General features: G+C 34.7%; 6 protein-coding genes and 1 pseudogene across 7 annotated transcripts; 6 read left to right on the top strand and 1 right to left on the bottom strand.

Moving 5' to 3' along the window:
• The first annotated feature begins 64,925 nt into the window (after nucleotides 1-64,925).
• Nucleotides 64,926-82,451, top strand: LOC126695341 (arogenate dehydratase/prephenate dehydratase 1, chloroplastic-like). Of its 2 annotated transcripts, XM_050392046.1 has the most exons (11): nucleotides 64,927-65,660; nucleotides 66,235-66,302; nucleotides 66,423-66,515; nucleotides 66,842-67,042; nucleotides 67,160-67,240; nucleotides 67,330-67,425; nucleotides 70,173-70,250; nucleotides 70,339-70,428; nucleotides 70,542-70,609; nucleotides 79,618-79,699; nucleotides 81,750-82,451. In XM_050392046.1, the coding sequence occupies exons 1-11, from the start codon at nucleotides 65,375-65,377 to the stop codon at nucleotides 81,804-81,806; spliced, it is 1,200 nt and encodes a 399-aa protein (XP_050248003.1). In that variant the 5' UTR covers nucleotides 64,927-65,374; the 3' UTR covers nucleotides 81,807-82,451. The 2 variants fall into 2 exon arrangements, with proteins under 2 accessions (XP_050248004.1, XP_050248003.1); XM_050392047.1 differs by lacking the exon at nucleotides 79,618-79,699 and having other exon boundaries at nucleotides 64,926-65,660.
• An 8,383-nt stretch (nucleotides 82,452-90,834) lies between these two features.
• On the top strand, nucleotides 90,835-100,128 carry LOC126695340 (5'-adenylylsulfate reductase 1, chloroplastic-like). The gene is made up of 4 exons (XM_050392045.1): nucleotides 90,835-91,118; nucleotides 91,735-91,830; nucleotides 91,936-92,059; nucleotides 99,312-100,128. Exons 1-4 carry the CDS (start codon nucleotides 91,043-91,045, stop codon nucleotides 99,673-99,675), a joined length of 660 nt encoding a protein of 219 aa, XP_050248002.1. The 5' UTR covers nucleotides 90,835-91,042; the 3' UTR covers nucleotides 99,676-100,128.
• Nucleotides 100,129-100,956: 828 nt separating this feature from the next.
• On the bottom strand, nucleotides 100,957-102,403 carry LOC126695339 (aquaporin SIP1-1-like). The gene has a single exon (XM_050392044.1). The coding sequence runs from the start codon at nucleotides 102,087-102,089 to the stop codon at nucleotides 101,370-101,372; it is 720 nt and encodes a 239-aa protein (XP_050248001.1). The 5' UTR covers nucleotides 102,090-102,403; the 3' UTR covers nucleotides 100,957-101,369.
• An 8,447-nt stretch (nucleotides 102,404-110,850) lies between these two features.
• Nucleotides 110,851-115,044, top strand: LOC126695338 (L-ascorbate oxidase homolog). Its single transcript, XM_050392043.1, has 8 exons — nucleotides 110,851-111,302; nucleotides 111,385-111,494; nucleotides 112,220-112,490; nucleotides 112,710-112,812; nucleotides 112,901-113,246; nucleotides 113,586-113,951; nucleotides 114,156-114,234; nucleotides 114,447-115,044. Exons 1-8 carry the CDS (start codon nucleotides 111,165-111,167, stop codon nucleotides 114,657-114,659), a joined length of 1,626 nt encoding a protein of 541 aa, XP_050248000.1. The 5' UTR covers nucleotides 110,851-111,164; the 3' UTR covers nucleotides 114,660-115,044.
• A 4,918-nt stretch (nucleotides 115,045-119,962) lies between these two features.
• On the top strand, nucleotides 119,963-121,194 carry LOC126695337 (glycine-rich cell wall structural protein 1-like). The gene has a single exon (XM_050392042.1). It carries the CDS (start codon nucleotides 119,986-119,988, stop codon nucleotides 120,796-120,798), a length of 813 nt encoding a protein of 270 aa, XP_050247999.1. The 5' UTR covers nucleotides 119,963-119,985; the 3' UTR covers nucleotides 120,799-121,194.
• A 409-nt stretch (nucleotides 121,195-121,603) lies between these two features.
• LOC126696210 (protein PHOSPHATE-INDUCED 1-like) lies at nucleotides 121,604-127,382 on the top strand (annotated as a pseudogene).
• Nucleotides 127,383-127,658: 276 nt separating this feature from the next.
• LOC126696209 (glycine-rich cell wall structural protein 1-like) lies at nucleotides 127,659-128,138 on the top strand. The gene has a single exon (XM_050392984.1). It carries the CDS (start codon nucleotides 127,659-127,661, stop codon nucleotides 128,136-128,138), a length of 480 nt encoding a protein of 159 aa, XP_050248941.1.
• Nucleotides 128,139-144,179: the final 16,041 nt, after the last annotated feature.

Raw genomic sequence — 144,179 nt, 5'->3', positions numbered from 1 at the left:
GTGTTTTAGTCACTATGATGGGATCATGGGAGGAAATACTTTCCTATTTCAATTTAATTCAGAGGAAGATAAAAGAAGGTTAATTTTGGGGAGCAACATAGATGGTTAGCATTTGATGTTAAGCTGTTAGTGATATGGACTTCAGTCAAAACATTTTGGTTAGAAACTCAAAATTTATTAATAGGCTAGGCAATATATATCCTTCATGATGAGATTGAATGAACAGATGCTAGGGGCCAAGGTTGGAAGGTTCCTAGAGGAAGAATTAATAAGGATGGTGAACTCTTAACGTGAGAGATATAAATAGATGTACAAAGTTTTTCTTCAAGTTGATTTGGAGGAATCTCTTCCAACTCATTAGGTGATGATTCATAAAATCATTCATATTTATTATTTAAGGGTCTTGTTAAAGGGTGCTGCACAGCACTTGTTAAGAAGGAAATTAATAATAAATAAATCACACGCGAAGCTACTTTTACTGAGGAAAGAAAAACATTTTTGAAAAGTTAAATTTGCTACTTATAAGACAAAAATACCCTTCTTTATCTTTTAACTCTTCTCAATTTTCTCTCTCTTAAATCCAAGAAAATAATGCAAAACACATTTTGCTTCCCCCTTTTTTTTTAATTAAAAAAAATCCTAGAATGAAATGCATGAATGCTATGCAATGCAAATCCTAGAAACAAGGAAAGCAAAAAAAAAAAAAAAAAAAAAAAACCAAAGAGCAATGGTCATAAAGAGTAGAGCAAAGAAGCACAAAGACCATGTCAGAAAGACTCACTTAGATTAAGACTTTTGCATCCGAAACTTTTTAGATGCACCTCGAGCATTGGAGTTCTTATTCACATTAGAATGATTTCCAACTCCAGGATTGGAATAAAGGGTAAGAGTCTTTACCAATTCACCAATAAGTACCATAGGATCTTGTGCTTGAGGCACAAGCACTTTTGGTTTGTTTGCTCTCTTAGCAACTTGCAGCTTGAAACAGTTTGGACGAATGTGCCCGGACTTTCCACAAAAATGACAAACCCATGCAGGCTTATCATGCAACTTGCCTTTAGAAGGGTTAGGAGCCTTAGGTTTAGACTTTTGAAGATCAACCCTAATCTTCCTAGATGGTGTAACTTCTGCAGATTTAGCCTCACTCACAAAGGGTTTGACAACCTCGTTCACAGGGGGTTCGAAAGAAGAAGAGGGAACAAAGTTTGTGGAATGGGGTGCAGACACAGAGATGCACAAAACCTAAGCCAGTTTTGTCAGAGGGAGACTTTTGAACATTTAGCATGTGATCAAGTTTGGAGCTTGCAGACCTATCAGTTTGTTCTCTAGCAACAGATAGTTCATGTTCCAAATTCTTGACTTTTTCAAGCAAAAGCATATTCTCAGTCTTCACATTATTCAAAAGTTCAGTAGAATCAAATAAATTCACAAGCAAGTTTTTCTTATCAAGCTTAAGAGATGCAATTTTCTTTAAGCCTAATTCAACACTCATAGCATCCTTTGTAGCATTTTTGCAAAATTTATTGTAGGCTTCTTGAAGATCTGCGTTCTCAGAGAGTTCCCTATCAAAAGGGTTCTCTTCAGCAGACACACATTCATTGACTACAGCAGTGGCAGTGAAAGCAATGAAGTTTCCATCCTCATCACAACCAGACTCATCATCAGAAACTTCATCATCACTAAGGGTTACAGCCATAACCTTACCCTTAGACCTCAAGTATGTAGGACATTCAGATTTCATATGATCATACCCCTGACATGCAAAACATTGAGGACCCATTGAATTATTAGAAGGTTGACCTACTTTTTCTTTAGGTTTTTCAGTATTATTAACCTTAGTGGGATCATTCCTCCTAAAATTTCTAGGTTCTGCAGTGTTATTACCTCTTGCCCTTCTGTTATTGTTCTTAAGAAAATTTCTAAAGTTCTTGGCAAGGTAAGCAATCTCTGTAGCGGAGATATCATCATCAAATCCACTTGCCTCAACATCATCAACAAACTTGAGAGCCATTGATTTTGATTTGCTAGCCTTAGGTAGGTCCAACTTATAGGATTGAAGAGATCCTACAAGTTCATTAACAGGGATAGAGTCCACATCCTTGCTTTCAGTGATGGTAGTCACTTTGGGTCTAAAATCTTCAGTTAAAGATCTAAGAATCTTCCTAACAATTTTAGGTTGATCATAGATTTCACCCAAATTATATGCAGAATTAACAATATCATTAAGCTTAGCATAGAATTCATCAAAATATTCATCATCAGACATCCTAATGCTTTCAAATTTAGAAGTTAATTACTACAACTTGTTAATTTTAACAGCCTTTGTGCCTTCATGCACAGTCTGGAGGATATTCCAAGCAGTATGAGCAACCTCAACATTAGAGATTCTCTTAAATTCCTCCATAGAAACAGTGTTAAAGATAACATTCATAGCTTTGCTATTGAACGTGGCTGCTTCTTTTTAAGAAGTTTGCCACTCACTAACAGGAGTAGTGGACTTCTCCCATCCGTATTCAACGGAGTTCCACACTCTCTTATCAATTAATTTCAGGAAAGCTTTCATCCTTACTTTCCAATAAGTATAATTATTCTCATCAAAGTGAGGTGGAATAACAAGAGAGTGTTCGTGTTCCATGACAAGAGGGGTCAAGGATTAGCTCAGAGATCAAAAGATCTACAACAAGTGAACAACCCACTCTAATATCACTTGTTTGTTTTTAGACCCCTTAAAAACACAATCAAATTAACCTAGTAAATTAGCCAAGTGATTACTTAGTCCAAATTTCAGATCTAGGTTAACACAATCATATAATCATATCAATGTAAAATGCGGAATATAAAGAACACAAAGATATGATGACCCAAGAAACCACATCGGTAAAAACTTGGAGAGGATTTAACCTAGCTATCCTCAAGGTAAACCTAAATCCACTATGAAAGAATCGAAGTTTTACAATAGCGACTTAGACCACTAACATCCTATTGCTACCCACCAGTAGAAAACTTACTGACACGACCATGTGCAAGCTTCAAGACCACAGACTCCTTCTTTCTTGGATTCTCCAGCAAGTACAAGCACTCCCGCTTGTATATCTTTAAGCTCTTAATGCAGCAACTGAATCGATCACCTAGTTCATGACATAATCTTGAATCTTGGAAACCCTAAGTATGTGTGAAGGCAACCACCTCTTGATCTCACAAAAGATTCACACACACAGCATAAGGAGTAACCACAAAACGTGGCTAGAGTTTTCTCTTTTATACTTAAGACAAAACATAAAACCCTACACATTAAACGGGCTTAGGCTGAGTTGGAAAATTCTGCAGAAAAACATTCTGCCCAAGTTTCAATCGATCAAATCTAATTCTTGATCGATCGAGCCAGACAGAATTGCACAATAAATTCTGTAGTAACTCGATTCCAACTTTACATAAAACACATACACTTTGAGCAAGTCTAACAAGACTAAAACCTGTTTTGATCATGGTTTGCCAACAATACAAATTAGAATTCTAATACATTAGTTCCTAATCCTTAGAACCTAACAATAATGAATTGGACGAATTTTCCTCTCAACCAATTTGGAACTAAATTTTTTCCGAAATAGATTACCCCTATTTAAAGGCTTCTTTATGGAGAGAACATTTGTAGAACCTATAGGGTACAACCGGAGTATTAGCGTTTCTTGGGTATGATTTAAAACTTTAAGCCAAGTAGTTTCAAATTGAAAAAGCCCAAGCCCATGCTCTAGAGTCATATTAGCATGGTTTTAAAAACCAAACCAAAGGAAAATCCAGATTTGCCTCTGGTTCCTGGTTTTTGACCAGTTTTTCCCAATTTTGATGGGGTTTTACTCAATTTTAGGCAATTTTTCTAGACTAGACTAGCCTCTGGTTCCTAGTTTAACCGGTTGGACTAGTCGGTCCAGTCCGGTTTTTAAAACATTGCATATTAGATATTCACATGGGTGATTTGGCAAAAGACAAATCTCATAGAGCGGTGTTTTTCTCACACAGTGTGTTTTTGTTATAAAAACAAAATGTGAAAGAGTTTTTACCTAATCCTATAATCTCTCATCTTCTCTTGGTATGAAATTGCCTCTTTGGCAATTAGTGACATCAGAGGGATTAAAAAGCCCTCAACGTATCTTCCTTTCCTTACAATTCTCAATCACCTCTCAATTCTCTTCCTATTTAATTTTCAATTCTAAGAATATTGAGATATTCGAACGTTTTTGAAAGTTTAATTTTCAATTGGCGATTTTCCATGGAGAGCTCACCGTAAATCAAGTTTGCTAAAATTGTAAGTCTAGCTTTTCCCTGTTCTATATGTTCTTAAAGAGTGACTTGTGAATTATGTCTAATTGAATTTATCTCATAATTAGGAAATTTCCTAAGGGTTTCTAAGCTTAAACTAAGGTTTAAAATTGCGTCTCAAACGGTCAAACCATAAGATAGAGACTCAAAAGCTTGATTACTTAAGGGGAAGGTAACACCCATCTCTTGATGGTACCCTATTTTGATTCATTTCTATGGTCCGGCATGACATATTTTGAAAAGTTTTGATTTTTGGAAGTAAACTATACATACTTTTATATAACTTCTAAGTGGAAAATTAACTTTCATTTGAATTAAAATACATCTAACCTTATTCCTTTAGCATAGCATAGCAAATTCAATTTTGCAATTTATTCTTCTATGTATTTTTCTTGTGCAAAAAGTGAGCAAGAAACACAATAGTTACAGTTAAGGAGGAGGGAGCTTGTTGGCTTGATTTTGGAGTCCATGTACTTAATTGATTTAAGCTATAGACGAAACACAATTTTTGAAAACCATTTTGGAAAGGAATGTTTTTATGGAAAAAATAAAAAATAAAAAGCTTTTGAAAAAGGATTTTCAAGAAAACATATTATTTTTATCTTTTTGTTATTTTGGAAAATGAGGATTTTTATGAAAGGGATTTATTGGGTTTCTTTTCAAGGAAAACCAAAATTTGAAATTATTTTTGGAAATTAAAGGGAAGTTTCATGGTTATTTTGGGGAAAAAATATGAAGTTTATTTTCAAGGGAATGAAAAGTTCCATGGACTTTTGAAAAATGAAAGTCAATTTTAAAAGATAAAAGTTTTGTGAATTTTGGAAAAATGCTTCTCAGAGATAAAAACTTCCAAAGATTTTTTCAAAACAATAGTCAAGAGTGAATAGAGTTTTGCAAAAGTATTATCAAAAGGAAAGTCCCATAGGTTTTGGAAAAAGTGTTTCAAAATGGAAAACTCCATTTTTTTTTTTTTTTTTAAGGGAAAATTCCCACGGATTTTTGGAAAATTACTTTTCAAATATAAACTCCCATGGGTTTTCAGACAGCGATGCAAGAGTGAAAATTTTATAGAGTTTTAAGAAAATCATTTTCAAGAGAGTAATGGGTTTCATGAATTTTGTTTAGGAAAGAAATTCACTCTTTGAAAGTATTTTTAGAAAAGACTAGTTTGGGTGGCACATACTGCCTATTGAGTAAGAAATTTAAGATAGAAATATTATTTGAAGAAATTAAATATGCAACCATGTACTAAAAAATGCATGTAATGCAATGCTAATATCATTCATATAAGAATTTTGATTATATGCAAACTTAGCGTAACTATTTAACATATAAATATCCACTCACTAAAAAATTCGAAGAATGATAACAAATATCATCTTCCAACAATAAGCAACTGTGTTTTGCTAAACCATTATTACAATATTTGAATTTTCATAATGAATGATATCCTATGCAATTGAAACTCTTCATCAAATATTTGTAATTATCCATAACAGAGATCTTTATTCATACTTCCTTCTTTATTATCTTACATTTTATGCATGTAACTACGGCGAATAGCTTTTTTAATTTTTAATAAACACCCTTTTAAGCAAGAAATAAATTTTAAAAAGAAAAAAAGAACAAGATAATTGTTGGGTTAATATGAATTGACCCCTTGCAAATTAATTAATTACCCAAGTTAATTAATTAGGTTCAATTACATGCAATAGCATGGTAGCACAAACAAATCACCAATTATACTAAATGCAGCAAAAAATAAATTTGACATAGGTGATTTATTTACGAATGGGGAAAACCACAAAGGCAGAACCCCACTGGGTGATTTTAAGGTCACCACTCTCAAGAATCCACTATTATCAATCACAAGCGGTTACAATTATAAGGAATCTTACCAAAACCTTTAGCCTATCCCGTAATACCAACCTACAGTTGAACCCTTACCCAATACCCAATTGGACTTGTATTGTAGTGGCAATCTTCCAGTTCATTGCATGAATCCTAGTACGTGACTAACCAATGATGCACGGATCCAAGTACGTGACTAACACCAGCGACTTGAAGAAGATGTTGGCTGCAAAGTTCTTCAGTTCATCAACGATGAAGATCAGGAAGCTCCTTAGTTACAAAACCCTTGACATAAAGACACAGTAGCTTATTGAGAGAGAATAATGAACTTGGTCACTTTCTACATATGTTCTCCATGTATAACGGCCTTTAAAATAAGCATTATATCTGTCTGGGGTTGTGAGAAAAGAAACCCTATTCAAATATACAAGCATGGGCCAAAAATCAAATCTGGAAATTCTGATTTCGTAGATCTTGATAGATTCAGCTTCTGTCGAGCTTTTGTCACGTTTCGTTCTTAAATCTTGATAGATACTATTTCTGTCGAAGTATCTGTCGAGTTTTAATGAACAGCTCTTCTTCACATGTTTCTTGGTCAGATCTTTATGGCTTTAATACTTGACTTGAACAACATGTTTCTTGAAGTCTTAAACCCATCCTAGATCTACTAATTACAAGTGCATTTTGTCAAAGAATTAGCCAATTACATAAAATATATCCCTAACAATAACAAAAGTCATACGTGTCATCAAATTATATAAAATTATAAATTTAGAAAATTAAAACCTACTAAATCAGTGTTCTTTAGGTAACAAATAGAACACTCTATATAGTGGGGGCAATTTAGAGTATCACATAAAACTCAAAAATCGTGAAGAAAAATTTTGGGATATTAAAATTTAGTGGGGGTTATTTAGACATTGCACACAGGGAATCATAACATTCCATTAGGGTTTAATTAAAAGAGTAACCATAAGGGGGGGGGGGGTATATATTTGCTTGTTTCAAAAATATAGAGAAAGAAATTGCTCGATTTTAAAGCTTAGGGGGAAAATTGTGAATTAACCCAAACATAAAGTTTAGGGGAAAAACATAGAACTAACCCAAACATAAAGGAGGAAAGTGGTATTTTGAGTAAAACTATGTTGGTGCTTAATAAAACAAAACAAAAGGCCAGCCTAAGAAAACTATGAGTGAAACATGCTTACCCAAATTGTCTAAACCAAAAAAATTTAGGGACATAACAAAATGTCAATATTTTCAAAATAACTTTAAATTTAGTTGTGGTCAGCCTCGATCTAATAGCTTATTATTTTATTTTTTACTTTATAAAAACTTACACCTTAGTAGTTGTGAAAATATTTGACAACAATAAATTGTCACAATATTTTCATAGTATATTTATTTTCAGTCGTGGTGGGTCCTAGTTTAATAATTTATTATTTTATTTTATTTTGACATATAAAGAATTTGTTGGTGCAAACACAATAATAATGGAAATAACACAAAGAGAAACTAAATAATACTTCTAAATATTATTAATTTGAAGAGAAAAAATTACACAACACTAATTGGACTCACTCTCTTTAAGGAACTAAGGTGTGACACTCACTCTCTTTAAGGAGATTCAAGCCCTTGGTTGGTTAAACTTTGTAACCGGTGCAAACCTTCTTTGACTTGTCTTCCCAATGATACAACAACCCAAAAAATGTCGTATGGCTAAAACAACCTCTGCACAAAGTGTTCAAGCCCAAAGCTCCACCAAAAAGAACACCTTTCTTTGCCAAGAACCTCTATATTTTTTAGTGTTTAAGAATGCTTGCAATTGCTAGATTTTTTTTTTTTTTTTTTTTTTTTGTATTTGTAACGCAGTTACTAGTATGGGTTTGATTGAGTCTATTTATAGGCTCCATGAGCTTCACGAAATCATTACCCAAAATTATCTGATTAATTAAGTTCATAATTCTAATGTAATGGGTGTTACAAGATTAATTGCTGGACATAAATCTTCTAAGCTAAAGTTACACAATTAAACGGATGAGATAAGGAGTTTCTAAAGAATAAATAGGCCCAACAGCTAATCCATTAAGTGGGTGAATGACTTTTCATTTTCCATAATAAAAATGTCATTTACTCACCAATGAATATGGAAATTATTTTGAATGTATTTAGCTTTATATTTGCTCTAATACATATTAGCACATTAATCACCACAATTAAAAAGAATAAAATAGTTTCTCTCATTTTCAATGTGGGATTAAACATTTCACTAACTCCTTATCTTCCATATTAACTCTCACATCTTTAAATTTATATTATAATATAAATTCATTTTAATTAAATAATATTAAAATGCTCCAATAGAACTTACACCTCAGCAGTTGTGAAAATATTGTGACAATAACAAAATGTCACATTTTCACAATACCTTTATTTTAAGTTATGGTGGGTCTTGATATAATATTTTATTAATTTATTTTTATCTATAAGCTATTAATAGTCTGATAACTCAGCAATTGTAAAAATATTGTGACAACAACAAAACCACCAGCTACTCTCTTCTTTCATTGTCAAGAAATGCAAAGAAATAATAAAAACTAAATATACAACAACAATGCTTGTGCATATTTGCACAAGAACCATAGCTCAAATGAATTTTGCAAAATATATACATAAGCTAATGTGAGTGACTTTTGGAGTTGGTTGGGCAAAAATTGGCCCTTATGCCATTTTGCATGAGCTAATGTGAATGCTTTGAAAAACTTACATTGTAGTTGTGAAAATATTATGATAATAACAAAATGCCATATTTTTACAATACTTTTATTTTAAATTGTGGTATGTCTTGATATAGTAATTTATTGTTTTGTTTTGTTTTATTTTATTTTGATTTACCTCCTCAGTTGTGCTACAAATTGAATTTTGATGATGCTGTTTTTTCTGCACCAGATAGTTCAGGATATGGGGCTGTGATCAAGAATCATAATGGGGAGGTTATGACAGCCTTCTCTCTTAAAGGGGTGGCTGCTGCTGAAAGTTTTGAGGCCAAATCAATGGCTTGCCGTCATGTTTAGTTAGGTTTTCTGATTTGGTAATTGAGGGTGATAATGCTTCTGTCATGCATTCTCTCTTACCCCCTAGTCCTATGTGTTCTAATCTCGGCCATGTCCTTGCTAAAATCCATGCACTCATCACCAATCTCCATTGATTCTCCGTCTGTAGTGTTCGACGTAATGCCAACTCTGTAGCTCATGCTCTAGCCTGCTATGTTAAACATATTCCTTTTGATGTATTTTTGATTGAGGACTCTCCTTGCCTTTGCTATGGAGGCTTTGTATTTTGATTTGGTTCATTTACAGATAAATGAAAGTATGCTTCATTTAAATTTAAAAAAAAGAAAAAAGAAAAAAGAAGATTCCAACCTTTTACAACATCAGTGATCCTATCAAATTCAAGAGATCTACTTGTATATTGACTGTGCAATTCAATTTTCATTTCCAAAAGTAACTTTAATTAAGATTCAACGGGACATCAAAATGAACAAGTCCCAAAAATGAAGAACAATGAAATTCAAACGAAAAAAAAAAAAAAAGATGCCAACATTCAAACATAAGACAATTAATGATATTATAGTTAAGAGAAATGCTATGTCCATAACAGTTTCACAATACTTTCGAAACAAAAATCCTAAGAGGTAGGCTGTTATTTGCTGTTATTGATAAGTAAAAACGTAATTTCAGTAGTAGATTTAAATGAGAACTAGCAACAACTTACCACATTTAATTTGTTGTGCACGTAGCACTTCTCCAAAGTTAATAACATAAATAGATCGTAGAATGTAAAAAGATTAACCAAAAAATGAATGGGACATTATGATTTAATTGGACATCGAAGTGAAGTGAGGGATGAAATTGACTGACGCAAAGATACGAACAAAGAACAATTGCCAAAGGACTAAAATGGTACATAATGGTGAAAACAAGAGGAAATACAGAAGAAAATGATAAGACCCTTGCTAGCTAACCCACATGAGGGACAAAACCTCAAACGAGAGGGACACAAACCTTGAACAAGAAGGAAGAAACTTCTCAAAACTTACTGAGAATTTCTGGTTCTATTATTGGAACCTGTTAGGATTTAACATTTGATTTTGGAACTGGGTTAGTTTCCTTTTTACGTGTAAAATAATTTTTATAATGTCAAGTCACTATTCTATTAGCAACGTAAGTGATGATGACTTAAAATGTATACTTGTTATATATTTATATGGGTGTTATCTCCTTATTACTATGCTTAATTTATATAATTAAGCCATGTTTTGCATTAGTCCTTATTATTTATCTTCACATAATTTCTTGAATAAGATGTCATTCATTGCGTGTAATTTTTTACTTTTAGGAAATCATGTGAAAAAAACAAGTTCACAGGAGTCTATGAGAGAACGGATGTCAAACTAGAATTAAAGAGGAGCTAAATGACCATACTTAAATGTCTAAGGAGCTGACGTGCTTGGGCCATCTACCATGTTTGGAAGCTTCAAATAAGGAAAGAAATCAAAGAGGCAAAATCTGAAAAGGAAAAATCAGATTTGAGCACTGATCAGTACTTTGGGCATATCTCTCTCCTCAAAAATCCAATTAACACAAGGCTAGATGGGTTGGAACCGTAACTTAAATATCTACAACTTTCCAGTTTTGAGTCTTTTGAAATTCTCAATTTTTGAAGGCTGAAATTAACTCACAAGTTACTACTGTAAACCTGGACGAAAATTAAAATAGTAAAAGTTCTATTTTCTTTGAACACTGTTACGTTAGGGTTTTGAATGGAGGCTGGGTAGAACGAATTTTGGAGAGAAAAACTTGTATTTTTCTTTCTCTAATGGCGGCCTAAACTCTTTGCTAGGGCTAGGGGTTATGTTTCTTCTATACAGTGTGAATATTCAATGTGATTCTAAGATTTTATCAACAACATATTTGATTGTTCAATTAGATTTCTTTTGATGTATTAGTTCTTCCATGCTTTCAATAAGTTCAATCATGTTTTTTTTATTGTTTAGATGAATTTCAAATAGTTTCAAATAGATATCAGGTTTTAAAGTGAATGGGTTTTTCTGAAAAACTTGTCTAACTGCATTATTAATCTAGGTTATCATGCGTTCTTGAATTGTCTCAATTCAACCAAATCATAAGTATTTAATTGCATAAGAACAATCAATTATGAAATATATAATTTCTTAGATCACAAAGAATTTCATATCGATATAGAGAAACACCCCAATGCCCTAATATTTTCATTATTGATTTAAATCGACTTTTATTATTATTCTTGTTAACAATCACCAAGCAAAATTACTTTTCTTCTTCACTCAAATTGTTATTTAATTATATTGTCTTTGAATTTACCCTGCTCCTAGTGGTTCGACCTTGGTACTCCGAGAATTATATTGCTACGATCTCCTACACTTGAGAGTGAGCAAGCAGTAAGCAACATCGCTGATGTAAGTTAACAAAATGACTAATAAAATTGAATTTTTAAACTTTAAGGACTAATAGTGCTCACTTAAAACTTGAGAGACCAATTGCACTTATATAGTAAACTTTAGGGACCAATAACTTTGTTTCGTCATTTTTTTTAAAAATAATTAAATATTAGCTACATTCACACTGTGCAGAGCTTGTCTCATCCATCTTGTTCATTAATGGCTAAGCCTTGGGCACCCAAGCTTTGCTCAGCTACCCACTTAAGCCAACAAAACCTATCAAACCCAATCCCCAATAGCCAAAGTGCTACCTAAAAACCACTGTAATTAGGATCCAACCACCAACTCATCTATCAAATCCTATTAGCATAGAAAATCTTAGTTAATGAAAAATAATTTTTGAGGTGGACTAAAAATAATCTAAAAAGTGGGGAAAACGAAGTCTAAGAGCCCGTTAGGATAGGTTGTTCACAAAGCCTTAAAACATATTTTATCCAAAACTTTATTTTGTTAACAATTTGGCTCCACAAAATCAAGACACTTGATTTTTTTAAAACTATATTTTTCATGTTTTAGAAAACACTGCTTCTCTCTAGTTTTTCAGAAACGCGCGTTTTGCAATTTTAAGTTACTGCCAATTTTCTTTAGAAAATCTAAAATAGCACCAACGATAATCTTAATTACCAAAATACCAGCCTATCCCTTCTATAAATACCTCATTTTGTACCCGATTAATAAACTTTAGTCCCCTATCCCAATGATGAGCTTGACATGTCTACAAAAGGTAATTGAAGTTATTTTAATAGTTTGGAAGTAATCACAACTCAAAAGTGCTCAAATCACTTTGAAAACGATAGTAAAAAATGACCTTTGCTCACTTTTTTTACCATAACATTTTACACATAATGAATTTTTGGGTGAGGTTTGTTTCCTTGAAAAGTAGACATCTTGGGCTTCCATTTGAATACACAAAAGTTTCCTAATTTGAATTTATATTAAGTGATTTATGGCTATTTGAAGTTAGGCCATCAAAACTATATGTTTAGTGTTTTAGGGACACATGCCCCGACCATGCGTATGCAGGGTCATTTCCAAAAACCTAGAACTTCATTCTTTAGGGCCCAAAGCCTCCCTCTTTGATGGGCCCCAGCCCCTAGACCTTGGGAACGTCTAAAACCTTCCAAATGAGTTTGTAAACCCTAATTTTAAAATATAAATACAACCTTATGCCCCCAAACTTAAACCCTAGCTAGAGAGAGTTGGATTTTGACCTAAACTCATCCAAGAACACTCTCATCTCTGAATTTTCTACACTCACAGCCACCAAGCACGTTTTTGGTTCTTCAAAACATCTCTCTATTACTTATTAGGGCAGAAACTATTGATCTCATTCCAAGAAATGTTTTTCAATCTTTCTTTCTAAAGCTTTTTCAAGAACATCTTTTTATTTTGAGTTCTGATTACCTATAAACTATTGAATCTTTTGATTTTCTTGATATCTCATTGAATCTTGTTGTGTAGGCACTGAGGGGCCAGTTAAATAGCAACCAAGTTGTGTTCCAAGAGCAAGGTGAGTCTCTCTTCATGGCTCTTCCTTAATTTGGATCTTTTAGAACTTGTGTTCTTGTTGTTCTTGATTGATTCATATGTTATACATGCTTAGAAATATGATTTAATTTGTTTGGTTTTGATTTGTTGTGTCTCACCATATTTTGATTGGAGAGTTGAATGATTGGATGTTTTGATGAACATGTTTTGATGTGTCAAGTGTTGCTCTTGTTTGTTGTTAGATCCAATGCATGTTTGGGAATAGATTTTGTTTTGTTTATTTTTAATATCTTTGTCGTTAGTTTAGGTTGTTTAGTCTTGTATAATAAGCATGCTAGGTTTCGTTTGATTGTTGTTTGTTGCTTGCTTTAAAACTGTGTTTCTGGGCATGTATGCATGAGCATGCTTTACGAATGCGTACGCATACTCGAGGCATGCATACACATACTTCATGCATGCGCACATATACTCGTGCCCAGAAACGTAGATTTAGGGTTCTTACTATTTGTTTGTTTTTATTAGTTTTAATCATATGTTTAGGTCTTGTTAAGTTTAGTTTTCACATGTTTAGCACTAGGGTTAGTAGAATAACATATTTAACGCTAAAAATAGTGAACCTTGACACAAGCTCAATACAAGGCTTTTATTGAGAATTAATGAGAAACCTCGATACCTCTCGATCTATTGAGCTTCGCTAATCCAGAATTATCAAATCTATTTATTGACTCATGATGACTTGGTCTTCTAGGGTTTCATTCACTAAACTTCTAGGGGATATAAAAGGTTTATTTTGAAATCATTATAGTACACAAAGACTCAATTAGAGGATCTATAAACTTAATGTGAAGCTACCACATTCTTATATGCTTTAGGGTTTTACGACCAAGTGCTTCCTTCTCTATAAGTGTATTGAAGAACTTTGCATCTAACAACAAGCTTCAAGTTGCTCGGAGTTAGTCACATACTGGGATCCCTGCAAAGGGAAGAAGTCTCTACAAAATCAAGACCAATTAGGGATTGGCATAAGGATTCAACAATAGGTTAGTACTTTGTGATAGGCCGGGTTTGGGGTAAGATTCTTTGTACTTGTAATCTCTTGATTTTGATTAGGGATTCTTGGGAGTAGTGACTTGAAAATCACCTAGTAGGGATTTTTGCCTTGTGAGAGGTTTTCCCCATTAGTCAACAATTCACCATATCAAGTTTACTTTTCGCTTTGTTCATGCTTCCACAATTTCGCATATAATTTGACCTAGTTAATTAACTTGAGTAATTGAATTAATTAACTGAGGTCAATCTATAACCCAACATTTAGTGATAAAAAGCTTCATGGGTATTCTTTACAATGTGTGTTGTTGGATGGTCATATAGGAAAAAGAAAAAGGTGAAATAAGAGGATATTCACCATCGGCCATATGTGAAACTTCCCAATAAAGCATGACTCATCAACAATCTTCACATAGAGACTCTTCAAATTCTTCTACACTCTTCCTCTCCATTGTTATATCCTTGAGAGGCACATTACCAAAACATTTTCTCACCATACCCATATCTGTGAGAAAACTGTTTGGTGCTTTGGGAAGTACTTAAGAAGGGACCAATTTCATATTGGTTGATGCTATGGTCAAGTAGCGGAATCCGGTAAGTTAAAGAAGAAATAGGTTCGACATAACCTCGTTCGAGTAGGAGCTTGGAGGGCTTAGGTACATTGGGTAAATTAGGCTTGGAGGGTCTTCTGCTGTTCATGTATCCCAACTACATTCTTTAGTGGATTGTTTACCGCTTGGAGGGCAGCGAAGAGGTTTTATGTCGAGGGCTTTGGTTTCCTCTTCGATAACACATCGTTGTGTTGTCCTAGTGTTTGCATCTCTCTTCCCTTAATCTTTGCCATTTAATTTCTACTGTGGATGTGATTTTATTTGGTTTAGATTGTTTATCTATTCTGTATTAAGCTTATGTTCATATTCCGCACATTAATTGTTTGATATTAAGCTTGAATTGATAATTTGTTAATTGGGGGTTTAAACATTCATAGTGTTTTATATACTAATTGAACTTTCAAAGACAAACAACAATCTTTTGTGAAACTTGTGTGGATGAGGTATTTAAGGGTAATCGACCTAATACCCACTTTAGTAAAAAGAGTTGGAAGAACATTATAGCAACTTTAGAGAAGAATGCTAGAAAGAAATATCCTAGGGAGAAATATAAGCATAAGTGGGAAGGATTAAAGAAAGAATGGATACTTTAGAACAAGTTAATAGGAAGTGAAACTAGATTGCGATGAGATGCAGCCAAAGCAATAATATCTACAACTGATGAGTGGTGGGAGAGGAACCTTATAGTATGTTTCATATAACCCACTGTATGTATGTTGTATTAGTAGATAAACAATGCTAATTTGAGTTATTAACAAAAATAGTCAAACTTGTAGGAGGTACTTGATGTTGCAAAATTATGAGAGAAGGGTTTGGAGAATCTTGAGTTATTAGACATCATGTTTAAGGACATTGCAACTATTGGAGACTAAGCATGGGCCTCCACTTCAGGTGTGCTACCTGATGATCTTGAGACACATAAGGAGGGGTTAGGTGAAATATAATGATGATAATGATGATCCTAATGAAGTTGAGACTCCTAACCAACAAAAGACAAGGAAAGAAGTGAGCTTTTCCATTATCTACACAAGGCAAAGAGAAGAAAAGAGGGGTAGCATTGAAGATGACACAACAACTTAGTCGTATATGTGATGTTGTGGAGTTAAGGGATGAATGTTCAAATAGTGTATAAAACACCTTGAACATTTAAACCCCCAATTCACAAATTACCAATTCAAGCTTATTATCAAACAATATATGTGCGGAAAATGAACATAAGCTTATAACAAAATGGATAAACAATCTAAACCAAATAAAATTACATCCACAGCAAAAATTTAATGGCAAAGATTAAGGGAAGAGAGATGCAAACACAAGGACAACACAACGATGTGTTATCGAAGAGGAAACCGAAACCCTCAGTGTAAAGCCTCTCCGCCACCCTCTAAGCGGTAAATAATCTACTAAAGAATTAAATTGGGATACATAAACAACAGAAGACCCTCCAAGCCTAATCTACCTAGTGTACCTAAGCCCTCCAAGCTTATTCCTCCAACGAAGTTACGCCGAACCTTTGTCTTCTTTAACTTACCAGATTCCGCTATAACCCATAGCATCAACCAATATCAATTGGTCCCTTCCTAACTACTTCCCAAGCACCAAATAGCCTTTTCACAGATATGGGTATGGTGAGAAAAGGTTTTGGCTAATGTACCTCTCAAGGATGTAACAATGGAGAGGGTGAGAGTTGAGGAATTTGAAGAGTCACTATGTAAAGATTGTGGATGAGTCAATCTTGTTTTTCTCTAGGGTTTCTCTCTCAAAATTCTCTCTAGAAGCTCTCAATATTTCATGGGTATAAGGGGTATTTATACTGGAGTGAGAAAGGAATATGAAGAGTCAGTTTTGCCATAACAGAGTGGACTAGCGACTTGTCCTCACGACTTGACTGAGTCGCAAGTCCAAGCCACGAGCTAACTGAATAGCCAGTTTGGACTTTTTGTCCGGTAGTGCTACAGTTGGCATGACAATTCAACTTCTTTGCATGCTTCACTCATGTGCATCAACTAGCGGCTAGTCGGTCGCGAGCCACCTGTGAGATCCAATCGCGAGGCCCTGCTTCAGTGCACATTCTTAAGCATTTCTTCACACTTTCTCACACACTACCCTTACATGATTCTCACCTAAATATAGGGTTTCTAAGTGCTGAATTACAAGCAAATTGGCACAAAATAAAGCCAACAAGATAGTTGATTAAATTCAACCTTACAAGGGACTTAGCTTGTTCAATTGAGTCGAGTAGTACTATTTGTAATGTCATGGAATGTGTGTGCACCTTGGATGGCATTGAGAAGAGTTCTAAACTCTACTACATGGTAGCCCATAATTTTTTAAAAACGAGAGAATAGAGAGATGTTTGTCGTGATGGAAGAACCACATTTACAGCTTCTATTTCTGGAAAAGGAAGCAAGATTGTTAGGGGGGCACTACTTTAGCACTTAACTAGCAAGTGAAAAGTCTATAAGAAGATAATTGTTTTAAAATGTGTTCTTTGTTAGGTTTTTCATGGTTTATTGCTTTTTCCTTTAAATAATGTGTTTGTTAGAGTGGTTTGAACCTATTTAGATGTTTAAATAATGTTTTTAATGATTATTATTTTTTTAATCATTAATTTAAGCAATTTTTTTACTGTGATTTTTCTAATTGTCATTATTTTTTAGGTGTCATTCATATGGATTGCAATGATTATATTGATAATAGTGATGATGATCATTCTTATGATGTGGAAGATGATGATGAATGATATGATCTTGTTGTTGCTAGATGTCATGTAATAGTGACATATTATATGAAATACATTGATAAACAACCTTGTAGAGATTCTAATCAAACTTTCTATAAGTGGTTATGGATTGTTGATTGGTAATGAAGCAAAATGTCATGAAATGTTTAGAATGAAGCCACAAATAAATTAATTTTTGAAAAATAAGGCCAAAGGAAACCCTCACTGTGCATATGCATGAATCAACCTATGTACGCAGCTTTCTGCATGCATACGTAGGCTTGATCTTGCTCATGCATAGCAATTTCCAAAAAGTTATACAAGGCAAGTTTTCTACATTAATGTTAAGGTTTGAAACGAATCCCACATCATCTAGGGATCATTCCAAACCCCTTTTTTCACACTATAAGTAGCCTTACATGGTATATTTTCAAAACACACAGAAATCCCACAAGAAAACATTAAGATTAACTAGAAATAGTGAATCAAAATGGAGTTTTTTACAAGACACCCTCAAGTCAATTTTCTTTTGATTAGGGCATTTTATGGCCTTGATCTTTGAGTTTAATATTTACTAATCACTTTTTATTGAATTGTGAATAGATTTGGCTGAGGAGAACAATCAAAATCAAGCTTGAAGAGCTTTTTTTTGAGGTATCTAGTCTAAACTTTTTCTTTTTCCTTTCTTTCATTTTCTGCTTTTAATTCCTTCTGTTTGTCTTGCCACCTTGTTATAATATGCTTTAACATTTTTATCTAGCTTAGGTTTATATGTTTGTGTGTTTTAAATGCATATTAGGTTGTTAGAATTCTCATTTTGAGGTTCTGCCCTATTTTTCTGCTTTTAGAGTTTTTGGGCAAGAACCTGTGTACGCATAATCTGCACACGCAGGAACAAGCTTGTGTACGCATAATCTTGCCTGCATATTCAGGCAAGATTATGCGTTATGCAAGCAAGATTATGCGTACACAAGCTTGTTCCTGCATGTGCAAGCCGCTGCCTAGAAGCCCTAATTTTTTTTTTTTTAATTTATTGTTTTGCTTCTGCTTTCACATGTTTGTTTGTTTAGCTTCTCTTCCCATTGCTTTTATGCTCTTAATGTCTATGTTTCACATGTTTAATTGCTTGGTTTGCTATCATATGTTAGATTGGGGTTTATCTTGTGTTTTATTGCTTTGATGCTATGATCATGCATTCACATGCTCATACATAATGCCATAGGTGTTGAGTCGCTGCAAGGTAAGTAAAGGTAAGTCATGCATTGGGAATGTTTATGCATTATGATACAATCTTGCTTAGGTTTCATGTTTATGTTGGTGATCTTGATGCCTCGAATGATGATATGCTTTGTTTAGCTTTATTCCTTCTTTTGATCTTTAATTCTCACATGTTTCTACCTTGATTTGATTATACATGTTGCTGCCTTGAGTATGATATGATACCATGCTAGGTGAATGCTAGGATGATGTGATGAGATGTATGTAAGGGTATGCTATAATGTAATGTGATGAAGCATGCTTAGATATATGGCACTAGGGTTTATGTTAATGCTTTGATGCCATGATTAGATGAATGCTAGGGTCTGTGATGAAGTGATATGCATGATTAGATGTATGGTAGGCTTTGTTTGCAAACATGATAGATGTATGGTTAGGCATGTTTGATGTCATGTTGATTGTTAGATGTATGCTAGCATGTGTGTGAGTTAGATAACAATGTTGAGTATGCCTTTAATAGGGTTAAGACATAAGACACAATTATGGAAAGCCAACCTTAGGGTTGGGCGGTTTTAGGTGCCTAACATCTTCCCAAGACCGTACCTTAACAAATAAAAGTCTCGTTTCATATTGCGCAGAATGGATTAGGTGATATCATTTGGTTTACCCTATTTCTTCCACCAAAATTTCGTGTATAAATTTTCGTTTCAATCATTAATTTTGAAATATAAAGTGAAGGGGTAAAAAATAGCGTGACATTGGGCCTGACAAATTGGAGCCCATGGGCCGACGATAAGGGAGAGCCCAGGGCTTGGCATGACTTGAAATACTTGGGGCACACGTTTGAAATCCGAGAGAATCCTAAAGGAAATCAGAATATTAGTGCAAGGATAATTCTAGAAGATACGCCTTAATGAAAAAACCCACTCTACAAGGAAATGTTTGTCCATCACGTTTGGGATTGCTCGAAGTAGAGTCCCATAAGGAAAATACTTCTACACCAAGAAGGAAAAGCCAACTCTCTACTGCTATAAAAGCCCTAATACCCTCGCAAATCAAGGTACGCATAATTTACCCTCTTGAGCACTCTAGAGTTGTGAGAATAATTCTAACTTAACCTTCGGAGGGTATTTGGCCGGCACCACACCGATGCTCTTTGAGGTCTTCTATTATTTTGTTGTGCAGGTCCACTTTGAGTCGCGAGTGCTGTGTGACCTATTCGTGACATTTTCGGTATCATCAGTTGGCGCCGTCTGTGGGAAACGTAGCACATTATCGCTTCCCGGACAAAAGAGTTACATGGTACTCACTCGCTCAATGGTGACCACTAACGACGTTCAAGAAGAAGAAGCCCCCATGACTGCACTTAAGAAGCAGGTCAAGATGCTCGCCACAGCCGTGGAGCGCCTCACCAAACAAAACCACGACCTGGAGGAGCAGCTGAACCAGAAAAACGCTGCACCCAATAACCAAGGAGCGGATCAAGAAGGAACCAATGCTGAAAGGAGGAATCAAGAGGGACCACAGGCTAGCAACGCCCCAAGCAAACCAGAGCGATGGGACATGAGCCTTCCCTTTCTTGCGGATACAGCTCCGCCACCTATCATCGCGGAGATGCAGGCGATAAAGGAACAGATGGAAGTAATGATGAATGCTCTCAAGGGACGAGTGTCCAGTGACCCTGACAACCTTGTCAACCGGACTGACTCGCCATTTACCACCGCCGTCAACTCCTTCCCCCTGCCGAGTAAGTTCCGCATGCTGCACATGGATAGTTATGACGGGGTCAAGGTCCCTCTAGACCACCTAGAGACCTTTAAGACCTTGATGCACCTTCAAGGAGTGGCAGACGCAATTATGTGCAGGGCATTCCCTACAACACTAAAGGGTGTGGCAAGGATTTGGTTCAGCCGGCTAGCACCCAACTCCATCAGCACCTTCAAGGAGCTAAGCACTCAATTTACTACGCACTTCATCGGAGGACATCGGTACAAGAAGTCCACAGCTTGCTTAATGAATATCAAGCAGCGAGAGGAGGAAACGTTAAGGGCCTACATATCCCGCTTCAATAAGGAGGCGCTCTCAATCGACGAAGCCGACGACAAGATACTTGTAACAGCATTCACGAATGGGCTAAAGGGGGGTAAGTTTTTGTTCTCCCTGTACAAAAATGACCCGAAGACCATGTCAGAGGTGCTTTATAGGGCCACCAAGTATATGAACGCTGAAGACGCGCTGTTGGCCCAAGAAGAGAGGCCCAAGAAAAGAGAAAGGCAAGAAGACACCCGACAGGACCAGGGCCTGAAGAAAGGAAGGGTAGGAGACCTCAGGGAAGAGAGACGCCCTGAGCCCATGGGGGGAAGATTCACAAGTTTCACCCCATTGACCGCCCCAATAGATCAAATCCTAATGCAAATCAAGGACAAAGGGGCTTTAACGTTCCCAGGAAAGCTGAAGAGTGATCCCAACAAACGATCTAGGGATAAATATTGACACTTCCACCGTGACCATGGTCACGACACAGCCGATTGCTACGACTTGAAGCAGCAGATTGAAGCCCTTATCAGACAAAGAAAACTGCAAAAGTTCGTCAGTAAGGAGAGAACAGATCCACCCCCACAAGAACAGCACCCTCAACGAGAGAACGAGTGACCAAGACCCCCCATAGGGGACATAAGGATGATAGTCGGAGGAACAGCTGCAGTCGAGTCTTCAAAAAAGGCTCACAAAACTTACCTCAGGATGGTACAAAGTGTTCAGCTGACGGGTATCGTGCCAAAGATAGCAAGAAGAGAAGGCCCCATTATCAGGTTCTCAGAAGAAGATGCGCGATGCCTACACCATCCACATGACGATGCGCTCATCGTCAGCATGTGGGTAGGAGACTACAACATGCACCGGGTGTTAGTCAACAACGACAGCTTAGCAGACATCCTATATTATCCGGCGTTCCAGCAAATGAGGATTGATAAGGAGCGATTAATTCCGACAAATGCCCCGCTCGTTGGTTTCAGAGGAAGCCGGGTATTCCCTCTGGGCGCGGTCACATTATCCGTGACGGTAGGCGATTACCCCCAGCAAATCACCAAGGACATAACATTCCTAGTGGTCGATTGCTCGTCTGCCTACAACGCTATCCTCGGACGACCCACACTCAACTCGTGGAAGGCGGTAACTTCAACTTACCACCTGATGATCAAGTTCCCTACAGATTATGGAGTAGGAGAGCTGCGCGGAAGTCAAATGGCCGCGCGGGAATGCTATGTAGCCATGATGGAGATGGAAGATCAGGTCCAGGCCTTGAACATAGAAGAGCACCGAACAGTGACAGAACCAATAGAGAAGCTAGAGGAGATAACTCTTGAAAGCTCCAATCCTGACCGAACAACCAAGATCGGAACGCTCGCTAACCCCGCAATCCGTCAAGAGCTCATAACTTTCTTGAGGAGCAATCAAGACGTGTTCGTCTGGAGTCATGACGACATGCCAGGAATAGACCCTTCGGTCATGGTACATAGGTTGAATGTGTCGCCCTCTTTTTCACCCATCCGACAGAAGAAAAGAGTGTTCGCTCCAGAATGAGACCAAGCAATAGCGAAAGAAGTCCGCAAACTACAAGAGGCAAGTTTCATTAGGGAAGTCTACTACCCCGATTGGCTGGCGATCGTAGTAATGGTTAAAAAAGCGAACGGTAAGTGGCAGATATGCATGGACTTCACCGATCTTAACAAAGCATATCCTAAAGATAGCTATCCCCTCCCAAAGGTCGACGTCCTAGTAGACTCGACGACTCAACACCAGCTGCTAAGCTTCATGGCCGCTTTCTTAGGTTATAACCAGATCCGAATGCACGAAGCTGATCAGGAGAAGACTTCGTTCGTGACTAGTCAAGGCCTCTTCTGCTACAAAGTAATGCCATTCGGCCTGAAAAACACGGGCGCAACGTACCAGAGACTGATGAACAAGATGTTCGCGCAGCAAATCGGGAGGAATGTCCAGGTCTATGTCGATGACATGCTAGTGAAGAGCCGAAGGGAGGAAGATCACCTGGAAGACCTTAAACAAGTGCTTGCCCTTCTTTCGCACGTTAAAGAAGTCTTTCGAGTGGATGACCGAGTGTCAGCGAGCATTCGAGGAGTTGAAAGCCTATCTATCTTCACCACCGCTGCTGAGTCCCTCGCAACTAGGTGAAGAACTTTTCCTCTACCTGGTTGTCTCCCCTGCTGCAGTCAGCGCGGCCTTAATCAGAGAAGAGGATAGGGTACAGAAGCCCGTATACTACGCCAACCGGGCGCTCCGCGGTGCCGAAGAGAGATACCCACCTATGGAGAAACTTGCCTTTGCATTAGTCATGGCGGCTTGCAAGCTCAAGCCATACTTTCAAGCCCATACAGTGAACGTCATGACCGACAAGCCCTTGCGACGGGCGATGAGTAATCCTGAAGCTGCAGGTCGACTGACGTTGTAGGCTATAGAATTGAACGAGTTTGATATCAGGTACCGCCCACGGACTGCCATCAAAGGACAGGTCGTGGCCGACTTCATAGCAAAATTCACTCATGACGAAGACAAGGGGGCAAAAGAGCCCCTTCATTGGAGCATAATACTGACGGATCATCCAATAGACGAGCCGGGGGGGCCGGCATCGTACTACTGTCACCCGAAGGAGACAGGGTTGAATGTATGGTCCGTCTTGACTTCCCCACCACCGACAATGAAGCAGAGTATGAAGCATTAGTAGCAGGCCTCGACCTCGCAAAGCTGCAGAAGCCGTGAGCGCAGTCATTTACTACGACTCTCAGGTCGTAGCCAATCAAGTGAACGGAGACTATGAATGCAAGGGTGAAAGGATAAAGAGATACCTTGATCAAGTAAGGGCAAGAATTGACGACCTAGAGGCCAAAATCAACCAAATCCCCAGAGAAGAAAATGAGCACGTTGACCGTCTAGCCAAGACCACTTCAGCAGAGCATATGATAACCCCTGGTAATGTACTCTCTTTTGTTCAGCTTTCTCCACTAATAGATTCCGGCAACATGCAGGAGATAGGCTCCGAAAGCACCTGGACCACACCGTTAGTTTCATACTTAAAAAACGGGGTCTTACCAGATGGGAAGGAGGCAGCAAGAAAGCTGAAGGTCCAGGCGGCAAGGTTCGTATTGATAAAAGACGTCCTGTACAAAAGAGGCTTCTCCTGTCCATATCTGAGATACTTGGGTGCCGAAGAAGCAGACTACGTCATGAGGGAGGTACACGAGGGAATCTGCGAAAACCATTCAGGGTCGAGGTCGTTGGTGCACAAGCTGGTGCGAGCTGGGTATTACTGGCCAACCATGCAGAAGGATGCCGAGGCTTATGTTAAAACCTGTGACAAATGCCAAAGATTCAACAATATTATCAGGCAACCAACCGAAGAACTGACCCCGATGATGGCTCCATGGCCGTTCGCTCAGTGGGGACTAGACATTATGGGACCTTTCCCTACAGCGGTACGACAGCTGAAGTTCCTAGTAGTGGGTATTGACTACTTTACAAAATGGGTAGAAGAGGAAGCTTTGGCCACCATTACGGAGAAGAACATACGAAGTTTTGTCTGGAGGTGCATCATATGCAGGTTTGGTATTCCTATAGTCCTTGTCTCGGATAACGGGAGGCAGTTCGACAACGACAACTTCAGGGATTTTTGCTCACAGCTAGGGATAAAGAACCACTACTCATCCCCCGCCCATCCTCAAGCTAATGGCCAGGTTGAAGTCATGAACCGATCCTTGCTTAAGATTATCAAGACTCGGCTCGAGGGGGCAAAAGGCATATGGCCTGAAGAATTGCCAAGCATACTATGGGCATACAGGACGACGGCAAGGACCCCCACAGGAGAGACACCATTCCGACTTACATATGGGAGCAAAGCGATCATCCCGGCCGAAGTTGGGCTCATGAGCTACAGGGTGCACAACCATGACGAGAACAAGAATGATGAGGCAATGCGGCTACAGCTGGACCTAGTAGACGAGATTAGGACGGCGGGGGAACAAAGGCTCACTAGATACCAGGATTGCATGGCCAAACACTACAACTCTCGGGTCCGACACAGAGACTTCCAAGTTGGAGATCTCATACTCAGAAAGGTCATGGGTGCCGCTAGAGACCCTACACAAGGGAAGCTCGGCCCCAATTGGGAAGGACCTTACCAAGTTACGTCGTGGCAAAGGAAAGGCACCTACCTCCTAGAGACGTTAGACGGACAGAAGCTGCCACATCCATGGAACACCGAGCACTTGAGAAAGTACTACCAGTAGTAGTAATACGACGAACAGCAACGATCCCAATTGCCCAATTTATTTAAAATTTTAACTACAATTATTAGTTTTTCAACTATTTTTGCTACAATCGTTTTGTGCCTTTTTAAGCCCAAGGGGGTAGGTACTTTTCCCTACAAATGCACTTTCTTTTAAGAAGAATATTCAGATATAGCTTTGATTTTCTACATGGATTTTTTATTATATGTTACAGAAAGTCCACAAAGTGGACGGATCATTCCAAGAGGATGAAAATATTAAGTCCAAAATGGACGGATGCAACATAAAGTCCACAAAGTGGACGGATCATCCCAAGAGGATGAAAATATTGAGTCCAAAATGGACGTATGCAACAGAAAGTCCACAAAGTGGACGGATCATCCTAAGAGGATGAAAATATTAAAGTCCAAAACGGACGGATACGAAACAAGTCCACAAAGTGGACGGATCATCCCAAATGGATGGATGCAAAAGAAAGTCCATAAAGTGGACAGATCATCCCAAGAGGATGTAAATATTAAGTCCAAAACGGACGGATACGAAACAAGTCCACAAAGTGGACGGATCATCCCAAGAGGATGAAAAATATTAAGTCCAAAACGGACGGATCCAAAACAAATCCACAAAGTGGACGGATCATCCCAAGAGGATGAAATTTTGAAGTCCAAAACGGACGGATACGAAACAAGCCCACAAAGTGGACGGACTCTGAACCGTTCCACAAAGTGGACGGACTCTGAACCGTTCCACAAAGTGGACGGGTCTCCCAAAAAGGACGGATAATTCTTCTGATAAAGTGGACGGATAAAACATCCACAAGGAGACGGGTACAAACGAGATCCATAATAACAGAATTCAAGTGCAAAATTAAAAATTCAAAAATTAAAACACTCAGCATGTAAAACGGAGTGAACGGATCCATTCGACAAAAACAACAAAACCAATGATGTCAAGCCCTTAAAAGGAAATATTTACATAACATCCACAACGGACGAAAATTTTTCTCCAAATACATTTAAAAAAAAAAAAAAAAAAAAAAAAAAAAAAAAAAAAAAAGAGAAAAGGGGGAAACTATCTAAGGCAACTGCTGAACTTAAGCCTCATTGACGACGAACTGAGGGGCCGTCTCCACCTCGGGCTGTACCCGTGCATTTTTGTCTGGCACTGACTCCCCATTGCTAGTAACATCGTCACCAGCAAAGAGGTCGTCAGTATCATCTGAAGCAGTAGGTATGACGGACGTTTGGGGTGGATCCTCAACCTTGATTTTTGAAACGTCCAAATCGGGGTAAGCCTTCTTGACTTGACAGATGGCATCATCGAAGCCCTGAAGGAAGGAGTCTCCGAGCTCAGAAATCAGGGCGTCAGAATCACGGTACTCGCGTACTGCGACATCCTTAGCCTGACGGACCTCATCCTTCAGGTGTTGTATCTCTTTGTCCTTACCCTCAAGGGCCCTTTTTGCCTCCTCTGTCACCTGCTCAAGGTTTTTTCTAGCCTTCTTTGAAAGTTCAAGCTTCTTCTCCATCTTGGGTTTCCAATTTTGTAATTGGTTAAGCTCGTCTTCCGTCTGCTCTGCTTTCGCCCGTACACGATCCAGGGCTATCTCATGGCTGAGGCACCGTCCCATCAGCCCCTTCTTCATAACCATTGCCTAAAAAATAATAATGATAGTTATGAAATGAAGAGGGTGGACTAAAAAGAAAAATAATTAACGGGAGTAAAATAGACGGGCGGTCTCACCTAGGTGATTGCAAAAAGGCCTGTCTCCCCCATGGCCTCCGTCGAATGGTTGCCTAGATCTTCATAATCCTCCGTCGACATAATGGAGGAAATCTGCTCCAAGGCATGCTTGGAATCCTCATGAAGAAGGACGGGCGGCTTCTGCTGATCCTTTGACGGCCCCTTCATGAGGCCTTTGCCGACCCCATGCTTGATTGGAGTGGTCGCCTTTGCAGCCTTAGCCATAAGCCCTACGACGGGCTCCAAGGATACTTTAGCCTTCTTGGCTGGACGGTCCCCCTTGGGCTGCGGTTTCCTTTTAACGGACGGATTACTTGGGCCCGTCCCAAGGGGAGTTACGTCACTTGTGTCTTTCTTCTTTGCGGTCTTGGACCTGATCAAAGCCCTCCTCTTGGCGCCGTCCATTTCTAAAAAGAAGGACGGACAATGTTCGCAATCAAAATATAAAGCACGAGTAAAAGTAAAAGACGAACGGATGAAATTATTCTAAGTTGAAACTATTTATGCAAAGTAAAGGTTGACGGACTTACGTCTGTGAATTCTCTCGTCGTATATGACGGCTTCAAGAGTGGGCTCAGGTCCGTCACAATACCAGTGTATGGTGTTCGGATTTACCAACCTTGCCCAAGTCCTTTCTTCCGGCTTGGTCTTTTGAAAAATCCTCTCAAGAAAACTAAATTCCTCAACACAAACTTGTGGGCGCCGCCTACCTGCAGAGAAAATGGACGATTAGAGAAGAATTATAACTGACGGTTATGAAAAGAAATTACAAAATTTGGACGGGTGCATGCAGGATGAGTGTTACACTCCCCAAGTTGTATCAACGGGCATATACTCCGTCTCCCCTAGACAGTTCATCCATTTGTCACCCTCTAGGAAGAAATAGCGACTCTTCCAGTCTCTATTTGAGTTAGAAGTTTCAAAGATGACCTTCAACAAAGGGCTCCTACTGGCAAAATTATACATCCCTCTTGATCTGTCTATTTCATCTGGACAGTAGCAATGAAGGAATTCATGCACCATCAATCTCCTAGCGCTGTCCATCATAGCACCATAAAGAATCTCCATTGCTATGAAGACCCTCCAAGCGTTTGGAGATATCTGGGTGACGGACAGGCCCAAACAATTCAAAAGTTCTCTATGTAGGGTACTTAGCGGAAACCGAAGCCCTGCCTTTAACATCTGCTCGTACACTCCGACACCTTCTACCCCGTCGTAGTAGCACTTCTCCGATACATAGGGTAGACGAATTGGAATGTAGTTTGGAATTTGGAAGTTAGCCCTAAATGTGCTGAAGTGTTTCTCCTTAATGACTAAATTTATGCACCGTCCACTCTGGTAGCATGATGAACTCCCTAAGTCCATCAGCACCGATGACGGGTCCCAATTGTTGATCCTCGCCGTCATCAGACGTATCTTCTACTTCAACCATCTCTGTATCCTCATTTGTTGAGGACGAGGAAGAGGCGGACAGACTCCTCTCTTCGCCGGGACTCTCTGGGTCTTTATGACCGGACGGGTATACTTCCTCATATTCCGCCCCGTCACAAACTACTGACTAATTACTTGACGCACTAGACATGGCCTACAATTGACGACAAAACCTAAGACTGACGGATCTAATAGTGACTGACGGGTGTGTAGGTCTAACAAAACTTAAGCACAAAATGCACGACTTGAAAAAATAAATAATGATAAATACTCACCGTTCTGAGTAATGGAAAGTCGACGGTTGTATAGTTGACGGGTACAGATGTTCGACGGGGTGCTCTGACAAGGATGACGACTGCGCTCCGACAATTTGTTTTGGCTAAAAATTGTAGAAATCAGGGGAAAGAGGAGTGTTATATATATGAGAGATGCACGGAAGACGAAGCAACGCTTCGATCTGGTACAAAATCCAATCAAAAAGTGACACGTAGCGTGCCTCATAAATGTTTGACAACCTGTCACATATGTTCGCAGTTCATGTCCCCTTGAGGAACCGTCAACTTCAAGAGTTGTACCATCAACATGAACAATGTTCAACCGTTAAGTATAGACAATCTTGGACCGTCAACCCCAATTAAAATATTAACCGTCACCCTAATGGTCCGACCACCTAAATCATGACGGACCATAGGGTGAAGGGGGCAACTGAAGGGGTAAAAAATAGCGTGACATTAGGCCTGACGGATTGGAGCCCATGGGCCGGCGATAAGGGAGAGCCCAGGGCTTGGCATGACTTGAAATACTTGGGGCACACGTTTGAAATCCGAGAGAATCCTAAAGGGAATCAGAATATTAGTGCAAGGATAATTATAGCAGATACGCCTTAATGAAAAAACCCACTCTACAAGGAAATGTTTGTCCATCACGTTTGGGATTGCTCGAAGTAGAGTCCCATAAGGAAAAGACTTCTACACCAAGAAGGAAAAGCCGACTTTCTACTGCTATAAAAGCCCTAATACCCTCGCAAATCAAGGTACGCATAATTTACCCTCTCTAGCACTCTAGAGTTGTGAGAATAATTCTAACTTGACCTTCGGAGGGTATTTGGCCGGCACCACACCGGTGCTCTTTGAGGTCTTCTATTATTTTGTTGTGCAGGTCCACTTTGAGTCGCAAGTGCTGTGTGACCTATTGGTGACATTTTCGGTATCATCATAAAGTAGCATATCACATCTGTTCATTCCAAAAAACTATATAATCATTCATGAAACTTTGTAAAAACTTTGTGCATAACTCTTGGTCAATGAATTAAACTCATGCCTCTTACATATATACAAACCCCATCAATTGCAGACTGTCTTCTTCTCTCTTTTTCATTTTTTATTTTTGAATTAGAAGTCTGAATTTATAAAATAATAATAATAGGAGGTAGAAGTTTGAATTTGAAACAATTTTATATGAAGATATCTAACCATTATGTCAATACACAATTTATTCGCAAAAGAGTTCAAGCAATTCTGGCAATCTAGGCAAGAGTAGAGCCTCCTTTACAAAAGGGGACCACTGTTGTTGAAAAATCACCGCCCTTTGTTGAGCAATCAATACCTGAGTATGAGACAATTGGCTAAGTTTTCCATTTGACAATAATTATGATCTTACCAGTCATGGGATACTTTTTTCTGGTAGATGTTTTATTGTAATGTATCAATATCTGAACGGTGGCCCTGCAAATGTTAGGTTCCTTATGTCAAGGTCAAAACTCTCACCAACCAATGAGCTGTCGGTGGCTAGCAGAGCAATCCCACATATACAAAAAAATTTACAACATATCTCACAATTAAGCTGATGAGTTTTTACTGGTTTTTATCTGACCACCACTAACATAATTTTATTACCCACTACTAACAATTTGTCACATTAGCAAACGTATAATTTTTCATGTCTATGGATTTTCTCATGGCTACCAAAACCTACAAAACAAAACTCAAAAGCCAAACAGGGAAGAAATAACAGTCAATACGCACAAATTTGTATCCAGCAATTAAACTCTTTAGGTATATATAAGATTAAGGGGAAAATGTAGGTATAGTTTCTTAAGTATTTATACTTTAGGTTCTTCAATTGAAATCAATTATATGATTGAATTAATCAGTGAAACACATGGTTGAATTTAATTATCCTTTAGAAATTTTTTTTTTTTTTTTTGTTAAGTAAGAAACTATTCCTAAATTTTGATATTAGAGTAGACGAAAGTGTTAAAAAGAGAGACTATAATTGAGCGATACTTGAGTACTGAATAACCTAATACACTCTCTTAATCATAAGACTGTATTTAGTAAGGTCCTTAAAATTCCAGACACATTCTTCTTGTCTTATAATTATGGCATTTGTGAGGCAAGGTGGGGAAGAACAAGGTGTAAGTTAAGATAACTTAGCACAAAAAAGAAAAAAAGAAGGTAAGTTAAGCCTAGTTTTTCAGTTTTATATATATGTTGTGATGATGATTTCTAGTGATAATTGATACATGAAAGTATGAAACCATTAGAGCTACCTTTAGAATTTCCCTCCTTCCTTTTGTAATGACTCGCCACCCTTAGGAGGCTTTTTCTGTTTACCTAGCTAGTTCTTTGAGATGGTTGCTTCCTTTGTGGAATCTTTCCTCTCTAAATCATGAAATTCCAGTAGGCCAGTTCTACTAAAAAATTATATTTTGTCTTCTTATACTTAACTTTTCAGTTACACCCTTTCTCCTTATCTCTTTTCTCGTATTCATCTCTTCTTAGGGCTAAGATATATGACCCTTCTGATGAGGGGAACCTTCTGGCAAGATAACTGAAGCCTGAAGGTCTATCATGCCAGAAACAAACCCGTGCTAGATTCAAGCACAGAAGTAAATGAGAAGATCCAAATTCCAAAGAGGTAAATTTATTGTAGAGAAAGTCTTTTTTTTTTTTTTTTTTTTTTTTTTTTACCAAAAAAAAAAAAAAAGAAAGTCTTTTAATCCAACTAAAGTTGTCGCAATTAATTAATAACATAAAAAGCTCGGAACCCAAGTATGGGTGTTTCAGTCACTATAATGGGATCATGGGAGGAAATACTTTCCTATTTCAATTTAATTCAGAGAAAGATAAAAGAAGGTTAATTTTGGGGAGCAACGTAGATGGTCAGCATTTGATGTTAAGCTGTTAGTGATATGGACTTCTCAGTCAAAATATTTTGGTTAGAACCTCAAAATTTATTAATGGGCAATATCCTTCATGATGAGATTGAATGAACAAATGCTAGGTGCCAGGGTTGGAAGGTGTTAGAACATATGTGAATTATGTTAGGAACATATGTCATCTAGAATTGGTTAATCCTTTGACAAAAACACTTTACTTTTAATTAGGTAGATCTAGGATGTGTTTAATACTTCAAGGAACAAGAGTTCAAGTCCAAGTGTTAAAATCATGCAAATCTATCAAAGAATCAAGTGAAGAAATGTTGTATTTTAAAGCTCGACAGATAACATCTATGAAGGTTTAAAAAGTAGTTCTAACCCGATGCTCAACAGCTTCTCGACAAATAACCTATCTATCGAGATTTACGAAAATCAATTTTCCAGATCTAATTTTACACATATCCGCGTATACTTTATTTTCTCACAACACTAGACATATATATAAGGATTATTTTAAAGGCTGTCACACTCGATGAAACTTGATGCAAAGGTTTTGTTCAAGCAAATTGTGACCGGAGACAAATTTCCCCTAATTTATCCTTCTCTTGAAGTAGCTGTTGCGTTTGTATGCCGTAAGGTTTTGTAACCAAGAAGCTTCGTGATCTTCATCGTGTTGATAAATTGAAGAACTTTGTAGCCAACATCCTTCTCAAGTTGGTGTTTAGTCACGTACTTGGATCCGTGCATCGATTGGTTAGTCACGTATTGGGAGTCGTGCATTGAAAATGAGAGATTGTCACTACAGTACAAGTCCAATTGTATATTGGGGTGAGGGTTCAACTGTACGTTAGTATAAAGTACTGGAATTCCTTAACTTATAATCGCTTATTGTGATAATAGTGGATTCTCGGGAGTCATAACTTTAAAATCACCCGGTGGGATTTTTTTTTACCTTAGAGGTTTTCCCCATTCGAAAACAAATCACCGTGACAACTTTATTTTCCACTGCATTTAACTTAGTTGGTAATATGTTTGTGTTACCACACATATTGCATGTTAATTAACTTAATTAATTCATTTGGCTAATTAATTGGTTAATTTATCATAAGGGGTCAATACATTCTTGGCCTATCAGAAGGTTCCTAGAGGAAGAATTAATAGGGATGGTGAACTCTAACATGAGAGATATAAATAGATGGGGATGGTGAACTCTAACGTGAGAGATATAAATAGATGGGGAAGGTGAACTCTAACGTGAAAGATATAAATAGATGTACAAAGTTTTTCTCCAAGTTAGTTTGGAGGAATCTCTTCCAATGCTTTTTTTTTTTTTTTTTTTTTTGGGTGATGATTGATAAAATCATTCATGTTTATTATTTAAATAAGTCACATGACTTATTAAATATGACATGTGACTAAAAGTACAAGGGGATGGATTTATCAATTGCAACATAATGAATTGGACAAATTTTCCTCTCAACCAATTTGGAACTAAACTTTTTCCTAAATAGATTACCCCTATTTAATGGCTTCAGAGAACATTTGTAGGACCTATAGGGTCAACTAAAGTATTAGCGTTTGTTGGGTATGATTTAAAACTTTAAGCCAATTAGTTTTAAATTGAAAAAGCCCAAGCCATGATCTAGAGTCATATTAGCATGGTTTTAAAATCCTGACCAAAGGCAAAACTGGATTTGCCTCCAGTTCTCAATTTTTACCGATTTTTCTCAATTTTAGGCAATTTTTCCGGACTGGATTGGCCTCTAATTTCCAATTCAACCAATCAAACTGGCTGGTCCGATCCAATTTTTAAAACATTGTATATTAGATATTTACATGGGTGATTTGGCGAAAGACAAATCTCATAGAGTGGTGTTTTTCTCACACAGCGTGTTTTTATTACTAAAAACACAATGTGAAAGAGTTTTTACCTAATCCCATAATCTCTCATCTTCTCTTGGTAAGAAATTGCCTCTTTGGCAATTAGTGACATCAGAGGGATTAAAAAGCCCTCAGCGTATCTTCCTTTCCTTACAATTCTCAATCACCTCTCAATTCTCTTCCTATTTAATTTTCAATTCTAAGAATATTGAGATGTTCAAATGATTTTGGAAGTTTAATTTCCAATTGGGGATTTTCCATGGAGAGCACACTGTAAATCAAGTTTGATAAAATTGTAAGTCTAGCTTTTCCCTATTCTATATGTTCTTAAAGAGTGACTTGTGAATTATGTCTAATTGATTTTATCTCATAACTTGGAAATTTCCTAAGGGTTTCTAAGCTTAAACTAAGGTCTAAAATTGCGTCTCGAATGGTCGAACCATAAGATAGAGACTCAAAAGCTTGATTACTCAAGGGGAAGGTAACACCCATCTCTTGATGGTACCTTATTTTGATTCATTTCTATGGTCCACTATTTGAAAAGTAATTTATACATTCAGGATGACATTTTTTTGAGAAATTTTGATTCTTGGAAGTAAACTATACATACTTTTACATAACTTCTAAGTGAAAAATTAACTTTCATTTGAATTAAAATACATCTAACCTTATTCCTTTAGCATAGCATAGCAAATTCAATTTTGCAATTTATTCTTCTATGTATTTTTCTTATGCAAAAAGTGATCAAGAAACAAAATAGTTACAATTAGGGAGGAGGGAGCTTGTTGGCTTGATTTTGGAGTCCATGTACTTAATTGATTTAAGCAATAGACAAAACACAATTTTTGAAAACCATTTTGGAAAGGCAGGTTTTTATGGGGAAAAAAAAACTTTTGAAAAAGGATTTTCAAGAAAGCATATTAGTTTTATCATTTTGTTCTTTTGGAAAATGAGGATTTTTATGAAAGGGATTTATTGGGTTTCTTTTCAAGGAAAACCAAAATTTGAAATTCTTTTTGGAAAAGGGAAGTTTCATGGTTATTTTGGGGAAAAAAATGATTATTTTCAAGGAGATGAAAAGTTCCATGGACTTTTGGAAAATGAATGTCAATTTTAAAAGATAAAATTTTTGCGAATTTCGGAAAAATACTTCTTAGAGATAAAAACTTCCAGAGATTTTTTTCAAAACAATATTCAAGAGTGGATAGAGTTTCAAAATGGAAAACTCCATAGTTTTTTTTTTTGGGGAAAGTATTTTTTTGAAGCGAAAATTCCCATGGATTTTTGGAAAAGTACTTTTCAAAGATAAACTCCCATGGGTTTTCAAACACCAATGCAAGAGTGAAAATTTCATAGAGTTTTAAGAAAATCATTTTCAAGAGAGTAATGGGTTTCATGAATTTTGTTTAGGAAAGAAACGCACTCTTTGAAAGCATTTTTAGAAAAGACTAGTTTGGGTGGCACGTACTGCCTATTGAGTAAGAAATTTAAGATAGGGCTTTTTGAAGAAATAAAATATGAAACCATGTACTAAAAAATGCATGTCATGCAATGCTAACATCATTCATATAAGAATTTTAATTATATACAAACTTAGCATAACTATTTAACATATGAATATCCACTCAATAAAAAATTCTAAGAATGATAACAAATATCATCTTCCAATAACAAGCAACTAAGTTTTGCTAAAACATTGTTACAATATTTGAATTTTCGTAATGAATGATATCATATGCAATTGAAACTCCTAATCAAATATCTGCAATTATCCACAGCAGAGATCTTTATTCATTCTTCCTTCTTTATTATCTTACATTTAATGCATGTAACTACAGTGATTAGCTTATTTAATTTTTAGTAAACACCCTTGTAAGCAAAAAATAAATTTTTAAAAGAAAAAAAAGAACAAGATAACGAAAGCCATACATGTCATCAAATTATAGTGATGGTTTTTAGACCCCTTAAAACCACAATCAGATTAACCTAGGTAATTAGCCAAGTGATTACTTAGTCCAAGTTTCAGATCTAGGTTAACACAATCATATAATCATATCATGCAAAGCAGTGGAAAGATAAATAACACAAAGATATGATCACCTAGGAAACCAAACCGGTAAAAACCTGGGGATGATTTGACCTAGCTATCCTCAAGGTAAACTTGAATCCACTATCTTAAAAGAATCGAAGTTCATACAATAAGACTTACAAGCCCCCACGCTCGACTTCTTATTGCTACCAACCAGTAGAACTTACTGACACAACCACGTGCAAGCTCCGAATCCACGGACTCCTTATTTCTTGGATTTACCACCAGATACAAGCACACCCGCTTGTGTTTTCTTTAAGCTTCAATGGTAGCAACCGAGTTGATCATCAAGGTGTAGATAATATCTTCTCCTTGAAAACCCTAAGTGTGTGTAAAGGAAAGCTCCTCTAGATCTCACAAGAGATTTACACAAATAGCAGTCTGAGCAACAATACAACTCTCAAGCAACCAAGACTTTAGAGAGGTTTGGGTACAAAACCCTAAAACCTAAAGAGGCACAAGAGGCACTCTAATCTCTCTCTCTCTTTTTTCTCAAAAACGTGGCTTAGGGTTTCCTTTATATAGTGGGAGAAGTAAATCTGAAACCCTAATCCTTAATGGGTTTAAGCTGCTGTTTGGGCCGACTTAAAATTCTGCAAATACGATTTTCGATTGATCGAGTCTGTTCTTCGATTGATCGAACCAAGCAGAATATGAAGTCTTCTTCCTGCAGCTTGTATGTTCTTGAATCTTGACTTGAATCACCTTGAGCATTGTCTAATAAAACCTATAGACTCTAGGATCTATATCTAGACAAGTTTGTGTTCACGATTTGCCAATTGTTCTAAACATTTAGAACCTAACATATAGAAAATTAAAACCTACTAAATCAGTGGTTTTTAGGTAACAAATAGAACACTCTATATAGTGGGGGTAGTTTAGACTATCACATAAAACTCAAAAATCATGAAAAAAAAATTTGGGATATCTAAATTTAGTAGAGGTAGTTTAGACATTGTACACAAGGAATCATAACATTCTGTTAGGGTTTAATTGAAAGAGTAACCATAGGGGTATATATTTGCTTGTTTTCTAAATATAAAGAGAGAAATTGCTCAATTTCAAAGCTTAGGGGGAAAATTGTGAACTAACCCAAAAATTTTAGGGGGAAAATTGTGAACCAACCCAAACATAAAGGGGGAAAGTGGTATTTTTGAGTAAAACTATGTCGGTGCTTAGTAAAACAAAACAAAAGGCCAGCCTAAGAAAACTATGAGTGAAACATGCTTACCAAAATTGTCTAAACCAAAAAAATTTAGGGACATAACAAAATGTCAATATTTTTAAAATAACTTTAATTTTAGTTGTGATTAGTCTTGATCTAATAGTTTATTGTTTTATTTTTGACTTTATAAAAACTTACACCTCAGTAGATGTGAAAATATGTGACATCAACAAAATGTCACAAAATTTTCACAATACATTTATTTTCAGTTGTGGTGGGTCCCAATTTAATAATTAATTATTTTATTTTATTTTGACATATAAAGAACTTGTTGGTGCAAACACAATAATAATAGAAATAATACAAAGAGAAACTAAATAATACTTCTGAATATTATTAATTTGAAGTGAAAAATTACACAACACTATTTGGATTGAGGCGCAGCACTTGCTCTCTTTAAGAAGATTCAAGCTCTTGGTTGGCTAAAATTTGTAACTGATGCAAACCTTCTCTGCCTTATCTCCACCAAGATACAACAGCCCAACAAATGTCGTTTGGCTAGAACAACCTCTACACAAAGTGTTCAAGCCCAAAGCTCCCCCAGAAAAAAACACCCTTCTTTGCCAAGAATCTTTCTATTTTTTAGTGTTTAAGAATGCTTGCAATTGCTGGATTTTTTTGGTGTTTGTAACGTAGTTACTAGTATGGGTTTGAGTGAGTCTATTTATAGGCTCCATGGGACTCACGAAATTATTACCCAAAATAATCTGATTAATTAGGTCCATAATTCTAATGTAATGGGAGTACAAGATTAATTGCTGGACACAAATCTGATGGGCTGGAGTTACACAATTAAATGGATGAGATAATGATTTTCTAAAGAATAAATAGGCTCAACAACTAATCCATTACTTGAGTGAATGACACTTCATTTTCCATAATAAAAATGTCATTTACTCACCAATGAATATGGAAATTATTCTGAATGTATCTAGCTTAATATTTGCTCCAATACATATCAGCACATTAATCACTACAATTAAAAAGAATAAAATAGTTTCTCTAATTTTCAATGTGGGATTAAACATTCTACTAACTCCTTATCTTCCATATTAACTCTCACATATTTAAATCTATATTGTAATATAAATTCATTTTAATTAAATAATATTAAAATGCTCCAACAGAACTTCCAACTCAGTAATTGTGAAAATATTGTGACAATAACAAAATGTCACATTTTTACAATACCTTTATACTAGGTAAGACCAAACACTTTCTCTGAAAAGCTTACATAAATTCTTTGCCAACAAAAGAAAATCTGACAAAGCGAAAAATCCTCCAAGAGCCTATGTGTCATCTCTATTCTACAAAAACTGAGGATGTCTTTCATGCATTGTGGGGATGTGAAAAATTGCAATCTATTTGGGCAACCGATTTTGGTTGGGTGGACAGGTCAAGAGTGTAGTCGAGCTCCTACCTGGAGGTGGTCAATTTGATCCGTGAAAAACCACAGCTAGTCCCTTTATTTGCTGTTACAGCTTGGTTAGTCTGGTATCACCAAAATAAAACCTGCCTCCAAGAACACTCCTTGCCACCGAACAGAATTTCGGCTTTTACAAAAGAGTATATTCGGGATTTTAAAAATATGGGCAATCCCCTTCAAAGAAGCCAACGTGTTGCTGATAAGAAGTGAAGACCTCCTGTTACAGGGAAAATAAAGACTAACTATAACGGTACAATGTTTGGTGAGTCAGATAAAGTAAGTATTGGAGTGGTTATTCGAAACTCCGATGGTGAAGTCATGGAAGCTCTCTTGGAGAAGATTAAGAAGCCATCTTCTATGGAAGCTCTAAAGCCGTTGGTTGTGTGGCGAGCAGTGAGTTTCACTTTAGAATCAGGTTTTGCAAATTGTACCTTTGAAGGGGACTTTGAGTTAGTTGTTAAGTCTTTACATGGTAAAGGTATGGAAAATTCCCAAAGGGGACATATTATCAAAGATATTTGTCTTATGTAAACTCTTTGCAGAGTTTTTCTTTCCCTCATGCTGTTAGGCAAGGTAATGCAGTTGCTCATGCCTTAACACAGAGAGCAAGACTTTCTTTCCCTTTACTAGTCTAGATAGAGTCTGTTCTTATGGAAAAACACATGTTTGTATCGCATACAAAACATACACAGCGGAAAATTCACGGATCTACTTCATTCGCAATTGATAATATGTACTATGTAAATTTCAAAATATAAGAACAAGAGAGTATACCTTGGTGCGGTGAAATTCAAAACCAAAGATTAGAAGTACTTGGGAACACTCTTAATCTTCACTCCAATTTCACTCATACCCAAGAAATGTGGTCTCTCAATCAGTTTATATGAATGTGTTCAAGGGAGAATAAGAGAGTGTCCAACACTCACATACATACCATTTTATTCTCTTACAAAATTATGTATGTTTCTCTCCTTATAACTGATTATCTAATTGAGCTAGCCTTTTGGGCCATTCCAATTGGGTTTTAGTATGTGGCTTGGAGTAGGACCAAAAGGGAACAAATAAGACACCAGCTCCAATAGGCCTTGGACTTTTCTGTCAACTCTTGACAAGTCCAAAATTACCATTAATTATATTTAATATCACTATATAAACATAATTGCGCTCTAGGCCTTATTAATAAATTATATCCCAGGACTTTATTGTACATGCAACCCCTTCATAAAATATTTGTAGTAATACAAAGTCATGAATGTAAACTGCCACTTTGAAGATTATTACATCTTAAACCTTGAGTACCTGATTTAATCTTTTAAGTTATTCATCATATATTTATGAAATCCAATTTTATAAATATATACTTTAGTAAATCCTTACTAAAGTGGTTAGGCCTAACACTCTGAATAACCGAACTCATTAAACTTATCTCAAGGGAATATTTTATATCTCCGTTAAGAGATTATGAATTCCATCTTCAAAATATATGTTACATCAACCCTAAATGTGGCTGCCCAACATACTGAGGTTTTAATCGTAATTTTAGATCTCACTACCAATATATCAAAGTAACCTACACTTCATGATCAGGTCCATTATTCTCTCAGGATTAAGAGTTCATGTAAATAGAAGTCGTGAGATTTATTATTCATTTGACAGTCATTAGGAGAATAATAAATCTCACAGTAGTCCAGTTCAATATGTCTTAACTCTTAAAACATATGAACATTTCAACTAGAAGTCTCCACTTCCATGATCAAGAAAAATCATCTTAGTTAATATGTTATAGTCTTCGCAGATGAAATGCGCAATTTATCACTGACTACGAACTAGAATTCTGAGTTTACAAAGAACTTGTGATTTATATCTTCTGTGACTAAATCACATAAATAACATACTATGCATCTCATGAACTATATAATAATGTCCAAATATTCATGTTACCATTATTTTAGATAATAATAAAACAATTTTATTAATTATAACATTAAGTCATACATAATGTCATACATAACATCATACAATAAGATTTAAGGGCACTAATCCTAACAATCTTCCACTTGCCCTAAAGACTATTGTGCACTAATCTAACTCCCATACCCTCCAAATGTGACTTGAAAGTGCTTTGGGGAAAGGCTTTGATAAAGGGATCTGTTAGATTATTTACACTATCTATCTTTGCTACTACTACATCTCCTCGAGCAACAATGTCTTGAATGACGTGGTACTTTCTTTCAATGTGCTTTCCTTTCTTGTGATTCCTTTGATCTTTGGATTGTGCAACCGCTCCACTATTGTCGTAAAACAATGTGATAGGTACTTGCTTCATTCTCACAACACCAAGATTAGAAAATAATTTCTTGAGCCAAACAGCTTCCTTTGCCACTTCACAAGCAACAACATATTCAGCTTCCATGGTGGAGTTGGCAATGCAAGATTGCTTGACACTCCTCCAACTTATGGCTCCACCTCCCAAGATGAATACACAACCTGAAGTGGACTTTCTGAAATCAAGATCTGATTGAAAATCTGAATCTGTATAACCAATGGGAATCAAATCCTCACACCGGTAAACAAGCATATAATCTCTCGTTCTCTGTAGATACTTGAGAATATGCTTTACAGCTTGCCAATGCTTTGATCCTAGATTTGATTGGTATCAGCTAACCATGCCAATTGAATAACAGATATTTGGTCTAGTACAAAGCATGGCATACATGAGACTTCCCACTGTAGAAGCATAAGAAACTTGTCTCATCATATTTTCTACCTCAATAGTATTAGGCATTTGGTCATCAGACAGAGGAACTCCATGTTTGAAAGGAAGCAATCATTTCTTGGAGTTTTGCATGCTAAACTGTTCTAGAACCTTATCTATATACCCAGCTTGTGACAAACTTAACATTCTTTTCTTGCGATCTCTCCAAAGCTTGATCCCTAGAATAAAGTTAGCCTCACCCAAGTCCTTCATATCAAATTGGCTTGACAACCAGACCTTTACTGGTGACATTACCCCTACATCATTTCCAATGAGTAGAATATCATCAACATAAAGTACTAGGAACATTACTACTTTATCTCGATGTCTTTTGTATACACATGGTTCATCAAGATTTTGTTCAAAACCAAATGACTTGATTGCTTGATTAAATCTAATTTTCCATGATCTAGATGCTTGCTTAAGTCCATAAATGGATCTTTTCAACTTGCATACCATATGCTCTTAGTTCTTTGCTATGAAACCTTCTAGTTGCATCATATAGATTTCTTCTTCAAGATTGCTATTTAGAAATGCAGTCTTGACATCCATTTGCCAAATCTCATAATCATAATGAGCAGCAATAGATAAGAGATTTCTAATAGATTTAAGCATTACTACTGGTGAAAAAGTTTCTTCATAATCAATGTCTTCTTTTTGTGTATACCCTTTCACCATTAGCCTTACTTTAAAGGTTCTATCTCTCTCTTCCTCTTGTAAACCCATTTGCAACCAATAGGTTTAATGCCATTAGGCACCTTTACAAGATCCCAAACTTGATTGGAATACATTGAATCCAATTCAGATTTCATAGCTTTAACCCAATGATGTGCATCTATATCATTCATTGCCTCTTCATAAGTGTAAGGATCAGTTTCGGCCTCTTCTAAGATAGCTTCATAAGTTTCTCCCAAACCTATAAATCTTATAGGTGGCCTAACAATCCTCCCACGATGACGAGGCTCTTGTGTACTAGTCATCTAATGAGTAATATCTTGTGGTGTATCCGATACAACCACATCATCCCTAGTTTCATCTATTGATTGTTCAATTACAGGTTCATTCATTTCAACCAAAACAACTCTACTTCTAGGAGTAAAATTATTCATATAATCATATTCCAAAAATTTAGCATTTGTAGTAACAAAAACTTTGTTATCATTTCGACTATAGAATAAATAACCCCTGGTTTCTTTTGGATAACCCGCAAGTAAACATACGTCTGATTTTGGTTCCAATTTATTAGGCTTCCCTTTTAGCACATGTGCTGGACAACCCAAAATGTGGAGATATTTCATACTAGGCTTACGTGCACTCCACAATTCCATGGGTGTTTTGTGAACAGATTTTGATGGAACTAAATTTAAAAAATGTATTGTTGTATTAAGGCATACCCCCAAAAAGAAATTGGTAAAGTTGAATAACTCATCATGAACCTAACCATTTCCAAAAGAGTCCTATTCCTTCTTTTTGCTACACCATTTTGTTGGGGAGTTGTAGGTGCAGTCAATTGGGATACAATCCTATTTTGAGTTAAGTAATCCTTGAAATCCCTAAGAAGGTATTCACCACCTTGATCAGATCGAATGGCCTTTATGCATTTATCCAATTGATTCTCAACTTCAGCCCCAAACTCTTTAAATTTTTCAAAAGTTTCAGACTTCCGTTTCATTAGGTACACATAACCATGTCTTGAGAAATCATCGATAAAAGTGATGAAGTACTCGTAACCTCCTTTTGCATGGGTTGACATAGGACCACATACATCTGTATGAACTAATTCAAGTAACTCTTGGTTTCTTCTACCTTTTGCATTAAAAGGTCGTTTGGTAATTTTTCCTTCCAAACAAGATTCATAAACTAGAAATCCATTAAAGTCCAATGGCTCTAAGAGACCATCTTTGATCAGTCTTTGAATTCTGTTTGGATTAATATAACCCAAATGCAAGTGCCAAAGTTATGCATCATTAGTAGAAGGAAACTTTCTCTTTAATGATTTTACATGAGAGTCATTATCTAATTCAGAATTGTAGAATTCATGCTTATCAGGAGTTAAAATATAAAGACCATCTATAATATTGCCAAAACAAATAAATACTTTATCTTTCTTTATTACAACATTGTCTTTTAGGATAACACAATATCTATGTTTACCTAAATAAGTTGCAAAAACTAAATTCCTACAAACATTAGGTACATATAAATAGAAACTCTAGAATCAAAGCATAAATTAAACACTCCAACAACTACAACTGAAATCCTGCTCTCATTAGCCAAAGTAAGAAACAATTCCCCTTCATTCAGCTTTTTGGTCTCCTAGAACCCCTGCAAAGAATTGCAGGTATAATTAGTACAACCTGAATCTACACACCAGGAATCCGTAGGATTTTTTACTAAACTTATTTGAAGAAGGAATGAACTTTTCATACCCTTATTTTTGGCAGCTCTAAATATTGGACAATTCCTCTTTCAATGTCCTTTCTCGCCACAATGGAAACACTTTCCTTTGGCATAGTCCTTTTTCTTTCCCTTGTTAGCAACTCCTAAGGAAATTTGTTTACCATCTTGCTTGATGAAGTCCTTCTTCTTCTTCTTTTTATCCTTGCCTTTCGACTTAGGTTGAGAAGTAGAAGTTTCAGCCATATTAGCATCAACACTGGAGGTACCAAGAATGCCTTCCCCCGCTACCAATTCATTCATTAATTCAAGCAATGAATAAATCTTTTTGTTTATATTATAATTAAGTCTAAATTTCTTGAATGATTCTAGTAGTGACTAGAGTATCATATCCACTTGGGATTCTCCATCAATATCAGCACCTAAAACTTCCAGTGTATTCAGATTAGAGATCATCTTAAGACCAAGGTTTGAAACCCGGACTGTTCATTGAACCGTAAAAGGGAGAGGTTCAAGGTTTTTGAGGTCGAACCGAGGTTGAACCGGGGTCGAACCATGATGACATTATAATTAATTTAATAATTATTTAAAATATAAATAATTATATTAAATTAGTACAAATATTTAAAAAATTAACTAAAATAGTGCAATTAAATATAGAGATCTATTATTCCTTTATAGAAACAAAGAGATCTATCTTTCAAATGTATTTTCTATATCATAACTTTAAGAAATATTAAATCCTAGTATTTTTTATGTTGATTAGTTAAATTTGTGATAATATCTAATAATATAATAATTAGAGTAATATATATATATATATATATATAATGGTATTTGTGTAATTGTGTTGCATGTCCACAACATGGCACTTATAAAATTACGAATGCATTAAATTTTTTTTTAAGTGATGAACGGATGATATTTGTATTGCATTGCATGTCTACAACGTGGTCCACTAGGAATATAAGAATCAATTATTTTCTTTAAAATAAAAAGTAAAACATAAAAAGTTAAAAACTTCAACCACTAGCAAAGCAAAACGTGGCAACTCCAATAAATTCTCCCACCTACTCCACCTGCTACCCCACTTGATCACTACTCTTTCTTTACTTTTGTAAGGTAATCAATCTAGTAGTGGAGGTTGTACTGGTTTAACCAGTAGAACAATATATTTTGGTATCAATCAATACCGGAGTACCATTTCGAATTTACCGCTAATTTTATATATCCTAAAATAAATTGAAATTCCTTTAAGTATATATATATATATATATATATATAGATAAATATATAAAAATATTTACATTTAAATTTTTTTTTATACGTTGGTTGGTCAAAATCCATATAATTTGAGGTTTATACTTATTCTTTTTACTCTTTTTTTATTTTTTAAGCAGATATGCTTGTACCTATCTAAAATCTAACAAAAATGGTAGTAGAATTTATCTAATAAGAAAATAGAAAAAAAGAAAAGAAAAGAGTGGTTGTAAAAAATTTTAAATTACCATTTGTACTTATCCATAGCTTCATTTATTTGTTTACAGCTGGATGGTAGTAAAATATTTGAGTCTAACGTGTAGCAGTAGTATTAGTGTGTTGTCATTCAAGGGCACACTTAACAAAATTCAAAGGAGCTTTTGGCTACGAAATGAAAAAGTAAAATAAAGAGTAAAGACTAGAGAGAGTCAGAGGCAGAGAGCATCTGGTCCAAGCTTTGAGTGAAGAAGAAGTCTTTGAGCGAAGAAGAACAAGATGATGAAGAAAAAGAAGAGATCTGAGGTGATGGATTATCGGTGAAATGAAATTTATTATTAGTTCTCCTTCCGATCTTTGTTCTTCTTCGTGTTCTCTCGTTTCTTCTAGATCTGATCATGACTTCGTACCGGTGTATTGGCCAAAATTCATCGGAAAAGCTGAAACAAAAAGAAACCATCCGAACCTCAAAAACCGGTCATGGTTCTCAGAACTATACGGTCCGACCACAGTTTGCACGGGTTCCTGTTTTTTTCCCATAGAGCGGTTCTTGAAGCTAAAAAAACAGCAAAATTGAGAGGTTCGCGGTTTTTTCAGTCGGACCGTATGGTCCGGTCCAGATTTCTAAACCTTGCTTAAGACAATGCTCCCTCACTGAAGTGCCTTTAGCCATTTTAGTATCATAAATTTGCCTCATGGTTTCTTGCCTTGCAGAATGGCCTTGCTTACCAAACATCTCCTTTAGACTTAGCATTATGTTCGAAGCTAGTTCTACATCCTGCATTTGATGTTGTAGAACATTTGAGATAGATGCTAGGATATAGCACCTGGCCATCTCATTAGATTTTTGCCAACGATCATATCGCTGTTTTTCCTCAAGAGGAGCATCTAATGATGGAAAGTTAGGACATGGTTGTGTAAGCACATATTTGTGCTCTTCAGTAGTAAGAACAATGTCCAAATTTCTTTTCTAGTCAACATAGTTGGATCTAGTCAGTTTGTTTTGATTAAGAATAGCAACAAGTAGGCTAAAAGATGCCATAATTAAATCCAAAAACAATAAACATGAATATAATAAGTAAACTGGACATTATCAATTTAGCATATAAACATATATTATGGAACCTTAATAAAACCGTAATATAAAATATGCAACGACAACCCAATCCCATGTTTAAAATTCTTTGGTAGCAAGTAAATTATAAATCCTATGACTGATTGAGAACAATTCTCATTATTAGTGCTATCATGATAACTCTTATCAAACACTAATAATATGTCGTATTTCCTTTAGCCTCTAAGTAATAACGACATAGCTCCGTAGGGAGGTTAACATTAAACTTAGTCTAGTGTACACTATTGCCTGAAATCTATGTGAGTCATTAAGTAACTCCACGGTAGCATGATCGTTCTTAATGTAAAAACACATATCATCCATCATTAAGAAGTTTAATCTGTAGTACCATGAATTAAACACCCTCCATTGGGAGCAAGGCATATATGCCAAGGCGAGGTACTTAATCACACTAATATAAACAGACAATGGAGGCCGTGAGATCCAACCCTTGTATCTCTCTCCCACTAGATGTTTTAAAATAAAGACTTTTAGTTAGAAAACATGCATAATCTCATTACACATATCCTTACACTTTATGTATGTGAAAACACTTAGAAAAATTCAGAATTCACAGTTTTCGATCGATCAAATGTGTATCTCAATCGGTTGAAAAAATTAAAAAATTTGTACTTAACAATCTGCCTAGCTTGATTGGTACTCGATCGCTGCTCGGTTGATCGAAAAAGAACATTCGATCGATCAACTAGCAATCGAATATCAATCGAATCAAACAGATTGGTTACTATTTCACTTAATCGATCAAAAGCAATTTTCGATCAATCGAAACTCGTGAAACTTGAATTCTCCAAAATTTTTCTGAAGCAGTTTTCCACAGTTTTTCATGAACAAACAACCATCATGTGAACATAATAAACAAAGATTGATATCAAAACTGAATTCCATTGATGCTATAGCCTTAAAGTTCAATTTAACATACTTAATATCAAACTTAAACAACATCATAACATCAATATCAATTTTCGTCAAACAATAATTTCAACAACTATGTAGAAAATTAATTGCATAATCTTCTAACATCATGAAACTATTTTCTCTAATTCCAAAACTCACAAAACATGTTATACAAATTCAATATTGAAGACCGCTTTGATACCAATTGTTGGAAAAACACATGTTTATATCGCATACAAAACATATGCAGTGGAAAATTAACGGATCTACTTCATTCACAATTGATAACATGTACTATGTAAATTTCAGAATATAAGAACAAGAGAGTGTACTTTGGTGAGGTGAAATTCAAAACCAAAGATTAGAAGTACTTGGGAACACTCTTAATCTTCACTCCAATTCCACTTGTACCCAAGAAGTATGGTCTCTCAATCAGTTTATATGAATGTGTTCAAGAGAGAATAAGAAAGTGTCCAACACTCACATACATACCATTTTATTCTCTTACAAAATTTTATATGTTTCTCACCTTATAACTGATTATCTAATTAGGCTAGCCTTTTAAGCCATTCCAATTGGATTTTAGTATATGGCTTGGAATGGGACCAAAAGGGAACAAATAAAACACTAGCTACAATGGACCTTGTGCTTTTTTGTCAACTCTTGACAAGTCCAAAGTTACTATTAATTATATTTAATACCACTATATAAATATAATTGCACTTTAGGCCTTATTAATAAATTATATTCCAAGACTTTATTGTACATGCAACCTCTTCATAAAATATTTGTAGTAATACAAAATCATGAATGTAAACTGCCACTTTGAAAATTACTACATCTTAATCCTTAAGTACCCGGTTTAATCCTTAAAGTTATTCATCATATATATATGAAATCCAATTTCATAAATATATACTTTAGTAAATCCTTACTAGAATGGTTAGGCCTAACACTCTAAATAACCGAACCCATTAAACTTATCTTAAGGGAATATTTTATATCTCCGTTAAGAGATTATGAATTCCATCTTGAAAATATATGTTTCGTCAATAATAAATGTGGCTGCCCAACATACTGAGATTTTGATCATAACTTTAGATCTCACTCCTGATATATCAAAACAACCTACACTTTATAATCAAGTACATTATTCTCTCAAGATTAAGAGTTCATTTAAATAGAAGTCGTGAGATTTATTATTCATTTGACAGTCGTTAGGAGAATAATAAATTTCACAGCGGTCTAGTTCAATATGTCTTAACTCTTAAAACATATGAACCTATCAACTAGAAGTCTCTACTTCCATGATCAAGACAAATCATCTTAGTTAATATGTTATAGTCTTCGCAAATGAAATGCCCAATTTCATCACCAACTACGAACTAGAATTTTGAGTTTACAAAGAACTTGTGATTTATATCTTCTATGACTAAATCACATAAATCACATACTATGCATCTCATGGATTATATGATAATGTCCAAATATTCATATTACCATTATTTTAGATAATAATAATAAAACAACTTTATTAATTACAACATTAAGTCATACATAATGTCATACATAGTATCATACAATAGAATTTAAGGGCACTAATCCTAACATGTCCCACCACATATTCTGTCTTCTTTTGTGTCTAATTTTCCTAATTCTTAATTAATAAAGCTAAAAGTACTTCCTTCTCAAAAAAAAAAAAAAAAAAGTAGAAGAAGTTGTGGTGAGTCTTGATATAATATTTTATTAATTTATTTTAATCTATAAGCAATTGATTCTCTGATAAATCAACAATTGTAAAATTATTGTGACAACAACAAAACCACCGGCTATTCTCTTCTTTCATTGTCAAGAAATGCAAAGAAATAATAAAAACTAAATGCACAACAACAATGCTTGTGCATATTTGCACAAGAACCATAGTTAAAATGAATTTTCCACAAAATATACATAAGCTGATGTGGGTGACTTTTGGAGTTGGTTGAGCAAAATTTGGCCCTTATGTCATTTTACATGAGCTAATGTGAATGCTTTGAAAAACTTCCACTTCAGTTATGAAAATATTATGACAATAACAAAATGTCACATTTTTACAATACTTTTATTTTAAATTGTGGTATGTCTTGATATGGTAATTTATTGTTTTATTTTATTTTTGATTTACCTGCTTAGTTGTGCTACAAATTGAATTTTGATGATGCTATTTTTCTGCACCAAATAGTTCAGGATATGGGGCCGTGATCAAGAATCATAATGGGGAGGTTATGACAGCCCTCTCTCTTAAAGGGGTGGCTACTACTGAAAGTTTTGAGGCCAAATTAATGGCTTGCCATCATGCTCTTGAATTTTTTGTTTAGTTAGGTTTTCTAATTTGGTAATTGAGGGTGATAATGCTTCTGTCATGCATTCTCTCTTGCCCCCTAATCCTATATGTTCTCGTCTTCGCCATGTCCTTGCTGATATCTATGCACTCATTGCCAATCTCCATTAATTCTCCGTCTCTAGTGTTCGATGCAATACCAATACTGTAGCTCATGCTCTAGCCTGCTATGTTAAACATATTCCTTTTAATGTATTTTTGATTGAGGGCTTTCCTTGCCTTGCTATGGAGGCTTTTTATTTTGATTTGGTTCATTCATAGTTATAAATGAAAGTACGCTTCATTTAATAAAGAAAAGATTCCAACCTTTTATAACATCAGTGATCCTATGAAATTCAAGAGATCTACTTGTATATTGACTATGCAATTCAATTTTCATTTCCAAAAATAACTTTAATTAAGATTCAACCAGACATCAAAATGAACAAATCCCAAAAATGAAGAACAACGAAATTCAAGCAAAAAATAAATAAATAAATGTCAACATTGAAACATAAGACAATCAATGATATTACAGTTAAGAAAAATGTTATGTCCATAACAATTTCACAATACTTTCAGAAAAAAATTATAAGGGGTAGGTTGTTACTGTCTGTTATTGATAATTAAAAAAGTAATTTCAGTAGTGGATTTATATGAAAACCAATAACAACTTACCACATTTAATTTGTTGTGCACATAGCATTTCTCTGTAGTTAATAACATAAATAGATAGAAGAATGTGAAACGAATAACCAGAAAATGAATGGGACATTATGATTTAATTGGACATCGAAGTGAAGTGAGGGATGAAATTGATTGACGCAAAGATACGAACAAAGAACAATTGCCAAAGGACTAAAAAGGTACATAAATGGTGAAAACAAGAGGAAATATAGAAGAAAATAATAAGACCCTTGCTGGCTTAACCCACATTAGGGATGAAACCTTGAACGAGAGGGACACAAACTCTGAACAAGAGGGAAGAAACCTCTCAAAAATTCCCAAGAATTGCTGGTTCTATTATTGGAACCCATTAGGACTTAACATTTGATTTTGTAACTGGGTTAGTTTCCTTTTTACGTGTAAAATAATTTTTATAATGCCAGGTTACTATTTTGTTAGCCACGTAAGCAATATAACTGATGTAAGTTAACAAAATGACTAATACAACTGAATTTTTAAACTTTAAGGACTAATAGTGCTCACTTAAAACTTGAGGGACCAATTACACTCACATGGTAAACTTTAGGGACCAATAATTTTGTTTTGCCATTTTTTAAAAACTATTTAAATATTTGCTGCATTCACATTGTGCAGAGCTTGTCTCGTTCATCTTGTTCATTAATGGCTAAGCGATAGGCTCCCAAGCTTTCCTCAGCCACCTACTTAAGCCAACAAAACCTATCAAACCACACCCCAAGCAAAACCCAATCCCCAATAGCCAGAGTGCTACTTAAAAGCCACCATAATTAGGATCCAACCACCAACTCATTTGTCAAAGCCAATCAGCATAGAAAATCTTAGTTAATGAAAAATAATTTTTGAGGTGGACTATAAATAATCTAAAAAGTGGGGAAAATGAAGTCTAAGAGCCCGTTTGGATAGGTTGTTCACAAAGCCTTAACACACATTATAGCCAAAACGTTATTTTGTTAACTGTTGGCTCCACAAAATCAAGATGCTTCCTTTTTTTTAAACTAGATTTTTCACATTTTAGAAAACACTGCTTCTCTATAGTTTTTCATAAACGTGTGTTTTGCAATTTTAAGTTACTACCAATTTTCTTTAGAAAATCTAAAATAGTGCCAACGATAATCTTAATTACAAAAATACCAGCCTATCCCTTCTGTAAACACCTCATTTATACCCAGTTAATAAACCTTATTCCCCAGTCCCAATGATAAGCTTAACATGTCTACAAAAGGTAATTGAAGTTATTTTGATAGTTTGGAAGTAGTCACAACTCAAAAGTACTCAAATCACTTTGAAAGCAATGCTGAAAAATAACCTATGCTCACTACTTTGACCATAACATTTTACACACAACGAATTTTGGGGTGAGGTTTATTTCCTTGGAAAGTAGATATCTTGGGCTTCCATTTGAAGACAAATTTTTCCTAATTTGAATTCATATTGAGTGAGTTACGGCCATTTGAAGTTGGGCCATCAGAGTTGTCAGTTTTAGGGTTTTTACGGACGCATGCGTACGCATGCCCAACCATGCGTACACAAGGAAATTTCCAGAAACCTAGAACTTCATTTTTTTTAGGGCCCAAAGCCTCCCTCTTTGATAGTCCCCGGCCCCTAGACCTTGGGATCGTCCAAAACTCTCTAAATGAGTCTGAAAACCCTAGTTTTAACATATAGATACAACCTTATGCCTCCAAACTTAAACCCTAGCTAGAGAGAGTTGATTTTTGACCTAAACTCATCCAAGAACACTCTCATCTCTGAATTTTCTGCCCTCACAGCCACTAAGCACGTTTTTTATTCATCAAAACCTCTCTCTATTACTCATTAGGAGTAGAAACTATTAATCTCATTCCAAGAAATGCTTTTCAATCTTTCTTTCTAAAGCTTTTTCAAGAACATCTTTTTATTTTGAGTTATGATTACCTATAAACTATTGAATCTTTTGATTTCCTTGATATCTCATTGAATCTTGTTGTGTAGGTACTGAGGGGAGCCAGTTGAATATCAACCAAGTTGTGTTCCAAAAGCAAGGTGAGTCTCTTCATGGCTCTTCCTTAATTTGGATCTTTTATAACTTGTGTTCTTGTTGTTTTTGATTGATTCATATGTTATACATGCTTATAAATATTATTTGATTTGTTGTGTCTCACCATATTTTGATTGGAGAGTTGAATGATTGGATGTTTTGATGAACATGTTTTGATGTGTTAAGTGTTGCTCATGTTTGTTGTTAGATCCAATGCATGTTTGGGATTAGATTTTGTTTTGCTTATCTTTGATATCTTTGTTATTAGTTTAGGATGTTTAGTTTTGTATTAGAAGCATGCTAGGTTTTGTTTGATTGTTCTTTGTTGCCTGCTTTAAAATTGTGTTTTTGGGCATGTATGCGTGCGCATGCTTTATGTATGCGTGCGCATGCTTTATGTATGGGTACACATACTCGAGGCATGCAGACAGATACTTCATGTATGCGTAAGCATATTCGTGCCCAGAAACACAAATTTAGGGTTTTTGCTATTTTGTTTGTTTTGATTAGTTTTAATCATATGTTTAGGTCTTGTTAAGTCTGTTTTCACATGTTTAGTATTAGGGTTAGTAGAATAACATGTTTAGCACTGAAAATAGTGAACCTTGACACAAGCTCAATACAAGGCTTTTATTGAGAATTAATGAGGAACCTTGATACCTCTCGATCTATCGAGCTTCGCAGATCCAGAATTTTCAGATATGTTTTTTAAGTCATGATGACTTGGACTTCTAGGGTTTCATTCACTAAACTTCTAGGGAATATAAAAGGTTTATTTTGAAGTCATCATAGTACACAAAGACTCAATTAGAGAATCTATAAACTTCTTGTGAAGCTACTGTGTTCTTATGTGCTTTAAGGTTTTATGACCAAGTGCTTCCTTCTCTATAAGTGTATTGAAGAACTTTGCATCCAGCAACAAGCTTCAAGTTGCTGGGAGTTAGTCACATACTGGGATCCATGCAAAGGGAAGAAGTCTCTACAAAATCAAGAACAATTGGGGATTGGCGTAAGGATTCAACTATAGGTTAGTACTTTGTGATAGGCCAGGTTTGGGGTAAGATTTCTTGTACTTATAATCTCTTGATTTTGATTAGTGATTCTTGGGGTGGTGACTTGAAAATAACCCGGTAGAGTTTTTTGCTTTGTGAGAGATTTTTCCCATTAGTCAAAAAATCACCATGTCATGTTTACTTTTCGCTGCACTCTAAATTATATGATGATTTGTATGTGCCTCCACAATTTTGCATATAATTTGACCTAATTAATCAACTTGGATAATTGAATTAATTAACTGGGGTCAATCCATAACCCAACATTTAGTGATAAAAAGCTTAGTGGGTATTCCTTACGATGTGTGTTGTTGGATGGTCATATAGGAATAAGAAAAATGTGAAATAAGAGGATATTCACCAAAACTTCCCAGTAAAGCATGGCTTATTAATTGGTTTTGCAACTGTTGAGAGCAAAAATTTTAATAAACTAACTAAACATGACCTTCCTTTCAATAAGAGGCTTAAGAGCAATAGAGTCCAAGGATTTTTATAGGTACAAATGCCTAAAGATAACCTCTCTGTTCTTTTATAATTAAGGGATTTCAAAGTTTTAAGAAGTGATAAAGCCTTTCCTTGTGTTGAAATTTTGATTGAATAGCAATAATAAAAGTCTACAATATGCACTTAAACTATTCCCATTTCCATGTCCCATATTTAAGTCATCTTTAACTAGCAGATTAATATCAGAGTCCTCACCTCTCCTAAGAAAATTTCATCCTATCATTTGTCTGCTAAAGGAAAATTGACTTGTTTTTTTGCTATAAGAAAGAGGCAATTTGACTTGTAAAGGGGGGGGGGGGGGGTGGGTTTGGGGGAGAGGGAAATTATAAATGCACTTCCAATATAGTGAGAGTATCAACACAAGGTCATTATCATGGTCTAAAGCTTTGGTAATTTCATGTATTTCTGCTTCAACTTGTGGTTATGATAAACACATGCAGTTGAAACTTGAAAGCATGTAGTGGATTCTTTTATACAAATATTATGTTTTGTGTCTTTGAAAAAATACATATATCTCTACTGATATACACTAGTTAATGTATAAGCTATAACAATAGCAAAAGGCAAGGTTTAGGTGGGTCTTGTTCAGCTTGAGATTGAAAAGTTAGCCTAATTGGAAGTCTGTCTAACAATTATTTTGTGGGCATTTGAATGAGCTTATTTTCATTGATTTATTTTGTTTATTGTATAAAAGTATAGTAATACTTTTTAAAAAGTGATACTTTAAAAAGCTACGCATTCTCTTTTTAGGTGAAAATAAGATTATTCAAATAAAATCAATATTCTATATCCAACCTAAAAATAGGGCAAAAAGAATAGCTGTCTCTTTTACCCATTTTTTTTTTTATATATATATAAGTAATTAGAATAGCTGTTGAGACTATATATTATATAAATTCTTATGATTGTTGCAGAATCAAAACGTTGTAGCAAAAGTACTAACTAATTTGAACTTGTTATTGTATTCATAGACTACCAAAAGTTCATTTACTTATCTCTTCTTACAGTAGCTGGAAAAGGTGGTTACCAGGTAAGACCAATATTAATAGAAAATCATTATCCACAACTCTTACATTATATTAATACTACTTGATGTACAGCCCCTTATATTTATATAATTGCTTGTGTTTCGTTTATTTTTTAGCTTATTTTTCTTCTGTTTCTTGTACAGCTATATTTTGCTTATTTGTAGATGATCATATATATGAGCAGAATAAGTTTGTTTGTTTCACATTATTCCATAATGTAATTAATGTAGTTTCTCTCTAAATGCATTGCATGAATACTATCAAGTTTTTATTTTTTCGGTCTTGATGAAGAACTATAGGTTTTGATATTTTGGAGGTTGTGATTCACTAAATAATTATATCGAATTGAAAAACATTTTTTTTTTTTTTTACTAGCTTTATTAGTAGAGAGGCAACAAGTTTTAGTATATCTATACACAATTTTTTTTTTCTAGCTTATTTTTCCTAATTGTTCATGAATTAGCATGCTACATTATTAACAAACCTATGTTTTGTTTGGATGGGTAAGATAAAGGAGACTTCAAATCCTAACCCTAAACCATCCAAAAATAGCTCAAATGTTAGAGTTATTTGGACATCAAGACAAACAATAATCTTTTGTGAAACTTGTGTGGATGAGGTATTTAAGGATAATCAATCTAATACCCACTTTAGTAAAAAGGGTTGGAAGAAAATTACGGCAGCTTTTGAGAAGAATGCTGGAAAGAAATATCCTAGGGAGAAGTATAAGCATAAGTGGGATGGATTAAAGAAAGAATGGATACTTTAGAACAAGTTAATAGGAAGTGAAACTGGATTGGGATGAGATGCAGCCAAAGGAATAATATCTACAACTAATGAGTGGTGGAAGAGGAACCTCATAGTATGTATGTTGTATTAGTAGATAAACAATGCTTGAGTTATTACGAAAATACTCAAACTTGTAGGAGGTACTTGATGCTGCAAAATTTCGAAAGAAGGGTTTGGAGAATGTTGAGTTATTAGACATCATGTTTAAGGACATTACAGCTATTGGAGAATCAGCATGGGCCTCCACCTTAGGTGTGCTACCTGATGATCTTGAGATACATAAGGAGGATTTAGGTGAAATATAATGATGATGATGATGATGATCTTAAAGAAGTTGAGACTCCTAACCAACACAAGACAAAGGAAAGAAGTGAGCTTTTCCATTATCTACACAAGGCCAAGAGAAGAAAGGAGGGGCAACATTGAAGATGACACAACTACTTAGTCTTATATGTGATGTTGTGTGATTAAAGGACTCAGCTTGTTCAATTGAGCTAAGTAGTACTATTTGTAATGTCATGGAACGTGTGTGCACCTTGGATGGCATTGAGAAGAGTTCTGAACTCTACTTTATGGTAGCCTGTATTTTTTAAAAACGAGAGAAAAGAAAGATGTTTGTCGTGATAAAAGAACCACATTTACAACTTCAATTTCTAGAAGAGGAAGCAAGATTGTTAGGGGAGCACTACTTTAGCACTTAACAAGAAAATTCCATATTATAATAGAAAGGGTGTGACAAGTTTTAATGTGATGGCAACATGTGATTTTGATTTACTTTTCTCATTTGTTATGGCTAGATAGGAAGATGCAGGATATGATACACACATTTTCTTAGATTATTTTCATCAACAATCTATCAATTTTCCAAAAAAAAAATGTTTAATAACTCTAGTTTTTAACCCAAAAAAAAAAAAATTTAATAACCCGTAAGTGTTGATTAGGAAAGCCAACTCAAAATAAAGAAAAATTAGCTCAATAATTTAAAACTTGGCCTAAAATAAAAGGAAAAATTAGTTTTGGGCTGGGTAAGAAAAACCCAAAATTTGAAAAATATATCGGCTTCAAACTGCATCTTATACATCGCACCGCACATGTGACCACAAAAATGAGATGCGGTGCAATTATAGTTTTGGCTAAACTCTAAACCACACCGCACTGCACTACCCCACACATGTGACCGCAAAAATGAGGTGCGGTGCGGTTATGGTTTTGGCTAAACCACACTATAAAGTGCGGTGCTAAAAATGGCCCAAAACTGCATCACGAACCCCTACTAATTGGTGCCTTCGTCGAATCTATATATAATATAAAATTAAAACATTTGACTTTTAGTTAACCGCTCCTTATTACGTCATATGCCTACATAAATTAATGTCATGTATACAATTAAAAATATCAAACGGTTGTGACTTTTCATTTTCAACATACACATTTTCGGCCAATAGACACATTTTTATTTAATAAGCAGCTTTTCATTCAATAGACACATTTTCGGCCAATAGACATCTTTTTAGTCAATAAGCACTTTTTGGTATATCTAATATAGGGTTATGATATTTAAATAGACATCTTTTTGTAAACACATTTTCATTCAATAAACACATTTTCGATCAATAATCATCTTTTGGTATCCAATATAAAGAGTTAGGACATTTCAATAGATATCTTCTGGTAAGTACCTTTTTATTCAATAGACACATTTTCGGCCAATATGCAGTCAATAGACACATTTTCACTCAATAAACATATTTTCAGCCAATAGACACTTTTTGGCATATATATTACAACCTATTTTATATATACCTACTAGTATTATGCCCGTGCGATGCACGGCTTAGTAAAAAAACTTATATATAAATTATTATTATTTTTGATAATATAATCAAATTTAATAACAAATAAAATGGTAAAAATATTTTTAAAATTAAGTACATGGAATATGTATATTATATAAGTATTTTTTTTTTTGCAAAAAAAGATATTATAAAATATTTTTAAAAAATTATGGCAAGTTTTAAATTTTTAAAAGATCTTAGTATTAAAATTGTAATTTGATTGTGTGTGTGTGTGTGGCACTTAAAAATCTTTCCATTCTAATTATAGATAAATTTCTTGCATATATGGCCAAAAAAAAATCCATAAACTACCAAAAAAAAAACCATAAATTACAAAAAATGTAAGTATTTAGACTACAATATAAATGTAAAATTTTATCTATAAATTACCAATCATAACCACTTTAATGTTTCCATAAGGGAGGAGATAATCTGTATAATCAATTAAGAACACCAAATAAAAAAATAGTATCAATAATTAAGATAAATTGCATTATCTATTTTTTTTTTAAAACATATAATTTAAGCAATAATTGAACTACTTTAATAGAAAAATAGAAACTAAAAAAAAAATGAAGATAGCTCTTCTCACATAAATCTCATAATTTCATATTGTAGATGAGCTCCATCCCAAATAGATTCAGTGATAATATTTTGACCAAAACAAATATTCCATAAATTACAGAAAAAAAATATAAGTATCTAGACCTTCTAGAGTATCACAATCAAAATAATTTAAAAAATAGATAAATGAAAGTACATAAAGAAAAAGAAAAATTGTATTGCAATGTAAATGTGTAAAAGTTTACATATAAATTACCTGTGTCTAACTATTTTGATGTTGTCATTTGTATCTAGCCATCTTGATATTGCTATAAGTGAGGAAATAATCTGCACAATCAATTAAGAACACTAAATCAAAAAAAATACATCAATAATTAAGATGAATTGCATTATGTAAAATATTTTTAAAAAAGCATAGAATTTAAGCAATAATTGAACTACATTAATAGAAAAATGTAAAAAGTAAAAAGAAGATAGCTATTCTCATTGAAGAAGCCAAATCCTTCATTTAGTAGTTCTTCACTTAATTAGTTTTGGTTTTTTATGTATTGATTTTAGCATTCTTAAATAGTAGAGTGGAGTAGGTTTAGTAGAGTTTTAGTTCAACTCAATTTCTCTTGGATTCAAACTTAATTGGTAGAGCTATTTTCTTTTTACGTGTATTATTATATGTTTTTTTTATTGGCTGTTTTCTTTTTAAGTGTAGCTATATAGATTTTTTTTTTTTTAAAAAAAAATCATAAAAACGTGCTCTATGTTGCTGTTTTTTTTTTTTTTTTTAATTAAGATTTGTTTTTCAACTTTTTTTTTTTTTATAAGATTTTTTTTTTTCAACTCAAACGTGTGCTATGTTGTAGGGTTTTTTTAAGTAAATTTTTATTTTTATTTTTATAAAGGATTAGATAAAGAATTTAGATTGAAATCAAATAAAGATAAAATTTTGATTGTAATTAAATTATGATTTTTATCGACTTAGATTTTACCTTTTTTTTTAATTAAGAATTTTTTTATAAAGGATTAGAAGAAGAATTTGGATTGTAATCAAATCAAGATAGAATTTGAATTGTAATCAAATTATGATAGAATTTGGATTGTAATCAAATTATGATTTTTATCAACTTAGAAATTATAGGAGAAGTTAAAATCATATAAATGTGTACTATATTGTTGGTTTTTGTTTTTATAAAAAATAAGGTTCTTTTTACGTGTAGTATTATTATTATATGTTTTTTTTTTTTTTTTTTTGCTATTTTCTTTTTAAGTGTAGTTATATCTGTTTTTTTTTTTTTTTTTTTAATATCATAGAAACATGTACTATGTTGTTGGTTTTTTTTTTTTTTTAATTAAGATTATTTTTTCAACTTTAACGTGTACCATGTACGTATTTTGTTTTTTTGTTACACATGATAATATAATTTAAATTAAAAAAAAAAAGGATTAGATGAAGAGTCTATTGATTTTAGACTTTGTTGATAACATTTTAGATAAACACAACTGCTATAGTTGTAAATCAAATATTACTTTATTTCATTACTTAATTCGTCATATTTATCCAAAAAATATGTATATATCTATTCTTAAAATCTAAAAATTTATTAAAATTTCTGCAATTTGGTGAAGCCACTTGGCGCAACCACGGCGTCTAAGCCTAACTTTTATTATATATTAGTATTATGCCCGTACGATGCACGGCTTAGTAAAAAAACTTATATATAAATTATTATTATTTTTGATAATATAATCAAATTTAATAACAAATAAAATGGTAAAAAATTTTTCAAAATTAAGTACATGGAATATGTATATTATGTAAGTATTTTTTTTTTTGCAAAAAAAGATATTATAAAATATTTTTAAAAAATTATGGCAAGTTTTAAATTTTTAAAAGATCTTAGTATTAAAATTGTAATTTGATTGTGTGTGTGTGGCACTTAAAAATCTTTCCATTCTAATTATAGATAAATTTCTTGCATATATGGCCAAAAAAAAAATCCATAAACTACCAAAAAAAAAACCATAAATTACAAAAAATGTAAGTATTTAGACTACAATATAAATGTAAAATTTTATCTATAAATTACCAATCATAACCACTTTAATGTTTCCATAAGGGAGGAGATAATCTGTATAATCAATTAAGAACACCAAATAAAAAAATAGTATCAATAATTAAGATAAATTGCATTATCTAATTTTTTTTAAATCATATAATTTAAGTAATAATTGAACTACTTTAATAGAAAAATAGAAACTAAAAAAAAAATGAAGATAGCTCTTCTCACATAAATCTCATAATTTCATATTGTAGATGAGCTCCATCCCAAATAGATTCAGTGATAATATTTTGACCAAAACAAATATTCCATAAATTACAGAAAAAAATATAAGTATCTAGACCTTCTAGAGTATCACAATCAAAATAATTTAAAAAATAGATAAATGAAAGTACATAAAGAAAAAGAAAAATTGTATTGCAATGTAAATGTGTAAAAGTTTACATATAAATTACCTGTGTCTAACTATTTTGATGTTGTCATTTGTATCTAGCCATCTTGATATTGCTATAAGTGAGGAAATAATCTGCACAATCAATTAAGAACACTAAATCAAAAAAATACATCAATAATTAAGATGAATTGCATTATGTAAAATATTTTTAAAAAAGCATAGAATTTAAGCAATAATTGAACTACATTAATAGAAAAATGTAAAAAGTAAAAAGAAGATAGCTATTCTCATTGAAGAAGCCAAATCCTTCATTTAGTAGTTCTTCACTTAATTAGTTTTGGTTTTTTATGTATTGATTTTAGCATTCTTAAATAGTAGAGTGGAGTAGGTTTAGTAGAGTTTTAGTTCAACTCAATTTCTCTTGGATTCAAGAGTTTTAGTTCAACTCAATTTCTCTTGGATTCAAACTTAATTGGTAGAGCTATTTTCTTTTTACGTGTATTATTATATGTTTTTTTTATTGGCTGTTTTCTTTTTAAGTGTAGCTATATAGATTTTTTTTTAAAAAAAAAAAATCATAAAAACGTGCTCTATGTTGCTGTTTTTTTTTTTTTTTTTAATTAAGATTTGTTTTTCAACTTTTTTTTTTTTTATAAGATTTTTTTTTTTCAACTCAAACGTGTGCTATGTTGTAGGGTTTTTTTAAGTAAATTTTTATTTTTATTTTTATAAAGGATTAGATAAAGAATTTAGATTGAAATCAAATAAAGATAAAATTTTGATTGTAATTAAATTATGATTTTTATCGACTTAGATTTTACCTTTTTTTTTAATTAAGAATTTTTTTATAAAGGATTAGAAGAAGAATTTGGATTGTAATCAAATCAAGATAGAATTTGAATTGTAATCAAATTATGATAGAATTTGGATTGTAATCAAATTATGATTTTTATCAACTTAGAAATTATAGGAGAAGTTAAAATCATATAAATGTGTACTATGTTGTTGGTTTTTGTTTTTATAAAAAATAAGGTTCTTTTTACGTGTAGTATTATTATTATATGTTTTTTTTTTTTTTTGTTGCTATTTTCTTTTTAAGTGTAGTTATATCTGTATTTTTTTTTTTTTAATATCATAGAAACATGTACTATGTTGTTGGTTTTTTTTTTTTTTAATTAAGATTATTTTTTCAACTTTAACGTGTACCATGTACGTATTTTGTTTTTTTGTTACACATGATAATATAATTTAAATTAAAAAAAAAAAAGGATTAGATGAAGAGTCTATTGATTTTAGACTTTGTTGATAACATTTTAGATAAACACAACTGCTATAGTTGTAAATCAAATATTACTTTATTTCATTACTTAATTCGTCATATTTATCCAAAAAATATGTATATATCTATTCTTAAAATCTAAAAATTTATTAAAATTTCTGCAATTTGGTGAAGCCACTTGGCGCAACCACGGCGTCTAAGCCCAACTTTTATTATATACTAGTATTATGCCCGTGCGATGCACGGCTTAGTAAAAAAACTTATATATAAATTATTATTATTATTGATAATATAATCAAATTTAATAACAAATAAAATGGTAAAAATATTTTCAAAATTAAGTACATGGAATATGTATATTATGTAAGTATTTTTTTTTTTTTGCAAAAAAAGATATTATAAAATATTTTTTAAAAATTATGGCAAGTTTTAAATTTTTAAAAGATCTTAGTATTAAAATTGTAATTTGATTGTCTGTGTGTGTGTGGCACTTAAAAATCTTTCCATTCTAATTATAGATAAATTTCTTGCATATATGGCCAAAAAAAAATCCATAAACTACCAAAAAAAAAAACCATAAATTACAAAAAATGTAAGTATTTAGACTACAATATAAATGTAAAATTTTATCTATAAATTACCAATCATAACCACTTTAATGTTTCCATAAGGGAGGAGATAATCTGTATAATCAATTAAGAACACCAAATAAAAAAATAGTATCAATAATTAAGATAAATTGCATTATCTAATTTTTTTTAAATCATATAATTTAAGCAATAATTGAACTACTTTAATAGAAAAATAGAAACTAAAAAAAAAAATGAAGATAGCTCTTCTCACATAAATCTCATAATTTCATATTGTAGATGAGCTCCATCCCAAATAGATTCAGTGATAATATTTTGACCAAAACAAATATTCCATAAATTACAGAAAAAAAAAATATAAGTATCTAGACCTTCTAGAGTATCACAATCAAAATAATTTAAAAAATAGATAAATGAAAGTACATAAAGAAAAAGAAAAATTGTATTGCAATGTAAATGTGTAAAAGTTTACATATAAATTACCTGTGTCTAACTATTTTGATGTTGTCATTTGTATCTAGCCATCTTGATATTGCTATAAGTGAGGAAATAATCTGCACAATCAATTAAGAACACTAAATCAAAAAAAATACATCAATAATTAAAATGAATTGCATTATGTAAAATATTTTTAAAAAAGCATAGAATTTAAGCAATAATTGAACTACATTAATAGAAAAATGTAAAAAGTAAAAAGAAGATAGCTATTCTCATTGAAGAAGCCAAATCCTTCATTTAGTAGTTCTTCACTTAATTAGTTTTGGTTTTTTATGTATTGATTTTAGCATTCTTAAATAGTAGAGTGGAGTAGGTTTAGTAGAGTTTTAGTTCAACTCAATTTCTCTTGGATTCAAGAGTTTTAGTTCAACTCAATTTCTCTTGGATTCAAACTTAATTGGTAGAGCTATTTTCTTTTTACGTGTATTATTATATGTTTTTTTTATTGGCTGTTTTCTTTTTAAGTGTAGCTATATAGATTTTTTTTTTTTTAAAAAAAATCATAAAAACGTGCTCTATGTTGCTGTTTTTTTTTTTTTTTTTAATTAAGATTTGTTTTTCAACTTTTTTTTTTTTTATAAGATTTTTTTTTTCAACTCAAACGTGTGCTATGTTGTAGGGTTTTTTTAAGTAAATTTTTATTTTTATTTTTATAAAGGATTAGATAAAGAATTTAGATTGAAATCAAATAAAGATAAAATTTTGATTGTAATTAAATTATGATTTTTATCAACTTAGATTTTACCTTTTTTTTTAATTAAGAATTTTTTTATAAAGGATTAGAAGAAGAATTTGGATTGTAATCAAATCAAGATAGAATTTGAATTGTAATCAAATTATGATAGAATTTGGATTGTAATCAAATTATGATTTTTATCAACTTAGAAATTATAGGAGAAGTTAAAATCATATAAATGTGTACTATGTTGTTGGTTTTTGTTTTTATAAAAAATAAGGTTCTTTTTACGTGTAGTATTATTATTATATGTTTTTTTTTTTTTTTTTTTGCTATTTTCTTTTTAAGTGTAGTTATATCTGTTTTTTTTTTTTTTTTTTAATATCATAGAAACATGTACTATGTTGTTGGTTTTTTTTTTTTTAATTAAGATTATTTTTTCAACTTTAACGTGTACCATGTACGTATTTTGTTTTTTTGTTACACATGATAATATAATTTAAATTAAAAAAAAAAGGATTAGATAAAGAGTCTATTGATTTTAGACTTTGTTGATAACATTTTAGATAAACACAACTGCTATAGTTGTAAATCAAATATTACTTTATTTCATTACTTAATTCGTCATATTTATCCAAAAAATATGTATATATCTATTCTTAAAATCTAAAAATTTATTAAAATTTCTGCAATTTGGTGAAGCCACTTGGCGCAACCACGGCGTCTAAGCCCAACTTTTATTATATATAATATGATATGATATGATTTAAATTAAAAAAAAAAGGATTAGATGAAGAGTCTATTGAGTTTAGACTTTGTTGATAACATTTTAGATAAACACAACTGCTATAGTTGTAAATCAAATATTACTTTATTTCATTACTTAATTTGTCATATTTATCCAAAAAATATGTATATATCTATTCTTAAAATCTAAAAATTTATTAAAATTTCTACAATTTGGTGAAGCCACTTGGCGCAACCACGGCGTCTAAGCCCAACTTTTATTATATATAATATGATAATATGATTTAAATTAAAAAAAAAAAAAGGATTAGATGAAGAGTCTATTGATTTTAGACTTTGTTGATAACATTTTAGATAAACACAATTGCTATAGTTGTAAATCAAATATTACTTTATTTCATTACTGAATTTGTCATATCCAAAAAATATGTATATATCTATTCTTAAAATCTAAAAATTTATTAAAATTTCTGCAATTTGGTGAAGCCACTTGGCGCAACCATGGCGTCTAAGCCCAACTTTTATTATATATAATATGATTTGTCATATTTATCCAAAAAAATATTTATATATCTATTCTTAAAATCTAAAAATTTATTAAAATTTCTGCAATTTGGTGAAGCCACTTGGCGCAACCACAGCGTCTAAGCCCAACTTTTATTATATATAATATGATATATACAATACAAACTAAATTAGAGACGCAACATTCTGTCTCTTTTTCCTTCCTACAAAAAACTACTAAATAAAATAACATTGCTTTCTTCAATCTAACTAATAAAACTTTAACTAATAAAACTTTGTGCTATTTCTTTCAATATCGTTTTTTTTTTTTTTTTTTAATTTCATGCATTTTTGCTTACTACTTCAACTCAAAAATAATGCATTTTTTTTTCTTGAAACTCATTCAGTAACTATTCTTGTGCATTACACTGATTAACGATTAGTAATAAAAAATAATTATAAATTATTTATAATAAAATTTTTAAAAAAAAAATCAATATCATTCTCCGTCCAATAATAACATATTTTTTAAAGAATTAAATATACGCCACGTGTAATGTGTGATGGTCCTACCACAATTCCTTGACATGGTCACCCCAAAACGCGAGTTCAATGTTCGAGGTCGCAGTCTGCCGTTTATTCTCAAAAAAAAAAAATGTTCGAGGTCGCAGGTTCAGAAGGATCTATAAATATAAAAATTTTGATTTATTTATGGTCGTTTGAATCGTTTTTTCACTCTCAATTTGTGGTCAACGTGCGTCTGGCTTCACAGAGCTCTCACATCAGCACACGAACAACTTGTTCGGAACAAGTCTCATTCACGGAAGCGTGTAGCTGTTGCACGTTTTTTCACCTAATTTTTCAGGGCGGATTGCCCTCCACCTGCTCGACGAAAGTCTTCAACCAACACTTCCCACGCTTACTTAAAACACAAGGCTTAGTTTTGTAGTTTTCTTGGTTTCAACTTTCAACGACAAACGCAACGTATTCCTTTGTGTTTTTTCAAATCCATTTTCTGATGGTTCTTATATATAGCAAACATTGTGAGGAAACATATTGGCTTTGAAGCTTTTTGATGGCTTTGAAGACTGTAGTTGTGCTGGGGGTTACAAATTCTCAGTATGGTTGGAAAGACTTGGGGTCCAAGCCCTCTGTGTTTCCATTGAATCGGATAAATGAGTCGGAGAAAGTATGCAAATGGATGCGTTTTGGTGGGTTTCCGGGTCTGTCAGCTTGCCGGGCAATACGGTCTGTGGAAAACGAGAACACGTCCAACCGGGGCACCAAGTTGCAACAAATAGTTGATCAGACAGAGAACGATGTTTCAAGGAGATTGCAAAAGGATTTGAACTCTCTTCCAAGTGGGGTTTTGTTTCTTTAATGGCAATTTATCAAATTTATGGAGTTTTTAAAGTTTTGAATTGACATTTGTATTAGGATTGGATACAGATTAGAGCTTGTTTCAAGATGATTATTTCATTGTAGTTTTATTTTATTTTTAAAGAGAGCAATTAAGAATCTTTGAATATACTTATAGTGATGAAGTGAGTATTAATTTTATTGGCAACTTGTGGGACAAATGGGATTGACTATCCTTTCAATGTACTTCTTATGTAGTTATGTAAAACTGGAATTTTAACTTGCATTTCATGTGGGCAAAATAGTTGCTAGACTTGATAGTTGATGCAATTGAGCATTCAGGGAATTCATGCTGGTTAATTGTCAAAATTATATTTAACGTGAGCAAATTTAAGATGGTGATTAGCTTTTAGAAATATATACCATAGGAGGATTAGTTCAATTTTTATTTATTTATTTTGGTGGATGTAAATGGTAGGACTAGAATTTATTGAATTCATGTTCAATCTCAGACATTTGCCTCCCATCTTTGACAAGTTTAGTTTGACTCAACTTCATGTTTGGTCACAATTGCAGGACCATTATCCATATCTGATCTTTCTGCTATTCCTGATGGTGGTTCAAAGGTGCGAATATCATTCAAGGTAAGGGATATATTTAGCAGAAGCTAGTCTGTAAATCCCAAAGATAAGATCAAAATGAATTGCTAGGTGCTAAAGACTTAGTGTCCTCTTGTTCCTTATCTGGTTGAATTTATGGTGCAGGGTTTACCAGGGTCATACAGCGAGGATGCTGCACTGAAAGCCTACCCTAAATGCGAAACAGTTCCTTGTAATGATTTTGAAGATGCATTTAAGGTTTAGTGTGATATATTGTAATAATTTGTAGGCTGAAATTAGGACATCAAGCAGAAACTTAATTCTCTATATTTTCTTATACAACTTTTGAACATTTGGATTCAACACCTTTGTTATGACTCAATCCCAAGAGATGGAATCATTAGCGAAATTTTGGTGAACAATATGGATAGCCAAACACCTTCTAAAATGAGCTGATACTAATCCTTGCTTCATTAAGTCATACTGAAGCCGCAACATGTCGCTTTTGGTGAAAGGCACTTGCCATCATACCATGGCCCGGCCTCTTAATCATTGCTTCATTCATTTTTATATTTTATTTGCAGGCTGTTGAACTATGGCTAGCTGATAAAGCAGTTCTTCCAATTGAGAATTCTTCAGGTGGAAGTATCCATCGTAATTACGATTTACTCCTTCGTCATAGGCTTCAGATAGTAGGTGAGGTGCAGTTGAATTGTAATCTCTGCCTTCTAGCTCTGCCAGGTGTCAGAGCAGAGCACTTGAAACGTGTTCTAAGCCATTCACAGGTCAAGATTTTATTTCCTCTCTCCATATTGAAACTGGTTATATTGATGTTAACCAATCTGCATGGTCCAAATGTTTGTCCTTTCCTCGTTTAAAATTTGAGTGGTTCTTGTTTACAGGCACTTTCCTTGAGTGATATTCTCCTGAGTAAGTTAGGTGTTTCCAGGGAAAATGTTGATGATACAGCTGGGGCTGCTCAGGTGATTGATAGACATCTCTTTTGTACCTATAATGATCTCTTTTGAATCATTCCATAGAATCATTTTAATTTAACTCAATTTTGGTTTAGTATGTATCCTCAAATGGCTTGAGGGATGCTGGTGTTGTTGCAAGTGCTCGAGCTGCAGAAATTTATGGGCTTAACATACTGGCAGAAAGAATCCAGGTACAGTTTTCCTCCTTTGTTATTTGTTTTGTGTCTCAAATTTATGTTTTCTCTTACCCTACACTTGTTTTGTCAAGAAAAGGATAAATTGGAGGTCCTACCCATTTTTTATTATTGATTGGTAACATAGGAAGCTCGGATATTCCACTTTTTCCTCATGTATCTGTATCCGTATCCGATTCATATTTGTATCAGATACCTTTGGGATACTCCTACAGCATGTCTCTGCTTTTTTTTCTTTTTTTAAGTTCCGATTTGTCTGGGATACACCCGCGATGTGGCCCTGATATGGTCATAACTAGCCCCCCCGACAATGAGAGATAGCTCAAACTTGTGAATATTTTTATTAATATTTTTTATATATTGGTTTCTATGTTGAAAACTTATCTGGTTCTTTTTTATTCACTCTTTCGGATCTTGGTCTGTATTCTAATCATTTAAAGGCCATGGATTCGCTATATTATCCATTATTGCTCATAAATTGATATATGCTTAACAATATATAAAAATACAAATAAAAATATATCCCCACCATATCGTATCCTAGTTTTTCAGGAAATGCCGTATCATTGTATCCCCATATCGTACCATATCCATACCGGTGCTTCTTGGTTGGTAACTTATAGAACAAAACCAATTAAGTTAAGCCTCAATTGAACCTACCCCCACACCACTCTACGGCTCTCAACTGAAGCCTTGAGATCACAACTTTTCTCTATCCTTTATGTATTGCCCTTAAGAAACCAATAAATGGTTTACAGTTATTGGGGATGATTTGAGATGGCAAGCTAATGGGCTTTTGCACTTATCATACTGGGTTCAAAAGAGGGGAGTTGAACCCGCTACTCACTCCAATATTTAAACAATAGAGGCTAGCAATGCATCATGAGTCCACTATCAAGGCTTTATAATATATCAGGGGCATGTCTAATATCCATCTTTGGATGGTGATCAAAGCTTTTGGTTGCTGGGTTTTCGGAAGAATGTTAACCTTGAGCTGTGGGCTTTTTGGATATTATCACAATCTGGTTTGCTACCCAGTGTGGATAATCCGGTTAACTAAACCAACTTTTTTGTCCCTTTTTGGTGGAAACAACCCCTTAAGAACATGCTAAATTTGAGAAACCTAGTCAGTTAACATTAAATGAGGTCAACATGCTTTTCATGGCTTGGGGTAATTATTCTGAAATTTTGTGCACATACAGCAGATTATTCAAGTTTTCCTTTCTACGTTTGTGGCCTGCACATGGGCTTGCTTATGGGCTCATGGATTTTGCAAATGTTTCAAGCCCACTTGACAAAATCCATCTCTTGGTCCCAAGGGTAAGCTCAAATAGGCCCTATTTTTTGCCCTTCATGCCACACTTCTTCAAAACTCCCCATTAAAGATTACATGGGCTTGGGCATGCGAAAATTAAGAAAATAAAAGGAAAAAAAGGGTCCATAAATATTGGGCTTTGCTTTGTGTGGGCCTCCGGAAAAATGGGCATTAATAATAGTGAAAGAAAGTGGGTGACAGTTTTATAAGTGAGTGTTGTAGCGCAGGAAGCCACGAATCAATTTATATAGTTGTGCACAAGTGATGCTGGTGATGCTGCTGCTTGTGTTGGCGGTGGTGCAAGAAATGTTACTGCAGGGGTAGCAGTATGACCACCTATGCTAGTCCTCATACCTCCTTTATTGAATGACTGAACACTCAAATTGCATATACCATATTCTCTTTCTTGTTGCAGTCCTTTTGGTGATGCCTGCATTGTACAGGGGAGAATGGCATAACAGAAGAATTTCTTCTTTTTTTTTTTTTTTTTTTTTGGTTATAAGTGACATATAACTGGGGCAGAAATTGTAAAAGTTTAAAATGTTATCTTTTTTTAGTTCAGTTTTCTTAGGAACCAAACATAGCAAGCATATCTTGTGAGAATACTGTGTTTATCATCAGTTTAGTTGATGAACTACCTGTTGCCAAAAGATTCCCAGTGTCGTAATGATTGTGACCTCTCCTTTAATTGATATTCTTTTTCTTGAGGAGGGCAGAAGCTTAGATGGGGGACTCAAACCACAGCAGTCTATATATGTTATTTAAGATCCTGCCAATGGCCTTTAGGTCAATTGGCACTTCCTACTAATATATAAATAAATAAATAAAAAAGGTCAACTGGCGCTTCCTGATATTTCCAATGGAGATGTCCGCGATTTAAATCCCCCTCCCCCACTTAATATATATATTCAAGGTCCTATAATGTTATTCCAAAATCCCCAAGCTAAGTTTAGACCATTTTCTTTTGAAGTATTCTTTTTTGTATTTTTAGAATTGTCTCATTGAAGCATTAACCCCATCACTTTAGTCAATGAACTACCCCTTATCAAAATATTCCCTGGTCATTATGATTGAGGCATTTCCTTTAATTGATGTTCTTTTTCTTTAGAGGGACAAAAGCTTAGATGTGGGATTCACCACTGTAGTCTATGTATGTGATTTAAGGTTCATGTAATGCAAATCTAGATTGCCTAGGCTACCTTAAATATATTAATTTAGCTCAGACCATTTTCTCTTGAAGTATTCATTTTTCATTTTTAGAATCTTCTCATTGAAGAATTAGCCCCATAAAGTTCTTGATTGATAACCCAACCAATCAATACATTACTATCTGACCAAGTCAGTTAGATGCCAAATGCTACCTAGTTGTGATGTTATTCTGGTCATAAGAAATGCTACTGATTTTGCTTCAATTCCATGGTTTATTCAGGATGACTTTGATAATGTTACTCGTTATCTGGTACTTGCAAGGGATCCAATAATTCCAAGAACTAATAAACCCTTTAAGGTAAAAGGTTCATTTACCCATAGAGATTTTATTTTACATGTTTTCTAAAGAGTTTCTTATAGTTGAATATCATCATCCTTAATTTCAGACAAGCATCGTATTTACTTTAGATGAAGGCCCTGGAGTATTGTTTAAAGCCCTGGCAGTGTTTGCACTGAGGGACATAAATTTGAAAAAGGTATTTTAGACACAGTTCATTTTTATTAGTTCATATCAAAGATTTGATAATACTTATTAAAAATAATAATATCAAAGATTTGACCATGAATTATAATCTCTATGCTGTTTCAGATTGAAAGTCGACCGCAGAGGAAACGGCCATTAAGAGTAGTCGATGACTCCAACACAGGAAGAGCCAAGTGAGTCTTCTTTTGATGACTTATTACAAAAAAATGGATATCAAGTTCTCTATTAGGCAATACATGTCATCTAGTTGGTTTGAACCATAAGTAGTACTTTGGAGTGATTTTGGTCAAAATATGTTGCTTGGAACACATAATTAATATACTTTAGACATATTGATGCAGTTAGCTTAGAAAAACTAAGAAAGTGCAGTGCCAGCATCTCTAAACTCTAAGCCAATAGTATAATTATGCTGTTGGATTTGAATTTGAATTTTCTTTCATCACTGCAATTGTTCTTATTTGGAGCTTATCTCCAAAGTAGGATATTTGAAGCCTTTAGAACCAAACTTTCTGAATTCTTTTTTCCTATCGTGGTCCATTATCTTAAAAGTAAATAATCATTAACAATTTAAAAAATCTCATGCTCAATGCCAATGCTTTAATTGAGTTGTAAAATATGAAAGATTAGGGTTAGGAGAGAAGAAAGGAGAAAAGAAGAATGGAGAGAGAGAAAAGGTTTAAGAGCTTAATTGTTTAGTCTCTTCATCGTAACATATATTTATATTAAAATGATATGACTTGATTACAAGAATAACCTTAATCTAATATAAGAATAATAAGCCAATATAAAAAAACTCTCAAGCTAGAGCATACAGATCAAACATGCCCAGCTTGAAAGGCATGAGCTAACAGCTCTATTGGAATACCAACCAACTAATCATTTGAGCGAACATGGTAACAATTGGTTTCCTTATCAATAAATCTTGAATAAAATTAGTCAACCTAGATATTTATGGTATGCATATGGAAAACGAGATTGTTAGCAATAAAGATGGCAGCCTGATTATTACAAGACATCCACGTAATAGTAGGAACATCAATACCAATGTCATAAAGGAGAAAACGAAAAGGAACTGATAACATTTCTAAAGCAATAGAAGCCGTAGATATATACTTAGCTGCAACATTAGAATGAGCAACGAAATTCTACTTTTTTGTAGTGCAAAGTAACATGAATATCTCCAACCAATGTCTAATAGCCAGAAGTCGACCACCCACAAAGTGTCTACCAGCCCATGTTATACTAAAACTAGTCACACAAGGAAGAAAAATGTACAACATTCTACACTAGGACCACCCTTTTGGTAATGTAAGATACGACAAATTGCTTCAAAATAAGGTTGATGAGAAGCATCAGTGACTAACCACACCAATGACATAAGTAATATTAGGAAGGAAGACTAATGGTAAGATAAATCAACTTCATAACTAATCCCTAGTATTAACTAAACATCAGTAGGAACAAAGTGTCCACCAGCCCATGTTATCGTAAAACTAGTCACACGCAAGGAAGCAAAACACATGTACAACATTCCACGCTTGGAGCATCCTTTTGTTAATGTAAGATACAACAGACCGCTTCAAAATAAGGTTGATGAGAAGCATCAGTGACTAAACACCAACAACATAAGTAATATTAGGATGGATGGCTAGTGGTAGGATAAATCAACTTTCAAACCAATCCCTAGACTAACATTAGTAGTGAAAATGCAAAACCTAACAACCTAGGCAAATAATTAGACCCCAATAGTAAATTTTGCGATTTAATCACAATTAATCCTATCTAACAATTAAAGCCCAATATACATGATTGACCGATTTCATAATCCATGGTTTGCAATAAACAATATAAAGCAATAAAGCAATATAAAGTGCAAAAAATAAATATGCAAACCATACGAAGATACCAAGACGTGTTTTCAAAGAAGAAACCGAATCCCCCAGTGAAAAACCTTTCCACCAACCCTGTATGTTGGAATTGCACTATAGAATAGATGTAGTACAAGATTGACTATAGACCCTTCAAGCCTAGATCTCCCTAAGTACTCGAGCCCTCCAAGCTACTGCTAGCATTTGAATTCACTGAGTCCTTTCTTCTACAAAGTCTTACCGATTGAGCAATCAACCGCTAGTCACCCAATGAAACTTGGATTTGAACTGTAGCTCCAGATGGTTTACAACACCAATCAACTCTCTAACACTCAGATAAGGTGTAGGTAGTGATGGTTAAAATCTCCTCTCTTGGATATAGAAATGATGAGAGGGAAGGAGAAGAGAGATAAGATGTGTTTGGCTCAAACAACAAAAATGGCTTCCTCTCTCTCTAAGAGGAAATCTGAAAGTTGCTCTCTATCTCTCTGGTGTATTTGTGTAGAAAAAAGATATATATATATATATATATTGGGAGTGAATTGGCGAAGGGATATAACTGAAATAATTGTTCTGTCCTCAACTAACTCACAAGTGCGACTTGGTCCCAAGTTGTTCGCGAGTTGCAAATAACAAAGGTAGCTCCTTGTTTTGCTATGTGTCCTTTCAGCTAGAGTGACCTGGTTCAAGTACTTCTACCCAATTAAAAAAATAACCTCACAAATTACATGAAAATTGAGCAAAAGTTCCACGCAAATTTGGCACAGAATTAAGCCAACAAACAAAGACTTAACAAGTAGGAATTCTCCTTTCTCTCTATCAAGTTTAGCAATAGAATTTTATAGAAGTATCAACATAATGAGATCCTAAGAGCCAATTTCATGTAGAAGATCAATTACATATTTCCTTTAAGAAAGAGAAATTCCTTGAGAAGAACAAGCAACTTCAATTCTAGGGAAATAGCAAAGAGCACATAAGCACAATGATACTAAATCTATCCTAGGCATAGGGGGGTTGCTTTTAACCATATAGAGCCTTTCGTAGCCAACATAAAGGTGTTCACTACATGTAACAACACATTCAAGTGGTTGATCCATGTATATTTTCTCCTGAAGATCTCAATGAAAAGAAAGATTCTTGATATCAAGATGGTATAAAGACCTAGAATGATTGAGAGCAATAAAAATCCAAATCCAAATCCAAATCCAAATAGAATTGAGAGCTATAAGAGAGGTCTCAGGATAATAAACACAATATGTTTGTGTATCCTTTGTCAACCAACTATACCTTAAGGCGCTTTACAAAACCATCAAGGACAACATATACTCCTCATAACCTCTGAAAATACCCATAAATATCTCTTCGAGAAAATCCGTACACCACATACATCACCATGGAGACCATAAAACAAGGACTGTATCACCATGAAGGAAGTCATGCGAGTGGATATTGGATAAGGAAGATCCAACCAAGTTTCTTCTAAATATTGTTGGACATACTCTATTTCCCTTCATCTACAATCCAAGTTCACACTTCTAACTCTATGATTAGTATGGAAGAGCTTTATTTGTTTTATAGTTTCGCTATTAATGATACAGTCTTTCTCACTATTGTGTTTGTATCTTTTATTAACCTACGCCTGATCCGACGATATTGGCTGTCGATGGTGGGTGTCCAAACTCAACAACGGCAGGTCAAGTGGTGGGTCTCCTCCAAAATCAAACTTGACTCAATACAACTGTGAAAACCCATCTCCATCCAAATCACTGCCTAGATTGGTGGAGATCTCTTGATCTCCGACCAGGTGGAGATCTCTTGATCTCCGACCAGGTGGAGATCTCGTGATCTCCAACAAGTTTTCTTGCATCTCTCTTCATCACTGTTGCTCCCAGTTTCAACCGAAACCGATCTGCCACTGTGGACAACTGACTCAACTCGATTCATTTCTTCTCTTCAGTCGACTGCAGGTCACGTTTTCTACCACCTAACATGATTGGGTCAAGTCCGAGTTGAGCCCAAACCTAACTTAACCCAACCAGTGAACACCCCTATTTCAGACTTAACTTATTGTTGAATTTATTGTATGTTGACCTGCAGGTATGAAACTGTAGACTAAGCTATTTTAAAATCAGAATGGAATCCCTTGCTGTGTGTCAATTTGTTCTCTTTTGGGCTTTGGGCTAGTTCTGTTTTGTTGGCCTTGAGATGCATCGATAACCACTAGTCACATTTTGGGTAGTTGTTGAGTTCTGGGCTAGACTCCCAAACACAAAGCATGGGCCCCTTCTTCTCTATTCTAACACGTCATCATTCCAAGAAAAACCCCCTAACACCCATTTACAACCAACTGTATGTTTCCAAAGTAGAAAGGGAACAAGATCCCGAGTGCCAGGGTGTCTCTTTTTGATATCAGTAAATCTTATTATCAAAAAAAAAAAAAAAAAAAAAAAAAAAAGGACCCCAAGTGCCATTTTGATGGAAAACAGTCATTCCAACTGCAAGGCTTGCCTCTAACCCAGGTCAGAGAGTGCATCTTGAAGATTTTTATGGATGGAAACATTGGAAATGGGGATATATAACAAGAAAAAGGAGACAACGATGGACAAAAAAAAAAGTTACTGATAGGATGCATAGTGACTTAGGGTTGTGTGCCTTTCCTTAGAGCAATGGGAGTGAATTGAAGATAGTAGATGTAGGATTGGCAGGCTGTGAGGACAATGGAAAGGGGCATTAGAGTTGGTCAGGCATGGAAATCTGTTGTACAATTTGTAACCAAGTTGGGGCCTTCGAAGGCTACAGTTTAGGTATAGAAATAGGTGATGAGGTTAGAGACTCAGAATCAGAAAACAGGTAGAAAATGCAACAGGCTCAAATCAAATTTTTTTGGGAGAACTAGTGCTAGAGAAATATGACTGAGACTTAACAAGGGTAACATTAGCATTTGTAAAGTAGCATTGATATCCCTTCTAAGTCCTAGAATAATCAAGAAAGACACACTTAGTGGAGTGAGAATCAAATTTGTCAAAACTTGGTCCAAGATTAAGAACATAGCAAACACGTGCAAAATCTTTGGGAGGTAAATGGAAGGCTAGAGAAGAAGGGAATAAGATCAAGTGAGGAGATGCCCCATCAAGAATAGTGGAAGGAATTTCATTGATGATGTAGCCGGCAGTCAATAGTGTATCACTCCAAAAACATTTAGGTGTGTGCATATCATACAAGAGGGCTCATTCAACATCAAGGAGGTGCCTATTTTTATGCTTAGCAACACCATCTGTTATGGCATGTGAGGACAAGTGGTCTGATGTATAATGCCTTTGCTAGTAAAATAAGAAGTAAAGGATGCCTTGGAGATGGAAAATTATTAGGTAATCCTGGAGCACGATGATGTGGTGCTCCCTCTTACAGTTATGGTGGATCCCACCTTGAATTTAATTAGTGAGATCCCCCATGAATGTGAGAGGAGGGAACACCATAACATCGTGCTCCGGGAGTACCTAATAATCACTCCTTGGATACATACTCTTTGGCATTGTCAGAGACTCATATCGCAGCACTTGGATTTTATGGCCAAATTGAGTTTTAATATCTTTGCGAAAAAGCTGAAAAGTGGACATTAACTAAAACAATTTTTCATTATGAATAACTCAATCATTCAGGAGTAGTCATCACTCATCATCAAAGGTATCAAAGTATTGAAATTTATTGGACGCAACATGAAAGCTAGAAAGCATGGACACGGAAATTTGTTTGTCGTGCCCTTGTCGAACATGTACGCGACACAGTGTACAACTGGGAGACGGCTGCACGCGTGTCCCAGACTTTTTTATATTTAATGGCAAGGACATGGCTTGAACACGTTCGGGACACACCTCATGAAAATTTATAAAAATAAAAATAAAAGACTAAAAATCAAAAGCCCGAAACAGTGCGTTTTTGCCTCATTCTCCCTTTCGAACTATGTAGTCAGACTCTCTCACATTGCATCCAAACTTGCAGAATCCAAAAATCCCAAAACAACAGAACTCATAAAAATGCACACGAAATGGTGTATACTAAACTGACATGATTCCTTGACAAGGAAGATATATAACCAAGACTCCAACTTGACGCTTCAAAGTGGACAGAGATGGGCGACCAAGTTGACAATGCCACTTGAAAGGAGATAAGGAACACTGATTTGCCTATGGAGCGGTGGAGGAAATATAGGAGCAAAATTTGAGTAGCAGAGACCTCCAATTTCATGCCCCACACCAATCATACACTTATTTAGAGATCCTAAAAAATACAAATAGTAGGATAAAAACTAAAACAATAGACACCCTTATCCTGATCAAGCATATCCTTATCCAGAACGAGGAATACGCAGTATGAGTAACCAAATAAGCACATTGAGATAACCAAACAGCCCGAAACAAAAGTATCCTATTCTTGATTAACCTATCCTAATTTGAGATAGTGAATAACCAACACCATGAACCAAATTGGGGTCTTCCCTGTCAACTCCCACAATTGTCAATGCTGATTATACTCAATGACTCTTGGTGACCAAGTCAGCTCAAAAAGGGGTCATTGATGGTCAAACTACCCCCTCCCCCGAGTACATCGGAAACCTCCGTGCTTTCATTAAGGCAACCAAAGTTTCCATGAACCTCCTCAAAACCACCAGAAATTCTTGCACATACTACCGACCAATTGTGAACACTACCATGTTCTTAAGAAACATTGCTGTCTCTGCTACCAATCATCGATGACAACAATGGCGATGAATAGGCGTTTCTGACGTCTTCATTCACCTTAGAAGAGTTAGACCATTACTCAGAAAAACTAATGCATATCCAAACTCAATCAAATAGAGTGTACTGAAAGTGATGCAGGAGCAAAACCAAAATTATTTTAAAATTTATATTTTCAGATTTTTGTATTTATCTCATAGGAAATTGGATGTTTATTCAAATGGGAATTAGATTTGAGATTAGATAGGGATTAGTATTTGAGTTCAGTTAGGATTAGTTTTTACTAGTTATTATCTTTTATCTCTTGATTTCCTGGAAGCTCTTGCTCTGTATAAGCTCCTGGTTTATTTTTATTTTGAGGAAAGACGATTGATTAATAAATTTCAGAATGAAGATTTTCCAATACATTGGGTGCTGATTCCTAACACTTAAGGTGCTGATGCCTAAGTTTTTTGCTTGGTGTTGATTTTAGGCAAGCCCTAAGTGCTGATTTTTAGGGTTTATCTTTTAATTTACTTGTTCTTTTATTTTTCTCTTGATTGTCCTACATCAATTTGGTATCAATGCAAAACAGATACAATTTAAAAAAAAAAAAAACAAAATCCCTCTCTTTTCCTTTTCCACTCATCACGAAACCATCTTTCAAAACCCAAATTACTGTGTTCAGCCACAACCGCCTCCGGAAAAACCCCAAACAACCCAATAAAAAAATGTTTCAAAAACTCCTGCATCAGGAAAAATTATAGAATCCTCTGGTGAACCACATCACTTGTCCACCATTCCGCTAAAAAACTTCCACTTGTTTAAAATTGCTGAGTCAGTAATTAATTTCTGTTTAAAAAAAAATTCTAACTAACAATTTTAAACAAGTAGAAGTTTTTTTAGTGGAATGGTGAACCACATCACTTGTCCACCATGTGGATCTTATAATTTCTCCTGCATCAGAAAGAAATGGTAAAAAAAAAAAAAAAAAAGAATGCAGAATCGGTCAAGACCAGGGTCAATTCAAATCCCCTACTATGATACCATGTTTGTGAAAAGGAAGACGCGTGTAAGAAGAAAAATATGAAAGAAAATGGCTATTTCTATATTTGATCTTTTCCCAATCCAAATAATATATATAGGAGAACATTTAAAAAATATTACAAATAACATTCTGATAGTTACAGCTAGTAGGGACACCTCACCAATAGTTTCTTCTAGAAGAGTCTAGAATTTGGACACCTCACTAGGGACACCTCACCAATGACATCTTTCTAGAACAACACAATTCTCTGTCTTTCTAATACATTAAATTTTGATTGCAGTTATCCCGTAACTGATCATCATCAATTTTCCCCTTGTAAAGAATTTTACACCTTGTTTGGTTGGGTTGGGGGTGGATGGAAAACATAGGAAGGAAAAGTGGAGATGACATATTGGCTTTCCATTGTTTGGTTAACAAGAGAAGGGGAGAGGAAAAGGAAGGGGGAGAGGGAGAGGGTGATTTTCATCCAGTCTCACCAAAAACTAATCCTCGAATTGGGGAGAAAATAAGGAGGAAAGGGGGCCATTGAAGTCAAATGACTTAAAGGCCCTTCCACTAACATTTGTCTACCACCCAATGACCTTTTCTACCTTTACATCTGCCGCTCTGACTATAGTCAGCAAATTTTATTCTTTGAAAGCATGAAGCATGACCCAATGAGCAGAAGAAAAATGAAAAACATAGAAATAAGACAAGGACAAGGACGGGCTATTCATTGGAGGGAAAATTATTCTTTTGGAGGCTATTAATTTTTATTCTTTTGGAGTCCTTTCCCAAATCAATTTAAGTAATCACATTATTATTATTTTTGTTATATATATAAAATGGATGAATAAAAAAAAATCAAATAATATAGTAAGTGTGGTGTGTTAACTTTTATGATATGTCATCTTTACCTCTTATAAATATGTAATAGGGACATGATAGTAAATTCATACAAACTATATCTTCCATCCTCTAATTTTGCTTCTCAACCAAACAATGGAAATTTATATTTATTTTCTGTCCTTTTACTTTTCCATTCTCTATACCAAACACACATGGTGGAAAGGGAAAGTGAAGTAAAAGGGATTATGGTATAATATAAGGTCACTCTAACTAAAATCTTTTCTATTACTTTTCTATCCTCCCAACCAAACAGAGCCTTAAGCAGTTGGAAAGAAGATTGTTCTTCTTATTTAAATTTAATCATGAAGTTACTAGACCTCTTGACTGCATTAGGAAACCGTCACTTCTGAAGATGCTGTTATCACAACTGTAGCATAGTGGGGAGACCTGAAGGGAAGTCATTGGTACAGGAATTTAAGGGTGATGCATTGCCTTTCTTCCGTTTAATCTGTCACCTGAGGAGTTGTATTGCACCTATCAAATTAGTATTCTTCATTCTTATTTCTAGTCCAATTTGTTCACTTAGTTCAAGTGTATCATTGACCTTGTTGAATATCTTTTGTGGTGTGCTCTTGTCGACTTAAGAAATTGTGAGGTTTTTACATTAGTTGAGAATGAGATAGCGTTGGTTTTTTATTAACTCATTTGTCATGTGGTTGCAGATATTTTGACTACCTTTTTTATATTGATTTTGAGGCTTCAATGGCAGAGCCTCGCGCACAAAATGCTTTAGGACATTTGCAGGTTTGTTCCTTATCATTCTCCACAATGCAAAATTATGCCTCCTGATAGTACATTTGTCTTGTCATCAATCAAATTCCCCTTTAGGACATTTTCAGGTTTGTTCCTTATCATTCTCCACAATGCAAATTATGCCTCCTGATGGTACATTTGTCTTGTCATCAATCAAATTCCTTGTTACAATTACTCAAAATTTTAGAATGGCTTAATTGAAATTTTGGAATATTCTCCGATCTCATAATACCTAATACACAAGGCTCTTGCTTCTATGGCGTCTGGTTGTAGGCAACCTTACCCTCTCTCTCTCTCTCTATCTCTCTCCACAAATATATATATGTATATGTTCACACCCACTCACCCGCATAAGCTTAAGCTTGTACATTACTTTGAATTTTAACCTTTTTCCTTTTGTTAGCTTTTGATCAACAACAACCAAGTCTTTGTTCATATATTTTAGGGTCAACTATGAATCCTAAACAAATTAGTCAGTGTTGGCCACATATATTCGTTTTTGCCATTCTATTTTATCCGAAGTCCTACTTTTTGTTACCTCTTTAATTGACAGTTCCTTTTTTACTATTTATATTGATGTTATTTTAGGTCTTCCTTTAACTTCTTCTTCTTTTCTTTTTTTTTTTTCTTTTTTTTTCTTTTTCCTCAATTTGAATCAACTAACTCTTCTCACTAGTGCATTAATTATTCTCCTCTACACATGACCAAACCATATTATTCGACCCTTCCTCATTTTTTCATCAATAGGGACCCTATCTTTAAGCCAATTCCCTCATTTCAAATCTTATCTTTCCTTGTATCCACTTATCCATCTAACATTCTCTGCAACATTCAATATATAAGCATCTTGCTTATTAACCATATATCATTGCTAGTCTTACGGTAGTCTTGTTCAATTTTACCTTTTCCTAAATAGGTATTCTACGATCACAAAATAATCCTGATGTGCTTCTCCATTTCATCTGTTGTGCTATTATCCTATTATTCACATTTTCTTCAATATTTCCATCTTTAAGAATTATTGAAATTCCGAAAGCTCACATTCTTTGGTATCTCTTGATCAAGTCTTCTATTCCATGTACTTTGTTTTAGTCCTACTTAGCTGGAAGCCCTTAGATTCTAAAGCATCTCTCTAAATTGCTAACTTGACAGTAATTCCACATCTAATTTCATCCACTAAAACTATATTATTTGCAAAAAGCATTCATCGAAAGAATTATTTTGAATCAATTTAGTGAGCTCATCCATCACTAATGCAAAGAGACATGGACTTAATGTTGATCCTTAATATGAACCTAAAGTTATAGGAAACTCATTTGTAATGCCTCCATTTTTTCACACACTAGTTATAGCTCCGCAACTCATATCCTTAATCAACTTGATATACTTTAGAGGAACTCCTTTGTTTTCAAAAATCCACCTTATTAGGGACCCTATCGTATGTTTCTATATGTCAATAAATCAGTTTGTTAACTTCTGTAATGCACAATATTTCTTGGACGTGGCCAAAATGTCATACTTTTGACTTTAACTAGGAAAAAATGCCCATCCTAAGTTCTCTATGTTGTTTTTAGAGGTCAAGGGTACTGCAATAGAGGCTGCATTGCATAACATAGGAAATTTTATAATTAGATTTTCTTGGGATTTAACAGAATGGACACATGATATTATGGCCTTGTCCGAGGAGTTTTTTTCTAATCAATTCATTATGTTTCTAGCCTCCCTGAATATGTAGTCTTTTTTCAAACATTTGATTTAAAGATCCTTTTCACTCTGCTGTAATTTGTGGCATGGCTTAAGAAGTTAAGTATCCCAAGGTCAAAGCTAGAATTCTAGTGTCTCACATAACATCAACTCCTCTATGCTGCTTACTTCCCAGGAGTTGTCATAAACATAACACCATTCCTTAATGCTAGTAGAAATAATCATTTTATGTTGATATTTCACACTGATGGTATGCCATTAAAACTCTCTATTTTTTAAACATACTGCTGTATAGCCTTATTTTTTATATTTTCATTACAATTTTACATCTTTGCAGGAATTTGCAACGTTCCTTCGCATACTTGGTTGCTATCCCATGGATACAACTCTATAGCTTCCTTTCTTCTCAAACCTTTCAAGCTGGTGGCAGAGGAGAATTTGTCTACTTTTTAATGGTCTGTGCAATTTCTGAGTAGACAAGAAGGTCGTATCATTGCCAGATTATGTTTGATGACATGGGTTGAACAGTTGTTCACAAATCCCACCTTGTCCCTTCTTCTAGCCATTTAGACTTGCTTGGCAAAAAATGAGCCATTCTAATAGCATGATGGTGGGGCTGGGGGTTGATTTATTTAGTTGTTAAAAGACAATATCAAGAAATGATTTCTGGATATCTTGGATTCTACTGAGAGAATATAATTTAGATCCTTGCTTGCAAGTTATTGGGTACTTCTCCCGTGAGTTATTGACTGTAATCAAGAGAGACACCTGCATGTAAGATTTGTTGTATATGTCATTTTTTGTCATTTTTCTGGGGGTTTTGTTGTATACACGCCAAATCCGTCATGCTGTACATTTTTTCATCTTGATGTATGCTAGAAAGTCAACTCTTCAATGGAACAATGGTCAAAGATGTTCTTCAGCATGGTCTGTCCTATCTTTACTGCTGTAATGATGATAGGAACTCAGGAATTGTTTTGTAAAAATTGGTTAAAATCAGGACATTTTGTGAGGAATCATAAAGTAGTTTTTAGACACAGCTATTGAGTAAGTTACATGGCATATTTTGTGTGTTGCTAATGCAAAGCAAGTGGGCAACTTGGTCTGGAATCTGACAGGTAGCACCAACAGTAGTGGTGGTTATGGTGGAGTCCCAATGATTATGGTGGAGCAGTGGTGGTGATGTTGTTGTTGGTGGCCAAGTTGATAGTACTGCCGGTGGTGAAAGTATTGTCTATTTAAGGTGTTACAGCATGGTATGGAACCTACCTTCTCTTTGGCATTTGAGAGCATTGCCTATTGGGAAAGGTTAGGATTATAGTTGCACCTAACAAAATATAGTGTAGGTGGCCGGAGAGAAACTGGAGGCAGTGGCCGTGGCCATGGCAGCGGTGACGAAGACCATTGTGTAAGTAAGACTAGTTGCTGTCTCTCTGTTAGTGCTGTTAAATGTATACTTTCCTTATGAGCTGTATTGAACTTAGTTAAGGCCGTACAAATTATAACTTTACATCGTCAATAGTAATAGGGGACCCAATTGAAATGTAAAGATCTCTAAACAACAAGTGAAATTGTCTTTTGATTCCCTTCATATGTGAACATCAAAATCATTGACAACTGATATAATGTGGCATATTAAAAAAACGGCAAAAAAGAGCTGTTGACGTCAACCAATAATGCTATCCCAAAAATAGAAGAAAGACAAACCAATAATATTTTGTGTAGCAATTACAAATGAGAAGTTTGATTGGATTAGGTAAACTTATTTATTCGTTTGTGTTTTACAGTCGGTAATAGAATGTATTAATGTAAGACAAGTCTCACGTAATCAAATAGTATCAAATATCAGTTTCCTCAACAAAAAAAAAAAAAAAAAATTATCAAATATTAAAAAGAAGGAAAAATAAAATGATTACCCTAATGGCGTCCATCTTACCCTAAAGCAAAAAAGAAAAATGTTCGGTGTTGTATTTTCCCATAACCATTAAACAAAATATAACATTAAAAATATACTAAAAAAAAAATTGTTTTGGCTATATAGATCTTCAATAATTAGCCTCTTATTTTAATTACACTTCTGCTGCTCAATGAATTTGATACCACTGAGATGTTGTTCAAATTAGGTCACCTAAACCATCAAACACAATAATAATTACAGCATAAAGCCCATGAATTAGGGTGTAAATTTATGTCTCGTAGCGTTCTCACAGTCACCTAATTAAATGAGCAAATAAATAAATAAAGTATTATAAAATTTTAAAAAATCATTTTATTTTATAATGGTGTCCAATAAAGAAAAGTTCTTTAGTGTTAGCTTTTGGTCCCATCACTAGAAAAGGTGACGCTGATGCAGCCTTGAGAAAAAGAAAGTTGGCCGTGCCCAACTGAGTTGGGTCACACATGTGTCATAGATAAATTAAAAAGTGCATAACTCGTGTGTTCTGTATTATTTTTATTGGTGTCTTTTATTGGGTGCTTGGATTAACGTACCACAGTTTTGTGATTGTGATTCCGTATCTCATGAATGAATTTTGAGGTGTTCCATTTTGGTCCCGATTCCATTCTGTGTCTTTTCATTTCTTTAACATTATATTCCCTATCCCCATTATGTGTTCCATTGCTCTCATGAACATGGTCATGATTCAGGTTCTATTCGTTTTCTCCTTGGGAGGGGGGAATTTCTTTTCTTTTCTTTTTTTATTTTAAAAAAAAATTGAAAACAGTTTATGACTTTTGACTCAAAAGAAACGTTTTGCAGTGGATCGAATAGAGGCATTTTCGTTTCAAGAAACCAATTCATCAATCTATAGGAAAATTTAACTTTTAAATTTGAGAAATAATTATTGGATTGAAATCCACAGTTTCATTTAATCATAGCACTGACCTCCCATCACTATTTAGGGTGTCTTAGTTGTTAATATTGTTTTAATACCATCGCTAATATCAGTCTATTTATCCATCATCCCTATTATCATTACTTTTATCAATACTTCTAAAAATTACGCCTTCTCTATTTTGTTAATTTGTCTTCATACCATTATCGATAAGAATATTGTGCATTGTCACCATGTCACTAATTATAAATCACCATTATCGTCGTCTTCATTAAATCATCACAATAATAATGGTCTTTTATATGTCATTACTAGTTTCAACATCATTTATCTCATATTTATTTTGAACCACAAAACAAAAGCAAGCAAATATAGTCACATTTTTTTTAATAAATAAATTTACCCGAACAAAACGAAATGCAAAATTGCTCATAATTAACATTTTTGATGAATTTTATACATGTATGTATGTATATTAAAATACTCAATAATAGCTAAAGTGAAATTATATATAAAGTACACAATAACTAGATCAATTTCGACTTTAGATAATATTTCAAATATTTTGTGAAATATTGCGTCTTTAAACTTGTTGTTTAAACAACTTTTAAGTGTATAGGTTCATTTTTCTTTCTTTCTTTGTTTTATTGTTTTACTTGGGTGTTAAGCTTTTTAGGCAACAAGCAGAAATAATTTTAGAAGTATCATTAAAAAAATTGCACCATACAAACAATTAAAATTGACTCTTTTTATTATTATTATTATTTAGAATTCTCAAAATTAAGTAGTTGACAACCACTGAGGTTTTAGATCGAATAATGATGCCTTGCTTTGATCTTAGGCATAATTTTTTAGGGACCTTCATTAATTTTGTAGGAGATGCAAGTCAGTCTTACAGATCATCTTCATGCCTTATGGTTGTATAGTTTTTGGGATTGAATTTGGTCAAAGTTTTTGAGATGGAAAATACTAAAAATATTAGTACTAATTTTACTTCAAAAATCTTACAAACTAAAAAGCCCACTAATTTAATGGAATTGGATATTAAAACAATCAAAGGAAGGGTTATCATGTCATTGTTAACAATACTAAGAATGCTATATATCTACAAGCTAATTAAAAGCTCATTTTGCGAAGGAAAACTTGAAATCAATCATGTCCATATTTTATGATGATTGTTTAAAAATCAAGTCAAGACTTCAATTGGAATGGTTTTTTTATTATTATTTTATTTTAAATTTAAAGACATTTCTCTCAATAAGATTTTTTTAAAAAAATATTTAATTCTATGTTTTTTTAATAATGCTATGTTTAGTTTGTTTTTACTTAAGCAAAGGGTATTGTAACTAAGTGGCATTACTTGCTCCCATTTATAAAAAAAATTATGGTTCAAATTCCTTTCTCCACCACTGTTGTAACTATCAAATTCCCAAAAAGAAAAAAAAAATGTTTATTTCTATTTAGGTGCTCTATATATAAATAGAGGATTTTGATTAATTTGCAGCTCTTGAGCTGCTTGTACTTTATAGTTTTAGTTTTTTTTTTTTTTTTTTTTTTAGCATAAGAGATTATGATTTTTTTTTTTTTTGGTGAAAAAAAGAGGTTATTATAGTTTTAGTTGGTTTAAAATAAGATTTTTTTTTTTTTTAATGGAAGGTTTAAAATAAGAAGTTATTCATCTGAAAAAATTAAAATAAAATAAAATAAAAGAAGAAGAAAATATTAGACCCTCAATTTCAAAATGCGATTATAATATTAATTGTGTCCTTTTTTATCACTCTGTGGCCTACGTCGAACATGATGAGCAGCATTTGAGAGTCACTCATAGCCATCCACATTTCTTTTATCAAACTCAATGTACTTGTCTTTTCATTGTCCCAATTTTTCAACTCTGTGCTGATTTGTTCGACCCTTTTGCAGAGTCACTTCTTTGATTTTCCACAATAAGATTCAAATCCGGCTTCTGTTTTAGATATATATTGGTAATTCCATATCTGCGGTCTGCCCCCATTGATGAAGCCATGAAGGTGGTTTAAGAATTACCCCTCACACATGAGTGTAGCTCATCTCTGCTCATGTAATCATTGCTTAATGCAAAAATGACACAATATGAATCTCTATGCACCTGGACTTCAATTATAGATATAATATACTGAATTAAGTCCCCGAATTTATCACGCTACCAAATTACCAATAGTCTTTAGAAAATAAATAAATAAATAACAACAATAAAACAAAAATGTGATTGGCTATTTGAACTTACAACGTGGTTTTAAATCTATTTATTACTACACATTTTGAATTGCTAGGCAAGTAGATTTGTGACAATGTTTCATTTTATTTATTCTTGTGGGTTGTAGGGCCAATAGATTTAAGGCAGCGAGACGTATTTTAGTGCTTTTGAATAACTTTTGTAAAGGTTAGCACTATGGCAAAAAGGTTGTGCTCGCTGGTCATTGATGCAGCGGTGCCGTGCTCACTGCTCATGGCACCATGGCCACAAAATCAATTACTCCTTTTGTCCTACAATAAATAATCATTTTTTCTATTTTGGGTTGCTGCTTAAAAAGAATAAATAAATAAAAGGTAAAAGCTCAATTTCTTATATTTTATTTCTGAAATCTTCCTTACTTCAAAATAACTGACATTATAAAAAGGAGTAATGTTACGATCATAGATTTTTTTACAATATTTTAACAAACCGTTAATGTGATAAATTTTTGCTGGGTCTTATTCGGGCCCACAACTAATATCACTTTTTTACTTACTAATAATCATTTACTTCATTAGCAATTTGTAAAAGAAGTTGTAAAATAGTTTGTACCTTTAGTACAACTCTATTAAAAGATGTTTATATTTTTACCTTTTCATTAGTAATGTTACCTTTAGTACTACTCTTTTATAATACACGAGAAAGTTGGAAAAAAAATGTTTATATGTGTGTGTGTTTAATCAATTAATTAGTAAATAAAATTTAAATTAGACAATTTGTAAGTAAAAAACACTTACCTAATTCAATTAGAATTTGTTCAAAAAATATATATCAAATCTAATTTCATTAGAATTTATCTAGTATTAGGTTGCTTAATTAAAATATATAGTGAGTTTTATTAGTTTAAACTAACATAGTTTCTAATTATTTGTAATTCTAAAAATCAAACTAAAAATATTTATTATGATGATGATGTAGAAAAATATGAAATTAAAAACTTATATGGCAACATTAAAAGAAAAGTTAACAAAAATTCAAATGTTTCCATATATATATATGGAAACCCCTCTGCTCGTCATTGATCGAATGAACTAAAGGCCAGTCATTGTCCCACCCGATCTTGTTTGTTTATAAGTATAAAATATGAATTCTTTCATTCCCAGTCCTCTTGTCCTGGAAGGAACAAGCAAGAGACAATGCTAACTGGACGAGGAAGGGGAAGGAAAGCAGCACTTAGAAAAGAAGCAGTAAGCAGCTGTCAGAACCGGTTAGCAGTATTAGATCAAAATGATTCGTTAAGTTGTGTGAAGGACAATTGCATTGCCTCGAATATTACTTTATGAACAGGGATGCTGCACACATAGCACAGGCTTTGGACTGTAGATCGTTCTGTCTTATATGGTCCTCTCTCAGCTGGATGTTGGTCCAGCCTACTACGAGGATCCCATATCCAATAACCCAACCTAAAAAAATGGCATAAAAACACCTTGTCTAGGTTAGAGCTATGAACCTTATTATTTTAAAAAAGGGAAGGGGCTTTTTCAGCTGGTGCGCTTGAAGAAGCGAGCCCATATCAGAGAAAGCCATTGCACGCTAGCCCCTTTCTATTAGTAAGATTGTCAAAAGGCTAAACTTGAGTTCCTTTATGAAAAAACTAAGAAAATAGGGGTAAGTAGGCTCTAACAAGCAAGAAAAGGCCCCTCTGCTCATCATTGATCAAATATAGGGCTATTTCCTCCGGGGTGCTTTTCCCCCTCATGATTGGGTTTCCGTCTTTGCGTCCTTGTATTCTGATTGTTCTTACCGAGCTAGCAAATCTAAAGTCTTTCCTTTTGTTTGCCTGGTATTAATTAAGTACTATCTCTATCTTGTGGATGGTTCATTTTGATCGTTACGAACCAAAGAACTTATGATTCATGCGTAGAAACTCCAAACATGGCATGAACGAGTAGTTAAGGCTTTTTATACCTGTGTTAGCAATAGATTGGTAACAATGTTGAAAAAGCAATATTTGTAAAAAAGATAGGTGGAATCACGCTTTTGGCCATATTCCTAGGGTCTTTCTTTTGGATAGACACCCATTGCTTTGAAGAAGTTCGAAAGCAGGGTTTCCAAATACCTTATCCATCGTACCGTCGAAGTCAACTCTTTGGTGAAAATCCTAACATTGAGGTAACCCCACCAGTTTCTATTTTGAGTCTCTACTCTTTCCCTATCACTGGCTTTAAGCAGATTACCCTCATGAGGGAAGATGAACATTGAAAGGGCAGAAGGGTATCGACAGGATGTAGATGTTGATTTTGGAGGTCACGTACTTTAATTAGAATGCCATCGACACGGTTGAAACTTCTACTTATCTTTGTTCCTAACATGACTGACAGCAAATAGGTACAAGTTATGACAACCCTCACACGAGAGCCAAAAAGAAGGCTTCAGATTGACTCTACTTCTTGCAGCTACTTCCTAACAATAAGATTGAGTTTTTAACCTAAAAACCGCTTTAGCTCACACTCCCCCTCTTGATTAAAGATAATCAAGTAATTATAACAAATTAAAGTTGAAAAACTTTGTTGAGGTCAAAAAAAAAAAAAAATCATGACACCAAGGCCCAAAGAAATAACACAATGGGCCAACCCCATGACAAGTGATCATAAAAGGGATGAATTCACCACAAAGAAAAAGGATGGTAAGCCCAAAAGATTTGAAGCCCAAATTCATAAAAGGAAAAGCTTAGCCTACTTGGATCAGGGGATCAAGGAGAGTCCAGCAGAAAGAGCTGGGCCGAGATCCCCAAAAGCTACCAAAGGCTCAGGATCTTTGGGGACGCGCAGTACAGCTGAGGTAGGATTGAGACAGCTCAAAGGAAGTACCAAAAAAAAGAGCACAAGGAGCAAAGGATGGACATGTCCTTCTCAAGCACCCAGTGATACAGCAAGGAGTCAGAAGGCATGAAGTAACCATTCGTGAACAATGAGGGTGGTACTTCAGGTAACCTAGAATGAAGAACTATAAGGGAAAGTGACTGGAAAAATCTTCAATCCAACAGGAAAGGATTTCGACCACTTGGGAAAAATAATAGGAAAAGGGACAGCCAAAAGTTGAAAAAGTAAGGAGTCAAAAGCTGAGGTCAGCTACCTAAGAGCACCTCGGAATGAAAAGTCAGCAAGGGACTTTCAGGGAGACAACAAAAAAATGAGAAAATTATGAGGAATAAGAAAAGAACCAACCTTCTAAGTGACTGGCACAGCATGAGCTCTAGTATCTAGGCGAGCAAAAGAGAGAAATTAGTGGTACCTCAGAACCTTACCATAACACTATAAAAGGGGAAGGCAACGAGCATTGAAGGGGCAATTGAGCAGGAGGGAACCATAATAGAATCATTGAGAAAACTCTGTCAAAACTTAGAGAAAGTAGTAAAATAAAAAGAAATACTCCCTGGTATCCCAACACAGCCACTGTAAAACATATTCGGATTCAAAGAGATTTAAAAAGATTCAAACTTTGCAAGTCTTGGAGGCTTGAATAACCATCTAAGTCTATGATTTTTGAGCTTATTTAAATATTGTAACACGTCTTAGTGAGCACATTATAATCCATAATTAAGAGAATAATCAAATATTTAATATTGACTTGAGTATCCCTAACCGTCATTGTGTACTTTTCCTTATTACATTGTTTTCCTTTTACTATTTTTCTTGCTGTTCAATACATATATTCTTGCTTGCTAGTGTATACGTGTTGTAAGATCTTTGCCCTGTGCATCACTTGGTTTGTAAATAGTCCATTTAGTTGCAGTGAACCAAGCTCAGTCCACCAAACCATAAATATTTGGCCCAGGATCCTTGAGTTTGTGTGCTAAGAAAAAAGGCACTCACACAAACTTAAACACTCTACCATCCTTTGCAAATTCAATTAATTCAATTTAGGGCTTAGATTAAATTTTTTCGATTTAAAGGTATAATGATGAATGAGTGTGCACACTATTAAATGCAAAAACAAAAATCTTAACAATGAAATTAGTGAGATAGAGAGAATATTTTTCAAATAATTGTTAAGAAATTAGAGTGCCAACCTGGAGATACATTATTTAATAGGAATCCCAATTAAACAATAAAAATTTACACACATGCTTCCTGTTCCTGTCAAGAAACAAGAAAATTGTTACACCAGACATTTTGCAAATTTTAATCTGATTGGAATTAGGGTACAAATTGCCTTGAAAAAAAATGAAAAAATAAAATAAAATACTTGTTGAGATGTTGAGTGATCTTGACCATCCAACATTGAAGACTTTATTTATTCTTCTTTATAAAAAGAGGTTGGGGAACAATGAAGCTGGCTTACGAGGAGAGAGTAGTGCATCTGTGCATGCTTGGACATATCCCCGTGTCCTATGACTCTCAAGTCTCAAAGTACTGTTAATAGGATTCGTACCATCCCAGGGAAGTGTCTAGGTTCAACGAACCTAACAATACCACTACTCTCCCTCCCACCTGAATAGTTATTTAACCCACGAGACACACAAAGAAAGAATGACAGTGACAGAGAGAGAAGCGTGCTTTGCTAGCTAGAATTCCTTCTTTTATGTCATTGTCTGTTGCTGCCTCTTCTTTCACACTTGGTTCATCTTCTTCATCTTCTGCAATCTCTCAGCTAAATGGTATTTTTCTTTTTTCTTCTTTTTCATTCTTTTTCCTTTTACTTGTTTATGTTCTTACTGATCATACACTTGGTTATTGTCCTGATGCATAATATATATATATATATATATATATATACAGTGTAATATTTAGTTGCCTAAGTTTTTGGTTTTTGGCTTTTTTTTTTCCTTAAAATTTTTTACGAGGGGTAGCCTTATTTTTTTATTTATTAAAGTGGAACAAAGCTTCATTGCAGAAGGGTTTTTGTTTTTTTGTTTGTTTCCAAATCCAGCAAAGAGATATTATTCTTTCTTTAAAAACTCATGATAAAAGGGTTTCAAGTAATAAAAATTTTATAAAAAAAAAAAAAAAAAAAGATTCAGTTTCTTACAGAAACTATTTTCTCAATCTAAACAAAACCAATTAATTAGTTTTTCTTTGTGTTTGTTGTTGTTGTTGGTGATGATCATTATAATGATTTTTCGAATTTCATGGTGGTCTTAATTATATGCATAAATATTATGATTGGCCTACATGTTATTAGTATAATACCCCATTTCGTCCCCTCTAATTCAGCTCTACAAATTGGCTTTCGCATACATTTAGTTTCATTACTTTTTGGAGTAACTTTGACAGGTACTAGCGAAGGAAGATATTGGATGAACCCCATTCATGTAGAGCCTAAGAGGAGCGAGCTAACAGCTCCTCTAGCAACCACATTGGCTACTCCTGGTATGTTTGATTCTTCATGGAATTTAAAGAGCGCGATACGAACATTATTTATGTGGGGTCTGATTAAATTGCACTATGGTTTTCTTTTTATATGATATTTTGTAGTGATGGTTGAGAAGGTTGATGAATGTCCCAAAAATGATCATACTGATAAGCTGGCTAAAGATCTTCAAGGAGCTTCTCCCCTAGAGATTGAAAAAGCCGGAGATGATGCTACTGTAACTTTAAGGTATGTTTATTATGTCCTTTTCTTTGTGAATATGCTTATTAGTATGCCTCCAAGTAGTCAATCTTGAGGCTTTCTTCAGTTGATATCGAAGAATTTATTTCTTCTTCCTAATTGTGAAGCCATGTTAGTTTATTCAAGAAAAAAGAGATATAGTATATATCCATATAAACATGTTTGGCATCTGTCCCGTGCATTTAAGTACCGGACATGACACTTTTTCAAAATTAGTCACGTGTCAATCTCCTCTCCCATCAATTGCTGCAGTGCATTGGATGACCTTGCCCTGGAGGTCTACCCTATTGCCATGATGCTTTAATTCGTCTATAAACTTCCATTCTTATTAGTTACTACATGTTATTTTATTCATAAAAAAAAAAAAAAAAAAAGATGAGATACATGGTTTTAAAAAATCGAACTAGGGACAAAACCGGATTTGCCTCCGGTTCTTGGTTTTAATCAATTTTTGACTGATTTTCCAGTTATTCACCAAGTTTAAGCATTTTTTCAGACAGGATTGGTCTTCGATTCTCGGTTCAACTGGTCGGTCTGGTTCGATTTTTAAAAATTGAGATATAATACATCCTTTTGAATGTAGTAGTGTGTGTGTCTATATATATATATATATATATATATATATAAACGTGTTTGCCTTCCATCCATACATTTAAGTACTAAACATAATACGTCCAAAATTAGCAACGTGTCAATCTCTTGTCTCATCAACTGCTCTAGTGCATTAGATGAAAGGTCTATACTGTCAGCGTGATACATTAATTCATCTATAAACTTCCATTCTTATTAGTTACTACTTGTTCATAGTTAACATGTTTGGCGTCTCACCCAAATGTGAATTTGTCAAATATATATATATATATATATATATATAACACTCAAATATACGGACAGAAGCCGTCCATATATTTGAGTGTTGAACATAACATGTCCAAAATTAACAACGTGTCAGTTTTCTATCACATTTTTTTTTTTTTTTTTTTTTTTTTTTTTTTTTTTGATCAAAAGGAATTTCATTAAAGACTAACGAGAAAACAAAGGATCAGGACAACGCCTGTTTACAACCATATCTTGGCAATCAGCCGCAACAAGAGGCAGCAAGTCCACAGGCGGACAAGAATAAGAAATAAAATCATCTGCTTGACAGCTACCTAAATAAGCTAAGCGATCAGCACATCTATTAGCTTCACGATAGATATGCTTAATACAAATATGAGGAATTTGAGCAACAAGATGTCTACAATCATCAAAAAGCGAGGAGACTATAGTATTAGCATAAGAAGGATTCTGAAGAGCATCAACCAAAGCTTTAGCATCAAGTTCAACCATGACAGCATTAAGATTAAGTTGATTACACAGGAGGAGACCATCACGCAAAGCCCAAGTTTCAGCAAGGAAGCTATCCGTTTTACCAATTCTTCTAGTGAAACCCATGATCCAGCTGCCTTGATCATCTCTAATTAACCCTCCTCCTCCAGCAGTCCCTGCTGTAATATCTGCTGACCCATCGGTATTGAGCTTGACCCATCCTGTGTTTGGCTTTTCCCATTTGATTTGTCTAATAATCATTCGGCTACTGCACCTTGGCTGGATAACACAATGAACAAACTCCATTGCTTGTCTAAGAATCAGAGTGGAGATATTTGGGTTAACTTTTTTGTTATTGAAGACAACTAGATTCCTCTGCTTCCATAGAGACCATATGGCAAACGAGAAAAGGGAGTGCCAGGGAATACCTTTGACAAGGTGAGAAGACTTACAGTTAGAAGACAGCCAATTATTTAAATCTTGAGAGAAGAAATTAGGATTATAGCTATAAGACCCCAGCTGTTGCCACACCGGCTTCACAAGGCGACAGTCACGAAGGGCATGGGAGATAGATTCAGGTTGCTCTAAGCATAAGGGACAAGAAATGTCTAGAGGGATACCTCTTTTAGCTAAGCACTCCTTAACACCAATGCTATTGTGCATACACCTCCAAATGAACATTTGGATTCTGGGCAAGGCTTTGAGATTCCAAATCCAAGAGCCCGAGAAGGATTCAGCTTCCATTTGATCTGTGGCAAGCAGATAAGCACTCTTCATATCAAAACTTCCTTTAGCAGAGAACTTCCAAGCCAGTTTATCACTATTTCTAGCAACTATCGGCATAGGAACCGCTTGAATGTCAGCTTTAATTCCTGGGGGAATGTCAAAAGGGATGGCAGCCCAATTCCACCCATAAGGAGCACGAAGATCCTTCAAAGTAAGGCTGGCCGAACCTTGAGGGAGGGGGCCTTGAATGTTAGATCTGATGGTACCTCTATTAAGCCAACAATCCTCCCAAAAATTGATATTACTCTCATAGCCTGGCACCCATTTAACCCCTCTTTTGAAGATAGCTTCCCCTTTTTTTAACCCCTTCCAAGTAGAGGAGCTAGGAAGCCTTGACTCATTTCTAGAATTTATCCGCTGCCTAGAGCCATATTTGAATCTGAGGACTTTGGCCCAATGCGCTTCCTTCTCAACATGAAATCTCCAATTGAGTTTAGCTAGGAGAGCCGTGTTTCTCCCTCTTGCAGATTGCAGCCCCAAACCACCTAAATCTTTGGCCTTGGTTACTGTGTTCCAGTTAACCCAATGCATTTTCTTTATGTGATCTGAAGACCCCCACAGGAAATTTCTATTAACTCTGTCTATTCCGCTAAGAATTTTGTTGGGTAACAAATTACTTTGCATAACATAGCTCGGGATAGCTGAAGTCGAAGCTTGAATAAGAACCATTCTACCTGCCATAGAGAGCATGTTGGCCTTCCAACCAGCAAGCTTCTTTTTAACCCTATCCAAAATGGCTCCAAAATCATGCCTTTGTCTCCCTGGATGCTTTAAAGGAAACCCCAAATATTTGCCAAGATTGGTGGTTGCACTGAAGCCCAACAAGCTAGATAAAGCATCTCTTTGATCCACGTCAACATTGGGAGAAAAGAAAACACAGGACTTTGCTTCACTAACTTTATGCCCAGATTTAATACAAAAATCTTGGAGTACAGAACTGATGATAGTACAATTTTCTGGAGTTGCACTGGCAAAAAGAACCAAATCGTCTGCAAAAAAGAGATGGGAGAAAGCTGGACCACTTCGGGAAGCTTTAACAGGGGTCCATAACTTAGCAGCACATTTTTCCTCAATTAGATGGCCAAGAAACTCCATGCATAATATGAAGAGGTAAGGAGAGAGGGGGTCGCCTTGCCTAATACCTCTCGAGGGAAGGAAAGGGTCGAGACTTCCACCATTCAAGAGAAGGGAAGTGGACACAGAGGACACGCAACTCATGATAAGCTTAATGAGGTTCTCCGGGAAATTAAATAAAGTGAGCATCTCTCTGATAAAGCTCCATTCAATTCTGTCATAGGCTTTTTCTAGATCAATCTTGATGGCCATGGTCCCTCTACTACCTTTAGTTCTACCAATGGTGTGGATTAATTCTTAGACAATGATAGCATTATCAACACCTCTCCTGCCTGGAACGAAAGCAGTTTGGTAAGGGGAGACAAGCTTGTCCAAGTGAGGTCTGATCCTGGAAACTAAAATCTTGGAGATGATTTTGTAAACTGAATTACATAAGCTGATTGGTCGGTAATTCCCAATAGTTTCCGGGCCTTGAATCTTGGGAATGAGAACAATATGAGTGTTATTGAGATACTCGGGAACTTCCCTATCTAAGAAAGCTTTTTCGACCTCTTTCCTCACTGAATCCCCAACTAAGAGCCAGAACCTTTGAAAGAACCCAACATGTAGCCCATCTGGACCCGGGGCCTTGTAAGGTTTCATGGACCAGAGAGCCTCCTTGATTTCTTCAGTAGAAACCATGGTATCAATAAGCTGCTTATCCTCCTCTGACAGCTGAACATGCCATTGACTTAGACCAGGGGTATTCCAAGAGACGGACTCTTGGGAAGTAGTGTATAAATTCCGGAAACCAGCCCTAAAATACTCCATAACCTCCCTTTCCTCAGTAATCCACAACTCCCTCTCATCTTTGACTGCCGCAATGTGATTTCTTTTCCTCCGAGCAAGAGTAGAAACGTGATAGAAAGAGGTGTTTCTGTCCCCATGGATCATCCAATTCAGCCTAGACTTCAATAACCAGAGGTCACGCTCTTGATCTAGAATATTATCTAACTCACCAAGAAGCTGGTTCTCAAGACAAACAAGAGAAGGGCTAGGATTGGTGGACAGAGCCTTCTGGGCCCCATGAATTCTAGCCAAAATCCTTCTCTTTTTCTGATGAATGTTCCCAAAGTGGTTTCTATTCCACGCTGCTGCATCCTTAGAGAAATGGTCAATGGACTCCTCTAAGTCCCTATTACCATTCCAAGCATTGGACACAATAGTGGGAAAGGATATGTCGGAGAGCCAAAATTCTTGAAATCTAAACGGCCTATTGAGCTTGACTGTACTGGCTGGCAGAGCTTCCATGAGAACAGGGCAGTGGTCAGAGTGACACCTAGGGAGATGTGTTACTCTGGCATTAGGATACATGACGCACCACTCTGGGTTCATGAAGTATCTGTCAATTCTTTCAAGAATCAAGTTACTAAAGTCTCTCTTGTTGGTCCAAGTATATCTAGGACCCGAAAAACCCATATCCACCATACTACATCTATCAAGACAATCTTTAAAGGCCAGAGAACGATTGATGCTAACACCTCTACCCCCATATTTGTCCTCATCAACTAACGGCTCATTAAAATCACCAGCCATAACCCACGGCAACTTATGTAATTCTGCAACTTTAGCTAAATTTTCCCACAAAATATTTCTTTCCTCACTCCTAGGACTAGCATAGATGGCAGAAAATAACCAAGTGAATTTAGTGCTTCGTACCTGAACTTCAACGTGAATTTCCTGCTCTGTCATCGCAAGTAACTCCACCTCCACAAAATCAGAATTCCACATAAGCCACAGCCCTCCAGAGTACCCGATGGTGTTTGTGTGGATGGCACCATCAAAAGGCAACCTATCAGTAATTGCCTTAGCTCTATCACCTCCCAATTTTGTCTCCATAACCACAAAGATAGCTGGATTATACTCATGAACTAGACTACGGATATGACCCTGAAAATTAGGCTTCAAGGCACCTCTACTGTTCCAGATAACAAAATTCATGGTGGACAATAGGAGAAACAAACTGGAACCTTTAGAGGAAAGGGGCGGCACCACCTCCCTCATCGGACACCATATGGTCACCGGCCAGACTACCATCATCGGACACCAACTGCTCACCGGCAAGGCTTCCATCTTCGCAATCCACAGACTGAGCTTGGAATTGAACTCTCTCATCTGGCACCATATGCTCATCGGTATGACAACTCTCTCCGACAACCTGGGCACAAGATCTTCCATCATTCTCGCTAGAAGCTGGCTGGTCGGACTCCTCAGTGGCTGCCGCCGAGAACTCAAAGGCGGCGACTTGGTTGAGCTGTAAGGGGTCAGACCGAGTACCAGGCGAGAGGATGAGAGGCTGGAAACTGCTTTCCTTGTCTGAATCGGTTTTTCCTTGTCTCAATACATTGGACCACTTTTGATTCATCGCTTCATATCACATCAACTACTCTAGTGCACTGGATTGATGGAAGGTCTACTCTATTAGCATGATACATTAATTCATCTGTAAACTTCCATTCTTATTAGTTAGTACTCGTTCATAGTCCGGGGCGACGCTACTCTATATATTCAAGGGGTTCAAATGAACCCGCACTAAAAAAAAAAAAAAAAAAAAAAAAAATTATATATATAAATTTTTTTTTTTTTAGTTTAATACTTTAATTTATTTTTAAAAATATTTTTACACACCCTGACTTAAATTTTGCACATCCTTATTATAAGTATTTCCAACTCTAAGAATATAGAGTAGGTGTTTGTGAATTGTAAGTGTCACTTTTTTTTATAAATTTATATTATGTGTGAGTGTGTCTAATATTGATTATGTACATTACTTTTTGTTATAATGCTATTTGTGTGAATTATGATGTGTGTGGACGTTTGTGTGTATAATATAAATATAATATAAGTTTATATAATTTAATAATTAGGAAATAGAGATGGTTTCTTACATATGTGTATATTATTATCATGTTATAATAACTTTTTGTTATAAAGTTAGTAAAATTTAAGAAAAAAATTGTAAAGTTAATTAGTGTTTGTCCAAGCATTTGATTGGTTAAGTAGACACATAATGTATAATTTTATATATGAATAAATGTGGTTGTATGCGTCAATAATTAATACAAAGCTAATGAGTTTAGTTTAGTCATTTAGTTTAAAATATTTTTATAAAAACAATAACAAATAGATAATAACAACTACATAAAAATAAAAATGTTAGATAAACTTAACAAAATAAAATACTCATAGACTCATAGCTACCCACATTGGTAATAGATACTCATAATGAATTATCATATAACAATTCAAAATTTGAAAATTTGTAGAAGAAAATCATAAAACTTCATTTTTTTTTTTTTTTTTTTTTTTTTTTGTCGATAACTCAATATATTCAAGTTCTTTTTTGATTAAAATTTTTTAATTACCCCCAAACAAAATTCCTGAAACTGCAACTGTTCATAGTTAATATGTTTGACATCTCACCCAAATGTGAATTTTTCAATTTCAAATTTAATCAATAAAATATAATGGATAAGGTAATAGGTACAAGATATTATTGGTGGAGAGAAAATTTTCAGTACGGCATTGAATAGTAAGGAATAAAGGGTTCATATCAGCACGAATTTATAAATTATTAAACATTGTTAATAAGCCAGAACTTTGGACACAAGTATCTGGTGCATATAAACAAAAGCAAAAGAATAGGAAATCGAAGGAGCTCGGATTTGCTAAAAAGAGAGAGTCATTACACATTAACTGATAGCTAATATATAAATTTTGTTTTTCATAATGCGTAAGCTACATATTGTTGACCAGCCTGCATGCATCACTTAACTTCTGCTATTGTTGTCCTAACAAGTAACAACAATGCTGCAGAGTACAAAAGTACCAATAGTTTTCAAGAAAATAATGATATTGATGGGATAAAAAGTAAAAGGAAAAATAACACACAATTTTCTTGATATAACGTAATGTTTGTGAATTTTGTCACTATGCCTTTGTCTATTATTCAGTATTTCTAGAATAATTTATGAACTTTTGTCACAATGCCTTTGTCACTAATTTAACATGGAACCTACATCTGGTTGTGCAGTGGAGCTGAGGATGTCACTTTGATGGAAGCATGGTTATTTGATGCTGGGATCACTGGCCTAAAAGAATATCAGTCCTCGGAAACTACAGAAGGCACTCCGGTTATTCAAGTAGACCCTTCATTTGAAGGAAGAGATGGTGAGATTGGCATATTGTTGAAGTCGAATGCAGTGGCAGATGTGGAAAACCAAGAATACTGGAGCTTCCTTCTAGCCATAAATGTGCTATTTAACAGTATTCCTTTTCATGGATATAATTCATTTGGGTATGAGAAGGAAGGGATGTGGTGGTGGGAGGAAACGGATCAGGCTAAGGAGTGTGGCCTATATAAGGCTATGGAATTGGATCATTTGACGGTCTTTTGAGAATGGCTTCCATTGATCTTCTTGTACAGAACTAGAATCACTGAGCAGCAGTGAGATGCATCCATTTAAGTGCTGCTTTTGCTGCAATGTGCTTGGTAATGATCCTATGTTCTTGTACTTACAATAAGAAGAGTTCCCCTTTACAACTTCAAGTTTGTAACCTTTTGTGATCGTGAATTGCAGACTGTAAACATGGTCCAAAAGTCTATCTGCCCCTTTGTCCTTGTGTTTTCACAAAACTAAATAGTGGAAGGCAAACATAGGGAGCATTAATTAATTGTAGTGGTAGTGATGAATTTACTCATCCTATCGTATCTTAAACAAGAATATGCTTGTTAAAATTAGAAGTTTCATGTACTAGAATATTGTGAGTTTTCTTTTCTTCAATGGTGAGAAAGACTTCCAAGTTTTAATTTTAATGTTTATGATATATATTATTGTATATTGTATGCCTTTTCTTGGCTACGTTTCGTGTGCTTTTTCCAAACTCGAATATAATTTTGCTTTTCCCCTTTTTGATTGAATAGAATTTCCCCTTTTCCCTTTTCAATTGTCAACTATATTAATCCTCAATCTCAATCTTTTGCGAGAGTTAGAAAAATTATATCGAAAATTTTCTGTGCAAATTTTATCCTACACCCCAGCCTCTCATCCATTATTTGATTTGATTGTGAATTAATCTCCAAATTAACGGTGATGAGCCTGGATTTGAAGACACTTAAAAATATGGTTTACAAAATAAAAGCGGCATATTACGGGTTTGAGAATATAAATTAGCCTTTTCAAAAAAATAAAATAAAATAAAATAAATTGGGAGACCCAGTGCACATGATTCTCACAATACCAGGTTTGTTTAGTAGAGTATCTTAAACATATGTTTTCAGTTTTTAAACAATATTACACATTTTTATACATTTTTTCATCCACACATATTTCAAAAAAATACAAATAACATTATCGAAACACCCCAACCAAACGGACCTAATTTACTACATGGTCGTGGAGATGTGATGGATAAGCAGTCTTACTTATTTTCAATATATATATATATATATATATTTTTTTTTTTTTTTTATAAGGCTAATTTCAAGACTCAATCCAAGGTGTCACTTGCCATTACACTAAAACCCGACCTGTTTTTGTGAACGGGTACGACCTTAAAATAGAAGAATACTGATTATCCCCAAGTCTAAATCAGCACAAATTAAAGGAATGCAGTTGGAAAAGAATTCCACAAAATGGACTAAAAAATGCAGGTAAGCAATAGTTCTGAATGCTAGATGCACTATGTAAAGCCCATGGAACAGTTTTATATTAAGGAGAAGATTCATATTACAGAATTGCTTGTTTGGATGCCTCGAATTCCCATATGGCAACTTACATGACTGGGACGATTTACTCCTAGTTCCCTGTAGTCCTGATTACCTATGAGCAGCCAAACCAACCCACGCATGCTGTCCACTGAATCAAGCTAGCTCAAACATTCAAATTGCCCTGTACGCTTTCACATCTTCTTCAGTTCCAGCATAATCCCATTTCTTTGGAAGCATAACATATATACTCCTTAGTTGACATATCATATCACTGTTTCTTAAGCTATAAAGCTACTAAAGCTGAAAAGAAGAAAAGAAAAGATAAGATAAGGAATTAAGCTCTTAAGACATTTGACAAGAGCTCATACAAATTTTGTATCTTCAGGCTTTCTTCTGCTTGACTGGTGACAGAAAGAGAAATCGAAAGATCCCAGCAGCCAAAGCTGATCCAGCGAAGGGACAAATCCAATAAACATAAAAATGTTCCCAAGTGTTATGTCGATCGTTCACAAATGCCCAGCCAAAGGCGTTGGCTGGATTCATGGAAGGCCCTGTATAACCAGACCCTGCAACAACCAAACCCATTGTAGCCACAGCAATCAACCACACCTTCAAAAGTGGGTTTTTAGGACCCCGGATCACAATAAAAAGGATAGTAAAGTTAATCAGAAAAGTCAACACCCCCTCTGCTATGGCTCCAGTATGCAAGTCCACTCGCAAAAAAGGTCCCTTTAGCCTGGGCTTGTATTGGCTTGGCATCAATTGTAGTATAGCCTTGGCACCACCCACTCCACCAGCCGCCTGAGCCGGAAAGCGAGCGGCCAGGGAGATAAGAGAGGATTTAGGTTTAAGACCTGCTGTGTAGAACGAGAGAGTAGTGGATGGATTGAAGCTAGCACCACCCAAGGCTGCGCCAATTATGCTGAAAGACAACACAAGAATGGTGGCGATGTTGGTGGTGATGAATAAGCCTGCCAATGGATTGGCTTGAACACCAAGGTATGTAGCTATGATAGTAGTAAGAACTCCCATCAATGGTGTGCTGAACACCCACAAGGATGTCAATAAGGCATCTCCTATTGCCTCCTTCACCACGCCCATCTTTCTTTCTCTTTGCTCTCTCTCTCTCTCTCTCTCTAGCTTTAACTGCCTTCTATTATCAGCACTTTCTATGCCTATGTATTGTCTGTTTCCTTCTACAAAATAAGAGTTGAAACAAAATAGCTAACTGGGAATTTCAGCATGGCTCAAAAAGAAACTAAAAATAAAAATGGAGATGCTTACAAGCTTGAAACTTTGTTCTATTGGTGGCTAGTAGAGTACCGTAAGCTTATCTTTAAGCCGTTCACTTTGAGGCCTCAAAAGAACTTTCACACATCTCACCTACCCTCCTTCCCATTCTTACTCACTATCTACCCAAAAACTGAAAAAATAAAAATAAAAAACAAAACATGAGTGACAGGCGTGAACATTTTTTTTATTTTTATTGGAAGGTACAACAACGTGGTGTAAAGGGTGATTTATATTAAATTATTAATCCATGAGAAAAGTGACGCATTTTGTCGCAAGTCCAAGATAATAAGTATTAAGTACAATTCTATTCAACATTTTTTTTTTTTTGGGTCAAAAGGAAATTCTATTCAACATCTATTGCTTGGATCTGTGATGCTTGAGCTAAAGTGACAGGAATTGTCATAAATTCTTGTAATCAGTCATTTGGGTGGGTGTATCACATGCCAAAGTCATGATTCCCCTTCAATGCAACTAGACTCGATGCTAATTTCGCTGCTCCAAGCCCACGCCTTTTGTGGTCCTAACCTAAGCCGTTAACATATTTAAAACATTTAATATGTGCATCTGATTCAAGTAGTTGTAACTAACTAGTCGAGGAGGTGATTTAGTTGGAATCCCACATTCAATATGAAGTCGTAGAATATTTTACAATGAGTAATTTGCTATTGCATACTTTTACTCACTTTTTTTCATTAAATAGTGTGTGCAAAATAAGCATTACTCTTCTTCAATTTGAAAAAAAAAAAAAAAAATATTATCAGGTTTAATATCAAAAATGGATATTTAGGAGAGAGAGAGAGATGTGGGTTCTTGTGTGGAACTTATGGTATGATCCACACTCCCATTGAGAGGAGGGAAGACTCCTCTAGTATAAGTGAATAATATCTCCTTTCATTAGAGACTTAAAATAGATGAAAAAAAGTGTCAGTGGCCCCTAAAGCACTTGGGTAATTTCCCAACTAGTTGAAGTTACAAGTAGGAATGTACATGGGTCGAGTTGAGGGGGTTTTTCAACCCAACTCATTATAGTGAGTTAAAAAAATTAAACCTAACTCAACCCATCACAGGGGTCCAACCCAACCCATGTAAATCAAGTTGGACATTTTTTTTAATTACTATTATTATTAAATTGAGTATTAGAAGTTTATAACACTACCACAAATAAGAGCAAATTTAGATTCAAATAATCCTGAATATAATACCAAACCAACACAAACTATATGAGGAGAACTTAGGGTTTGGATTTTATTTAGGAAAAGAAGCAAAAAAGTAAATAAAAAAATCGTATAATATATTTTTAAAATTTTAAATATATATTAAATATAGTTGGGTTGGGTCAGGTCAAGTTAGATGAATTTGTGAATCTTATGACTCAAACCCAACCTGACACACAGTAAAAAAAAAAAAAAAAAAAAAAAAAAAAAAAAAAAAAAAAAAAAAAAAAAAATTCACAACTCAACCCAACCTACCAACTCTTAAAAACCAACCCAACTTACTGAGTTGGGTTAGATCGAGTTGATTTTGGTGGTTTGGCATGTTCGCTGTACACCTCTAATTACAAGTGATTTTCATTGAAATTCAAAGTGCGATAAAATATTTTTGTTTATTAGGTTTTTTTTTTTTTTTTTTTTTGATAATGACAATGAGATCTTTTTGAGGTTGTAATTAAACTCTTGTATTTCATTTTGGTGGTGTTAATATATATAAAACGTCCACTCTTGATGATAATTATTTATCATCATACCAAGACAACAATCAATTTTTAGTATAAACAGAAATTTAACCCTATTTCTTATTCAATGAGACTGTATATATATATATATATATATATATTTGATGGAATGAGACTGTATATATTGATAAAAGAAAAGATGGTGCAATTAGATTGGGCTTCCTTCCTTGCAACCGAAACTTTATCCAGTAGTTTAGTAATTCACTAATCCCTTGATATAAGCAAAAAACACAGTGGTCCAATATTTGGTTGGGCTCCCAAGAACAGATGCGACCCTGTGCGGGCTTAATTACATGTAGGCCAGAAGGTACTAATAGCTAATAAATACTGTAACGTTACTAAAGTAGAGCTGAGCGGGGCAGGGGCTCTGCTCCGTCCATATTGGGCCACATTATTTAATCCCCACTACAATTAATTTGAAAACTTTTTTAAATAAAACCGTTTTTTTTAAGGAGAATAAAAATGTTAACAATAGAAAATAAAAATAAAAATCACCAAAAACTACATTAAAATTTTAGATTTTATATTCACATTGAAAATAACATATATGAGTTGAGAAATGCTATGTTCAACGTCCATAACATTTTTATAATATTTTAACAACAAATGTTAAATGAAAAGTTGTTACTGACAATTACTTATTAGCAAAAAAATCATTTTAATGATGGATTTTAATTAAAATAAGTAAAAACTTACCATATAAAATTTGTTATGAAAATGTTGTAGACGTATCCCTTCTTGAGTTTAAGTTAAGTTTACACAAATGAAAAACAAAATATCTAATATGATCTCTTTTTTGTTTCCTTTTAGCAAGATATATTTAATTAAAATTTTAAATAAAAATAAAAAATACTAAAATAGTATAAGTGGAATTTCAAAAAAGATTTAAAATTCCTAAATTTTTTGTTGAGTTCCATAAATTTTAAGGCAATTATATTTTAAACCTATAACATTCAAAACGTTTTATCAATCAATTTAGTCTTTCTTTTTTCTTTTTTTTTCTTTTTTGTAGATATTTATGACATTTATTAGATCCAGAACTGTGTTACAACTGGAAGATTAGGTCTAACTCGTTTATTTTCAAGTTTCAGCATTGATTGGACCTGCTATGAAGGGCACCGGCCACCGGTCCACTTTTAATGTGTATTTGGCCATGCTTTAAAAAGTTAGCTTTTTTTTACTACATAGTTTATTTTTAGTATTATTCATAAATCTCATTATATTTTTTGGTACTATTCATGAGCCCTACTGTACTATTTCAGTTATTTTTTAGATTTATCTACAGTACTTTCAGCAAAAGTTTTCAATTTCAGTTAAATAAGTTATTCCTAAACGAACTCTTAATGAGCTATAACTTTTCCCTCCATTGATAGACTTTGCAATCTGCATATTGGTACAGGTAATAATTAATTTTTTTTAATTTAAATTTAAAAAAAAAAACGTAAATTTTAGTTACAAACTTGATTGTATAGCTAATACTTGAATTTATTTACATTTCAATCCATAAATTTATTTTTTATACATAATTTTAGAGTACAAAAACTTAAAATTTTAAACATGTGATTGATTATATAACTATTAATCTTTGATTTTCTGAAAAGATTGCAAGAATGGAGAATATAAGAAAAAAAAATGTAATTTAATGGTAGATTTGTTATAATTTATATTCAATAAAAAAGATATTGAATAGAGTTGTAGTAATTGACTACAAACTAATCCATAGCCAAACTTTGTTTGTATATATATAATGAATGTAATAACAAAAAATAAATGTTCAATTATGAGTTATAATACACATTTTCGAAAAGAAAAATAAGCTTGTCTTCAATCATGTGTCTCATTAATGATATGACCTATCTTTGACATGATTCATAATCAATTCCAAATTTTTTACACCAAGATTGTTGTTCAGTTGTTGAATCTTTTGTTGTCTAACATTGTTAAGAAGATAATTAGATGAACTTTATATTAAGTGGCAAATTACTTTGAGATTATAGTACTCCTTTTGCAATGCATTTACTTAATCTTATCTACCCCTCCTTTTCAATTTAGTACTTAGCAAAAGATATAAGATGCTTGGGTGCTATTAATTAAACCAAACTCATTACACATTTACACCGACATCTGTGTCTCATTGTTTAGACTTTAGATTATCTGTGTTGCTGCTGCGTAATATTTTCTAATCAAAGAAAAAAAAAGGGGAAAGAGAAGAAAAAGTGTATGTCAGGAATAACCTAATAAATATGCTTTGAACACTGGCTTGCGTGGTGATGGTGGATTTAACTTGCTTTTTCATAAGGTTTGGAGCCAAAGTCTTCCTTGGCCATTAAGATTTGTTACTCATTATTGATGCACATGACGCCGTTTTCTTTGTCCGGCTTTGAATCCAACATTTATTCAAAAGTTGAAAAGAGCATAGGACAACAAGTCAATAAAAAAATGTCTGCCGATCTCAGACAAGGTTCATGATAATTTAGGATATTACATTACTCTTTAATATTGGGGCAAAGCTTATACTCTGCTAAAAATCCATGATGCTTCTCATGGGCAACTATGTAGGCCAATAAACTCCATATTTCTTCACTTTTGCCCAAAATTTTCAATCCTTAAATAAAAGTTGAGATTAGTATGGTGTCCATGGATTGGTTAGGTATAGGTTGAGGATCAATCTATCACTCGACCTGAGTACGTTAGATGAATGTTGTCGAAATTCATTGCCGATTGATAGAGTAAGTGAAATTCTTTGTAAACTTTAGGGGTGTGCAAAAAACCGACGAACCGAAAAAAACCGCTTCAAACCGACCGAACCGGTGCAAAAATTTCGGTTCGGTTTCGGTTCGGTTCGGTTTCGGTTTTATTATATAAAAACCGAAAATTTCGGTTCGGTTTTCGGTTGCAAATTTGAACCGACCGAACCGAACCGAAATATATTATTATATATTATTTTATATTAAATATATAATATAAAGTTTGTAAACATGGGCTTGGCTTTGCCAATATTACTCAAGCCCACTACCCATTAGCCCACTGCCCATTAGATAAGTTAGATTAACTAACTAAAATTAAACAATTTAAACTAATTAAGTTTAACAAAAACTGATTGAAAATAAAGAAAATAAAAACCCTACCTTTACCCTACCTACCCCACTTTCATTTACACGGCATCTCCCTCATCTCCCTCACGCCTCCATCTCCCTCTCTCACAGACTCACACAAAGCTTCCATCACTCCCTCTCACACACACCAGCCTCCATCAGTCGACATTTGCCACCGGCCTCCACACTCCGGCCTCCACACGCCAGCCTCCACAGCTACTCCACATCTCCCTCATCTCCCTCACGCCTTCATCTCCCTCATCTCCCTCACGCCTCACGCCTCCATCACTCTCTCTCACAGACTCACACAAAGCTTCCATCACTCCCTCTCACACACACCAGCCTCCATCAGTCGACATCTGCCACCGGCCTCCACACTCCGGCCTCCACACGCCGGCATCCATAGCTACTCCACATACCCCACAGCCCACACGTATTCACTGTCACGCCTCACAGCCTCCACTCCACACAAATCTGCCTCTGCTGCCGCCTCCATATGCCGGCCTTCACACGCCGGCCTCCCCACGTGGCTTGATCTTTTCATTCTCACGGTGACCACCTCTCTTTTTAATTTCTTGATAACCCTCTCTCTTTTTTGTATTTTGGGTTTTGTTTAAAGTTTAATATTAAATCAATGCTATTTTCTGTGAATCTGTGATTGTGATTTTGAGTTGTTATTTTCTTATTGAAAAATCGATAACCCCATGTGATGTTGAGTTGTTTTTTTTCTTTTTGTGACTGTGAGTCTGTGATGTGGACTGAAACCGAAAACCGACTGAAATCAACCGAAACCGACGGTTTTTCAACTATTTCGGTCGGTTTCGGTTGGGAATTTCACAAACCGAAAATTTCGGTTTCGGTTGGCCTGATTAAAAAAAACCGACCGAACCGAACCGATTACAGCCCTAGTAAACTTCATTCAAGTGAATGGTCAAGTTAAACAAAATATTTATACAAATTCAATTTCAGCTCTAAATAATAACAAAGGCCCAAGAAGAAGAAAATGGGAATCTTCACATAATTACAATAATAAAGAAGAAGACAAATTTCTCCCCATAGAAACCAACCCATTAACCAAAATCAAGCAAACTCATCGAATCTCACAAACCCAAAAACTGAAAGAAATTCGTTTCGCTATAATAGCTCAACAAATTTTCATAAAAAAGTGATTGCATCTTTTCTTTTAAAAAAATAATAAATAGTTAAATTTTAAAAATTATAATAATAATCCAACGCTTTAGATTTTGGCCATTTTGTATCAACAAGATATTATCTAGCATGTAAATTGTTACGATCCTAACGTCTCACACGGATTAAATGTAAACTTGACCATGTATTTATAAGCTCTTGTACATCCTCCCCTTGCAAGTTGGTTTTTGAAAATGAGTTCTACCCATGAGTTCCTAACATTTGGTATCAAAGCTAAATGACCATAGGGGACAACCTAGAGGCAACTCATTTGGATAAAAATATAGTTTTTCTATTTTAGTTAATCATTTTTCATTTTCACCAACATCATATTTTTTACTCTAAACCTCATTTCTTTTAAATATTATTTTTTATTTATTTATATTATTTCTCTCACTTTTCAAACAAACACTTCTTCTTTTTTATCACAGTTACCAAACCACAAAAAACAATTACAAAAAATGAAATAGGGAATGAACCATTCTCCCAAAAGATAGGGAGTAAATGTAGTTTCAAAATAGGAAAGAATATAGTTGTTAAAACATGAATTGTATTGTGAATCGATTTTTTATTTTTATATATCATGTATCATAAGATGTATAGACACTATTAAATTTTTTTTTTTTAAAAATTATACATGTAAAATATATGTTCATTATAAATTCAAAATATATTCAACTAATGACTAATTTAATCATTACTTATGTAATAATATTCAACAAAGATAACTTAATAAATCAAATTAATGTATATTTAGGGGTGACAATTCGTGTTCGCGGATCGGGTTCTTGTCGTGTTGAGCCATGTGTATTCGGCTATATTGGTTGATCTGAACTTGACCTGTTTAGTAAACATGTCAAGAATCTTCAACCCGAACACAACCTGTTTATTAAACAGGTTGACCTGACCCGTCATATTTAACTCATTTAATTAACAAGTCATGTAAAGGTTAATACAAATGACTCATTTAATAATCTATTTGATTGATAGGTTATACCTAACCTATATAAATTTTATCAATTCTCATATATCTAAAACAAAATATAATTACAACCATAAATTAAGCAATAATATCAAAATAACTAATAAATTTATAAGTTAAACGAGTCAGATGGGTTCGCATGTTGAACATGAACCCGACCTGTTTATTAAACAGATTAGCTGTGTCAACATGAATATGACCTGAGCTCGTTTAGCCTTAACTCATGACCTGTTTAAAAACGGATTAATCGTGTCGGGTTCGTGGGTAGTGTCAGATTTTGCCACCCCTATTTATAACATACACATTCAAATTGATTGAACTCGAAAGTAATAAAACATGACATATTAGCCAAAATAATAGTTTTTGTTTTTATCATATTCATTAGCTTGTGTAATCAACTCCATCTAAGTCAATGTTATCATGTTCATCTTGCGAAATTATTTATTCATTGACATTTTTGACATCATGCATCTACTATCTCTTATTTTTCTTTTATTTTTGTAGGAGAAAAGAAAAAGCACATGGACATATTATTTTATTAGGCTCAAATAAGTAACCCAATAATTTTTGTGTTAAAAACGAACCTAATAACTAGTTGGACTCAAATAATAACACAAATTTTAATAATAAAACTCATTTTGACTCACGTTTATGTATCATACATCATGTATAATTTTACAATACAATACAATACAATTTATACAATATACACTTGTGTATTGTATCATTCATAAGCATTTAATACACTTTTACGATACTTGATACTTATCGCGTATCATATAACATTGACAATTATGAGAAATTGATTTTTAATTCTTATTTTAGAATCATTATGATTTTTTTTTAAATATTGAGTATTTTTAACTCATATACAAGGAGAGTGGATAAAATTTTTAAAGAAACTTACAGCATATCTAAAAAGGTTTTTAGAATTGTTATGAGAAAGAGATAAATAAGCTAATATGAGATTTTTTGAGATTTTCTTTCTTATCATGTTCCCTTTGATTTCTTTCCATTTTTGTTCCCTTCCCTATCCTAGAAAGTTTGCCCCAATGCTCACAGGTTTGCACCAAAATAACTTTAGCTCGTGCGACTTACAAATATATTTTTTTAATTGGTTATGAATTATGATGGTGCTAAAATCTTTTCCCCGTCAAATTCATTTTTTTGGATAAATAAATTTATTAATATTCTGACAAACTAAATAAATTAGTTTTATAAGAGTAAGTAACTAGTATTTTTGGCATTTTTCTATACATTTAAAATTAAAAAATGGATAAAAATTAAATTATTACATGTTCAGAAAAAAAAAAAATATATATATATATATATACATATTATATACAGTTTAATCCAGCGACGTCAGAAAAAGTCAGCATCAATCATTCAAATACATTTTTTCAAACTGTCTCTCACTTCCATTCCCACATCATTAATACCAAGGAACGCGGTTTCGACATAGGGGTTGGAACTTGGAAACAGAGGACACTCGGTTTCTTGCTTTGTTTAATAGATACTGTACAACCTGCAACGAGTACAGCTCATACTATGCCCACACACCATTTATTAGTTTTCGCTGCAATATATACAAAAGAAAGTGGACATTAAATGATAAAACCCCATCAAGAAGAAGATCTAAACACTTCTGAGAATCCTTTTGCTCTTTCTTACCACCGACATTGTAAGAGATAAAAAGCTCTCAAAAGAAAAAGGAAAAAGAAGACAGAGACTGGAGAGAGAGAGAAAGTAGGAGCTTTACGTAAAGAAAGAAATAGAGAAAGAAAGATTTGGTTATCTCTTTGTTGAAGTTTTCTCATCCTAGTGCATTTCAGTCCCATTTCTTCATTCTTATCAAGAACCCCATTTGGTTTTAGAGAGAGTGAGAGATGGGAGAGTGTAAGAGTTTTTGTTCATTGATATTGGTGTTCTTGCTAGTGGCCTGTGCAAGTGGTGAAGACCCTTACAGGTTCTTTAACTGGAATGTCACCTATGGTGATATCTACCCTCTTGGAGTGAAACAACAGGTACCTTCCTTTACTCATTTCTATTCTCTCAAAGAGTTTGAAATGGTTACTGATGAAGTATGTGTTTTTGATAACGTGACAGGGCATATTGATTAATGGGCAATTTCCAGGGCCTCAAATTGACTCTGTCACCAATGATAACTTGATTATTAGTGTCTTCAATAGCTTGGACGAGCCATTTCTTCTCTCTTGGTTAGTGCCTTTTCTTTTCTTTTTTCCCTCCACTTTCTTGTGTGTGTCTGTATTATTGTGGATTTGTTCTTTGTGCTAAATTTAAATTTCTTGTCTTTTTCTTTTTTATAGCATAAGTATTTTCCTGTCCATTTTCTGCGAACCCATTTTACGGATACATTCAGCAATCTCCTAGCTTTTTTATCTGAAGTGCAAAACCAATGTCGTTTAAGTACATGAGGCTTACCCTGATAGATCTACTGTTATAATATTTTCTAAATTTCATGAGGCTTATTATATATCTCCTAAGTGAGATCCATGTAAATCTATTGTGGGATCCACGTGTATTTGTGCAATTTTAACAATATATTCTAGAACATATAGTCATTGTTGATGGAATTAATTTTTAAAACACTTGATTACTGTCTATTGGAGGTAAATGGTAGGTCTTGTCCATTTCTGTTGAATTGCAGGCATAAAATAAGCCTGAAGATTTTTCTTACTACAGGGCATATAGAAATAGTTTTAGGCCTGGTCTATGATGTTTATTGCAAAAATTAACATCAGAAGCCCACTTTGTCTATCTGCTTCAGATTTAATTTAATAGCCTTTGTTAAAACAAGGCCTACAAGATTATCCATATATTGTTGTTTATGCATTGTAAAAGAATTAAACATCTGATTAATCATCTTAAAAGAATCATGATTGGGTAAATAGGCCACTTAAGGGACTTGATTCTTGTTTAGGAATGGTATACAGCAGAGAAGGAACTCTTGGCAGGATGGAGTCTATGGTACAAACTGCCCCATCCCACCTGGGAAGAACTTCACTTATGTTCTCCAAGTCAAGGATCAGATTGGTAGCTACTTCTACTTCCCTTCCCTTGGCTTACACAAGGCTGCAGGAGGGTATGGTGGATTTCAAATTGCTAGCCGCTCAGTCATTCCTGTACCTTTCCCACCTCCTGCAGGAGATTATACCATCTTGGCCGGTGATTGGTACAAGCAAAATCACACTGTAAGTTAGTTTGCTTAGAATAAATCGTAAGTACCTTATTATGCAATGCGTATTAATCTTGCAAAAATTTAAAGATAGGATGGCTAATAGTGATTGATAAATACCTGGGCGAATATGAAGCATGTTATATGTGTTTATTCATAAGTCTATATTGACTTCTAACTAATCCCTTCATTTTACTTACCAAAAATATTTATAAGCTTATATTGAATGTTGCAGGATTTGAAAGCAATCTTAGACGGTGGGAGTGATCTTCCCTTCCCTGATGGGCTTCTTATCAATGGTCGTGGTTCAAATGGGTTCACATTCAATGTTGATCAAGGTAATTTATTGTGATAAGCAGGAATGCTGGAAATTATTATGCACATGGCTATGGTATTTATAGAATTTTTATCCAACTTGTTGGCCAGGTAAAACTTACAGGTTCTGGATATCAAATGTGGGGCTTACAACCTCGATTAATTTCAGAATTCAGGGGCACAAAATGTTATTGGTAGAGGTGGAAGGAACCCACTCACTCCAGAACACTTACGATTCCCTTGACATCCATTTGGGTCAATCCTACTCTGTATTAGTTACAGCTGATCAACCAGCACAAGATTACTACATTGTTGTGTCAACGCGTTTTACTTCCCAAGTGCTCACAACAACCTCCATTCTTCATTACAGTAACTCCGCAGGGAGTGTTTCTGGCCCTCCCCCTGGTGGGCCAACAACTCAGATCGATTGGTCTCTTGAACAAGCCCGATCTGTCAGGTACCTACCTTCACTATTGTATTCTATCTGGGAGCTGATTGTATATGTGCTAGTGCTGTATAGGATGAAAAATTGAGCCATCACTTTTTATGTTATAAATCACTGAACTGGTGTTAATTCATTGAAATATTGGAACTGATCTTATGCATGTTCCAAATAGACGATCTATGTAAATCAACAAACTGATCTGTTTCAACTTATAGCTCAAAGGGTACACCCCTAGTCAAATGGCATGGTATTGATGTGGTTTTGTTGCTCAATTACATGCTATATTATTTCCTGAACTTTCGGTAATAGCTAGATGGTAGCTTACTTATTTTATGTCATGTATTATACCAGACGGAATCTCACAGCAAGTGGGCCACGACCTAATCCTCAAGGTTCTTACCATTATGGAATGATCAACACCACACGCACAATAAGACTCGCAAACTCTGCTCCAATTATCAATGGCAAGCAGAGATATGCTGTCAATGGTGTCTCTTTCATCCCAGCTGATACGCCACTTAAGCTTGCTGACTACTTCAAGATCTCAGGGATATTTTCCCTTGGAAGCGTTTCAGACGGTCCCACTGGTGGAAGTGGTTATCTCCAGACTTCTGTCATGGCTGCTGATTTCAGAGGTTATGTTGAAATTGTATTTGAGAATGCTGAAGACACTGTGCAATCATGGCACATAGATGGCCATAGCTTTTTTGTTGTAGGGTAAGTTTATCTTGCTCAGTTTTTGCACTAAATTCCCTCTCTCTCTCACACAAACACACACACGCATCCATTATATGAGATATTAAAAGTATGCAAGTTGCAAAGTGCAAACTTAGATGTGGATTTTTCTATTTCCTATTATTTCTGCTAGTACAACAGCAATATTGTAGATTTCTGAAGATATGATCAATTTGAGATGTGCAGGATGGATGGAGGGCAGTGGTCATCTGCAAACCGACTGAGTTACAATTTAAGAGACACAATTTCTCGTAGCACTGTTCAGGTAGGTTTGCCATTTTCAGGAAAATTGCTACTGAGTTCATTTGGTTTATGGCTTCCTCTCAAAATAAAATTTCTCTTCTGTTACTTTTACTTGCATTTTAGTAATTGATTTGCTCTGGGAATTTAACATATGAGACTCAAATATATATCATCTCATAGCGATAGAAAGTATGTAATTAAGAAATTCCATTTCTATGTTTGTTCATATCACAGGTGTATCCCAACTCATGGACTGCAATTTACATGCCTTTGGACAATGTGGGAATGTGGAATGTAAGGTCTGAGAACTGGGCTCGCCAGTATTTAGGCCAGCAATTCTATCTCCGTGTCTATTCCCCAGCAAATTCATGGAGAGATGAATATCCGATTCCAACGAATGCTCTTCTATGTGGACGGGCACTAGGCCATAGTACACGCCCTCAGTAAACTGGCGTAATTGTATTTTTGAAGAACTGTCATGAGTGTTTGCCAATGTATTGGATGTGAACTAGGAGAGGATATCCCAGCCGAAGATGTAGTTAGGGCTTGACTCGAGCCCTTTTCACCCGTGTTATTCTTTTGCATTAGTTTATTGAAAAACCATTATTAGATTACTCCCATTGCAGGATTTGTTTCTTAGATGTGTTATCCAAATTAAAGTCATCAGAGTTAATATGTAATTTTTTTCTTTTTCTTTTTTTGTTTGGCGGCGGGGCGGGGGGGTTGTTGGTGAGTTAGCACAAGTTTACTCCTTTGACTCGCTCTTTTTTCCAATTATCATTTTGTATGTATGATGCTGGCGAATATAGCTTAAAGTGATTTTTTCAGTCTACTGCTGGAGTGCTCCATTCTTTTAAATTGGCAAGTCAAACCCTGTTGTATTGTGCTGGATCATGGTTACGTGGGTTGTACGTGAATGAGCATGATTACAGCAGGGAGAATATTTTTTTTTAAAACTGCAATTTGGGTATTCAGTGCATTCATAATTGGATTATTTTTTTTCCTGTCATTCATATATATATATATATATATATATATAAAAGATGAGTTCAAGTTATTGATGTAACTTTTAACTCTGTAAAAGTTACATTAGGTGTAATTTTTGTATATATATGGTCCATAAATATAGTAAGTTCTTTGTGGGTTACTGTTTAGTGTAAATGAATTTGTGTTAAAAGCAAGTTGTCATGTTTTAACATGATTAATAAATGGATCGAGTCTATGTTGATTTGCTTAATCCGCGATTAACTCAAAATGACTCAATTTATATAAATAATGATATTTTAATCTAACATAAAATCAACTCATCAATGTAATTGACTAATTAAAGAATTTCAATGGTTAGTTCATTGAAACTCTAAAGTCCTTAACCTTTTTACCCTAAATAAAGAAAGAAAAAAAAATCATTTTGCTTTATTTTTCTTAAATTGTCCTCTAAAACAGTTTAAATGGGTTGTGTTGTGTCAATCCACTTAATAAATAGGTTGGTTAGGATTGTGTGATTTTGACACGATTATTAAATGAATCTAGTTAGGGTTGAGCTATGTATTCTAATACCCTTGCATCAATATTACATGAATATCACTTATCAATATGAATTGCCACCATTTGTCCGTAAAGAATAAAAATCCCATGTCTTACTTTTTATGTTCTATTTTATACTCTATTGATTGTGATATTATTATTATTATTATTATCTGTTTGTTTGTTTATTATTATTATTATTATTATTATTATTATTATTATTGCTTTGGTTATAATATAAAGAAAGTAAAAAATAATGCATCGTAAGGTGTGATTGGTAGAGGAGAAAGTAGAACACAAAGTGGGATAGAGTCATAAAAAATTTGTACTCCTATTATAATAGTTGATGATCAAAATGGGTAAAGCTGATTTCTCAGCAAATTCACTGATTCCAAGTGAAATTTTGTTCGTATGAATAATTCAATTGTTAAAAGAGGAGGGATTTGAATCTTAAATGTTTCTATTAGAAATATCAAAAAATATCAATCAATTACACTGCAAAGCTAAATTATTTGACGTTGACTAGAGATAGTTTTGGGTGCAATATAAAGTCATACATTGTGACCAAGAGTGAAGAGGTAAAATAAAGAAGAAGAGGGTTTTTCCTTTGTCATTTGTGGCAAGAAATGCGAGTATTAGTGTAAGTGGTGTGATTGATAGGATTGAGAGGCCCAATGTTCCTATAAACACACCCATGAGCATCAGTCATAGCGCATTAACAACATTTCATACACACATAATACTTAAACACTTAAGACTTAAGACTTAATGAGCTAACCTTATTTCTTATTTCTTTTTCTTTTTTCCTTTTTTTTTTTTTTTTTTGGTGAGGAGATATGAGCTATCCTTGCAGGAGCTTTCAGCTAAACTACTAATGCTAAGTTGTTTCGAGTCATAAGACGAATTAATGTGTTTTGAGGCCTATAAATACACCTATCAACACCAATCATAGCATATGAGCAACATTCGGACAAAATTTGCTTGCAAACCAGCTTGGAGGAATCCTCCAAATTGGGTTGGGTGGCACCTTATGAAGCTGACATATGTCCTACGTTGCATCTTTATCCACAACATTTTATACACACTATATTCAAACACTTGGGAGATTTTGGGCTAAATATATATATATATATATATATATATATATTCCTTCCCTAGTTTTGGGTTGAACTACTATTGTTGAGTGTGCTATAGCCATATAATCAAATTGTTAGTTTATTGTATCTTGAAGGAGATGGGTCAAAGAAAATATCAGTTGCATTGGTTAATGGGCTTGTCAATAATAAAAGGCTTGAATCTCTTTAAACCAATGGCCGCGCCAGCCATAGCCCGAGGGTTCAAATGAACCCCCTAACTTGGTAAATATATATATATATATATATATATATAATATTTTTATTTTTATTTTTATTTTTCTTTGACCCCCAAAATAAAAATTTGAACACTAACCTTAATTTTTTTTAATCACAACTAAAATAACCTTCAATATAATCCTCTTACCAATATCTTGGCATTTTTTGAGAACAACCTTAGTGTTCATTTGAGAACAACTTATCTAATTTTTTGCTAAAAGTATAAACTAAGTAAAGACTCACATGAGATCCACAAGTTGGTTCCGTTCAGCTCAACTAGTAAAGTCTCTGACGGTTGAATAAGAGATATAAGGTTTAATTCTCCAGTCTACACTAAAAAACTGATTTGGTGTTTTAGTCTGATGATAAAGAGTTATCATCGGAAGCGGACGCTATAGTTGAAACTCTCTCAAAAAAAAAAAAAAAAAAAGAGATCCACAAAATAGTAAGAAAAAAGAAAAAGTAATAAGTTGATTTATAATCAAGATCCAAACGCACACTTAATACAATTACAAAGAACAATAGTTGTCAAAGTTGAGTTGATCAATTGTAAAATAAAAGAATTGAAAAATGTAAAGACAAACTAACAGATAAAAGAATTCTAAGTAATAATAATTAAAGTTCACTTAATAACAATAATTAATATGTTTCTTGTATTTATAAATAATAGATGATTTTCAAGATTTCATCTTAACAACAATAATTAGTATATTCATTGTATTATGAATCAATAATATGTCAAATGAACTAATAGTTTATCTTTTATTTTTTTCTAGTACTATGAACATATTTGTAATAAAGAAATCTCATAAAACACAATATTTATCTCTTAACCAAGATTCATCTTTTTATTAATCCTCCTAAAAAAAAAAATCCTGAACCTGCCACCGCTTTAAACAAAGTATAATTTTAGTATCTCAATCTAATCTTGTGTCGATCTAATTGAAAATTTTATTTTCATTATAATTACCAACATAAGTTTTAATATTTTACGTCATGTTTATATTTGAATATTGAAGTTCATAACTTTCTCATCTCGCTCAACATCCTAACTTCAAATATTTTTCGCTAAAATATTTTTTTTTGTTACTAAATTTAATATGAATTTTATTTCTCATTCCTAATTTTTTTTTTCTTTTTTAAATTGTCACTAAACTTTTAAAAAGATTTTTTCTCAATAGTTAGGAACGAGAGAAAGAAACTTTTTATAATAATTGAAAATTTATAATTGCAATATTTTCAATAGATAAGACTCAGCAAGATTTGAAGTGTCGGTAGACTACTTGAGTAGCTTCTATAATGTAAAGGCATAGCCATAGAGAACGTAGAGATATTTGATACCGTAAAATGAGTAATTTTGGTATCATAATTAATTCCATAACTTTAATACAACTTTTTTATATGACGACTCGTGAGTGGTGAAATCATGAATCCACATGGACCCACTATTTTATTTCCATTACTTACAACTCGTCATATAGACAAATTATAGCAAAAATAGTGAAAATTGTTGTGGGACTAGACTTTACTCACAGTACAATACCTATAGCAAAAAGCCAGCTTTGGGCACCTCATCCAGGGAATCCTTCAGGCTAGTGAGTCCTTTGAAACTTGCCTTTTTAAGTATTTAAGCAGAAACTTCAACTCAGTGGCTCACGAGCTAGCTCAACATGCTAGGAGGTCCGGATCCCAGCACCTTTGGAAAGGAGTTACGCCTCCTGTTGTAGCTTCTTTTCTTCAATCTGATATGATGTAATGTTCAGTTCCTGCCTTGCTGTGCAAGCTGCTTTGTATGACTTTTTATTTGGTTTAATTCCAAATCATTACCCTTTCAAAAAAAAAAAAAAAAAAAAGTACAATACCTATTACATGTGATATCCCCAGTTAAAGACTACAATACTTTTTCAATGTCAATGAAACACTGGAGTCCAATCACTTGATCAGTTCGGCATTTATTTTAAATTCACAATCGAATTCTATTTTTTTGATGAACACAATCGAATTCTAAAATACACGTATGGGTTTTGTTTAAATTGCTAAAATAGAATTTTCATCTTTGAAATTAGATTGAAGTTCGATTTTCATCCTCTATATTTAAAAACTAACAATTTAGTCATTGAAAATTATCTCAGTTTTATGCTTTTATTTTGCCATTAAAATTATTCTAGACCATCCATATTCCATACCATACTTGATTTATCACATGAGTAATTTTTTAATAATATGGATATAGCATTTAAAATTTATAAGGACCAGAGTGTAACTTTATGTTGAGCGGAAAAAATTTAATTTGGAGTTTGGACCAAAGGCATAAAAATATATTTAATAATCTAACAATTTTTTTTTCCCTTTACACTCTTACTTTCCAAGCTCTCTCCCTCACCATTTTCAACTTTTAATTGAAACAACCTTTTTAAATTGGTGCATTCATTGATCAATGATGCTTATGATGGAGCTGGTTGCTTGAAATTTTCATCACTGATCAAATCATTAAAAACTAATGAATTAAAGCCGGAAGTATATATTGCCATTGGCACTCCATTTGAGTACTACGTACATGCTTTCCTCGTGCTAAGAAGAATTAATGACACAAGAACCTAACGAATTGCAGGGTTAGAATTGACATTATATCCAAGTCCAACATACAACTTGTTTGTTCGACTTCAAGTTTTCTTCTTTGACTTGATCCATTTTCATAATCAATGTTTGCGCCAATCACCCAACGGTTCCAACGCGTCACAGACTCACAGTATCATGCATCCATTAATGACTGTTTAGTTGGTGGGGTAGCTTATAGTTATAGGCTATGGCAAGTGGGTGAATCCTACTATATAAGGAGAGCCTTCATTCATGCAAAAGATCTACAGCAAAGTTAACTATATTAAAAAGAGCTAGCAATGGGTGTCCCTTCGGAATGGCCCTCTTTTAGTCTTCTTGTCCTATGCATTGTCCTCCATTTGAGTGCACTTACTACTCTTGGAGATGACAAGCTTGACAAAACTAGATTCCATGGTGATGACGATTGTCGATTTGGAGGCCGACGGAGATGTGGTGGAGGAATTGGTGGGGGAGGTGGTTTTGGTGGAGGTAGAGGTGGTGGCATTGGAGGTGGAGGAGGTCGTGGTGGAGGCTTTGGAGTTGGGGGTGGTGTTGGTGGTGGTGCTGGAAGGGGTGTAGGAGGTGGTGGTGGCTTTGGTGGTGGAGGAGGAAGTGGTGTTGGAGGTGGGTCAGGTCAAGGAGGAGGTTTTGGAGCTGGGGGAGGTGTAGGTGGTGGAGCTAGAGGAGGCATTGGAGGTGGTGGTGGGGGAGGAGCAGGAGGAGGTGGAGGTGGTGGACTTGGTGGTGGTTCAGGGCATGGTGGAGGCTTTGGAGTTGGAGGTGGCGTAGGTGGTGGTATTGGTGGGGGTGTAGGAGGAGGAGGTGGTGGTGGTGGAGGTGGAGGTGGAGGTGGAGGTGGAGGTATTGGTGGAGGATCAGGCCATGGGGGTGGGTTTGGTGCAGGTGTTGGTGTAGGAGGTGGAGCTGGTGGGGGTGTTGGAGGTGGAGGAGGAGCTGGAGGGGGTGGTGGTGGAGGCATAGGTGGAGGGTCAGGTCATGGTGGTGGGTTTGGTGTAGGTGGGGGTGTTGGAGGTGGTGCTGGTGGAGGCATAGGTGGTGGTGGTGGTGCAAGTGGCGGTGTTGGTGTTGGTGGTGGCGGTGGTAGGCGTTAGAACTTAAAAGAGAACTCAACTTATTTGTGAAGCTTCCATCCTTGCATTAAAATCATTTTATTATTAATAGTAGCTTAAACTATGAAATGTCTTTCTATGGGAAAGCCTACATATCTTTGTGCTCCAGATTATGCATGTTAGGGCTCGTTTGGTAAGAGATTTCTAATAATGTTGTTTAACTGTTGTGAAAATACATGTAGGTGAAAAAGTGTTATGAAAATATATGTTGTGGTGTTTAAACAACGAAAAATATTGTTTAAACACATGAACTAAACGGGCCGTTAATTTCTCATTTTCTTTAATGATATACTCTAGTTAATTGGTTGGTTATAAGTTGTAACTACACAGTGAAACCTTCATCTGTGAAATGAGAAATGTCGTAATATTATAAATTTCCCCCTTTTTCTTCTTTACAAATACCAATATTCAGTGTCTAATTGGTCTTGTTAGTCTTCAATTACAAGTCTTACAAATACAACGCAGTAAGGAAACTTATGCAGCATGTAAATATTCATGTAAGATATATCCCACAATAAAAGAAAAAACAATCTTAGTCCCTAAATTCTTCTGGTGCTCTTATCTTCTGTCCAAAAATGAAATTGGATCTTTGTACTTCACATTAAGTCCATCATCATCTTTCTCATAAATTTGAAAGAAGCCCATTGTAACTTTACGTTAATGATTACCATCAGGATTTCCAAGACTGATATTGTTATACGTCAAAATTTATTTCTAGTGACACCTTTATTTTATAATTGCAAAATTTATTCAAAAGATGATTTTTCCTTCAAATGATGTAAAAACTATGATAGTTGGAAAGCATATGGTATGGCAAATTCAACTATTAATCTCCATTAATCTCATCCGGTATGGCAAATTCAAGCCCTCTCAAAGAGCTATTAACTCAGATTTCATTGCCTCCCTTTCTACTTCCACACCCACAAAAGCCCAACCCTCTGTTGCAACCTGGTGGAAAACCACCGATAAATACTACCAACTCAGCAACTCATAGAAGCCCTCCACTCTCAAATCAGCAAATAGAACAGTTAGCATCAAAAGATGCCCAAGCAAATGCCATCAACGTAGTTCTGACATCAGATGACGTGGTAGTTGAAGGTTTTTGTATGAGCAAGTGTGGAACCCATGGATCTCTAACAGGTGCATCTGTTCAAGGCAAAAGCAACAAATTTGCTTACATTTGGGTTGGCAATTCGGAGACTCAATGCCTAGTGGCCATTCCACCAGCCCATCTATGGACCCCAGAGCCCACCCTTGGTTGCCCCCAACAATAATGTGGGTCTGGATGGTATGGTCATCAACCTGGCTAGCCTCTTAGCTGGTACAACTACAAACCCATTTGGAAATGGCTACTTCCAAGGACCAAAGGATGCACTATTAGAGGCTGCATCTGCTTGTCCTGGTGTGTATGGCAAGGACAAAATAATGTCATTTCCAATCTCATTTGAAAAGATTCACAACAACGATCAACTAATATCTGGGGCCACCATTAAAATAATCATATATTTTCAACAAAGTAATACTAGTACCACAACTTTTGTCATAACTTTTTTCACAATTTGCTTATGCAGTAAGTTATGAATGGTGGAGTTTTATACTCACATGAACTCACTACTTTTACTCCATCACTTACAATTTGCCACATGAGTAAGTTGTGACAAAAGTTATGATCCATGTTGAATATATATAGCCATTGAGAGTGTTAGATTGACTAGAGTTCTTGTACGAGCAAGTTGTGACAAAAGTTATGATCCATGTTGAATATAATCATTGAGTGTCAGATTGACCAGTGTTCTTGTGTTTCTCAAATTTGAATCTTATTTTCCATAATAGGATAGATATTTCAGGCAGGAATTGAAAGCTTCATACACCATTGAGAAGTACTTGTACATAATTCATTCTTTCAGCATGCACGTCTGGTATTTATCAATTGTTAATAACGTTAGGAGTAGTCGGTGAAATATTGCATCCTCCGCAAGAAGGGAAATAACTAAAATAGAGTGTCAGATTGACCAGTGTTCTTGTGTTTCTCAAAATTGAATCTTATTTTCCATAATAGGATAGATATTTCAGGCAGGAATTGAAAGCTTCATGCACCATTGAGAAGTACTTGTACATAATTCATTCTTTCAGCATGCACGTCTGGTATTTATCAATTGTTAATAACGTTAGGAGTAGTCGGTGAAATATTGCATCCTCCGCAAGAAGGGAAATAACTAAAATAGACTTTAAGGGCATGTTTTGGATTACATTTTTCATTTGGATAAATTATATTAACTTTCCTATAAAGTACTTATAATTTTTTTTTTAGAGAAGAAAAGTACTTATAAACTAACACGTACGAAAACCTTCTATTAAAAAAAAAAAAAAAAAAAAAAAAAAACCCAAACTTGAAAAGAATATGAATAATGTCACATTTATAACATAATATATATAAATGTGTTAAAGTATTTTTTTATTTATTTCTCAATTTTTTTTTTTTTTTTTTTTTTTTTTTTTCATTTTAAAATTTATACATCGGTTTTGAAAGGTGCATGCAGTAATTAAAATTATTTTTAGTTTCACTTTTACGGCTTTACATAACATTCCAGGTTGTCATAAAGATCAGCCATGCAACGATAAATAATGATGGGTATTTGTTTTGAATGCCCAACTATAAAACCCCATTTTATATTGATCGTTATCTATAAGATCGTGACCTAATTGGCGAGGAAAGGTCTCAGTGATAATCAAACATGAGAATTAATCTCTCCAGTCACCACAACCTAGATTTGTAATCAAGTCAAGCCTATTTTTCATGTTTTCTTGATTTCTATTCTAGATTGTTGTATGCCCCTCTAATGCAATCTTACACCTACATGAGGAGGTGTACATCTACCTTCCCTCATTTATTTTCATAGGAGAGTGTCTATTACACACACAAATTAACTTGCACATATAATACACACACTCCTAAAAAAACAAGAAAAATTGTGACTTTGAGTAACAATTTCGACTTGGGGAGGGTGTGTACTGTGTGCACTAAATAGTATGCAACAAACATTTCCTATTTCTATAAATGATTTGATTGCATTCAATCTAGAACCCTAGTCACTTTAGTCGGATTAGGATAGGGATGATTTTGCCCGCCTAAGAGCATCTCCAATAAGCTCTCTAAAGCCTAATTTGGAGAGCAAACACACCAAAAAAGCCCTCCAACAGCCTCTCTATCTCTAATTTTTTTTTTTTTTTTTAGATTTGCTACAGTAGCTCTCCAGGCCTGGAGAGCTACTATAGCTTATGCAAAGAATATTTCCCCTTAAAATAATACCGGTTGAATTAAAAAAAAAAAAAAAAAAAACTTTTTTCTCTTTCCTTCCTTTCTCTTTCTTCTTCACTCCGTCTCTCTCTTGCTTCTCTTTAGAAAAAAACTCTCTCTTTGCTTCTCATCAGAAAACAACGATGAAGCACAAAATTGACAATCTCCACTTTTCTGCCGGTGATCTATGTGTGCATGAGAGAGAATTTGTTTGTGTGAGAGAGAGAAAGAAAGAGAGAGCTTCTTGAATGCTCTAGAGTAGACGAAGAGACGAAAAGAAAAGAAAAAGTAAAGTGAAGAGAGCTTAGACGAAGTGCTAGAGAACAAAAGAAAAAAGAAAAGTGAAGATAGAGATAAGGGAAAGGTGTGGAGGAGAAAAAAAGAGGAAAAATGAAAAGAAAAGAAACGTGTGGATGAAAAAAAAAAAGATAAGGGAAAAATAAAATAAAGAATAAGGAATTAAAATTAAGAAATGCCACAACAATATTTTCACAATAAATTTTAAGTAGTGGGTTGTTACTATCTAATACTGATTGGAAAAAAAATATATATTTAAGTGATGTGTTCAAATTAAAATAAGTAATAACTTACCACATATAATTTATTGTGAAAATATTATAAAATATTAAGGACGTAGCACTTCTCATTAAAATTAGATGAATGAAAGAAGATTGAAAAAGAAATATTAAAGAAAGAATGAAGAAATAATATTTAAATGGGATAGAGAAAAGGATAGAGAATCTGTTGGAAAGTGTATATGAAAAAGTAGGTAGGCAAAAAGTAAAATTAACTGTTCACACTCCAAATAGTACCAAAATTTGAAGAGCCTGTTGGAAATGCTCTAAGAGCATCACCAGCAGATTCGGCATCTCCAAATTTTGGAGAGAAAAGCCACTGTTCACCCCAAAAAATCCCTCCAATAGACTTGGCATCTCCAATTTTTTTTTTTTTAGATTTGCTACAGTAGCTCTCCAAGTATGGAGAACACTATAGCAATCACTATAACATATCTAAAGAATATTTTATCTTAAAAATATACCCGGCTAAATAAAAAAAATTCTTTCTCTTTCCTCCTCTCTTCTTTGTTCATCTGTCTCTCTCTCAAACGGTAACACAATCAAAACACAAACACAATCTAAAATCAGAATAGAAACAACAGATCAAGAACAGGGAAAAATACAAATTTAATTAGAACAACAAATCAAAAATCAAAACAAAAACAACAGATCAAGAGCATGAAAGCCTATCAAGCTCCATTGTAACAACAAAGTGAATCAGAACAAGAAAAGAAGGAAGAAAAAAAAAAAAAGATAGACGAAGGCCATGTCGGCTGTTTGTGTGTGAAGTGAGCTGAAGAGGGAAGAAAATAGAAGTCAAAAGATCATGCTAGAGAGTGTTCTAGAATCAAGTAAAAAAAAAAAAGAGAGAGAGAGAGAGAGAGCTAGAGAATGAAAGAGAGAGTCCGGAGTGTTCTTGAATGTGAGGGAAAAAAAGAAAATAAAAGAAGGGGTGGGGGGATAGAGATAGGCTGGACACGTGTGTGGAGGATAAAAACAAGAAAAAAGAAAAAGAAAAAAAGAAATGAAAACTAATGGATGAGAATGAATTGAAAGAAAGGAAAAATAATATAAAAAATAAAAAATTTTAATTGAGAAATGCTACCACAATATTTTCACAATAAATTTTAAGTAATAGATTATTATTAGTTAATATTGGTGAGTAAAAAAATAATTTCAGCAGTGGGTTCAAATTAAAACTAGTACCAACTTTCCACATAAGATTTTGATGTGATTCTTGTGAAAATATTGCGAAAAATATTGTGAATATAACACTTTTTATTGAAAAATATAATTGTTGGGAATGAATATAGGAAGAATAAATGATGATAAAAAAATAATAATGAATGAATGAAGAAATAATATTTAAATGAGATAGAGAATGGAATAGAGAATCTGTTGGAAAGTGTATTTGAAAAAATAAGTAGGCAAAAGGTAAAATGCACGGTTTACTCTCCAAACAGACAAAAATTTGGAGAGGTTGCTGGTGATGCTTTAAGATCTTTCCCCAAAATCCTATTTCTCTCTATAAAATCCTCTCTAGGTCCTAGCCACCATTAAAAAAAAATCATTACTTTTTTTAATTGTTCTGGCAATAAGAAAACTCTCTAAGATATTTATGTTGGATTTCTTAAAGTATTAGAAACCTTTATTATTTTCTAGAGTTACGTTATGGTTCTTGAGGTCAAGTGTTCCCTTAGTTCGAGTCGATTATAAGAGCTTGGTTAAAAGTTATGAAGTACTCTGCCCTAAGAGTGGTTGAAATGTAGTCATGTTTGGCGGGCCTAACGTGAAAGCTGTTTTTGGCTATTTTTCATGGCTCTAGAACTTTCTAGACTTGGATGCAAACGCATCCTGTGCTGTATGCCTGGTCATCCAAAGAGTTTGGAAATTACCTTGCGAATTTCAATTAGAAGCAAAATTTTAGGTCACGTTTAACACTCGCGTATGTAACATATATAGCAACCAGATACCATAATAATGGCCAAAGTGGCCAAGTTTCAAAGAACACCCTCACAAGTCACATATCACCCAGGTACCAAAATCTCGGCCAAATTGCTAAGTTTTGAAGAATGCTCTCACACAAGTCGCATAGGATTGTGAGAACCACGTACCAAAAACGGCCGGACAATCGAGTCTTTTGACTTTTAAGGGTGTTTTTTTTTTTTTTTTTTTTTTGAGGGGTGTCTTTTAAGGTTGTTATCAATGTCATATTTAGCTCCTAGATTGAATATTTTACAAACAGAGATGTTACTTAATGTTAAATTAATGATTGTTTCAAAAATTTAAGTTATTGAAATATGATAAATTCAATCATTTAATTACTTATTTCTTACACATAATTTAATTAAAAGAAAAAAATTTTAAAAATATCATGAGCTTCTTTATTGAATGACAATGAAAATTGCGTCATTGTTCAAGATCAAATTAACCAAAATAAAAATAGCATGGATTTTAATTTGTCACCATCTAAAAATGAAAAATTACTTTGTTTTCTCAATTACAATATAGAAAAAATAAAAACTACATAACAATGACCCTTAATGTAGAGGTTGCTGTAAATTTTCACCTATAATCTAATAATTAAAAACTCATGAATGGTAACAGGTAAAATTGGTATACTAATCACGTACAAGGCTACTTGCTTCCTCTTGCTAACAAGAATTAATGATGAACTTAATAACGAATTGCAGGGTCAGAATCGACTTTAGTCAAGTCCTACATTACATACAAGTATACAACTTGTTGAGTCTTCTTCTTTGACTTCCATTTTCATATTCATTGTTCCGGCCGCCAATCTCCCAACGGTTCCAACGCGTCACATTACATGCATCCATTAATGACTGTATAGTGGGTTAGCGTAGAATTATTGGGTATGACTAGTCACTAGTGGGTGCATGAAACCTAGCTATACAAGGAGAGCTTTCATGCAAAAGATGTATACAGAGAAAAGTTAACTATATAAGCGCAATATCAAAGATCTAGCAATGGTTGTTTCTTCGAAATGGCTTTCTTTTAGTCTTCTTGTCCTATGCATTGTCCTCCATTTGAGTGCAATGAGTACTCTTGGAGATGACAAACTTGACAAAACTAGATTCCATGATGATGACGATTGTCGATTTGGAGGCTGCCGAAGATGTGGTGGTAGGTGGGGTGGTCGTGGAGGTGAAGGTGGTTTAGATGAAGGTAGAGATGGTGGCATTGGAGGTGGGGGTGGTGGTGGTGGTGTTGGAGGTGGTGGAGGTGGCTTTGGTGGTGGTGTAGGAGGTGGATCAAGTCAAGTAGGAGGATTTGGAGCTAGGGCAGGTGTAGGTGGTGGAGCTGAAGGAGCCATTGGTGGTGGAGTTGGAGCAGGAGAAGGAGGAGGTGGAGATGGTGGACTTGGTGGTGGTTCAGGGCATGGTAAAGGCTTTGGAACTGGAGGTGGTCTTGGTGGGTGTGAGAGATTGGGAAAATTGGGCCTCTAAAAAAAAAGAGATTTTTGGAGTGCTTTTTAGGGCACCTCTCTTTTTGGGTAAGTGGTGTGGAATCGCCACTTATTTTTTATACAAAAAATAAGAAAAACTAAATAAACTTTACATAGCTGAATCATTTCATCTTATTGATTGAATACAAAATTACATAATTGAAAAATTGAAAATTACATGGCTTTGGGTCCTAGTTACAAACTACCAAATAATTAAATGCCTTTTTGTCCTAGTTACATTTTACCCAAAATAAAAGAAAAGACAAGACTTAGATCTACTTATCCAAAGACCTAAATTCGGAAGCTAGGTTATGGAATGGGAAAATGTTAAACATCCATTTCGCCCAGACAGAGTCTGGTTTTCTAGACTCTTGTGACCTATGTACCATTTTTATACATGCTATGAATGATAAGTTGAACATGTGAAGTAAATTAAATTACACAAATTTATTTATGAATGTATTCTCTTTTTTATTAAAAAATTCAGATCTATTGTTGTAAGTAAAAAAAAAAAAAAAAATTGATTTCAGTTTGTAAAAAATAATCAGATCTGTTTTTATTGTGTAAAAAAAAGTGGTTTTTGGGGAGAAAATTCAAATATTTTTTTTTATATATTTAATTAAAACAAAGTCTTTTGGTTTGTTAAAAAATTCAAATTTGTTTTTTTAAGAGCTTTTAGGAAAAAAATAGTTTTTGATTTATAAAAGGTCAAATTTGTTTTGTGATGATAAAAAAAAAATGATTTTTTGATGACAGGAAAATCATATCTGTTTTTATATGTTCAAAAATATGGAATTTTTTTTTTAAATTTTTTATGGAGAGGATTTCATTCATAACATAAACTTATGCTACATGAATTAAAATAAAACAAACAACCATAAACACTATCATGCATAATCTTTTTCTTTGTTTCAAAATTTGCATATGTTTTAAAAAATCATAGTTGTATCTAAGAAAAATACAAATCAGTTTTTGATTAAGAAAGATTCAGATCTGTTTCTAAGGAAAATGTAGATCCATTTATTTTGAAGAAAAATTCAAATCTACATCTAAGAAAGATGTAGATCCGTTTTTTGATTAAGAAAAATTTTGATCTACATCTAAGAAAGATGCAGATTTATTTTTGATTTTAAGAAAAAGAATTGGTTATATACAGATAATTAAAATTAAGAAAGAGATCATAACAACTATATAAAAAATCAAGATCATGTTTTAAACCAAACAACAATTAACAATTCATGTTATGGATAACAAAAAGAATGCATCATCATAAACAAGAAGCATAAAGAAAAAGAATAAGGTGATTGAAAACAACCTCTTGCATGTAACACTTTCTTGTTCTTGAGAGGATGTTTTAGGGTTCAAAGAAATTTATTCAATTATCTTTGAAACCTAAAAACCCTAATTTTAGTAGCAAATATCAGAGAAAGGATCAGCAAATATGAGCAATTTGAGAGCCTAAAAATGTATGCCGCTCAAAGTGTAAAAAAGGTCCCTTGAATTATGAGATCCAGTCTCTATTTATAGAGGTGGGAAACTCTAAAAAATAGGCACAGACAATTAGAATGCGAATCTAGACACATCCTTCCGTGAAAAGGTCGAAAATGGTGTACCTTATCGTCACCCGAAAGGAGTTGGGCCAAAGCCCAAAAGGGGACAATTCGGCCCTTTTAAAGTGCTGTTCAGCACTCCAAAAGTGCCAAATGGTGCTCTTGGATGCCGAATGTTCTTCCGTGTTTAGGTGTGTTTTGGACTCTCTTTTTAGGTTTTTTTTTTATCTGGTCCTTGTACCTAAACGTGTTTTCATCCTTAGCCTATGATTTTTTATCTCTTTTCTGGATAATTCAAGCTTTTTCAAGAATAATTATCTTGTAGATAAATACCCTAAAATAAATCTTGATAAAATTTAGATTATCCACAATTTTATTATTATCCAATAATCCATTTTATTCCTATGCATGCAATCCTATTTTAAACACTAATTATCAACCAATCACAAAATTATTTTAATTAATTTTAATTGTTTAACCAATCAGAATTAATTTAAATTAATCTTGCATGGTCAACTCTACCTTAACACAATGCATGCTGACCGTGCAAACTTGATTATGCAATATTTTTCGATCCAATTGTCCGATTTGGAAACCGAACATACCATTGCGATCATTAGAATCTAAAGATCATTTTTATGATATGCAATGAACAAATTAATGCATGTAATGCCAGAACAAATTGATGCATGTAATGCAAGAATAAATTGATGCATGTAATGCAATCATGATTTTCGGGGTACATGAATGATCATTCAAGTCATCTTCCTTGATTAAATCATGGGTGCAAAATCGGGTGTCTCTAGAATGCCCCTTATTGACAGAACTTGGAAAGCGAATGTCAATGTAAAACAAAGACATTGATCTTAGCAACCATGATTTAATTGAGGGTGAATTTTCAAAGATTACCTAGCCCTTGAACCTGAAATCTTGGAACATAGAACTAGTGCCTTATCTTTTGACAAAAAATAAAAATACTTGACTTAGTTGGTAGTTGAAAACTCTAGAAATGATTCTTGACAAGTGGGGTGACCAAGAGGCTTTTTGATCTTGATCTTGAATACGGAATTGTCTGTGACCAAAAGGCTTCTCAACCTCGATCTTGTCGAAAGGTAACCAAAGGGCTTCTAAACCTTGAAATTGGAGCTGAAACATTGATCAAAGGGCTTCTCAACCTCGATTTGATGAAAGGCAACCAAATGGCTTCTCCCTCTTGGATCTTGAAGAAAGGCGATCAAAGGGCTTCTTCAACCTTGAAACTAGAACTGTCTGTGACCAAAGGGCTTCTCTACCTCAATCTTGACAAAAGGTAACCAAAGGGCTTCTCAACGTTGGAACTTGAAGAAAGTTGATCAAAGGGCTTCTTAACCTTGAAACTGGAACTGTCTACGACCAAAGGGTTCTTTACCTCAATTTGGAGTTGTTGAAATGTTCATCAAAGGACTTCTCTATTTCAATATGGAGTTGTTGAAATGTTGATCAAAGGACTTCTCTACTTCGATCTGGACTTGTTGAAATGTCGATCAAAGGTCTTCTCTTCTTTGATCTGGAGTTGTTGAAATGTTGATCAAAGGTCTTCTCTACTTAGATTTGAAGTTGTTGAAATGTCAATCAAAGGTCTTCTCTTGATCAAAGGACTTCTCTACTTCGATCTGGAGTTGTTGAAATGTTAATCAAAGGTCTTCTCTTCTTCGATTTGGAGTTGTTGAAATGTTGATCAAAGGACTTCTCTACTTCAATTTGGAGTTGTTGAAATGTTGATCAAAGGTCTTCTCTTCTTTGATCTGGAGTTGTTGAAATGTCGATCAAAAGACTTCTCTACTTCGATCTGGAGTTATTGCCTACAAAAAGTCAAAATTTGGGATTAGACTTTAATGATGAATGCCTTGTTGTCCCATTGCTTTTGGGATGTGTGATTTTTATTTGTTCCTTCTTGATTTGAACTTTATCAAGAAAAGTTTAATTGACAAAAAATTCTATTTTTGAGAAACATTTGATTTTTGAAACTTGGAAGTTTTGAAATTGACATTTAAAATTTTGGAACTTTGAAACTTTGAGATTTTGACTTGAAATTTGGAACTTGAAATCTGAAATTTTGAGATTTAGGATTTTGAAAATTAAGACTTGAAATTTTGATCATGAAATCTGAGGTTTGAATTTTTCTAAAATCTTGAAAACTGAAGGTTTGGATTTAAAAATTGGGCATTGAGAATGTGGAATTGAAAATTTGGGAATGAAAAATTTTGAATAGAAAATTTGGAGTTTGAAAGAAACTTGAAAACTTTGAATTTGAATTTTTATTTTTAATCCATTCCAAATGAAATTTCATCTCTTTTCTTATTTCTTTTTCTTTTTTTGGGTTGACTCAGCTCTTGTGCAGAATTTAAGTGTGGGGGCCAAAATTTTAGCCCCCCACTTATTTGTTTCTCCATTTTTTCCTTTTTTGCTTCATCTTCATCAACTTCTCTTCCTCCATTAACACTATTCATCTTCTTCTTCCTCTTGATTTTCTTTTTTATCTCACCATTTCTTCTCACAAAAAACACTTTTCTAAACTTCTTAACCTTTCCTCCTCCATCTCCATCAATATTTCTTTAAATCCTTGTGTTTTTTTAGCATTTTCACCACACACCCATTTTTGGTGAAACCTATTTTTCTTTGCATCAAGATGGCTTCTCCCTCCAAGGGATCCTCTTTTCTTACTTTTCATGGTAAGAAATATGATCCCACATTTGATTGGCATGATGAGGATGGGCTTTGTCAAGACCCCATGACCCATGCTTCATATTGTCATGTAGACATCAATGTGAGTTTTTCTTTGGTTTCTTTGCTTAAATAAATGTTGTTTCATGTTTCATTGAAAGTTTCATGGTGAGATATTGTCATTTGGTTGTTGCAATTTGGGGGCATTGTGTGATTAGTTGGTTTTGGAGCATTCTTGGAGTGTTTATTTATTTATTTTTTTATCATGGTGCAATTTGGACAATGTTTGTAGCTCATGGAATTTTGACAATGTGGGTAAATTGTGATGTTGTTGGATGAATTTTGGTTTAAATTTTGGCATTATGAAAAATTTGTGTTGTGGGCTTGCATGAATGTGTTCACGATGCATATGGGAAAAGTTTGTTGGCATGTGTAAACTTTGTTTTATGGACATGGCAAAAATTTGTGGGTATGGAAAATTTTTGGACATGGGAAAAATTTTATGGGCATGAAATTTTGACTATGGAAAAATTTTGTTGGGTATGTGATGTTGGTACATGGAAAATTTGTGTAATTATGATTTTGGCTATGTGAGAATTTATTTGTGCATGAGCATGAACTTGTGGGAAATTTTTATGGCTATCTTAGACATGTAGGATTTTTATTTTATTTTTTGTGCATGGTTATGGAAAGATTTGGCAGTTGTGTGTGAATATGTGAAAAATTTTGATTATGGTGAAATTTTAGTGGGGCATTGATTTTTTTGTTGGGGTGGGGCATTGATTTTTGAGAATTTTTTAGTCATGTGGGTTTTGATTGTGGAATTTTTTTTGACATGTGAGTTCGGTCATTGGAAATTTTTTGGACATGTGATTTGGTCATGGAATTTTTATTTTATGTCATGTGAGTTTTGGTTGTGGGAACCTTTTTGGACATTTAGTTTTGGTCATGGGAAATGATGAGCTAAACTTTTGTGTTGCAGAGCCTCAAGAGTCGAGGTAGTCTCCAAATGTGGAAAATGCGTGGGCAGCACTGTCTCTTAGCATCAAAAACATCATCAATGAAGCAAGCTTTGGCACTTTCTTCGAAACTTTGTTAAATCAGGAGACACATGAATACAAAGATCTTCAATCACTTCTTGCCTTGGCAGAGTGCTTCTAGGACACTTCCTGCACCTTCCATTTTCCAAGCATTGGGGAGGTAATATTGACACCTTATGACTTCTTTGTTATCATCGGTCTGAGGTTGGGTGGTGAAAGAATTCTTGTCAATGATTCCTTTACTTCAGCTAAACTCAAGAAACTTCTAGGTGTAGTGCCTTCTAAAATAAAGAGTAACAAAATCCCTTTGTCTTGGCTATGTGAGAATATTCCTCATTGTGAGACTATGGCAAAGGGTGCTCGTATGTTCATGCTTCTTTTCATTGAGACTTTTTTGTATCTGGATTTAGGCAGTACTGTGAATCTGCGCTACTTGAGGAGGTTGAGAAAAATTGAACAAATCCAAAATTATGACTGGGGGGGCATGGCCTATGCTACTCTGATGCATTTCATGACCCAACTCTCCAAGCGGAGCCTTTCAAGCTTGGGTGGGGCTCCATTTGTATAGCAGTTGAGGTTTGATATTTATTTTGGCTATGTGTAGGTTTTGGAAAATTATTTTGGTTATGTATGAGTTTTGGAAAATTATTTTGGCTATGTGGTAATGGTGTTGTAAATTTTTTTTAGGTCTGGATGTATGAGTACTTTGCAGTTGGTCCTGAAATTTGGGAAGAAGTTGCTGGTTTTTTTCCTAGATTTCTCCATTAGTTGCCTAAACATCGTTTGTCTAAACCTTCCAGGTGTTCTTTGGAAATTTGGCACTTGATGATTGATAATTTGAATGCTGATGATGTGAGTTCTTCCTCCTCTTTCTTTTGGAATCTTTGGCACTTGGCTATAGTTCAGTCTCTTCTCATTCTGAGTTCTTTTGTGACTTTTCAGATAGATTTAAATCCTTGAGCTAGATGTGAACGGTAAGGAGAGTGTGAGGGGGCTCTAGAATTGAATGGTCGCCAAGTGTTGTTTGTGTGTGGGCATGGAAGGTATTGGTATCTTGGTGATCAGGTGTTGCCTCAAGTTGAACATGAGTATCCTCCTACCATAATTCCAACTCCTCCTTGTCACACTGTTCGGTTGGCTGACTTTCTGGCAGATGAAGTGATTGCTCAGGTCCATAACGGCTATATTGTTGTAGGAGTAGAAAGGAATTATTCTAAATTCATCCGACTTCGTCTGCAAGGTTGCTTGGTTGGCAAAACAGTACTTTTCTTCCCTTCTAAAGTCAAATTTTTGATCTTGCAAATTCTTTTTCATATTTCTGCTTGGTAACAATACTTGGATGTTGTATTTTCAACCTCCATCTTCTGAAGGAGAGGAAGGGGAAGAGGGAGAGGAAGAGATTCTCTTTCCTCACCATGTTGGTGGCTTTTCTAGTTCCTTCACGGAGACTTATCCCCATTTTCCGGCATGGTAGTATGATGCGATGAATCTTGATGGAATGTATAGTTCCATGCCTTTGACTAGGCCAGAGCACACCCCGGATGTTCCTTGGCCCGATTCGGTATGTTCTTGAATTTTTTAGTTCTTTGTCCTTATTTCTTCTTGGCTTGATGAATGGCTCTTAACCTGGTAGAGTTGTGTTTCAGATTGATGTTGTTCTTGTGGAAAAAAGCATGCGGATGATTGGAGGCTTGCAATCATTGGCTCGCACTCAGTCTTCCCAATATGTGCTCAATGATGCGAGTTGGATATGCCATGTTGCTTTCTGAGTGTCTTTGGATTGAACTATGCTTGATAGCGGAATTAAGATCGAATTTTGCTGACTCTTCAGGCACATCGAATGGAAACTGCTAACACTAGCAGAAGAACTTTAGAGGAAAGGATCAGGAGCCTCGAACTTGAAAATCGTCAGTACGATCCTCGCTTTTTTGCAAGTCAAGAAGGAAATACTAAAGGTGGCTCCTCTAGAGGTGGATCAAGGAGATCCTCACGCAGGCGGACTCAGAGTCCTAATGATGTATGGCTTGTATATTTCATTTTTCCTGAAAAAGAAAAGGAAGTGTTTCTTAGACAATCTTGTATTATTTCCCATGTTTAGCTCTTTGTCCTTGGAGTCACCTTGGATCATGTAGAAACTTTAACTAAGACAAGTTTAGAATTCACCTGATGATATCTTGTAATGCTAATTTAGACTTATCTAGCTTGGCTTTGCTGGAATCTGCATTTACTTGAATGAGGTGGAGCTGAATACCCCTAGTTTAAAATGAATGCATGATTTTTGGAAATCTTGGTTATGATGATTTTTTTTTTTTTTTTTGAACAAATGATGATGATTTTTTTGAAAAAAAATAATAATAATAATGGTGGTCTTTTTTTTTTTTTTTTGAAAATGAATGAGGCATGGGTGAATGTCCCCAGTTTGGAACTTAAATCCACGAGTCTTAAAAAAAACTTGATTTGATCAATTTTTGAAAACAATGATGCAAGTGATGATTTTTTGAAAACAAGTGAGTTACACACGTCAGAATGCCTTAGTTTGACCAAAAAAATCTTTTTGAGTGTCAAACAATCTTAAAAAAATGTCCAAGAGCGTGAAATTGCATGGAGTTGCATGAATGTATGATAAAGGGGTTGCGTGCCACTTAGCACAAGAAGAGTGCCATTCGGCACTTTTTGAGTGCCATTCGGCACTTTTTGAGTGCCATTCGGCACTTTAAGAGTGTCAATTGGCACTTTTAGAGTGTCAAATGGCACTTGGCCATGCCACGACGCTCATGCCATGGTGGGCCAACTCCATACACTTTTTCAATGCCTGTTTCGTGTTTTTTGAAAATTTTTTACTTCATTTGTGATCATGAAACACTTTCCTAGTCAGCTACAAACTCTCTGAAACCTATTTCAAACCTTATTAGGAATTGATGCAACTTATATAAATGAATTCTCTTGCGATAAATCTCTGCATAAAGGTTAGTAAAACATAATAATCACAGGGAAAAGTCATCCATGGCTAGCAATCAAAATTTTTCTCATTCAACAATTCATGATATCAACAGATGGGTTCGTAGCTTTGATTTCAGTACCAAAACCAATTTTACAGCCTACAAACTAGAGGGAATCAAGGCTCTAAGGAATGTCAAAATCAAGTGGGACTTCCTTCGTGCTGCTGTGAAATTCTAGGATCCCGAAGATCATGTGTTTCGGTTTAACACCATTGAACTCTATCCGACAATTGAAGAATTTTATGCTATCCTGGGCTATGATCCAAGCGAAAAATATGTAGCAGTTTCTTATGATCCCAAGCATAAGGAATCTTTGTTTAATGCTCTTAGTCTTCCTACTTTCATTACTAATAGTATGATTGAAGGTCATATGGTGAATCTTCGTGCAATTATCTCTCGGCTGATTGACAAATGCACCTATGGAGAGACTGACAATATGCAAAAAAAAACTTCAATTTGGCTTTATGCATGGTGGGAAATCTTTTGCTTTGCTCTGGAAGACGTGGTTTAATGGATGCTCGAGTCATAAGTGTTGTGAATCAAATTAAGGATGGTGATAATCCTATTTCTTTAATCTTGGCAGAAACTCTTCTAGGACTGGATGTTGTATTTCATGGTGGAGAAACTAAGAACTTCTTAAGGAGTCCTTTGACTTTGCAGATATGGCTGATGGAGTGATTGAATATGATTGCCAAGCCTACAATCGGTAATTACAGGCTTAGTAGTTTTCTTAGCAGGGCTGTAATCAAAATTGAGTGCCAAACTAAGAGTGACTGGGTGAAATTCTTAGACAACAAATCTAGTACCTCAATTCAATGGGACTATTATTGGTGGAAATGCCCACCCCCTCTACTAAGGTCTCTAGGATCAGACCATGTCTTCATTGTTAGGTTACGGGGGGTAGCTTTCTACAAGGCAAATAGACTCTTAAGGCAGTTTCAGTATGAGCAAGGAATGCCTGGTGGCAAAAGAAGAAGACCTTTTACTCCTGTGGACACAAATCCTACTTCTATAAAAAAAAAAAAAAATGCTATTGGGATTGGAGATGGCTGACTGAGTGGACCAATCTTTCATCAAGGTTCACTTTCACAGGATGACTACAGAATATTCTAACTGGTTGGTGAACAAGATTGTTGACAAGGAAGTTGAGATGGTTGCTACGAGAAAGTAGTTTCTCAAAGATATCAGTGACAAGGAAGCTGAGATGGTTGCTATGACAACTATGAATTCAAAAGAAGGGACAAGAATGATGAAGTACCTAACACAGAAGAAATCAGTGATAAACAAAAAGAGAAAAGACTAAAGACAAAGTGACTTTATTCTTTGGCTTTGAACATGTTTATTTAAAAGTTGATGTAAAAACTCTTATGTTTAGGAATTATGTAGGATTTGCAAGTTAGGGATTTTTTTTAAAGTGTAGGCTTTTGGGTTTTTTTATTTTTTTTATTATTATTATTTTTTTATGGTTTAGGTTCTTGAGGTTTGATTTGGTTTCGGGTTTGATTTAGGGTTTTGTGTAATGACATAGTTTAATGGAATGATTGGATTTTTGAAAAATTTTGGTTAATGGGCAAATGGTGGTTTTGGAAAATTGTGACCGGACCAATGCATGGTGTCCTATGTACCCCCTTGGTAAAAGGATCAGGTCATTACGTAGTTTCATTGATTTTTTTTTCCTTAACTTTTGCCTAGGCCATCCTTTCGGGTTTTCAACCTAGCAGGTTCTCTCACTTTTTTTTTTTTTTTACTCTCCTTTTGCGTAGATCACCCTTTCGGGTTTTCAACCTATCCCCCCCCCTTTTTTGCTCTAATTTTTGCCTAGACTGCCCTTTCGAGTTTTCAGCCTAGCAAGCTTTTTCTTTTTTTTAGTCAAACCTAGGAAGGGAAATAACATAATTTACAACCACTTCAGACATGGTGCTTTCTGACTACTACCTCAAACATGGTATTTCTTTAGTTGATCCATGTTAGTTGGCTCAATGAAAGGGTTTGTATCTAAGTCCATCAACCTTACTGCTCCCCTAGAGTATATCTGCATGATAATGTATGGGCCTACCTAACTTTACTTGAACTTCTCTGTTTGCATCTTGAATCGGGGCTCAGATTTCCTTCAACACTAAATCCCCCAACTTCAAATCTCTGGTTCTCACTTTCTTGTCAAAAGTTTTCCTAAGCCTCCATTGGTATCCTTGAATATTGTACAAGGCTTTGAGTCTCTTTTCATCCAACATGCACAACTGATTGTATCTGCTTTGCAACCAATCTGCTTTAGGAATTTCACTTTCTAGTACTGTCCTTAGTGAACGGACACCCACCTCAATGGGAAGGACTACTTCCATCTCATACACCAATGAATAAGGAGTAGCTCTTATGGAAGATCAAATTGATGTTCTATACCCCCAAAGTGCATAGGGTAACTGTAGGTGCCAGTCTTTGTAGTTCTTTGTGCTCTTCTTCAAGATTCGCCCTATATTTTTATTAGCAGCCTCAATTGCTCCATTGGTTTAAGGACAGTAAGGTGATGACTTGTGGTGCTGAATGTTAAACTGTCGTAGTAGCTTCTTTGTTTCTTCTTTAAAGTGTTTCCTATTATCAGAGATAATTTCATGTGGTACCCCATATCTATAGATAATATTGGTCTGGATGAATTGAACAACTTTTTTTGAATTCAGAATCTTGTATGAGGCAGCTTCTACCTATTTAGTGGAGTAATCAATGGTTACGAGTATGAATTCATGGCCATTAGATGTTGTAGGGTGAATCTTCCCAATAATATCTGTCCCTCATGTAGAGAATGGCCAGGGTGATGTCATGGTATGTAGTGGCATGGGTGGCATGTGCTTTAGATCTCTATGGACTTAACATTGATGGAATTTTCGAACATAAGCTGCACAGTCGGCTTCCTCAGTAGTCCAATAGTAACCTTGTCTCATTATCTTTCTTGACAACATGTATGCATTCATATGTGGCCCATAGCTTGACTCATGAACCTCTTCAATTATTTGCTATGCTTCCTTGGCAGTTACGTAAAGGAAATGAATTCCATTATATGATCTTCTGTAAAGCCTTTCACCACAAATAATATAATTAGTAGACAACCTCCGGATGGTTAATGATCATTCTTGTCTGCAGACTTCAGGTATGTCCCATCCTTGAGATATTGTAGGATGTTTGAATACCATTCACCTTCTTCATTCCTTTCCTCATCTACTTCTATTATCATGCAATAGGCTGGTTCTTCGTTTTGTTCCAACACTATCGGTCTAGCTTCATCTTCCTTTGGCCCATCCATTATGAATTCCATGGTTGCTAAAGCATCTGCAATTTGATTTTCCATCCTTGGCACATACTAATATTGAATCTTGTTGAATTTTGATACCCATTTCTAAAGACATTGATGATAAGACATCAGTCTTTCTTCTTTGATCTTCCACTTATTATGTATCTGAGAGATTATTAATGCTGAGTCCTCATATACCTCCAATTCTCTTACTCTAAGCTCTAGGGCTGCTTGTAGGCCTATAATGCAAGCTTCAAATTTAGTGGAGTAGTTGGTGGCAGGGAAATTGAGTTTGCCAGAAAATGGAATGTGTGTCCCTTTTTGAGAAATTAAGAGAACTTCAATTCCACTTCCATTTTGATTTGTTGCTTCATCAAAGTACATCTTCCATGATTCTACTTCAATCCCCATGATCTCTTCATCCGAAAAGTCTCCTTGGATCTCTTTAGCTTCTTCTGGTGAACAATAGGCTAGGCGATCAACAATTGCTCTCGCCTTCACAGATTTCTAAGTCATATACTTAATATCAAATTCTGACAAAAGCAAAACTCATTTAGTAGTCTTTCCATCTTGCTAAAATTTTTTCCATTAAGTACTTCAAAGGATCCATTCTTGCAATCAACAAAACCTTGTAAACAAGCATATAATGTCTAAGTTTACGGGTTGCCCATACAAGTGCTACACATGTCTTCTCAAATAGTGAATACTTCTCTTCATAAGGCAACATCTTCTTGCTGATGTAGTATATTGTATTCTCCTTTCTAGTCTCCTCTAGGTATTGAGCAAGTAGAGCCCCCATTGCTGTATCTGTAGTGGTGAGATATAACAACAATGGCTTTTCGGGTACTGGTGGGACAAGTATTGGTGGCTTCATCAGATAGTTCTTGATCTTCTCAAAGGCTTCTTGGCATTGTTCATTCCACACTGTTGGGACCTCCTTCTTGAGCAATCGAAAGATTGGTTCACTTGTCATAGTGAGTTGGGCTATGAACCTGCTAATGTACTGTATCCTCCCTAGAAATCCTCGGATCTCCTTTTCAGTTCTTGGAGGCTTCATCTCTACAATTACCTTGATTTTCTTAGGATCAACTTCCATTCCCCTCTGGCTTACCATAAACCCTAGCAATCTTCTGGATGTGACTCCGAAAGTACACTTCTTTGGATTCAATCGCAGCTTGTAGAACCAGATTCTTTCAAATAACTTCCTCAAAGCTGGCATGTGCCCTTCATGGTCTTTGAACTTCACTGTCATATCATCAACATAAACCTCTACTTTTTTGTGGATCAAATCATGCAACAAAGTGGTGACTGCTCGTTGGTAAGTAACGCCAGCATTTTTAAGGCCAAATGACATGGCCTTATAACAATATGTCCCCTAAGGTGTAATCAAGGAGGTCTTCTCCATATCTTCTGGAGCCATTTTAATTTGATTGTATCCTAAAAATCTATCCATAAATGATAACAAAGCATGACTTGCTGTGTTGTCAACCAAGACGTCAATGTGAGGCAATGGAAAGTCATCTTTCGGGCTGGCCTTATTTAGATCTTGAAAATCTACACACATTCTGACCTTTCCATCCTTCTTTGCCACCGGAACCACATTACCTAACCATTCTGGATAATTGACCACCCTCAAGAATCCTGCATTGTACTGTTTCTCAACTTCTTCCTTGATCTTGAAAGTCCACTCTGGCTTCATCCTCCTCAACTTTTGCTTAACTAGCTTCATGGTTAGATCTGTTGGAATGCAATGCTGTACTATATTTGTATCAATCCCAAGCATGTCTTCATATGACCAAGCAAAGACCTTCTTGAACTCTGTCAGTAGTGCCACTAATGCATCCTTCTCTGAAGTGGTTAAGGTATTGCCCACTTGGATCATTTTGGGCTCATCATCAGTTCCCAGGTTAATGGGTTGAGTTTCTTCTTTTATGGGTTCTAGGTATCTATGTTTTAATTCCTTATTATTAAGAGTTTCTTTATCAATTTAAGAAATAAAAACATTCAAAGCCAGCAAATAAGCAGAATCAGAAATCATATTAAAAGGGAAAGAGTTTTTAACAAACTCTACAAACTCCACATACTTAACTGGAAAACTATCACAAACAGATTTAACAGGAATAGAAACACTAGCAAAAATAGACTCAATAGGAATGGAAATAATGTTCTTGGCAGGAGTGACTAGCTCGACGGTCTTGATCTTCTTAGCAAAAGTGACTGACTTGACGTTCTTGATCTTCTTCATGGAGTCCTCCATAGGGTGGGCAGCTCCCTCTCATGCCGAATTCTTCATCTCAGTCGTGGCTTTAACAATGGCAAGTGGCTCCCAGTAAGCTCCTTCTTCCCTCAGCATCAGTACTGTGAGATCTACATCCATATAATTCGTGCCTTCATTATCAATCTCCATGTCTATGGGTTTGTCGGTCACAAAAGCATTCAGGCGCTCTATGCTATCCATCCATTCATTAAATAGGTCGTGCTTGCCTTTGTTACCCAAATTGGTGGGTTGAAGGATAAGCTCTGACTTGTCTCCTTCTGTCCTCTCATAATTATGTTCGGCATTCTCAAGTGTCATGATTCTAAGTAGGGATGTCCAAATAAACCGCCCACCCGCCCAACCCGCCCCACCCGCACGGACCCGACTCGGAATCACCCGATCCGACGGCTCCAGTGGTTAGACTCAAGTCCCGACTCCAAAAACCCGACGCCGGCGGGTTGGGTGTCAGATCTCTTCCTCTAAAACCCGTGAAACCCAACCCGTCCGACGTCCATTAAAATCCGGCCATTTTTTCCAGATTCCGACCATTTTTTCCCCAGATTCCAACCACTTTTTCCAGATTCTGGCCATTTTTTTCCAAATTCCAGCAACTTTTTCACTTAAATCTATCGATTTCTGGCACAATAAACATCAGATCTGGCCGAACCAGTGATTTCTCATCACGATTTGGCAGAAATCTCGCCGAATCCGATGGGATCTCACCGGATCTTGGATGGATCTAGCAAGATCTTGCCGCATTTCGAAGGATTCCAGTGATAATCGGGTTCACCCGAAACCGACAACCACCCGCCGGCAATCCGAACTGATGAATCCGTTACTGCTATAAGTCGGTTGTGGGTTGAAAAACAACCACCCGATCTTGTACGGGTCGGTTGCGGGTTGGGCAAAAACCCGACCCACCCAACCCATGGACAACCCTAATTCTAAAACTATGGACCATCAGCTTTTGGTCTAGAGCAACCAACTTGGCATCTATGTCATCCTCATTTTCAATATGTGAGGTTGGTGAACTTGGTTTTGAATCATAATATGACCCCAATTCTGGAACCTCTTTTCCATGCTTGTCATACCTAGGGCCAGACCTTGAACTGGCATTAGTGATATCATTCCAATCTGAAAGGTGCCTATGGGATATTCATCATGATACATTTGATTGGCTTGTGCATTCTCCTCTCTTGCATTCTCTAACACATTTATCAGCCTGTATTGATCACTATCAGTGGCACTCCACTTGTTGGTTTCGACATCGTCTTCTATGTCTTCATCATAATAGTCCAAATTACTATCATATTCCTCATAGAATAGGTCTGCATCTTCATTTTCTCTATCGCTAGGGGGTTTACCCCAATCATTACCACTATACGGGCTATCATAACTTCTATTGCTGTTATCATCACTATCAGTGTTGCTGTTATCATCATTAGGTCCATTATCATTGCTGCTGCTGTCACTACTTCTATCACTCTTGTCATCACTTTCATCCTCATCATCACTAGAGGTTGCTCCCCCTTCTTCATCCCCATTATTGGCTCTTAGTTTATACGGGCTCTTCAATGTATGCTAGCAGGCCTCCCAATATTCCTCTTCTTATATGTTGCAACTAGGATCTCCAAGGAGTGTAGTCATGGCATCAGGATCCATGTGATCAACCCAATCAATAGGAACCCAGGTTGTGTCTTTGTCCTTCGGCTCTAGAACCTTGTTGTTGCAATCAAGTAGTATCTCAAATCTCGGTTCAGGGAATCCCCAATAATGTTGACTTTCTTTAGCTTTTACGAACTTCCTATTCAATGTAGGAGTATAGGGTTTTAAAGGTTTGGGAGAAGAAGGAAGTCCTTTTGCTTTGGCTTTGGCTCGAGCCTTCTTGCTCACTTCCATCTGTAACAAATCATCATCAGTGGGCTTACAACCTAGCCCAAAAGGTGGTGTGGTAGTAGGAATCATCGGGACTTGAACAGTAGGTTTCTTCATAGTTCTCCCCAAATTCATCCTTAGAAGGTAGTTCATTTTACTCATCATTGCTACCACATTGTTGTTACCATAAGGAGCAAAGTCCATCAGGATCATCTCCACTTCTTGTTCTCTCATTTCAAAGCTAGGCCTCTTAATCTCAAAGCATCCAAGGTCAACAACTCTTTCTCAAAATCAATACCATAAATAGGCTTAGGCACAGTTAAAGTGTCCTCATATAT

This window comes from Quercus robur, chromosome 8 (genome assembly GCF_932294415.1).
Source record: "Quercus robur chromosome 8, dhQueRobu3.1, whole genome shotgun sequence".
Lineage (NCBI taxonomy): Eukaryota > Viridiplantae > Streptophyta > Magnoliopsida > Fagales > Fagaceae > Quercus > Quercus robur.
The sequence above is the reverse complement of the archived record's forward strand: the minus strand, read 5'-3'. Positions and strand labels throughout refer to the sequence as shown.

What these genes read in the sequence shown, in the direction of transcription:
- LOC126695341 (XM_050392047.1), top strand. Translation starts at nt 65,375, where the DNA reads ATGGCTTTGAAGACTGTAGTTGTGCTGGGGGTTACAAATTCTCAGTAT. An exon ending in GGATTTGAACTCTCTTCCAA is followed by an intron (nt 65,661 to 66,234) that starts GTGGGGTTTTGT and finishes TCACAATTGCAG; the next exon opens with GACCATTATCCATATCTGAT. An exon ending in GTGTTCTAAGCCATTCACAG is followed by an intron (nt 67,043 to 67,159) that starts GTCAAGATTTTA and finishes TCTTGTTTACAG; the next exon opens with GCACTTTCCTTGAGTGATAT.
- LOC126695337 (XM_050392042.1), top strand. Translation starts at nt 119,986, where the DNA reads ATGGGTGTCCCTTCGGAATGGCCCTCTTTTAGTCTTCTTGTCCTATGC.
- LOC126696209 (XM_050392984.1), top strand. Translation starts at nt 127,659, where the DNA reads ATGGTTGTTTCTTCGAAATGGCTTTCTTTTAGTCTTCTTGTCCTATGC.
- LOC126695340 (XM_050392045.1), top strand. Translation starts at nt 91,043, where the DNA reads ATGTCATTGTCTGTTGCTGCCTCTTCTTTCACACTTGGTTCATCTTCT. An exon ending in AACCACATTGGCTACTCCTG is followed by an intron (nt 91,831 to 91,935) that starts GTATGTTTGATT and finishes GATATTTTGTAG; the next exon opens with TGATGGTTGAGAAGGTTGAT. An exon ending in GATGCTACTGTAACTTTAAG is followed by an intron (nt 92,060 to 99,311) that starts GTATGTTTATTA and finishes CTGGTTGTGCAG; the next exon opens with TGGAGCTGAGGATGTCACTT.
- LOC126695338 (XM_050392043.1), top strand. Translation starts at nt 111,165, where the DNA reads ATGGGAGAGTGTAAGAGTTTTTGTTCATTGATATTGGTGTTCTTGCTA. An exon ending in GAACAAGCCCGATCTGTCAG is followed by an intron (nt 113,247 to 113,585) that starts GTACCTACCTTC and finishes GTATTATACCAG; the next exon opens with ACGGAATCTCACAGCAAGTG. An exon ending in TTTCTCGTAGCACTGTTCAG is followed by an intron (nt 114,235 to 114,446) that starts GTAGGTTTGCCA and finishes TTCATATCACAG; the next exon opens with GTGTATCCCAACTCATGGAC.
- LOC126695339 (XM_050392044.1), bottom strand. Translation starts at nt 102,089, where the DNA reads ATGGGCGTGGTGAAGGAGGCAATAGGAGATGCCTTATTGACATCCTTG.